The following is a 144,179-nucleotide window of genomic DNA, read 5'->3' on the forward strand; positions in this document are numbered from 1 at the left end:
TCAAAGGCCCTGTCGACTTTTCTTCCATAACTTGAGCATACGGATGTATTTTTTCGATCCAAAAAATGCATCAAAAAGTTGGTTCCAAGACAGAGATGATGGTATAGGTGTTTTTTGGTTTTGATGCAATTTGGTTGCCTGTTTTGGCAGTCAAAGTTGGATGTTCTATTTTGTACTCTGGGAGGCATATCTTGAGCATCTGATCTCTGATTTTGGACTTCTTTATATCACTGTAAAGCTCTTTCTACACTCTTTTTAGTGATTCTAGTTTTTGCATGCTAGTGGATATCCTAGTTATTTTAGGTCTAGGGATCGATTTTGTTGCTTCAGATACTTTGTTTTGGGCTCTACCTTCTGTTGTTTCAGCCTCATGTTTTTGTTGATCATTGATGATATCATTTTTAAGAATCTTTTTGCAAATGCACTAAGATAAAGTGCCACTCTTGCTTTTCGAGTTCATGTACATTGTTTTGAGACAATTGTACTCACACTATTTTATAAAGTGCCATGGGGGGGATAGTTGTTTGCTATTTTAGGTATTCTCCCTTTGTCAAGTGAGTGTCCCTTCCATGACATTAGCCCCATGCAGTGTCTGTGACACATGCCTTTATAGGTTTTTGTACCTCTTAGACTCTCTCACTATTCTTTTTTCTTTCTGTAGAGGTTTTTTGGCCCATCTTTTTAGTTGCCTGTCACCTCACCCCGTATGCATTAAGGGGGGGTTATATTGTTGTTCTATGCTTCCTTAGTTTGATGGTTCGTTAGTGCAAGCTATGTATTTAGCACCTGATCCTACATACTAGGTGATTACAGTGGCTAGCTACCTATGCATTTTAGTGAGATGGATCATCTACCATATAGACATGCTCAGTTCGTGCCTTCTATTTCTATGGAAGTTCTATAGATCAGCATTTTGACAGAGTTTTACAGCTCTTCATGCTCGAATGATTCTCTTCTGATCTCTTTGTTCCTATCTTTTGGAACATTCTTTGCTATCTCTTTTTGGAGAGGGGTTTTTCCCTCTAGGTTTTCTCCTTTGTCTCCAGTTTATAGAGATTTCCGTGTATTGGGTACCTGATCAGGCCTTGTTGTCAGGACCCAATTTTCCTGCTTTCATAGCTATGCTAGGTTAGCTTACCTCTTGAGCTTCACTTAAGGGGGGGGGGGGGGGTGTTAGAGTAATTAGTTGTTTTCACTTATTAATTAAATCATTTTGATTTAATTAATTAAGTTTCCTATTACTCTAGTTTTCTTAAGCTATCTTGTAGGTGCATATAATTAATATTTTATTAATTATAATGTGCAACCCAAGATTTTTTAGGCTTTAGGTTACCCTTTTTGGGTTTCGATCTCCTTTATAAGGATTGATCTCTTTGTATTTTAATTATGAAGATCTATTGAATAATATTTTCTTCGTCTAAGTTTTTCAGATCAAACCCTTGCCTCTTCTTGTCTTTTTCTTATCTGTGACAGGTTTTCTACATGCAAGTTTTCTTGGGATTTGTGGATTTTTTGTGTGCTTTTTCTCAAATCGTACACTAACTTTTTAGCTTAGACTGATTTTTAGTAGAGAAATCTGCTTCATATTATAGGAAAATAACAATTTGTAAATCATAATCAAGTACTTGCCAATTTGTGCAATTATCTAGGACAACAGGCCTTACAAGAAATCTAATCTATTGTTCCTTTTCATCAACAACATGTTCTAGTATGTCATAATGAGCATTAATTACTACAACCCTAGTGACATGTTTATTTTTACTCCTAGGGATACTCTCAATGTTGAATGCTTGGAAACCTTCAAGTAGATCCCAAATGTTGTGTTTGTATGACTTGAGAAGGTTGTTCTTTGTGACATTTTGATTTTTTATCTGATTACAACCAACTAACTATCTCCAAATAATTTTAAGATCTTAATGCCTCTTCTTTGTGCAAGTTGGAGACCTTGGATCAAAGCTTTATACTTGGCCATGTTATTAGTGCAGCTAAATTAAAGCCTATATGAAAAGTAATATTTTTCTGAATCAAGTGAAACAAGCATTACACAAGTGCCTGCACCATTTTTGTTCCTAGATCCATCAAAGAACATATCCCACAATCCATTTCTATCTTCCTAATTCTCTTTTATAAGATTGGGAATAGGAGCACCCTATTCAAATATATAATATGTTCCAAGAATTGTTTCTTTAGCTTCATGTATTGGATTAGGTTGGAAAGCTTTACACCACTCATCTAAAAGATAATCAGGAACCCTTGTTAATAGTTTAGCATGCTCATGAGTTATTCATTCTTCATCCTCCTTTTCTTAGGTTATGCAATTCATATTTATGGGGCTAGGAGTATAAGTCTCTATATGATTAAGGTCCAATGGTTCATACTTTATGGAAACCTTTGTTCCATATCTTGTTAGAAATAGGGATTACTGGGGCGGGGGGGTTGAATTAGTAATCTAAAAACTTTAGTCACCAAATGGATATTATTTCTTACTTTAAACCATACATAAACAATTAACAAAGAAATGTTGAATAGTAAAAGTAACCATTCAGAAAGATAACTCATAACACCATATTTTTTAACTAGGGAAACCCTAGCCAAGGAAATACCCTGGTGGGGGTAATACCCACTAGATAATATACTAATATATAAGTTCCTTGTTAGAAGATGAACCCTGTTAGGAGTCAATGAGAAAATTTAGAATAAGGAATCCTTATTAGGAGAATTTAAATCCCTATTAGCAGATTCTAACCATGTTAGGAGTTGTAGTATAGTAGATGCAAGAGAAGCCCACTACCCAAACATGCACTTCCAATTATAAGAAGAGCTCACTACTTAAACAAGTAATTAGACTTCTAGAATACAAGTACTATAACTTCTTCCTCAATCGATCTTTGATCATTAGCTCAATCTTGGGTGACAAAATAGCTTATACAAAATTTTGCATATATCACTTTCACAAAAGTTTGCATCCAACTACTTAACATAAATATTACAAGATAGCACACTTTAAATCTCAAGATGTCCTTTGCATAAATACCATGCCTTCACACAAATTTCTTCTAGGTTTTCTAAGACCCAATCCACTTTTCCAACTTGGAGTAAACATCAAGGATGTCAACCCTAATTGGACAAGTAATTATTTTGTAAACAAAATAATCATTTCCTTCAAATCCATTGTCTTGTTTCACTTACAACATAAATATCTTTATTTCATATAGTTCGTACTATCTTTTGAGGTTATTCATGTCATTTTCAACATGTATACAATCTCCAACTAACTTTTCTAGTCATAATATGGCATCAACAATAAGTTATAAACAAAACAATACACTATTGTATACCAAATTCATACTTAGATAATATTTTGATTACGAAAAGCTAAGTATCTTTATTTTTGAGGTTTCCTATAAGCATGTGAATCATGTGTTTCCATAAATTAAAAAAATTACATATCTTTATTAGCCAATTGTCATCAATCTCCTCATTTGGCATTGATGACAACAAAATAGGAAAAATTGGCTAGGTATCAAAACCTAAAATAAACACATTCACATTACATCTATTACAATTTGTCCATCTTTACATACTATCCCCCTTACAATATGATTTACAATATAATTTTGTCCTCTTTTCCTAATTTTCAATTTTTCATTATATCTCTCCCCTTTGACATCAATGACAAAGATCAAAATGTCAAAAATTGTTAAAAAATTGTCCATTTACTGTCAAAATTATTGTCCTTCTATCTTAAGCTGATAGGATCTTCATGCAATCATCAAAATTTTCCTTAAGACTATCCATAATTTTATTCCATGTCTCCTTGGTGAATTCAACAAAGGCTAGTATTGCACATAGGGCATATGATGCAATCTTAACTCCATTAAGGTCTGAATACAAAAAGTTAGAATAAGTGTCCTTGGCCTTGACACATTCCTCCAACTATTTCTCAACAAAAGATACTTTCAAAGAAATAGAATCTCTAAAATCTGATATTCTCTTCAAAATCTATTCCTTTCAAAGTTCCAGTTTCCTGATATCATTGTGAATACTAGCCACTTGTCCTTCAAAATCACCAATCGTACAAGATGGATGTTGTATCTGGATGGATAGAGCCTCTAGCTCACTCATCTTTCCTCCAATCTGGTTGTTAATTTCTTTAAAGATTTTATATGATAGATTACACTTAATATATAGTATATTCCCATCCTTTTAACACTTCCTAAGTTCCTTGATACAAGTATCAAGACTTATCAAGTCATTCTTAATATTTTGGTAAGTGGTGCTAAATAGGTTAGCATCATGTGAAATTTGTGCCTTTGCTTTTGCAATAATTAAAAAATTAGTAAATTCTTCATCAAATGACTTTAGCACTATCTATGACCTCTATTCTAGATCTACTTCTATGTTTTGTACTATCAAAGTACTATGTAGTCTGCCAGTAACCTCCATCAAGGTTTTCTGTAGGCTCTTCACTGATATATTCTTTAGAATAAGTTTTGATAAGGATGAGATCAAATCAGTTTGATCATCATCATCATTTTCTAAGCTAGAAAATGAAAGAAAAGTAGATGAACTTGAAAGTTCAATGTCATCTTCCCTTTCCTTCTTGGCTTCCTCTTTGACTCTCCTCTCTTCTTCTTCCAATCTATTCTTCATATCTTCCTTTGTTTTCTTTCTTATTTCTTCTTTTGCTATTATTTTCTTTTTTCCTCTTCCTTTCTTTTCTTCTCATCCTCAAGAAATATCTATTTGGCTTCCTCTACTTTCTTCTTTTCTTCTTCAAGTAATCTCTTCTCCTCTTCAATTTTCCTTAGTTTTTCTTCAATATCCTTAGTATTAGGTTCAATAAGTTTAGAACCTTCAAATGGATTAGTGCCATCAATGTTAATGCTAACATAGGTTTGATCTATCTACATAGTGTTACCACTCGCTAATACTTCTGAGGTTCTAGGTGTTGATGGAGATGTTGCCTTAGATTCTATCAACAACTTACTTATTGTTGTTGTAGTCTCACTTCTTAATTTATGTTTCTCACCTACCATAAATAGAAATGGTCTCACTTTATTCCTTAAGTAAGGTGCTAGATTATTCAATAATCTCTTAATCTCTTCTTCATCATTAGTCTTACAAATTGTTCTTAGAATAGACTTCTAAGGTTCTAAATCTTCTTCTCTTCTTGGTGCCTTCTTCTCAATAAGTCTATCATAGACTTTCTAGTTTACTATGCCCTCAATATCCTTCAATTTTAGATTATTTTCTATAATATATCTCATAGTAAAGATATCAATATGATCTTTTTCAAAGTTATTATAAAAATTTTAAAACTTGTTCATCTAAACAAAGTTGCCCTCAATAGAAATAGCTGAGTTTATCTTCTCTTGCTTTGGCTTCTAAGGTTTTTGAACTTTTCCTAATGATTACTTTGACGTTGTCACCTTCTTTACTTTAGTAACATCTTTTTCTTCTTCTTCATCACTAGACTTGACAATTGTCAACAATGTCTTTTGTGTTTTTCCTAGTCTAGTGGCTTGTTGCTTGACCCTTTTAGTATTTATGGTCACTGCTTCCACTAATCTCTTAGATTTTCTCTTCCATTTACTTGGTTGCACATTTGACACTGTTGCATATGGAATGTTTTATTTCAAAGATGTATCTACAATAGATATTGACAAAAGTTACACATTTAGTATTTTTTGCTTCATGGTTTTCCTAACTACCTTAGACTCACTCTTGGTCATACTAGCCTTTGATAAAGCTTTTTTCATAATAGTTTCTGTCTTCCTGTAAGAAGCTTTTTCCAAGGATTCCTAATGAGCTAACTAGGTAATCTCATCATATGTTCTAAATATATATTCTACTTTATCCTTCTCTAATTTCAACAACAAATCAATATTTCCAACTACAATATCATCACTCAATTCATAAACTAAGGGATCAAGAAATGTTTCTCAAGGTTCTACTACTTGTATATAAGTAAAATTTGTATCAACCATAGCAAAAATGACATCTTTAAATCTATCTACAACTGTAGGTGCAATTCTGAATCTTTGTCTCATTTCAATCTGAAATGTCTTCATTATCAGGTTTCCACTATCTAGTATCTTATCTGTAGATGTCTTCTACATACTTTTGTGATCTTCTCCATTGTACATCTATCACTACTCATTATCTCTATGACTGATAAATATGGAAATCTTTTAAGCACATGAAAGAATATGTGATTGATTAGTGATTGAAATATAAACACGCTACTCTTAGTCCTATAGATCATTTCAAGGTTCTCAAGTAGTTGCATTCTCAAAATTTCACTAAGGTTTACTTGTTCCTTCTCAATATATATCTTATATGCTACATAGATGAATCTAGCTTACATTTCATCAAATTTTGAGCTTACACATACAAAGGAGGCAATAATTCTACTCAAAAATCTTACATCATCTTGATTAATGGTGTTGATCATCATAGCCTTTCCATTGTACACTACTTTAGTATAACTTTCAACTTTCTTCTTAACCATTTTCTCACCTATAAGTACACTGCCTTGTTTACTATGACCAATTACCTCATAAATAAGGTTAGCTAAGATATTAATTACACTATCTTGCATCCATAATTTCCTATCATGAATTCTAATTAAAATCACTTGTGTCCACTCCTCTGTGTCCAATTCATAGTAGAAATGATATTTGAATAGGTCTAATTTCTTTAATTTTTCACATCTAGCTTTCACAAGTCATATCATGATTGAAGACTAATTCCATATCCTTGTTCATGTATTCACTCCCATTAGATTCAAACTTACTAGTAAGTTAACTTCCTACATCTTCCAAATATATTGCATTGTTTGAGGTAATGGATAATGTTGAGTTAGGTTTTCCTTCAACGAGTTTCACAGAAACAACCTTTAACTTAGGTCTATCCTCATTCTTAACTACTAACATGTCCATGTTTCTATCAAATATGAGCTTTTATTGAATAAATGTGAAAAAAAATGATAAAAATACCTTGTTCCAAAAATAAGGTTTTCTTCAAAATTTCCTTAACAAGTTGCTTCTAAGTGTTTTTTGCTTTAGATATATTCACAATGAAGTGAACATCAATTTCGTACTCCATTTATTCTAGCAACTTGAACTTATATTAATTGCATACTTTGCAAGCATGAAAAATATATTAATTACATTCTATAATCAAATAAGTACTCAAGAGCATCTATCCAATCTTCAAGTGCCACTAGAGGTTTATTATAGCCTCCTTTCACCATGATAATGCTCCACAAGACTTTGCTTCATGAAATTCTCTATAGAAATATAGTTTTCATCTTTTTCTATAGAATTAACTTTTTCTGTAATACCAGTAACTCTTAATTCCTTTATAACTTGTTTAGATAAGATCCAAATTACAAGCAAGATTAGGTACCGTCTAAACCTATCTTGATACACCTTTTCCCAACTTTTCAACATCTAATTCGATCTCTGAATGAAGTTTTCACATTCTAGTGTTGTGAACAAGCTTAATTCAACATAATTGAATCAAACTCAATAATTGACTTTGATCTTCCTATGTCACAATCATCTAACTTATCTTTCGAGATGTCCAATCCTTTTATAAATGACTCATTGAGTTCTTAAAATTTATTAACTAAATTCCTTTGTTCCTCATTATCTTTGTTAGTTTTAGAGTTCTTGTCATGGTTCCTTCTATCATTTTTGATGTTTCTTGTATCATTCCTTCTATTTCCAAAGTTTCTTCCATTGTTCATTCTGTGATACTTCTTTGTATTCCTAGAGTTGTTGCATAACTAACATACTTGTGTTCTTCTAGGATTCTATTGATCATCAGGTGCATGATAGTTCAAAGCTATGTTTTCAAAGTTGTAACACTTATAACACACAATCTATCTTCTATCTTCATAAGGTCTTCCTTCTCTCAACATCCTTTCATTTTATCTTCTTGTATCTATAGGTTTAGTATTTCTAGACTTTCTACTATTTCTTCTATCATTGCCATACTTAGGTTTCTTACCATCAATTTCTTTGTGACCAATACCATGACAATTATGACAATAAAAATCCTTAACATGATCAAACGGCTTATTTGTACAATCTCTTTTCATATGACCTATTTCATTACATGAAAAACACTTACCTCTAAATTCATACTTAGTTTCTTTAGGAGATCCCACTTGCTTTGGTTCATCCAATATTTCAACTTCCTTGTCTTGTCTAAATTCCTTAGGTTTGTTAGAAGATTGACTAGATTCAATCTTATCATCAAATTTACCTTTTTCATTCAGATCTAATCTAATATTAGGTTTCTTTTAGACATGTTAAATAGATACCCAAGATCAGTCTTATCATAAGTAGGTCTCTGTATTGACATTGAATCATCAAGATTTTCTCTACTAGAATAGTGTTTCTCAAGTTATTTCTTGCACTAATTTAATTCACCTTTTATAATATTATTTTATTTATGAAGTTCTTTATGATCTTCTTTCAATGTTTCAAATTTAGATGTCTTGTTTGCCAGACTTACTCTAAGATCTACATTCTCAAATTTCAAATCAAACTCAATTTTGCTAGGATCATTTCTCAAATTCAACTTTAGATTCACAATCTTCAATTCATGCTTCAATATATTGTACTCTATCTTTAGTTTCAAATAATCATCATCATCAGTTTTAGATTCAGTAGATTTAGGCTTGGATTTGAGATGTTCAATCTTTTCCTTCAATTTTCCAATGTATACTTTGGAGTCTTCATATCTATCTTTCAACTTATCTCTTTCTTCAATATGAAGATCAATTTTTTCAAGAGCCTCTTCAAGGTTCTTCATAAATTGTTCCATATCCATAGGGATCTTACTAAAGGTGTTAGGACTCTTCAAAGAAACTAGGCACTGATACCAATTATTCGAAATAGGGATTACTAAGGGAGGGGTGAATGAGTAATCTACAAACTTTAGTCACCAAATGGATAATATTTCTTACTTTAATCCATACATTAAAAAGTAATAAAATAATGATGTTGAATAGTAATAGTAACCATGCACAAAGATAACTAATAATACCATATTTTGTTAAATAGGAAAACCTTGGCCAAGGGAAAACCCTAGTGGGGATGATACCCACTAGATAATATATTAATATATAAGTTCCTTTTTAGAAGATGGATCTTGTTAGGAGTTAATAAGAAAATTTGGTATAAGGAGTCCCTATTAGGGACTTTGAATCCTTGTTAGGAGATTCTAACCTTGTTAGGAGTTGGGCCAACCTTGTTAGGAGTTGTGGCAACCTTGTTAGGAGTTGTATTACAATAGATACAAGATGAGCCCACTACCCAAACATGCACTTCCAATTACAAGAAGAGCTCACTACCCAAAAAAGTAATCAAACTTTTGGAATATAAGTATTTTAACTTCTACCATGATTGATCTCTAATCCTCAGCTCAATCTTAGACCACAAAATAGCTTATACAAAAATTTTCATATATTGTTGTCACAAAAGTTCACATCCAATTGCTTAACATAACAATTAAAAGATAGCACACTTTAATTCCCAAGGTGTCCTTTGCATAAATACCATGCCTTCACACAATTTTTTTCTAGGTTAGCTAAGACCCCAATCCACTTTTCTAACTTAGAGTAAAAATCTAGGATGTAAAACCTAATTAGACAAGTAATTATTTTGTAAACAAAATAATCCTTTCCTTCAATTCCATTGTCTTGTTTCACTTACAACATTAATATATTCATTCTGTACAGTTTGTATTGACTTCTAATGTTATACACATCATCATCAACATGTATAGAATCTCCAACTAACTTTGCTAGTCCTAATATGACATCAGCAACAAGTTATAAACAAAAAAATACATTGTTGTATATAAAATTCATACTTAGACAATTCTTTGATTACCAAAAGGAAAGTATCATTATTTCTGAGGTTTCCTATAAGCATTCACATCATGTGTTTCCATAAATGACAAGAATTACATATCTTTATTAGGTAGTTGTCAACATATCTTGTCCTAAAGAACATGTAGGACCAATTAGATGCAATATAACCACTAATTTGTGTAGTAATATCCCTAGATAGACAGATATCAATATGTGGAAGGAACTTAGAAACTAATATGTCTTGTGTGATAGTAGAACTAGGACATGCATGTATTGTCATCTTCAAATTTTTAAACACTCCTAATATTTTAATGGAAATACCATCCAACTAAAGAACCCCCTTAGCCATTGGTTCACACTAAATACCAAGGCTATCATCCATGCACTTTAGCATAACTAATATACCAGCTCTAAAGTCTATCTTGCAATTGTGAACTAACTTATCTTCTATAATCAAAGAGAGATAAAAAGGAGAAGGATTATTCTTCTTATTTGTTTCTTCTTCCCTTATAGGTTACACAAAGCTTTCTGATCCTTCCATGGTGGCTGGCCTATCCTATACCTTAACAATTTTTAATTCTTGCTGCAACAATTTCAACTGAGATGGCATTGCAAGAACATCCCACATAGGCACACTGTTATTAGTCTTCTTCATTTGATCTACAATGTTGAGAGGATTGTATGCTGACTTGGTTGAAACCTTTGTGACCACAAGTTCTAGTATATGAATGGAGGTAACATGTGGCTCTTTGATCTTTCTATTGTTCTATTGTACATTTGCACTTGTGGCTTGTGGGATAATCTTTGGAGTTGTAGCTTGACTTTCCAAAGAGGATGGATTTTTCTCTATGACTCTAATTTTAGTTCTAGTGTTCTTAGCTATCCCATCATCACTACCATGATTTACATGGTAGTAATAGGCTAATAATTCATGAAAGTAAAGTTAACTTACTATTGGGATTAAAAACCAACAATGGGCTGGTTAGCATCATATTGATGCCCTATTTTTTTCTCTTATGTAGTCAAGGATTGAGAAGGTTCCACTCTATGGTAGACACATTTCTCATATGCAAAGTTATAGACTAAACAATATTCTTGTTCTTAAGCCAAGTTGTTTTGAGAAACAACCATCCATATTAGATTTGCACTTGCATTTGCAAGGGTTAACTTACCCACAAGTCTATTTTTATTAAATGGAGCTTGATCATAGTTTGGCTATCTATTGAATGGAAGATTTTGATAGTTTTTCTAAAAGTATCAGCTACCTTAATCTCATTTTCTCTTTATAGTCACTAATTCATTATTCATTTTTTGCATCACTACTTTTGTATCCTGAAATCTTTTATCTATACCAAAGTTATGATCCTTGATTTTATCCATATTTTGCATCATAGCCTACATCATAGTATTAATTTTATCTATCCCATTTGAAGATGTGGAATTTTTAGGGGAAACAACAAGAGGTTGGCCTATCATTCTAGTTGGGATGGGGTCCATTACAGGTTAGTGCATAGGTATGTTAGAAAACATTGCCATTGGGGGCCTTGGATCTAGTTTTCCTCCTTGGATTAGAGTGTTCTTTTCCTTATAGAATTTTGTAAGCATCTAGAAAAGTGTCTCCTCTCATGGTTTGGAATGTGGTAGCAATATCAGAATTAAAGGTTTTGAGGTAATGGAAGAAAGCATTACGAAGAGTAGGCTTCACTACAATAGGGATTCTATCCCAAGGTTTTTGCAATCTATAATTGAAATATATCATGAACTCATGACGTGCCCTTTTGATTTTGGTTACTTATTCTAAGAGTGATAAGTGACCACTCTTATCTTTTAAATGTTTACATAATCTCTCCCCTAGCTCATCCTAGTCATTGATAAAATTATGTGGTAATCCCCTATGCTATTGTAAGACTTTTCCTTTTAGAGATGAAGATAAAAATATAACAATAATATCATCTTCTATAATACCATTTATATTACAGATATTTTAAATCTCTTGAATGTTTTCTATTGGCAAAATTGAAGTTTCACCAGTAAAATCTGGTAGACTTTTAAGAGTAGCAACTAGGATATCATGTTTTTGGGCTAGAATAAGAGGAATACCACCATTAAAGGTAGAAAAAAACTTGATTTCTAGGGAGGTACATGTGAAATAATGATCTATTCAAATGGAAAGATGATAACCTAAGTTGTGATCTATCAATAGGAGGAGTAGAAAGAGATCTAGCAGGTGTATGTGCTATTCCGGCACTCTTAATTGGTGATAGAGAGAGTCTATTTCTTTTTCTTCTAAGATTTGAAAATGAAAGTACAATATATTCAACAGTACCTCTAGAAGATGCCCTTGTGTGAGCCTTGGGCATGAATCACAACAATTTTGGTCTAGAAACCAAGATGTAGAGATGGAGTCACCAAGTGCTTGAATGAAAGCCTGTTGAAGGATGAAATACTAAGAGCAACACTATCTCCTCAATATTAATCTGAAGATCTTTTCTTGACACTAGTGAATAAGTAGACTTAAGAAGTGCTGCAATGCATGTCCCATCGGGTGTACCGAAAATTGTTGACATAATAGTTTGCACCCTTTCTTAAGGCATGACCCTTAAATGACCTCGTGTAACATAGAAATAATCTCAAAAGTGTGGGACTTTTCAATCAAAGATCGAATCTTCTGAGAAGGTCAACTTCCTTACTATCATGATGCACCTAACCAATTCTTGTGAGGAAAAGGGAGAAAGAAGTGCATGAAAATCAAACTACCTATTCTAATCTAGTGGGGATGATACACCAAATAGTATTTTGATCTACTTCTATCTAATAACTCCACTAAAACCCAATAGACACCACAAGATATACCACTATCTATATTCCTTCAATCTTAATACCATAGAAAAAGTCAAGAAGATAACGTAATCATACAAGAAATGCAATAGGTCTACTTGATAGATTAGTTGACTAGAATGAACAAGATCATATGGTATTACAATTGTCCATTATACTTCCAAAAAAATGAGGTTTAACTAGATGACACAAATTCAACTAGCTAAGAATGGATATGATAGTAGTGATTTCTATTGAGTAAGAGGAATGAACATTCATAGAGAATATCTGCAAAAGACCAAAAAAAGATAAATCCTTTGGACTACAAAAAAAACTTGCCTTTATGCGGTGCAAGCATAACCTAGATACAAAACTCACACAACCATGAGATTGGACTAAAAATGGGAGAAATAACTAAGAATTAGAAGAAATCTAATCAAGAAGTGAAACTTCCCATAGGAAATGATGAAAAGAACAAGGGAAGGAGTGCACTCAGTCGTAAGAGACAAAATCAAAAGAAGAATTGATCATGATATGCATTTAAGAAGTATGGAGTGCAATGGCATTGAGGAAATCAAAAAATGGTTGTAGATGAACAAATAATTTCTCCTTAATCCTTCCAATTGTTGTACATCATACTAGATCAACCATATCAACAAGTCATCTGAATTCAACCATTCCATTTCCCATGTGGCCTTGAGCCCTTGAAACATTTTTCCATCTCACTCAATATTCTAACTATCTTGTTGACCTACACTTATGTCTATTTGTGATTTTGCAACCTATATTTTCCACTAACTTCTTAGCTATTCAAAACCATGATATCCTCATCCTTTTCTTTATCATTTCTTTGTAGCCCTTTATTACTTTAGCCCCTTGACCATGGGTGCCCTATGATCAACATGAAATTGACCTGCTCAAACCATCGTCATGGTTTGGATCTAACAACCCTCTAAGCATGTGATTATGTGAAGCCATCCATATTACTTTTGTCACCTCTTCATAACCATCTAACATAAATCCTTCCTTAATTGTGTGATGTTGTGAACATGATGTTAGATGAGACCTTTCACACTTCACATCTTTGTAGCTTGAACTGTCACTACAACTCAGACTCCTATGACGATGTGATTACTATTTTTTCTAACTATTAAATGCTCCTTGCAGCTTGATGACCTGAAAAGCCTTAACCATATTACCATCCATGATGTTGCAATATTGTTTGACTCTAACACTTTCTTTTGTTTGTAGCCTTGCAACCCTTACTCCTAATGACAGTACTAACATTACAATGATGCAAAAAAACATTCTAAAAACTCACCACTCTAACCCTAGGTAATATTTAACTCTATGTAAAAAATAAATAAAAGGCTTTTGCTACTTCTTACTCCAAACTATGGGTTAGCCATAACCGCATGTGATACTATGACTACCCTAAACTTAACTACATGACCAACACTTACACCATCATGACCTTGACCTTGGATTTCCTTTAACTATGCATGATAGAGTAATAAATACATTGATTGGAATTGTTGATTGTTGCATCATCAAAACTTGGGACTTTGAAGTTTTTCAAAGGAGTGATATTGATTGAACTAAGATGCATTTATAAATGGTACATTTCTTTGAAACCAAATAAAATTTAAACTACACCATACCCTTGTGATGATTTAATGACACACATAAAAATATTATATTCCCTCTTTAGCTAAACTTCATGTAACTTCAAAAAGAAAGAATACACCCATCATCAATCTAATAAGATCTAACAACTGTAATATGTCTTAAGTTCCATTGGCATAGTCAACATCCTCAACCAATTAGATATTGTCAATCTATCAAATTATTGTGACACATTCCTCTTGCATCCCACAAATTGAATCCAGTCCCACTTTTTTTATGTAGCAGCTTGTCACTTCCCCACTTTTTTAAAACTTTAAACACTTTCAAATTGTGAGGATGTGATAAGAGTTGATCTTATTTTGATTTTATGATTAGGAACTTTCATGATCTTCATTACTTAAACCAAGGAGAAGGGGGGCCTATAGAAATAGGTGTCACAAGGTCATATACTTGCTTTGTTTAAACCTACACAATTTTAGAATGTGGGGAAATGCCATTCATCAATCTTCTTTTAATATGACAATGCCCATTGATCGTGGGGCCCTTAGTTATTTCATAAGCCATAACTGGTTGTAATGTTGTGACTAACTTCCTTTGTTGCTTTGGAACCTAAACACAGATGTTAGGCCAAATTGTTATGAAGCCATGTAACTATACTCTTGACTATTTCACACCTTCACAACCCATTTGACTATTAAGCCAGAACAGGAACAATCAAGAAATGTGGTTTTCATATGATCACAACTTGAAATATCATAAGACCATACCATACAGTATGAAGAAAATGGTTAAGACTTAGGGATATAAAGAGAAAGTCAAAAAATTATGTATCCCTAATATCTTGCATCGCAATAATGAATAATTTGATGTACACAAAAACATGACGATCACTCTAGTTCTTTTGAAGGTGGAAATATCTAAGAAAATAGGTGGAGAGGAAAAATGGTCAATAATACCGAAGAAGAAGATTTTTTATTGGATCCAATGGATATATTAGTGTAGTTTTCCCCATTGAGAGTATAGGAAGAATCACATTCAAGAAATGAGGATTATGTTATGCAAAAGAAATAGTCTTATAATGGTGGATGGAGAATCATACCCTTTATTATGGGTAATAAACTAGATTATAACTTTTCCTAATTTGTTTTTCTTTTTATTGTATTTAGATTGAAAAGATGTAAAATGAATTTCAAAACCCAAATTAGATCTTTTTTTTCCTCAACACACAACCTAAGAATTTATAATTAAAGAGTGGTCATTGTAGTGTTGTTATTTAGTAGGAAATGAGAGTTGTGCAAACCTTGCAATGACTTGAAAATTGACCAGCAAAAAAACATGAAATATCATAAAATATTAAAATGAAAAGTTGAACTTGGCATTTGGAAATAGTAACTAAAATATAAATTGTACCTGCTTTCTCCATTAAGCATTGCATGTCATATAGAAAACATAGTGTGAGTCCATTCTAAAGGGACTAGTGTTTCCCACTATCAAAAAAATGAAACATAGGTTCAAGTACATGATGTATTGTAGTGGACTCCTTTATTAATTTGGCCATGTTTTGAAGACAAATCTTTGACCATACTTTAGCATCCTCTGCTTCCTCCCTATAATATTATTCAACATATCACCACACTCAAAATAAATAATGAGAATAATTCATGAATCAATGTATACTTTATAATGATCTAATATCATTTGTTTCCACTATTCAAATTCTTCTTCATGTCTCCCAATTTACAACAAAAGTTATCAAATGCAATCAAACATGATTGTAGATAAATAGAAACAATAGAATTCCTTAGAGAGAAATAATTTGAGGCAATCTCATGGAAAACCATTCTTTTGAATACTTCATACACTACAACTAAATTTCATAAATAAATGATTTTGACTATGGTAATATTTTTCATTGCCTAAAACCAAGAGATGTTGAGCTTCACTTGGTTTCAAGAATATTTTAATATTCTCTACTAATCAGGGCCAACCACATGAAGTTGGAAGCTCATTTGGCCCCAACCCCCTTCTCGCTCTAACATCTACACTCCTCATTAACATCTAAAATTCATTCATTCTATTAATAAAATGTAACATTCATGAATTATCACATGATAACATTCATTAACACAATAGTTTCATTAGAACACTCACATTAACATTGAAACATAAGATTCATTAGAACATTCACATGAAAATTCAATAGAACACAAATAAAACATCTATAATAAACACCAGTCAATATTAAATAAGTTACATAAGTTCACATGAATCAGTTCTTTTTGTTTTTTTGTCCTTCCCTATATTTTTGGACATGCATATCCATGTCATCATCGATATTTCTTCTCACCCACAGTTGTGCACTCAATGACCTTTGCAAATGTTGGTCTTCTACAATGACAAATAAAAGTTTAATTTTTTTTTTAAATAATACTTTAAATATTTTAAATAACATTGTATCACTCTTTACCTTTTTCAACCACATTATCTTGCCTATGACATGCACTCTCTATCCTTTGCAAAGGTTGGTCCTTTGCAATAACAAATAAAAGGGTTAATTTTTTTTTAAAAAAAAGAGAATTTAAAGATTTTAAAAAATATTGTAGTACTCTTTACCTTGTCCAACCATATCATCTTTCCCATCATCTTGGACCTCAACATGCTCATTAGGGACAACCTCTACATCCCCTACAACTGTAATATAAGATGTTTTCTTAATACTAACACATGTTATAGTTAAATTTGTATTACTAAACCAAATTCAATTTAAAATGTTTACTTGTATTAATAATTTAGAAATTAAAAATTAAATAGAAAATATTTACTTGTATATACATTGATATTATTCTTCATCCATCTCATCATTAGGATAATCATTGTCATCAACATTGTCACCACCACTATCCTAGTCTTCATCATCATTTTCATCATCACCATCATCACCATCATCATCACCATCATCATCATCATCATCATCATCAATTTAAGCATCATCATCATGATTAGTAGAAACATCATTTGCATTAGGGCCATCATTGATTAACTCTCAATCATGATCCACTTCTTCCTCTTCCTTGGTATCTTCTTCTTCCACCACATTATACTTTATTGGCATTCCCCTTGGATTGTGTCTAGCAAAAAATGACAAACCTAATTTATGTGGAACCTCTAAGTAAAATACCTACTCACATTGGCTTGGAAGAACATAGGGCTCCTCCCCAACTGACTCAAATGACCTTGTATTAATAATTAGAAATCCATTCTCATGCTCAATAATAGTTCTATTAGGATCATTTTGATTAATTCGTAGTCTATACCATTTGATGATAAAGAGAACTAATTTGAAGGAATTAAAATCACAACCAAGTATATCAACCAAAATTCCATAGTATCAATTTTGAGACTGTCAAGGATGTATGTCATTTCTAGATGAAATATTGGTCAACTAGAACACTATACTTATCCTAGAATCACAAGTTCTCTTCATGTCATCTAAATATTTGATGAAAATTTTATGACTATTGTAGAACATAGTCTTGTGGTGTTTCACCTACAATAATGTCAAACATGTATAAATTATTCCATCATGATTTCAAAAACATGAATTTGATTATAAAACTTATAAGTACTTGGATATCTCTTAAACCATATGCTAAATCTATTTCCTTTTGTGTAGCATTGGGATCTCCCTTAAAATGAGTTTGTTTAACCAATGAAGACATGGATTCCCATTTTAATCCATGAATAGAATGTTGACATTATTCAATACATACCATCATCTAATGTTGATTGTTTGCAATAAACAAATGTATTTCATCCCTCTTTAGTAGATGTACAAAAGTAAATAGATGACTTAGAATAGGTTTATTTTGAAGATTAAGAATTAATTAACTACAATACCATCTCATAATTTATTACCTTTCACTTTTCTAAATCCACCTTTCTCCACCAAGTACTTCCCCTCAAAAATTTTAATGGATTTGAGATCTCAAATGTAATCTATATAGGTCTTTGTTACAAGACTAGGAAGATATTGAGTAACATACACCATCATCTAGTATGTCATAAAACCCTCAAGATGTGTGCTTTATCAAACCAAACCCTTCAAAAATTTCAACTATCTCTCAACCATCCACATTGCCCTAGATTATACAGGTCCAAGCAATTCAATCTCCTCAACTTGGTGTATGAGGTAGTGTTCTTGTGCAGTGAAAAAAGTTGAAGTAAACACTTTTTCATTTTACACATTAGTAGAGGAATTATTTTCCTCCAATAGTTTATATCTTCTTTATTCTTTTCTTTATATGAGAACCACCTACAAGGGATTCAAGACAAAAACACAAAAAAATACAAGATTTCTTTGTCATGCCTTTCATCCAATGTTTTCCATGATGTATCTATTACATTCTTTCCAATATGCATGGTATCAAACAAATGTGCAATTTGTAATTGCTTATAGTAGGGTAGCCTACTAAATTCTTTGGGATAACATTTTAGTCCCTTTGGAAGGTGGTTAGTACTAATGTCTTAGCAACCTTGAACTCTATTATATTCCAACTACCATAGGTGAGGTGTCATTCTTCATGGATTTGATGTAGTCTCTTCTCTCTCATTAAAAAGATATTTTTAGTCACTTCAGTAGTTATGTTTTTTTGTAGAGGAAATTCCTATTCTCATCAAACAACTACTTTCTTAAACTTTTGGAATGATGATATTTCATCTTTGGAACACACATTAGACATGTAAATTTTCCCTTTATTTAAAGACCTACAAGATAACAACATAATTGGATTTTAGAATTAGTATTATCATGTACAACTAGATTTCAGTATAACATACCATAGAAATGTGTGAACCTTGGGGCATCACAACTTGTCCACACAAGCATTCCATGAAATTGAAATTGTTTTTGTCCAATTGGTCTAGAGATATCATACATAGTTAAACCATTCCATAATACCAATAACTCGTTGATAAAAGGTGTAATATATACATTCATATCTTTTACTTGGTACTCACCTAGTTGAATGAATAACCTTAGATAATTATTATGGTCATTGCACTCCAAGACTTACAATTACATCTAGGTAACAATAAAATAGTAGAATACCTAGAATAATAATTTCCAATATAATGTGCTCCTTTATTGATATCCATGGAGGAAAGTTATTGTTGATAACAAAAACAAGCCAAACTGAGTAAATGGGTCCCATCTGTCCATATGGATTAACACTATTAGTTGCTAGAGAAAGCCTAAGATTTTAGGGTTCTTTGTTAAAGTGTGGAAATTTTTCCTCTATATCCTTAAATAATAAACCATCCATGAGCATTCAAATAATGTCATCTCAACTTCTATTGCATGCATGGTAATCCATAAATTGTGCCAAGATAATGCACCTAAACAATTGTTTAAGATGTATAATAATGGGTATATAAAAAAGAACCTTACAAGGCACCTTTTCTTGTCACTTGATCATCTCGATATCTACTTGTATGGAATTCAAGGAAAATATAGCATGTTTGTGTCCTTTATGATAAATTGCATGATCTTGAGGAAAAGCATCTATTGATTGATGCTCCATTCCAATATGTTTCAGTATGGCACGTAATTCCCAATAAAAGCAAGGGAGAACATTTGATGCTAGTAACAAATAGTCACCTATCAATCTACAAAAAAAAATATTAGTCATTAGTATAAAAAATATTAATGGTACATATATTATCTTTTATAGACTACAATGATGTATATCACAGACCTTAGCATACATGACATTTGTTGGGAATATAAGAGGAGTAACTAAGAGGGGAGGGGTGAATCAGTTACTACAAAAATAAATCCTAGATCCCTTAGATGCCAGTAAAAAATGCAAATAGATAAATAAATATTGTTGAAGCTCGATAAACACATAGAATTTTGTAACTCGGTAATAACTAGATTAGTTTAGTAATAGATTAACATATAAACTTTTAGATGTTATATGTGATTATCATTACCTTAACTTAGTTGCAAACACATAAAAAAAATATCATGAACACATTTGACACTAGGATTTAATGTGGAAACCCAATTTGGGGAAAAACCACCAATAGCAACTAGTTACTGATTTTCACTCTTCTAAAGTGAGCCCTATTAGGAGGCAACCCTATTAAAGGTTACAGAACACACTATTAGGTGTGACCATGTTAAAAGATTTAATAACCCTCTTAGGAGTGTCCTGGTTAGAGTTCTTCATAAAAATTCAATGGAATCACCAACTTGTTAGAGGATTTGCAAATAGTTGTTAAGACAACTCTATTAGGAGATTTAGGTCATTACTACAATGGTTAGAGAGTAACAATGAGATGACCTAATTTGACTACAACTAATTTTTTGATTTCAAATCTATGTTCTAGCTCATACTTGATCCTTCTTGATTGAATATGGCTTTGTTACACCACAAGGATATTTTTCTTATCCTTCAAGTTTGCTTCCTCTACTCATCGATAGATCTTCAATTACATCATCACAATTCACACACACTTGAAATCACAACTTGACCTTATACTTATACCTTTGACTTTGTCAAGTCGGATCAAATACAACTTACAATAATCATTATTCATCACCTTAGTTAGTTGGAATCAATAGATAAGTCAATTAAGCTTAGTACAACAAAAAAAAAAAATCCTTTGTTAGCCAACCGTACTTGGTAGAAACTAACTCTGAAATGATTTCCTTTATTAATCAATAGAAGATTGGTTAACAATGAAAACTTACAAAAATCCTTCAGCAATTGAGTGAGCTCTGTTAGCACTGGTTCCATCCAAATTTCCTTCATTACCCAAGTGAGCTCGACTTTTCCTTTGATGCTCAAGTGAAATTTATAGACACTACCTTCTGAACTAGAAAAACACAAGAACGCTCAGTAGACACTGAGAACTATCTTTACTGCTTAAGTGAGCTAGACATATACTAACTAATAATGATTATGAAATTTGTGTAACATCAAAGAAAATAAACAATTAGTAAATTGTATCCAACAATCTCCCTCTGTGGCATTGATGGCAACACAACATGTCATAGCATAATGAAATTTTGGATTTTTGATTTGAGAACTCCCTCTCTTAGTATGAGCTCTTCCTTTCACTAAATTTTGTCTACAATAGCTATTACCAAGTTCATTCATAACATCCTCCCTCTTTTAGCATACTTCTTCTTTGGAAGACTTCTCCCTCTCCAGTTTCTAACTTTATTCTGTTTTCAAAATTTTCTCAGAGACATGCTAGTAAACGTCTCCCTCTTTGACAACACATGCTAAAGACAATAACTCTATAGATACCAATGTACCTTAAATATTGATTCATCTAAATTATGCATTTACTAATTTTGCACCAACTGATTGATCTTCAATAGGTTCTGATTGATGCATTCACTAAACTTTATTTAGTGAATTTCAAATAGGGGAATGACCCCTAGCTTACCTCTTAGATATAGAAATGCATCCTTAGGTAAGGGTTTGATGAATGTGTCAACAATATATTCATTTTTATTCACATATTCCAATCTAACTTCTTTATCTTGCACCAACTCTCCTAAGAAGTGATATTTAATAGCAATATGCTTTGTTTTGGAATGCATTACTAGATACTTTGATTTGTTGATTGCACTAGTGTTATCACAATAAATGAAAATTGGATCTTTGATCTCTACCTTCATTCCTTCCAATAGTTTTTTGAATCAAAAAATCTTAGAGAAATTGACTATTGTTGCTACATATTTTGCCTATGTTGTGGATTGAGATGTACAATTTTTCTTCTTGCTTTTCTAAGATACTACTCTTTTGCCAAGAAAGAATGCTCCACCACTAGTGCTTTTTCTATCATGAAAAATTACTGCCCAATCAACATCAGTAAATACTTTCAAGTCCAAATTGCCTCCAATTTGTACCATAAACCATAGTCTTCAGTACATTTTAGAGACCTCATGATTGTCTTGATTTCCATCATGTGATTTTCCTTAGAATTTGCTAAGAATCTTGCCACTATTCCAACTACTAGAGTATATCAGGCCTTTTCTGTACTACATACTATAATTTGCAAATCATTTATCTATAAGTGGTGTTATCCACTTCTTTGGAGTCATCATTTTTAGAAATCTTATGTCTAGTAGACATAGGTGTTCTAATTGGTCTTGAGCCTTCCATTCCAAATTTCTTCAGTATCTCCTTGATATACTTAGATTGAGTGATGTAGATACCATTCTTGTTTTGTTATATTTTCAATGCAACAAAGAATTTTATTTCACCAAACATGGACATCTCAAATTATTTACTCATTTCTTCTAAGAATGCTTTGCATAAATCATCATTTCTTGTAAATAGAGTATTATCAACAAATATTTTTCCTAACACAATCTTCTTATCTAGTCCTTCCTTGATATATAGACTACTATTATCATTAGTTCTTTGAAAACCAATTTATACCAAGTAATTATGGAGTCTTCCATACCAAGCTCTAGGAGCTTGCTTAAGACCATATAATACTTTATGTAGTTTGCAAACCATGTCTCCTTCATTAGGATCTACAAAACCTTCTAGTTTCTCAATGTAAACTTCTTCATCAAGAATTCCATTCAAGAATGCACATTTAACATCCATTTAATATACTTTAAATCCTCTGTGTGTTGCATATTCTAGTAAAGTTCTAACACCTTCAAGTGTTACTATAGGAGCAAAAGTCTCACCATAGTCAATACATTCTTCTTTAGAATAACCTTTTCATAGCAATCTTGCTTTGTTTCTTGATACCTTTCCATCTTCATTCATCTTATTTCTAAAAACCCATTTTGTACCAATTACATTTTTATCTTTGAGTCTAGGAACAAGAGTCCAAGTTTTGTTCTTTTCTATCTGTTCTATCTCTTCATTCATTGTTTTAATAAAAATTTCATTTTTTGAAGCATCTTTAACACTTCCAAGTTCAAATTCAACAAGTAAACATGTACCTTTTAATTTTCTTCTTGTCATTGTTCTATCTGATTTATCTCTAATGATCTAATTAGGTGCATGATGTCTTTTCATATATCTTGCTTACACTAGCTCCTTGGTCTTTGAATGAGTTCCATCATCTTCTTCTTGAATTTTAGTCTCAAGCTCAGGTCCTTCTATCTATGACTCAGGTCCATCAGGCTTAGTTTGAACTAGCTCAGTAGCCTTTGATTATGACTTGGGTCCTTGCAGCTTGGGTTGCACTACTTGCAACTTGATAACTGTTGGAGTTTCTAGGAACTCAGGAGTTGAATCCTCTTTTCTCTAAGATAGATTTTTTAGAGTATTAGGTTCATAGTAAATAAATCTTCTATAGACTTTAGGATTCTTGTTGCTTTCTTCTTTACTCTTTTCTACATATTCATCAATTCTGACATGTGTACTTTCTATAATTTTGTGAGTAGATAAATTCAAACATCTATATACTTTACTTCTATAGGAGTATCCTAGAAATATGCCTTCATCACCTTTTACATCAAATTTTCTTTTTCTAGATTCTTTCAATATGTAACATCTGCTTCCAAATACTTTCAACTAACTTACATTAGGTTTGTAGCCATACCATAGCTGATAAGGCATCTTGTTTGAATCATTCTTCAACTAAACTCTATTCAAGGTATGAACTACAATGCTAATAGCTTCCTTCTAGTATTTGAGAGTAACATTCTTTTCAATCATTAAGGTTCTTGCACAATCCATCATAGATCTATTTCTTCTTTCTACTATACCATTCTACTATAGTGTACTAGGGGCAAATACTTGTCTTTTGATTCCTCTTTCAATGTATAAATTGTTGAATTCATGGGAGATGAATTCACCACCTTTGTTTGACTTTATGCATTTCAACTTCTTTTTAGTTTATTTTTCTACTCTTGCCAGATATCACTCAAATTTTTGAAAGGCTTCTAATTTTCCTTTTAGGTACATTACTGTCATCATTCTAGAGTAGTCATCCAAAAAGAGAATGAAAAATTTTCCTCCACTATAACTCTCTATTCCAATAGGTCCACATAAGTTTGTATGAACAATTTCCAAGATTTCTTTTGATTGATAGTCTTTTCTTTTGAAGCTTGTCTTTCCCATCTTACCAATTTGGAAGTTCTTACATAGACCCATGTCAAGCTTCTTCAAATAGGGAATACCTCTTACTCTTTTATGTTTGCTTATCTTAACTAGATTATTAAAATTCACATGACATAGCCTTTTTTACCATTACTAGCTTTCCTCTACTTGAGCAATAAAATATGAACAATCATTGAGATCAAGATAAAATAGATTACCTTTTGTTTTCTTGCCAGAACCAACCAAATTTCTTTTCCCATCTAGCAATTTGGCCTATCCATTTATGAATTCTACCTTGAATCCAATGTTATTCAATTATGCCACACTTAGCAGATTATGCTTTAGTCCTTTAATCCAATAAGCATTATCACAAAAAAATTCTTTAGTCAACAAGATACATCCTTTTCCTTTTATGTTACAAGGTTCATTATTTTCAAATCTTACACTACTTCCATCATAATATTCCATATGATCAAAATTTGTTTTTTCACCAGTCATATGATGTGAGAAACCACTATCAATAATCCATATATCATTTTTTCTAACATGAGAGATAAGTTCCATCTTATCTCTTTCATCATTAGATTCATTTTTCATAGTTATATATACCATTTTATCTTCACTGTTATCAAAATCTTTAGCTATGAAACAATATTTCTTACCTTTCTCCTTGAGGCTCTTGTAGTTCTTGGAGTCCTTCTTGACTTTATGCTTATTTATTTTCTTCTCATCCTTAATTTCCTTGTTTGGAACCCTAGTAGCAATGTGACCAATTTCTTCATAGGAAAAGTAGGTCAGAGGAACTTTTCCTTTGTACTTCCCTCTTCCTTTGGAATACTTCCTTGCAAACAGGGCTGCAACAACTTCAATATCATTGTCTAAAATTTATTTTGATGATCCATCTTCTTCACTTCCTAATCAATTGGATTTTGATTTTTCTCCCTTTTCTTTGAGTGAAAGCTTAGCTTTAAATAAAAATTCAATATTTTTTGAAGTAGGAACATAGTTATCATAATTTTATAGCTCAAAAGTTGTTAATCTTCCAACTGGGGCATCCAAGCCTAGTTTATTATTTGGATCACATCTCATTTCTTGAATAGAAGATACTCTAATTAAATAAATGGGAAGAAGAGTTTTGAACACTTTACTTACAACAATTTCCTCCTTGATGTCTCCTCTAGATGCTTTGATTGCACTTACACTAGACTTGATCCTTTCCACATATTTTTCAATCTTTTCATCTTCTCTCATTTTCATTTGATCAAGTTGTCCTCTAAGGCTTTCTAATTTTGTTCTTCTTACATTATCATCTCCTCCATAGATATATTTTAGTTTGTTCCACATTGTAAAAGCAATTTTGCAATCTTTTATCTCATCAAATTTAGCATAACTAAGAGCAGATGCAATATCAATCATCATGATATTATTATTCTTCTTTTCAATAATGTCTTCAACTAAAAATGTTCCAATGGGAGTCTTATATTCAGCATAAAGATACTTGTAACCTAAATCATTGATGGTAGCTAGATGTAATCTCATAATTCCTTGCCATGCTACAAAATTGTCTCTATTTAGCTTGGGAATCTCTCTTTTGTAAGACATCTTGATCTTTCGCTTAGGTCCTTTTCTACAAGCACCAAAAGCTCTGATACCAATTGTTGGAAATATAAGAGGAGTAACTAAGAGGGGAGGGGTGAATCAGATACTACAAAAATAAATCCTAGATCCCTTAGATGTTAGTAAAAAATGCAAACAAATAACTGAATATTGTTGAAGCTCGATAAACACACAGAATGTTGTAACTCGGTAATAACTAGATTAGCTCGATAATAGATTAACATATAAAATTTTAGATGTTATCTATGATTATCATTACTTTAACTTAGTTTCAAACACATAAAGAAAATAGCATGAACACATTTGACACCAAGATTTAATGTGGAAATCCAATTTGAGAAAAACCACCAATAGCAACTAGTTATGAATTTTCACTCTTTTGAAGTGAGCCTTGTTAGGAGCCAACCCTATTAAAGGTTATAGAACACACTATTAGGTGTGACCCTATTAAAGGATTTAATCAACCTATTAGGATTAGCCTATTTAGAGGTCTTGAGAACAATTCAATGGAATTTCCACCTTATTAGAGGATTTGCAAATAGCTATTAAGCCAACTCTATTAGGAGATTTAGATCACGACTACAATTGTTAGAGAGTAACAATGAGATGACCTAATTTGACTCTAACTAATTTGATGATTTCATATCTCTATTCTGGCTTCTCCTTGATCCTTTCTAATTGAATATGTATTTGTTGTACCATAAGGATATTCTACTTATCCTTCAAATTTTCTTCCTTTGCTCATCAATAGATCTTAAATTACATCATCACAATTTGCACACTCTCTTTTTTGCACTTTTCACACACACTTGAAATCACAACTTGACCTTATACTGATACCTTCCACTTTGTCAAGTTAGCTCAAATACAACTTACAATAATCAATATTTATCACCTTAGTTAGTTGGAATCAATAGATAAGTCAATTAAGCTTAGTACAAAAAAATAAGAAAATCCTTTCTTGGTTGACCCTAATTGGTAGAAACTAACTCTGAAATGATTTCATTTGTTAACCAACAGAAGCTTGGTCAACACTACAAACTTACAAAAATTCTTTGGCAACTAAGTGAGTTTGGTTAGCACTGGTTCCATCTAAATTTCCTTTGTTATCCAAGTGAGCTTGGTTAACACTTGCTTTATACAACTTTTCCTTTCACACCTAAGTGAATTTGGTCGACACTACCTTATGAACTAGGCAAACACAAGAATGCTTGGTAGACACTAAGAACTATTTTCACTGCCTGAGTGAGGTTGGTATATACTAATTGATAATGATTATGACATTTTTGTAACATCAAAGACAACACACAACTAATAAATTGTATACAAAAAATATTTTTATGTTGTATAAACCATTCATAACCTTCAAATTCACCAACAACAATACAACATAGAGAAGAGTTGATTGGGATCTTTCGTAAAGGGTCATGTTTTCCTTCTCAAGTAGACGTGTATCATGGAGGGCCTCAATTTTATCTTCCTCCTCCTCATCATCATCATCAGTGCTAGCACCAACACCAATACCAAGTGTGTCATGAATCAATGCATTCATACCATCATCTTCAAATGTGTTTTATGGTGCATGTTTTCCATCTTCCATGGGATCATGATCTTCTCCTTTAATACTCACACCTCCAAAGTCCTTCATGTTCCTTTGAGATTTTTTGGTCCATATCATGTACTACCCTAGAGAGATCCCCATTTGTGGTTTATATGTATATCCATTGTGAAAACAATATAACAAACAACTTATCAATTGATGATAATCAAAACCCCTTCAGTGTGATCATTCTCCCTACAATTTTTTTTAGTTGTTTTGATTTTAATTCTTCTTGTCTTTAAGCTATTATAAAACTTGCAAGGACAATAACATGTGTCATCACCAACTATTTGAAAGTTAGATAACAATCTAGTGATTGTCTCCCTATTTTGATCAAACTCCCTTGTATTATCTGACACGATCCTTCTTCATGGGAATAACATATTCATTTACCCTTATTGAGTTGGTTGTACTTAATGTTTATATATGCACATATAGTTTTGAAAGAAATATTTGGTGTAATTAATCTGTATATCAGCAAAAATGTTGGACATGTTATACTTAATATTTATATATGTACATATGGTTTTGAAAGAAACATTTGGTGTAATTAATGTGTATATCTGCAAAAATATTGGACATGTTGCACTTAATGTTTCTGCACATATGGTTTTAAAAGAAACATTTTGTGTAATTAATGTGTATATTTGCAAAAATATTGGACTTTTTGTCCTTAATGTTTATATCTGCACATATAATTTTGAAAGAAAAAAATAGTGTAATTAATGTGTATATCTGCAAAAATATTGGACATGTTGTAGTTAATGTCTATATCTGCACATATGGTTTTGAAATAAACATTTGGTGTAATTAATTTGTATATCTGAAAAAATATTGGACAATTTGTACTTAATTTTTATATCTACACATAAAACAAATGGTATAATTAATGTGTATATTCGCAAAAATATTGGACATGTTGTACTTAATTTTTATATCCACACGTATGGTTTTGAAAGAAAACAATTAGTGTATTTATGCCTCTTCATTTTAATTTTTTTCAAGGGAATTTGAAATTTCCCTTTACTGATTTTGTATGATATTTAAAACCTCTAATCAGATCTTTAAGATCAAACAACCGATATTTCAAAGATCTACCAATTTCTCAATAAACCCCAAATCGGGTATGCTGGAAATAGTGCCAAAAACTTCATAGCTTCACATATTATTAATAAATCTGAAAGTGAAAATTTTTATAGAAGTTTCATCAAAATAACAGCCTACAAAATAAAATTTCTAGATCTATATAACATTTACACAATAGCTCCCAAATGGAGGGCAAAAACAATGCTCATTGAGCTCTCGAAGACAACACAAAATAGCTGAAAACATCATAAAAGAACTGATAATCTATCATAGAAGTATACTCATGACCAAATAAATATATTAAGATCTATTTTAAAATCTAAATGTCTGATATACAACAGCAACCCAAACTGATATGAAATACTCAATCGAAAACACCAAACTCTTACAAAAAACACACCCGAAAACTCACAAATATGCACTGTTCAACACAATGGAAAACTCTGTATGAGCATGCACATAGAATGGCTTCAAACTCCAATCCTTAGACTTATTGTAAACCTAAAAAATCCCATTCTTGGGTCTCCTTCTCCATAGGTTTGGCAGCCTCTGAAGAACAACAAAGAAATGAGCAAAAATCAAGTTCTGGAATGAGCCCAGAATGCCTCCAAACCCCTTAAAAGAGGGTATAACCCTAACTCATGTCCAAGAGGGGTTAATAAAACATATTTTAATGATAATTTTTATTTATTAGTCCATGGGTTTCCAAATATTAGCACCTTTTGTGAAAACTTCACCTTTTTGGGCCTGCCTGCCTTAGCAAAGATTATTATTTTTAATTGTTTGAAAAGGGGACATGACAAGTCCTCCCCTTCCAAATATTGCTTGTCCTCAAGCAATGGATGAAAAATAAAACAATCAATCCACCTGGATCCCAAATGTATTCATGAACTATACTATTGTCAATTAACACAGGCTCCTGCAATATCCTCTGCAATATAACCAAGAGGAATCCATAATCAAACTGATAATTACTGCTCAACCAAACTCCAAAGTCACAACTTCCATAGTTAGAAACCCATGAGACACAAACTCTTAGAACATCAAAACCAAAGTAAAGTGGACAAATCAAACTACTAATATAGTAAATACCATCAACGCATCCCACTGGCTTATACGGAATGTACAATCCAACTCTGCAACAATGGTGAACGCTCCCGAATGAAACTATACCAAGTATGGAGAATCCACACACTGTAAACTCCTGTAGTCAACACAACTCTGTAGATCACCAACCACTGTCTCATAACCATAACTCTTATGCACCCTTGATGGTGAAAAGCCATCACAAGATAAACAGCAAGAAATGGAACCCAAACCAAATTTTCCTACCATCAACTCCTCAACATAAGGATCAAATGCTAACTGATGTACATACCTTGCAATATAATGTTGATAAAAAAAACCAACCTCAGTCAACAACTCACCATGAACAAGTGATACAACCCACAGTGACTGATCACTAGCTAAGTCAGGAGATGTCATAGCCAAAGGAGTAAAATCAATAACAACACCTATTGAAGCATCACTCCAAAACTCCTGATCTAAGTCATGTATTATCAAGCTGTCAACTGTAGAACCTATCACCATGTTGTGCCCATCACAACTCTCATCCCGAGGCATCAAACTATCCCATAACTGATGATAAGCACTAGGAACCAAAGTACATCTCTGTATCATCATCTCATCAACATGGTCATCAAAGGTAAATTGATGAGCATACCTCATAGTGTAATGCCGATAGAATCTTCCAATCTCAGTCAGTGGCTCAGACTGCAATCCAGATGCAGCTAACTGCAATCGATCACTAACCAAGTTGGAACTAACTACTAACTCTGAAGACATTACCAAGGGAGTAGTATTACTAGCAGGAACCATGCCAACTGTCGGCTCACCAACATCACACATGGTCTTTGATACAACATCTCTAATTTTCATGCCATTAGTACTAGAGGTCACCACCATGTCAGGCATACCACAACAATCTACTGTAGCACCCAACTCAACTGAACCTAACTTTAGTGGGGATGAACCTGATATGCCAATGTTAGTATCAAGGATGGATGCATCCCCATCTCCACTATCTTTGACAATCTCAACCATGGAAATCCTCAGATCACCAGACACCACAGCTTGTGACTGTACAGAATCTGGTAAAGACTGTAGTTGCTCTAACTCCATGGTCACCTTAGCCAAATGGAACTATGACTCCTTGAAAGCCAACTGTGTACTCTCAAGAATCTCAAAAGTCACCTCGAGTTGCTGAGTAAGCTCACTTACCTCATCTTCCTTTTCCAATAATGCATCGTATGATGTACTCCCCCACTTCATAAGATAATCTTCGTTGGCTACCAACTGCATATAATCTTGTCTCAGAATTCGGGTAGCCTCCCATAAAGAGTGGAACTCTATCAAGGAAAGATAACTACCTCCCTTCTCATCACTAGTAGGAGAACCCCATCCATAAACTACTAACAATTGATGAACAACATCGAAATGTTCGCAAGCAACACCAATGTCTCGCTCACTAACTCTCAACTGACTAGACACATGATGGCACTGGCTAGACTGTATCCTAGAAACGTCCTCTGATGCACTGTCTAAAGGAGTATCCTCAAAGTTACTATTCTCTAGAGTATTACCATCCATATCCTGTGAATCAACTCCAAAGCTCATATCAACATATGGAGAATCAAAAACTGTAGCACTGTTGTCCAACTCCTTTGTACCAAAAAAAATTGCCAAGGAAACTAAGTCTTCAAAACTGCCCACTACATCCTCCTGGATGTCATCAATGCCAATATGATCCTAGGACTTATGTATACACACTGCCAAATATGAAAGATCATCAACACATTCTAGAAAGTATGGTCGACTGGATATATGAAAAAAGCCCAACACCAGTGTATAAAAACTAATACCAACATCGAATAAGCTACTAGCACAAGAAAAGACAACACAGTACAATCTACTAATCAAATCCATGATAGCACCCAAACAAAAACTACTACCAAAAAGTGTTAAAGATCTCCAATCAACTGAATCCCAAATGCCAATATAACAATCTCGAGTCCATATCTGTAAAATAGAATTAGCTGGTAACTTAAGAAAATTCCTCACCTAAGTAATATGACCAATACCAACTCCACATACCTATCATGATGAGATAATGAAGTCACAATACTGTCCACTTTTAGCTGGCTAGAGAAATCATGTGAAGTACTACCAGCCTCAACCTCATGTGACGAAGCATCTAACTGTGCCTGGTATTCTTTCTTAGCAAAGTCATGAATTCTCAATGTCTTCTCATCTCTACTGGGTATCTCACCATCATGCACAACAGCATCCTCATAATCATCACCTGAACCCACTATGCTGTAGTCACTGCTTGTTGTAACTATATCATCTTGAATACCTATGAAATCACCCTTTGACAACCTGTATACAATTGTTTCAATTTGAGTATCAAGTTGACCATTATTATCAATCTGTGTAATATCCTTTCTCACTACCTCCTGTGGTGGAGTAGAATCTAAGACCTTTGTCTGGCTATAAGCTAGTTTCCCAAACTCCTTATGCAAGTTCTTGGTAATTGTGTCATCTTCCCTGTGAGAAAATTTTGCAAATAGAAATCTAGTCAACTTATCCACCTTAGCTGGGTCGAACAACATGTCATTCATCATACGGTGGTGCTCAACCAACTGCTCATACATGTCATGGATTATTTTTCTAAGTTTATCTTGAATGTCTAAATAACCATCCTTTCTACTATTCTGACTTTGGATATCAATTGTCCAAGATCATGTCCTCTGAGACTCTGTACTATACCTATCCATTCTAGATAAAGTAGTGTGTAACCCTAATAGGTTATAACTTCTTCAAACACCAAGAGTCTTTACTTTAGTTGTTTGACATTTTTTCAAACACTTTGCAAGAAAGGGGTCGTATGACTGATATAATTTTTTAGATTGCTTGGATGTCTTGGAAGAATTTATTTTCCATCTCATCTAGATCAGCCATACTTTTTCCTTCCTTGGATTTTTTAACTTTTACTTTCAACTGGAGGTTTGATCAAAATTTCTTTATTCTTTTCTCACTGCAAATATCCTTTTTCTCTTTCACTTAGTTGCATGCAACCATAAATTTTAACATGCAGCTGATTAGAAGCAACATGCAACCACAAAATTCACCAAGAACTAACATGAAAATTATTAGAAGTAGCATGCAACCATAGATTTTGACATGCAGCTGATTAGAAGCAACATGCAACCATAAATTATGACATGCAAGATTTGGGTAGTTGTCAAAACTGACATGCAAACTTCTACAAACCCTTAGGCTAGCAAGATCATAGCTCTGATACCACTAAAATGTCCCTTTACTGATTTTTTATGATATTTCAAACTTCTAATTATATTTTTAAGATCAAACAACCAATATTTCAAAGATCTACCAATTTCTCAATAAACCCCAAATCGGGTATGCTGGAAATAGTGCCAAAAACTTCACAGCTTCACATATTATTAATAAACCTAAAAGTGGACATTTTTATAGAATTTTTAGTATAATAACAGCCTAAAAAATGACATTTCTAGATCTATATAACATTTACACAACAGCTCCCAAATGGAGGGTAAAAATAATGCTCATCGAGCTCCCGAAGACAACACAAAATAGCTGAAAACACCACAAAAGCATTGATAATCTATCATAGAAGTATAATCATTACCAAATACATATATTCAGATCTATTTTAACATCTAAATATCTTATATAAAGTAGCAACCCAAACTGATATGAAATACTCAACTAAAAACACCAAACTCTTACAAAAAACACACCCGAAAACTCACAAATCTGCACTGTTCAGCACAAAGGCAAACTCTGTATGAGCATGCACATGGAATGGTTTCAAAATCCCATCCTTATCCTTCTTGGAAACCTACAAACTCCCATTCTTGGGTCTCCTTCTCCACAGGTTTGGCAGCCTCTGAAGAACAACAAAGAAATGAGCAAAAATCAAGTTCTGGAATGAGCCCATAATGCCTCCAAACCCCTTAAAAGAGGGCATAACCCTAACTCACGTCCAAGAGAGGTTAATAAAACATATTTTAATGATAATTTTTATTTATTAGTCCATGGGTTTCCAAATATTAGCCCTTTTTGCCGAAACTTCACCTTTTTGGGCCTGCCTACCTTAGCAAAGATTATTATTTTTAATTATTTGAAAAGGGGACATGATAGAATTCTGTCAATGGTAATAAAAAACAAGAATTAATTTTATAAGAGTTTATAATTTTTCAACAAAAATAATGTTTTGCAAGAAAATGCACCTAAAGAACTGCTATCTCAAAAGCAAGAGCATGGTGTTGATAGTAGATCTACCTTGCTAACTCCTAATGGTTTGGGCTATTATTATTTGTCCCCATCATATTCACTTTGATAGCCATGTTAGGGAGGTGATATCACTTAGTCAATCCCCATGACTTTGAAGTTCTTAATCATGATCTTAGGTGCTCAAATTCATGTCCAAGACATGTGTGCCTTAGGGCCGTATTTGATCATCATTTGAAAGGGCCTCAATGTCAACAAAAAAAATGTCTCTTAATATGTTTAGAGGATTAGAGATAATTTCATTGTGGTAGAGACTTATGTAAGGGAATTGACCTCATGATTATGGTAGTTACATAGAATTAGAATTTGGTTCTTTAAATTCTTTCACTCAACTATTCAATGATGTTATTCTTCAACATCCTTGGATTCCATTGTTGGGCTAGTGTATGGAGCCTCTATATCCAACCATTCATTATAAGCTTGGGAATGCACTTCATGCCTGGCAAGAGAGTGATGCATCTGCATATGCAATTTTATCACCTTGAAAAATTGTATTTCATCCTATTAGTTGGGAACAATTGATTGTTCAAATTATTTTTAATTGAAAATTTATTTCTTCATTTTCAACTAACCTAAATACTTGCTTCTACCAGCCATATTGTTTCTTTATTGTTATATATTGTAGAATAAGTTTTCAATTTCTTTCTCCACATTTTTATGATGCATAGAATAGCCCATATCATCTTAGGATAGCATTAAGGAAATTTGTTGAAAATATATGAATAAAAAACTCAAAAATGAGTTCAATTAAATAAATAATTTGTCTGTTTGATGATATTTAGTGAAATATTAAACTAGTTAATCATCATATACTTGCAATGATCAAAGTATGCACATAGTAAGATCTCGGTATATAAAATTTCAGCAAAAAATAGAGGGATCAAAATTCAAATAGGGAGTCATATAGTATCTAGCTATAATTATGATTTAAAAATAATATCAAAGACAACCTTGTTTTCAATGTAATATCATTCTGTGTATTTTTTTTCTAGACCAAGATCAATAATAGGACAATGAGAAAGATAATATCATACTATTAATTTTAAATATTACATTAGTTTTATATGTATCTCATTCAACTTGGAAGACTTACTTGGAAAACCTATGTCTTGCATAAAGTTTTGAAAAAGGAAGGGTCCCAATAAGCCATATCCAAATTTATAATGATATACAACAACTCTTAAGATATATCCATGTGTAAGAACTTAAAAAAAAGGAGTTGAACAAAGAGAGTACCCATGCTTACAAACCATTACCTTCAAACCACATTTCAATATGAAACCACCCATAACTAAAATTAGAACTAGAGACTTGGGATCCTCATAGGGAGACTCAAATGCATGCATGGTTACATCCTTGGCTTCCATTATTGGGCTAGCATATGGAGCCTTCATATCCAACCATTTGTTATAAATTGGGGAATGCATTTCATGCTTGGCATGTAAGTGATGCATCTGCATATGCAATTTTATCACCTTCAAAAACTATATTTGATCCTCCTAGCTAGGAACAACTTATTGTTCATTTTATTGTACCTAATCTAATGACAGCTCTATGAGAATTTGTATTCAACCCAGCGAATCAACAACTAGACCAATTTAATCTAAAAATATATGCTATGATGTGTTTTTGTAAAATTTCTTGCAAACTTTGCATGTTTTTCATGGTCTACATTATTTTTGTACATGATCTTTAGATAAGTCACTTAGCATGAGTTAAGTGATTCTGATTGTTTTATTATTTGGATTATGGAATATGTATGTAGTTGGATCATTTTTGGTAAAGTTGATTATTCATTTTATTGTACCTAATCTAATTATATTTCTACAAGAATTTGTAATCAACCTAGCTAATTAGCAACTAGACCAATTTAAATGGGTTATGGCTTGTTTCTTTCTTAAAATATCCGCTATGATATTCTTTTCTAAAATTCGTTGCAAACTCTATCTATTTGTCATGGTCTACATTTTTTTTGTGTAGGATCTTAAGGTAAGTCACTTAGCACAGGTTGAGTGAAATTTATTGTTTTATTATTTGGATTCTATAATATGCATGTAGCTAGAAATTTTTTGGTAAAGATGATTATTTGTTTTATTGTACCTAATTTGATGACTATTCTACAAGAATTTTTAATCAACCTAGCTAATCAGCAACTAGATCAATTTAACTGGGTTACGACTTGTTTCTTCCTTAAAATATCTACTATGATATGTTTTTGTAAAATTTATTGCAAACTCTATCCATTTGTCATGGTCTACATTATTTTTGTGCAAGATCTTGAATTAAGTCACTTAGCATGGGTTGAGTGAGTTTTTTTGTTGTATTATTTAGATTTTGGAATATGTATGCAACTGGATCATTTTTGGTAAAGCTGATTGTTCATTTTATTATACCTAATCTAATGATTGTTCTATAGGAATTTGTAATCAACCTAGCTAACTAGCAACTAGACCAATTTAACTCAGTTATGGCTTGTTTCTTTCTAAAAATATCTACTATGATATGTTTTTGTAAAAAAATTGTGAATGTTGCCCATTTTTGTGGTCTGCATTATTGTTTTGCAGGATCTTGAGGTAAGTCACTTAGCACTGGTTGAGTGAGTTATATTGCTTTATTATTTAGATTCTGGAATGTGTATGCAAGTGGATGATTTTTGGTAAATCCGATTGTTAATTTTATTGTACCTAATTTGATGATAATTCTATAGGAATTTTTAATCAACCCATCTAATCAACAACTAGACCAATTTATTTAGGTTATGGCTTGTTTCTTTTTTAAAGTATCTACTATGATATGTTTTTGTAAAATTTCTTAGGAACTCTACCCATTTTTCATGGTTTGCATTATTTTTGTGTAGGATCTTGAGGTAAGTCACTTAGCATGGGTTGAGTGAGTTTTATTGTTTTATTATTTGAGTTCTAGAATATGTATGCATCTAGATCATTTTTGGTAAAGCTAATTGTTCATTTTATTGTACCTAATATGATGAAAGTTCCACAGGAATTTGTAATCAACCTAGCTAATCAACAACTAGACCAATTTAACTAGTTTGTGGCTTGTTTCTTTCCAAAAATATCTACTATGACATTTTTATGTAAAATTTCTTGTGAACTCTACCCATTTTTTGTGGTCTGCATTATTTCTGTGTAGAATGTTGAGGTATGTCACCTACCATAGCTTGAGTGTCTTATTGTTTTATTATTTGAATTTTTAAATATGTATGCAACTAGACCATTTTTTTGTTATGAGATAATATGTAGTAAAAACCCTAAAATAGACCTCTCTGGCTATATAAATAGATACATGATATAAATGTTTACAAGGAAAAGAAAAAACATTTACATATGTATCTCTTCTCACCCTTGAAGAAAATTTTAGAGCAAGGGCGCATAGATCACAAGGGCATGACACAAAAATGAAATTTTAGAGTGAGGGCATGACATAACAATGAAAACATAGAGCAAAGGCACAAGAACAAAATGTAGAGATCACAAGGGCATGACAACCAAATGCACCAATCACATGGGTACAACAACATTCACATCTCTCTACCCTCATTCGGAGCTCTGCATCTCTTTCTCTTGCAACTCTCCACAATCAAAAAAATGGAAAATGATTTATGTCATGTTTTATTTTTAATGCTTATGAGGTGTCACAATTGTGAATCAAATATCAGTATTGCAATGGTGTTAGGGATAATTGCAAAAAAAATGAAAATCACCACAAATTACACCATTGTCACAAATTGCCATATTATTTGACCCCAAATGTTGTATTGACAAGATACTCATGCACAATAACACCAGATATGTTAACTAGGGAGAACCTTGATCAAAGAGAAAACCCTAGTGGAGATGGTACCCACAAGATGATGTACTAATATAATAGTTTTTTGTTAGAGGATAGACCCTGTTAGGAGTCTATAAATACATTCAATACATATTAGTCCATGTTAGGAGACTTTGAATCCTTGTTGGGAAATTTGAAACCTATTAGGATTTGTTCCAAACATGTTAAGAGTTGTAGAAGATAGATGAACCCACTATCTAAGAAGCTTTAGAGAAATATCAATGAACCCACTGTCCAAATGATCTTTGTATTATTCCTTGCAAAATAATAGATTTAAAATATACTTCCTTCCTCTTTCTCTATCATGTCAACTCGACTTCTCTTCCTTTAGATCTTGTAAATAGATCACAAAAATCACATCCAATAATCCCTTAGATCATTTACACACATTCAAAAAGCACTTTGCTTCTTTTCACACTTTGTACTTCATAAAATGATCACAACACCATGCATACCCTAATCTCATTCCGTACATTACAAGAAAGGAAACATCTCTCCTTTATACCATATCTTTAAAATAATTCCTTGAGTTGGCTTTGAGGATTTTCTAATTAATTATAATAAGATAATTAATTAATTCACAATAGTAATAGCATTGTTGTCTCATATTCTATATAATACTAGGGCTTGCACACTTGATGATGTCACCATCAGACTGTCTTCTATCACTAGTTGACCGCACATCTATTTATTACATTTCAGATGAAAGATATCATATAAACATCAAAAAAAAAATTCCACACACTCTATCTCTATACTACACTTAGTAACTCAATAATGTCTTCTAGACATCTTTGACTTAGACTCTACACATTTAACCTTAGCATTAGGACAACATACATAAAATTTCCTTAGCCACGCATCACCAGAAAATCAAAATTTTGTTCATATAACTAAGATCTATGTTTGTTACTCTAGCAACCTTCACATACTTATTGATATGTTGAAGTCAATGATAAACACAGTCATGAATGCAACATGTCAATACTTTGTAATGCTTAGGATACTCTCCCATTGTAGTATCATCAAAATTCATGCTAACATCAAATTCTTATAGGAGTGTTTCAAGGCTGGGAACCACGTCAACATCCTTTGCATATTTTAGAGGTAATGTCATTATGGAAGAGGCTTCTACAAGGGAATAAGCCACATGATTATGGCATTTACACAGAAGTATAACTTGCTTCTTCAACTCCTTACACTCAACTCTTAATTGAAGTTATTCTTCCAACAGTGAGAATAGCTACTACACATTCCTAGGCTCTAAGGCACCCTAAACCTATGCTACATTTTTTGGAGATATGGGATAAGTTACTACCATCTTTAGTACTTTTTATATTCTAGATCATATAGTGATGCCCAAAGTAACAATAGCAATAGATACTTAGGATCCTCACATGGAGAGTGTGTCAATATATGCATGATTAGTCCTTAGCTTCTATTGTTGAGACAGTGTATGGATCCTTTATATCCAACCATTCATTATAAATTGGGGAATGCACTTCATTCCTACCATGTAAGTGATGTATCTTCATATGCAATTTTATAACTTTGGAAAAATGTATTTGATCTTGCTAGCTGGAAATGGCTAATTTTTCATTTTATTATACCAAATCTAATGACAGTTCTATAGGAATTTATAATCAAGCCAACTAATTAGCAAGTAGACCCATTTAACTAGGTTATGACTAGTTTCTTTCTAAAAATCTCTGCTATGATATATTTTTGTAAAATTTCTTATGAACTCTACCCATTTTTCTTTGTCTACATTATTTTTTTGCACAAGATCTTGAGGTAAGTCACTTAGCATGGTTGAGTGAGTTTTATTGTTTTATTATTCAGATTCAAGAATATGTATGCAATTGGATCAATTTTCCTAGTGTGCTAAAATGTAATAAGAACCTTAAAAAATATCTCTAAGATATACATGTTTAGAAGGGAATTTAAAGAGATACCTTTTTATAAGGAAAAGAAAAGAATATGTGCATAACCCTTGAAGAAAATTATAGAGCAAGGGCATGAAGATCAAAAGGGCATGACATGGAAAGAAAATCATAGAGCAAGGACATGACAATGAAATTGTAAAGCAAGGGCATGACAACAAAATATAGAGATCATAAGGGCATGGCAGCATTCAAAGCTCTCGACCCTCTTTTGTGCATAACTCTCCACAATCAAAAAAAATGGGGAATGATTTATGTCATGCTTTATTTATATTTATTTATACTCACAGGAGTGCCACAATTATAATGAAAATGTTAGTATTGTGATAATGTCAGGGGAAATTACAAAAAAATGTGAAAATAACCACAAATTATATCTCCATCATAAATTTCTGTCACAATTTAACCCCAAATGTTGTAGTGTGATGCCAAATTTGTTGAATTTCCACTGTCAATCATCAATTTGAAGTATTTTCCTTCCATCTTACATCTAATCTTGAAAAGACTTCTTAGGATAGCTTCCTCATCAATTCCCTTGTTAAACAAACTTCTTCTCATCCTCATATTTTCTCTAGCCTCAGGTCTACTTGGTGAACCCTCAAGATCTCCTTGAATTATAGTATTTAGATTATATTGTTCATTCTCATGAGAGTATCTAAACTCAAAGGATATATTCTCTTCTTTTATACATCTAAAACAATTTCCACAAAAACCATCTCTAGAATAAGAATTACCTCTTCCTTGGTATGAACTAGAACCTCCTGTTGACATTCTAGTCATGTTTGTTATTAGTAACATAAACTTATTCAAATTGTAAGTTCATGGCAAGCATATTTTATAGTTAATAGTGTTAACCAAGCATTTTAGTTGTTACTAAGTTCTACAATTTCTATCGAGTCCTTTGGACAAATTTTAGTTTGTACCAAGCAATTACTACTATGGTGATGATTAGTAGTGTAAACCAAGCATATTAGTGTATGCTAAGTTTACTAGTGCAAATCAAGTTGTGTAATTCTTACCAAGTTTGTAGTTGATGTGATGCAAGTCTAGTCTTAACCAAGTGGCTCAACTTATACTGAGATCGAATGGCTGAGCTATGTAGTGTGAATCAAGTGATTTAGTTTATATGTCAAGTTTCATAGTATTCACTGATTCACTAGTGCATACTAAGTTCAAGGCTACTTGGAGCTGATGAGTATGGACTGATCTTATATGTCTACCAAGTGCATGAAAATTTCAAGCATTGATAGGGGATGTCGAGTATCAAAACCTCACTGAGTTATTCTTCAGACACTAGGTTTCTACACTTTGGTTGACTTCATAATATTTGTGTAAACTTGTATTGTTGCCAACTTTGTAATTATGTAATTGGATTGGTATATATGTAATGTATTATATCAAATCCAAATGATCAAAGAAAAGTAATGAAATCATTAGAGAAGAGTAGAGAGAAAATTACAAAGGCTACAACAATATAAGGAGTGGCAAAGATTTATCTATCACAGCAAGGTGATTTGTACACTTAGAGGAATCTAATTCAGCAAACTAAGTTGCAAATTAAAATTAGCTACTGCTTCATCCTAACAGGTGGATTAGTCAAATCCTTTAACAAGGTAGACCTAAAAGCCTTATGTTAATCTCTTTACTGAGTGCATACTTCATTATATGTTTGTAAATCATTTTGCAAGGTGGAGTAGTAGTCCTTAGTGCTCCTAACTAGGGAAATCATTAGAAGTGATCATTATAAGCCTTAACAAGCCAACTTTATAGTGTAGTACTAAATCTTGTGGGTATCATCCCCACCTCAATTTTACTTTCTATTTGGAAGGTTTCTAGGTCACCAAATCTTGTGTGTTAAAGTGTTGTATATGCTTTCATGTTTTTAGTTTCTCATGCATGTAGTTAGATTAGAGTTTACATAAATGATTAATTGCTAATCAAGGATAAAAATTTATAAGTTACATATTCACCCCTTCCCTCTTAGTAACTTAGTCCATCATAATAGTTCTTAGAGAAAAGTTTAATAGCTTGAGCAAAGGTCAAAGCCAATGGAGGTATTCAAAGTTGAAAAGGATATTGACAATGAGAAGCTAGATTTGGAATTGGCTATTGGAAAAATCAAGAAATAAAAAGAGAAACTCTCTCAATCCATAAAAATAAAAATAAAAATAGAAAAAAAAAACCTTGCAATTTGGATGAATGATCCAATGTACATTGAAGAAAGAACTGAAGAAATCTGTTCAAACAATTCAAATGAAGCTAGTGAAGCAATCAAAGAACTATTGGAAAAGAATAGTACTCTTTAAGAAGAAGTAAGAAAACTAAGAAGAGAGCAAGAAATTTAGTTAGTAAGATTTTTTGAAGTCATGGAAGAGAAAATAAGATAAGAGAAGAGATAGAAGGAAAGCAAAATGAAATTCAACACCTATCCCTTTAGCTAGAAGACTTTATTGATCAACTCACCAATGCAAATGAAGAAATCATGAATCTAAGATCAAAGAATGAGAAATTGCATAATGATCTAAACAATGAAAGGAAAACCAATGAAAGAATGATAAAATCTCAAGTAGACATGAATTAGTTGAATGAGAAAATTCACTACAAATAAAAAGGGAAAGCAAGAATTGGATAACAAAAGAAGGTGAATCATCCAAGCAAAAAGCTCAAAGGAATAAAAAACCTACTTGTGGTCACTATTGTAAGATAGGTCACACAACAAACAAATGTTGGAGCAATAGGAAAGAAAAATTCAATGGAAAATGCTACAATTGTAATCAGCATGGTCATAAAGCTAATGAATGCAAAGAAAAACTAAGATCTAAAGGAAAATGATTGAATCTAGTAGAAAAAATTGTAAAAGCTATATTTTTTTGGGACTATAACACTTGGTGCAACTGTCATTATTGTGGAGAATTTGGACACATTGGAATGAACTATGTAAAGCAATATCACATGAGGAAAAGAGATAGTATGAAAAGATGCTTCATTTGTACAAAACTTGGTCATCTTGCCAAGAATTGTATGAATATTGGAAGAAGTGAAGATGAAAAGAAGGAAAACACTGATAACATCAAAAAGAAAATGAGATAACAATGGGTTATAAAGTCTACCAAGAATGCAAGTTTGAGCAATGATTGTTGGTGTAAATAAGTATTTACTATTTACACTTACTTAAGTTTACTTAGATTAATGCATTATTTTAATATTTATTTATTAGTTACCTAGGAGTATGTGCACTCTTTTGATTTGTCATGTTGACAACATAGGGGTTTGCACCTCTTTTATGCACATGTTGTCTACAACATAGGAGATAGCACACTAATTAAGCACATGGTGTCTACAACATTCTTATTCTTATCCACTCATCTAGAATGTTCGATAAGGCTTGTGCTTGGTTGTCAATGGTTATCTTATCTCTTGGTTGTTTTAGAGATATTCTAGGTGCTTCTTGAGAGGGCTTTATATATAGGCACTCCTAGTGTGTATGTATATGCTTATGCTTTTGAATGGTAAGCATTCATATTGATCATACTCTTTGGTCTACTATGTGCTTGTGGTTGTGCTCCTTGATCTTGGGTGAATCTTTCCTTAAGGAAAATTATTAAATGGTATCAAAGCTATACCAAATTCTTACATGGTATCAGAGCTCTTGGAGAATTCATCTTAACAAAGCCATTCAAGACCATCATCTTGCTTCATCATGTAGCTTGACTCTAGAGTATCATAGAAATTAGGAGTGTCTAGAGCTAGATTTGACCTCACCATTGCATCTAGAATGTTGATTTGGTGAAAATCAGCTATAAACTTGGTTATCTTTGGCCAAAGTCGATTGTGAGGCCATTTTTTTTTGCAAATCGGCACCGAGAGATCCAATTTGAAATTTTGGTATGATCATTTTAGATCTATACTTTTTTCATCTGCATCTCTGTTATTTTTTGGAATTTTTTTGGCCATCGAACCATAGGAGAGATTTTTTGCAAGTGAAGATTGGTGCTTTTTGGTACAAAATAGATATTTGCATCACATTCAAAAGGTCAAAAACCCCCCAAATTGACTTTTGTTTCACCAAAATCAGGCATCTGAGGTGAAATTGAGAGCCCTTTGATTTTTGGAGATGTGATCGTGATTCAGGAAAAATAATAGTAGCAGTGATTTTCAAACAATGATATCTCTCTCATACGGACTCCTTTTTGTGAGCAATGTTTTTTTGTTTTGGGGTAGAATTTTGTGATCTACACATTGTTGTAGGTGGTTTGAGATCTTTATTCCTAAATTTTTCTACAACTCCAAAATCCCATTTTTTGCCACTTCAAATACTTAGTATAGGCTCATTTGGACACATAATCAAGTTCTATTTTTTTTTGAAAGTGCAATTTTTTTTGTCTACTTTCTAGATCTGCAATTAGATTATAGGTTCTGTGGTCAGAAATACTACTTTCAAAAATTGGCCCTAAATTGACAAGTGGCTATCAACTACCCAAGTCATACATTAAGGGGGGTTATTTGATTTTTTGGAGGTTACATTGATTAGTCCATCATGGAAGAGGTAGATTTGATTTATTTGACCCTAGACAACTATCAGGAATGGAGTCAAATTGTTATCCCATATCTTAATTAGCATAATGCACTGCCATATGCGAGAGGAATTTTATACACTGATGACACATGTCAAATCCTTTGTTGAGCTCCCTTTCTCCATATGGATGATGACATTATGGATTTACTTGATGACTTGAAGTCAAATGATTTATATGATATTTGGATCCATTTTTGGGAGACCTATGGAGATCCTAACATTCCTCCATTCCTAGAAGATCTTTTACCTCTAGTTGTAGCTAACTCCTCTTTAGATGAAATCAAACCTCTAGCTCCTATTGCTCCTACTAATCCTATTCTATCCATAGATGCTTCAAATTTAGTGTACTAGGACCTTTCATGTCTTCCTACTTTACCTTCATGCGATAACTTCCTTCTAGACATTGCAGAGCTATTCATGGAGTCTCACATTGAAGATGTGGGAGACATCATCAATGATATTCATCTCCTCTTTGAGGCAAATTTTGCATCTATTGCTATAGTGAATGATTCATTTACTTTAGCATAGCAGGGTACACTATGTCTTCTGGTTCTAGCCTTAAGTGCTGACTTCTTGATAGATATTGTAGGTTTGTTCATAGAGTCACACACAGTGGATTTGGAGGACTTCTTTGATGATCTACTACTTCACTTTATTGAGGATAATCCTTCTCCAATTGTTGTGAGGGCCTACTTTGACCCTTATGTCCATTCTCTACATGATCAATCTTCGTAGGTTGATGTGATTGTGGATACTTATGTACAACATCTATAGGAGGTCTCTTTTTCATTTGAGAAAATTGCTGGTTTCCTAAAATAGGTTCTCAATCACTCCTTGCTTGATCTTCACTTCTTCTCAATAGTTTTGGAGGAAGTAATCATCGACATCAACACAGGGATAGTTGAACAAGTTTCAAACACACCCTTCATCATAGAGATACCTTATCCATACAAGGGATGTATCTCATAGGTACCATTGCATTTGTTTCTTCCAAAGGGGAGAAACATCATCTAATGGTTATGGATCAACTTCTTCATCAGAGCATTTCTAACTAATCGGCATGCTATTTTAGGCGGGGACTACCTCATCTCCTCCTTTTTGGGGGGGGACTTTTTCCTCTTAGGGGGTTTTGTCCTTCTCCTTCTTCTCATTTGTATATACTTGATGTATGCCATAATGGAGAGGTCTTGATTACTCCATCTATCCATGCATCCTCTTTTCATCTCTCCTTTTGGGAGAGGGTTTTCGCCATGAGGTTTTTCCTCTTTCCCCACTTTATGAGAGATTTGCATCTTTATTTTGTACATGGTTACCTAAAATGCCTCATAGTCAGGACCCATCATGCATTTCATCCTAGAATTTGTAAGCTTAAGGGCATTCCCCAAAGCTACACTTAAGGGGGGCATTCGTGTAATTAAGTATTTACTATTTAAACTTACTTAAGTTTATGTAGGTTAATGCATTATTTTAATATTTATTTATTAGTCACCTAGGAGTATGTGCACTCTTGTGAGTTGTTGTGTTGAAAACATAGGGGTTTGCATCTCTTTTATGCAAATGTTTTCTACAACATAGGAGATAGTAAGCACATGGTGTCTACAACCTTCTTATTCTTATCCACTCATCTAGAACATTGGATAAGGCTTGTGCTTAGTTGCCAATGCTTATCTTATCTCTTGGTTGTTTCTAGATATATTCTAGGTGCTTCCTGAGAGGACTTTATATATAGGCACTCCTAGTGTGTATGTATATGCTTCTACATGCTTTTGAATAGTAAGCATTCATATCAATCATGCTCTTTGGTCTATTGTGTGTTTTGTGGTTGTGCTCCTTAATATTGGGTCAATCTTTCCCTAATGAAAATTCTTACAATGATGATCAAGTCACTTAAGAATTGGGCAACTCCACCATTTCCACTTGATTTATCAAAGAAGAACTAGAACTTGGCTACTAAAGAAGACATCTATATCAGTTCTATTTGATAGGACAATAGATCCATATCAACATTCAAGATGAAAAGGATCACCGAGTGAGAGGTACTAGTTACTATCAAGTTGCCTCCCTTACCAAGCGAGGACAAGTTGTAGACTCTATTGAGCAAGGTCAGGAGTAACTAAAGTTTTGTATGGCTATCGAGTCACAAAAGACTTCACTAAGAATTCATTTCTAGTGAATTGGATGAGAGTATATCAATTTTATCTAACATTCATACCAAGAATTCATGGTAAAATTTCATAAAAATGGTGAAATAAAAGTCATTTCTCACTGTGAATTTTTGAGAGCTATTTAAGTAGAGTGATTTTTGAGCATTCAAGGGATTTGATAAAATTGTTGAAAGACTTTCATACCCTACTGAGAAAAGATGGCAACTACCAGTAGCAAGGCAAAAATACGTTCAGACATGTTGGTTTGAGGTGTGGAATGGAAAGCACCATATTTCAAGCTTACTCATACTATTGCAGAAACCCTAGATCCAAGTGGAGTGCAATCTCAAATCCCTCCAAAGGTACTCTTAATCAATGAAATCCATTCTTATTTCAAATGTGCAACTCAAGATATTGGTACTTTGGAAATCGATGAAACTCTAGAGAAACTATGTGTTAATGGCGTATGAAATGTGAACACCAACATCTGGAAGCTAAAGATTTAACACATATCCCACATATGCCATGAGATTTTTTAAGTTAAGTGGATAAGATGCATCCTTAGTCATGTTCATAATGGTTAGTTATTGTTGGAGCAACCAATTTTGATTACAAAGAAGGTAATCCATAGAATCATTGGTCTCCCCATGTTAACAAATGACCAAAACCCTAAGTTAGGTTGAATTGGAACATAAAATCCTAGCTGAGTGCAATGGAAGGGGAATGAGAATAAGTAGTGTGAGTGACATGGAAATAAAGTTTGGAATTCATATCAGCATACAAAAGATATATAGCTCTAGCAGGTTGAACAGTGTGTCATGTGAAGCTGTGGACTTGGCTTACAAGTTAGTCAAGAATAACCTTTCTCTTGACCTTGCTAAGTTACTATTGAAAAATTTCAACAAAAACATGGAGAGAATTAGGAATTCAAAGAAAAATCCATATAATCTTGGTTCACTCTTGACATGTTTATTTTTCTATGTTCAAAAATTCTTCCCATCAAAAGGTATTGTTGTTTGGAGAACAGATGTGCCATTCCTTTATTGGATTAATGAATATATTGTTGAAATGGGAGAGAAATATACAAGTATTATGGACAACTATTTTGATTCATTTAAGGAGAAAATGAATTTTAAAAAATTGGATTCCAAAGAAATTAGTTGAGGATTATAAAGATGATGTTTGTTTTATGGTAGATAGTGAAAAGATATATATTCAGGTAATTAGGCCAAGAATTGCATGCGTAAAACCTCTTGGATAGGAGGTAAATATTGATGAAATAAAAGAAATAATTAAGGCATTAATAAATGAACTAATCGATCCCAAGGTTTCTTACTTTGCTACCTGTGATGAGGCAAAAGCCAAGATAGAATCGAAGATCAATCTTCCTCCGATAGTTAACAAGGGTAAAACGTGTTAGTTAAAAGAATAGTCTTGACAATTGAGTGTCAACACACTTAACCATTTTTCACTATACATGTCAAGTACACAATGTATGTCAAGCCATAATTTCAATAGGTGTTGAGCCACAGTTGGTGTTGAGCAAGTCTAAATGTAGTATGTGCCAAGTAATTTAGGAAATGATTCATGTGTCAAGTAATTTAAAAATGTTTAGATGCCGAGCAATACAGAACATACATGTGCAAAGCAATATAATTTTTAATAGGTGCTAAGAAAACTAGGAAAGTAATAGGTGCTGATCAAGTTAGAAAATAATAGATGTTGAGCAATCTAGAAATTAATTCATGCCGAGCATCAATAATGTAATGAGTGCTGAGTAACTCAGGATCAGCATAAGAGTTTGTGTTTTCACAAACTAAGATGTAAACCATTTTTGGAGAAAACTTAGAGAGATTTCAAAGAAGAAAAAGGATAAGGATGAATCATTTACATTCCCTATGAATTCTTCATGCAAACAATCAAAGAAATGGAGAAGGCATGCAACCAATGAGAAAAATCCAAGGTATGAGAAAGAATTTGAGATTTAATATGGATCATAGATCCATACCTAACCCTAAGTCTTCACATTCTTCAAAAGGATGTCAAATGCACCATTGCATGTGTGACTGATAATAGTGTATAGGAAGATTATAGTGAAATTTCAGTGTGAAGAAGGAAAGACTTAGAGGAACATAGCAACAATTTAATATCCAGTTGGTCAAAATAGCACAAGAGATAAGGAACACATATAGAGATTAGATCAAGCAAGGATAAGAATGAGAAGAGTAGATCTAGTACCTAAATCCAAAAATTTGAGATTGTATTCAATTAGGTCAAATGTTCTAATAATCTCTCACAATTGTATTAGAGGTTGAAATCCTATATTGATAGGTTAGCTTAATAGCTAGGTAGAAGAACCTTCGGAGAAGGTGATTGAAAATCCTATGTATTACGTGGATTTAGCAACCTATTGTAAATCCTTTAATAGGGTGGCACTTCATGTAAGTGTTTGTAAATACTTTAACTAGGTCACTATTGACATAGTGTAAAGCCTTTCATAGGGTAGACCATCAGAAGTAGTTGAACATTGATTGTTGTAGTAATTTTTGTGGGTGTCATCCCCACCCCAGTTTTACCTTCTTATTCCTAGAGGGTTTTTGGGTTACCAAATCTTTGTGTTATGTGTCGATGCATGCTTTCATTTCATGTTTGTTTATATGATTACATGCATATACATTACTTTTAGTTATGTGTTAAAAAGGGTTCAAAAGGATAAAAATTGGTTACTTCTAATTCACCCACCCCCCCCTGCCTTCTCAGAAGTACTCTTCCCATTTGAATATTCCAACAAGAAGAGGATTGAAAAACTAAAAACTAGTTCTACTCTTCTATTAATTGAAGGAAAATGTGAGGATAAAGAAGTAGACAATGAAGAAAAGTTAGAGGAAGAGGATCCATTGAAGAAGAAAGGTAAGGTAATCATTACCAAACCTTCCAAGATAGCCACTGTTGTGTTCACCAGGAGATCCTCCAGAAAGAAAGAATATAAAGAAGTAGGAGACATATTTTTCAAGAGGCCTCCACCCACAATTGAGGAGAGAATAAAAGAGTAGGAATCAATTTTTTTCATCAAAAACTTCAAAACATTGAAATATGAGACCAAGACTACTGAGGAGTAGAAACAGATTGAAGATATATTGATTTCCAAAATGGGTAAGTGGAAATACTCACCTAACTAGATTACTAAATAGATTTCCAATGCTTTAATGGAAAAAATTAAGCCAATATGGGAGCATACCATGCAAACTATGAAAGATATAGATGAGAAAAAACTGAGGCAGCTTATGCCAAATTTGAATGATAAGGAGGTGAAAGAATCTTTGAAGAAAAATGAAGAAAAGTTAACTTTAAGATTCAATAGTTGTCTAATTTTGTTGAAAGAAATTGAGCATGTTGTGAATAATGATGCAAATACATGGAAGAATATCCTCTTCAAAAAGTGAGTGATTTTGTTGTAACTGTAAGTGATAAAGATGATGAAGTGACTCATTTTGATAATGTAGATGATGAAGAGGAATAGGAGTAGAAGGCTACCAAGGAAGATGCACAAGATGTTGAGGAGACTAACCCATTTAAGATTGTTGTAGTGGTCATAACCTCACTTCCTCATTCTCCAAGAAAAAAATTGATAACATCAAGCCTAGAGACAACCTCAGAAAGATTGATTATGACAAGCACTACAAGTATAATCACTCAATCAATCTCTACAGTAATCCAGCTTAGTACTTTACAAATAGTAGTTCCTAGCACTTCATCTACTAAGAAGAAAGTTCTACCTTCTACATCAATTTTGTCTACATTAGGTGCTCCTACTACTAGTATTTCAACAATGAGTGTGGTATCCATTTTTGTAGTGAGTCCTATCATTTCATCAATTATTTCCATTCCTAGTACACAAGCAATAAGTGCAAGGATAGTTGAGACCAAGCCTTAACAAAGAACAAAATTTTTGGTAAAGGAAAAGAAAAGGAAGAGGATATCAATCTTGATGAGGAGATTATCATTCCAAAATGAGACATCTCAAATCTAAATCCTATTTAGATGAAAATTTTTGGTGAACTACTTCAAAAGAAAGCTAAGCAACAAAGGCTAAGAGAGGAAAGAAACAAAGAATTTAAAATCATTAACGATGCTAAGAAAATTCTACTAGAGGCTCTAAGTATAGAGGTTGATACTTCTCAACCAATTTTTTATTAGTTGGTAAAGGCAGTCTAGAAATATAATGAAGATTTGGATGGACAAGACAAATTATTGTAGAAAGCTGAGAAAAAGTTTAAGAATAAAGTTTTAGAACTTATTGCTTAACAAATTTTCATTCATCAAGTGGAATTCTCTACTATTTTAGGCTCTCTAGAGACCTCTTGCATTAATATATCTTTACTTTTTGGTAAGTTAGATAAGAGACAAATTTTCAAAAAGTGATGAAAATCTAAAGGAAAGTGCACAATAATCATAGCTTGACTTGAGTTCTAACTTTCCTCACTTCAATAAGATTAGATTTCTAATAGATATGTCGATAGAAATACTCAGAGAAGAGGCAAGAATCAGATCAACTTTGATAAATATTCAGAATATGACTTTCCCTAACATGGATGCATTGTAGAAACACATACCACGCTCAAAATGCTCATCCATGACAATAATTTCTCTATTACAGATCACATGATTGAATTGTCAGTAGAAGTTTAGGTTGCATTGCACACATGTAGGGTCTTGCAAGAGAATTGGGACAAGACTTTGACACTTAGTTTGAAGGTACACTCAAATTTCTTGTCAAATTTTGGCATTACAATGTAAATACATATAGCATAAATCTTTCACATTAATGTCGAAGAGGGAGAGAAGATATAAGAAGATATATAAGGGGGAGAAGATTAGACAAGATGTAAAAAGAGAAAGGAGGAGTAAATTGATAGAAAATTGTAGATTGTAAAAAAAATGTATATTGAATGTATAGTATATTATATATTATGTATCGGGGAGCATTACCATGTACAAAAATGTATCCTTTACAAAACCAATATTATAAAAATCTCAAAAAAATTATACTCTATTGAGTTGGACACATAAGGTGATGGATAAAGATGTTTTTGAACATTCTTGAATTTAGTTTTGACAGGTAAGCGTTTTTGTCGCTAATGCCAAAGGGGGATATTGTTGACATTCTAGTCATGTTTATTATTAGTGACATACATTTATTTAGATTACAAGTTCATACCAAGCATATTGTATAGTTAATAGTGTTAACCAAGCATTTTAGCTATTACCAAGTTCTATAGTTACTACCAAGTCCTTTGGATAGATTTTAGTTTGCAGTGTATAGTTACCACTATGATGATGATCAGTAGTGTAAATTGAGCATCTCAGTGTATGTTGAATTTACTAGTGCAAATTGAGTCATGTGGTGCTTACCAAGTTTGTAGTTGATGTGATGTGAGTCTAGTGTTAACCAAGCTACTCAGTGTTAACCAAGTGACTTAGTTTATACCAAGCTTGAAGTGATAGCATCGACTGAGCTATGTAGTGTGAATCAAGTGGTTTAGTTTATATGTCAAGTTTCACAGTACTCACCAAGTCACCAATGTAGATCAAGTTCAAAACTACTTGGAAGTGATCAATATGGTCCAAGCTTATACATCTATCAAGTGCATGATGATGATAAGCATTGATAGTGGATTCTGAGTATCAAAACCTCACCTAGTCATCCTTCAAAACTCGAGTTTCTACACTTTGGCCAACTTTTTAATATTTATGTAAACTTTTATTATAGCTAACTTTGTAATTCTATAATTGGATTGGCATATATGTACTCTATTGTATCACATCCAAACAAATAAATAAAAGTAATGTAATCATTAGAGAAGAGCAGAAGAGCAAATTAAAAAGGCTAAAATAGTATAAGGAGCAACAAAGATTTATCTATCACAACAAGGTGATTCGTACACTTAGAGGAATCTCATTTAGCAAACCAAGTTGTAGATCAGATATCAGCTACTACTTCATCCTAAAAGGTGGATCAGTCAAATCCTTTAACAAGGTAGACCTAACACTCTTATGTAAATCTCTTTACCAAGTGCATACTTCATAGTATTTGTGTAAATCCTTTTGCAAGGTGGACCTAGCAATCCTTATTTCTCCTAATAGGGTAGATCATCAAAAGTGATCATTGTAAGCCTTAATAGACCAACTTTATATTTTAGTACTAAATCTTGTGGGTATCATCCCCACCCCAGTTTTACTTTCTATTTGGAAGGTTTTTAGGTCACCAAATCTTGTGTGTTAAAGTCTTGTATATGCTTTCATGTTTTTAGTTTTTCATGCATGTAGTTAGATCAAAATTCACATAAAGGATTAATTTCTAATCAAGGATAAATTTTTATAAGTTACTAATTCACCCCTCTTGTCATAATATTTCCAACACCTCCTCAGTAAGAATTACCACTGTTCCATTTTGTATTTCTTTTGTCATCACTTTTCCACTAATATTTACCCTTATCTTTCACGAAATTATTAGATTTTCTAACTTCTCCATAAGATCTACATCTACCTCTCTGGAATCTTTGACCTCTACCTCTTTATCTTTGTTCATGCTTCTTTTTCAAGATCTCCTTAGCTTTCAAGGCATATTGATATACTTCTTCTACGCATTCCAATTTCACAAAATGTATCTCATCTTAAATTCTAGATCTTAATCCATTTAGATTCCTTGCAACTTTCTCAACCTCATCATCCACATGTCCAAATCTAATGTCAAATCTATATAATTCCTTAGTATACTCCTTCATAGTCATGTCCTTTTGTCTCTAATTTTGCATCTTTCTCAACAAGCTAACTTGGCAATCAACAGGAAGGAACTTCTTCTTCACGTTTCTCACCATTTTTAGCAAAGTCCTAATCTTCTCCTTTCCTCTCCTTTGTCTATCAATTTGCAAATGCTCCCACCATAGTAATGCAATTTTCATCTTCTTATTATTAGGAGTGTTTTCAAACTCAAAGATATTCTTCATATCAGAGATCCAATCCAACACAACATTGGTTTCCAATTTTCCATCATATGGAACAACTTTTATAGTAGGCTTTGAATGTGTGCTAGATAACACTCTCAACAATCTTTTCTCATTTTGATCTTCCTTGGGTTTTGGATTAGGATTTGGTGGCATTACTTCATCACCACTCACATTATCAAGATGTGCTCCTCTACTCTAGGTTGTCTCCACAACATCTAATTTGGCTACAATTTGTCTCAACATCTTCATAATAGTAGTGTCAACATTTCCTCTACCTCAAACCATCGTTACTAATAGGTTCCTACAAGATTGTAACCCTTTGCAAGTTATAGTTTAAATCTATAGATATGCCACCCTACAACCAAATTCAACTTTGAGTTCTACATGATCCAATCTCCACAAGGAATCACTTAGCTTTGATACCACCTGATGCAAGGAGGGATATGAATAGTGAGGGCCAAGGGAACACCTAACTATCCAAAAACCTTGTTGAGTAAACAAAATGGAAGCAAACATATAGAGAAAAACACCAAGGGGAGAGAGAACAAAGAAATTTTATTGATTCATCAAGTTATGATTAGACATGCCCACCTATGAGGCCTTCTAAGTTATGGTTAGATAAAAATACAACTTGAAGATCTATGATGCAACTTAAAATTCACTTTTCTAGAAACATCTCTAAACCCTCTACATTATTTTCTAAACTAAACCAAATACCTCTACTTATACATAAAACATCTCATAGAAGATTCTAGATTATTACATAATAAGGAGGTCCATCTTAAAATTGTCAGCACTCATCCCAAGACAATATCCTATCATTGAATTTGTGATCCAAATTAGAGATAAAATTTAGCTCAAACTAAGAACCAATCACAAACAAACTTGGTCAAAGAAGGAATCAAGTATTAGAAAATATCAGGTTCACTTAGCACATGAAGAAACACTTAGTTAACACTACTGGTTAATAATGAACTTAGTTAACAGTATTGGTTAACACTAACTCAATTAATACAACTCGATCCAAACTATTGGGTAGTGCACCTAGTTAACACTGTTGGTTAACAAAATTTGGTTAATATTGTTATAACGTGGTTAAAACTACCAAAATGAACAAAAGAATAGGATAACAAGGCAACCCAAGATGCTCCTGCATCAATTATACCAAATTCTTTGTTTTGTCACCCTTGTTGCTTGATACTTTGCTAGATATCTTTAATTATCTTTTTTGAAGTGTAGGTTAACATCTAGGATATCATCCTATCATTTTCAATTAATTACTCTAGTAAGCCAAAATAACTCCTTAACCAAAATGCCTTTTTTCTTCCTTTAACATTGTTCTTTCTAGTTGACCTATACCTAGAAAATTTATAATAACTCCTTCCATAGATAGCCAAACTAAATCTCTTTTACTCATGTTTCACATACATCATGTCCTTCCTTCCTATAAGTGTGTATGAGCCAAAGTTTCTCTAGTGAACTAGGCTAAATAAAATTGATTGATTGTACATTGTTTTGTTGATATGTACTTAGACAATTTTTTGAATAGATATGCTTAAAAATTATCCTTTCTTTGTACATTCTCAAAATATCATATATATTTCCATAAATTATAACCCTAACATATCTCCTTATCCAAATTTCCGACAATCTCGCCCTTTAGCATTAATGGTAACATAGGGGAAAAAATTAGCTAAGTGTCCAAAATTACAAAATTTCAAAATTTATGATATACTTCACATGGCCATTAAATTTTTGAAATTTAAATCATTTTTGTATCCATTTACCATTTTTTACATATATTATCCCCCTTAGTTCACCTCCCTTTACATTGCTATATATTATGCATGTTATCTTTTATATTTTTTCATACTAACATTGTCTCCCCCTTTGACATCAATGGCAAAGGTGAGTCTAAAATATATAATCTCAAAATTTGTTGTTCTTCCTTGATTTCTTCATTATGCTAAATGGGTGGAAAGAAGTGCAATATAATTTGCAAAATTCTTCTTTGGACTAGTGAACTCTTTGTCCCAATTATCCTTGACTACATTAGTTATGCTTGGAAGAGTACAAAGTCCATAGGATGTCATCTATGTTGCATCTAGGTTTAGATAAGAGAATTTTTCATATGGTTCCTTTTCTTCTAAACAAATATCTAATTGTCTTTCGGAAATATAAATCTTTAATGTCAAGTTCTCTCTTAGCGGTGAGAATATTTTTAGGATTGTCTCTTTATTTAGCTCAAAAACATCAACTCACCATTAATCTGACTAATTTCCTATTCAATTTCAAGGATATTTGCATTGGGGTCCTTCATCTCATCCAGAACATTCTCCAACTCATGTTTTTTATCTCTAATTTTTTTTGGAGATATCTTGGGAGTATTTGTGTGCAAGTGCACATTTTGCATATAGATCCTTTCCTTCTTTGGAATAGTTCATCATTTCATTAATGGATATATCTAGTACTGAGAGAACATTTCTAATGTTTCTACACACTATATTGAACAAATTTTCATCATGAATTACCTTTTCTCTTATGCTTGTTAACTCCTAAGTGTAGAGAAATGAGTCTCAAAGGATTCCATAATCTTTTCTATTCTCTCCTCAATATTATGTTCACTTTACTGTACTAGAGAAGGTAGTGTACTTTGTATCTTTTTAATAGACTTTGAGCATTCTAGCTCATGTTACTAGATTTTTCAGAAATATTTCCAATAGAGAAAGTTGACAACTAAATTTACTTTTGTATAGCTATAATTTCACCAAATATATATGTTACATCTTACAGAAATCCTAAGAAAACATCTTCAAGCAGTGACTTTAAGGTACTTACATATGTAGTCTATGCTACCTTAGGAGGCATTTTCCAAATAGTGATCTATCTTTCTCGATTCATTTCATCCTCCTTCTAATTTTATTTTTTTGTTCTTGATTGAATTGAAGCTTGATATGGATGCATATCCATCTAATTGTGTTTGTTTATCCTTTTCTCTATTTTATTCTTCATTATCTATCTAAGTTAAAGAAATCTTAAATATTGTGGCCTCATACACAATATTCTACCAATGTTCCTAGTACTCAAAATCTACACTCATAGAAGTGAGTGCTAGTGATATCACTTTCAATGATTCCTAGCTATGTACAATGGTTTGGTTCTGCACACTCTATAGTTTATCATTAACACCATCTTCTAAAGTAGAGTATTCTATTTTTGGAAATCTAATAGGGAAGGAAAGATACTGAGAGGGGCGTGAATCAAGATCTATAAAACTTCTCATGCTTCAAACATGAAACATATTTGATATCACCACTTAAAATCACATTTTAACATTTATATATATAACCATTCACATCAATATTATATCAGATTTACCTTCTAACTATATGAATGAAAACTCATAAACACATAACACATTAACACATAGATTAGGTAATGTAGAAACACTCCAAGATAAAGGTAAAATTTTGATGGGGATGACACCTATAAAATCTTCACTAAAATAGAAATAAAGTTGTTCCTATTAAGGCTACAATTATTTGATCACTTCTCATGATCTACCATGTAAGGAATCTGCACTATTGAAGGCTAAAAGAAATTCTAGATTCTATCTTAGTTAAAGGATTTTACATCATAATTTAGTTTATATTTTGTAAGGAGATTTATAAAATACTATTAAAGCTATGTTGTTAAGATATATAAACCCTAAAAAACCTATTAGAATCTTTAGCACTTGATTCTTTGGTTATCACTTCAATGTTTGATAACAAATCTCCTCTATGAAATATAATATCATATTATTGTGATTGATCATCTCTTCTTCTTCAAACTCTTCATTGAAGTGTTTGATCTCTATTGAATTAACACTCAGATTCACCTCCAAAACCTTGCATGCAAGTAAGCTCTTCATTCATACATACTCACACACACAAACTAGGTCATAGACCCTCATTAAATAGAAGTTTGGGTGAACCTTCTAGATCCCAATCAATGATCTAGATTCATTTCTTTTTCTACTTAGTCTTTGCATTTTTTTGATTGGTGGATTTCCTCACATAGTGAATAATGGTCTCTATTTAGATCTATAATCACCTACTTGATCACCTCCTCAATATTCAAAACATGCTTCCATCTCAATAAAAATGGTTTACATAAGATTTAGTGTATTTCTAAATAAATATGTGAAATTGTGTTACTTAGAACTAACACTGATGCAAGAGCATCCTAGGTGTAAAATAAATCTTACATTAACCAAAAATATTTCAATTTAATTCATTGAATAAGGGTTGTCTAAATGTAGAGAAATATTGCTACTTAGTAAGTTAGTCATATGAGCTCAGAATGTCCTAATTTTAGAGGTGGGTTCTTATCTTGTATACATCAGCCTATCAATTGAGGCTCAATATCATATCATGTATATTCAAGGATTTATTTTGGTATACAAACTATAGGCTCACCATTCAATGCCCAAATGTGCCCAGGTGAGGCCCAAAAACTCAACAGATGGGTTCTTGCATGGATCCAAGCTTGTAGATCAGAAGCTAAGGATTCCAAAAAGTGGTTATAATGTTAGAAATAGATAATACTAAGAGCGGGGGTGAATTAGTATTCTACAATCACTTTCCCACAGCTTGATATTATTAGTCACTTTATAACATGCATTGAAAGTAAACCAATAATGTTGAATAATAAATAAATCCTTACACAAAGAGAACTTATAACACCATATTGTGTTAACTAGGGAAACTTTGGTTAGGGGAAAACCCTAGTAGGGATGGTACCCACAAAATGATCCACTAAGCAAAAGAATTTTGTTAAGGATATTGACCCTATTAGGAGTCTACGAAGTATAGGTAGTGTATCGGTCCTTGTTAGAGGACTAGGTCTTGTTAAAAGCCTCTACCTTGTTAAGAGTTGCTTCGACCCTATTAAGAGTTGGTAATAAAATTTTGAATGTATGAGAGATGACCCCACTACCCAAACACATAATTATACAATGTAGTTCCTGATGAGACTTGAAATTGCATTCCTATTTTGAGTACCATTCCAAATTTTTGAGTCATTCTGAGCCCTATAAGCACATTTTCATGCTTATATACTTGGATATTATTTTAAGGCCTAGGAGGTGTTTAATGTTTCTAAAACCTTGCATTCAGTATTTCTATGCATCCTATAATGATAAACTGACATTCCAAGTCATTTTGTGAAGTTTTGTTTTGAGCAGTGTTCAGTTTTACATTTTTGCCTAATTGGCAAACAATGGCGGAAGACCTAGTTTGCATTTGAATATCTTATGCCTGGTAATTTTTTATGGCATTTTGGTTTGTAATTTTTTATTATGCATATTAGAGAACTTGTGTTTCAATTTTCAAGTCATTTTGATATGTTTTGACTAGGTTTTGAATCCCTCAAATTCGATTACTTATCTTTGTCATGCTAATGCAAATTGCCCTAAATTCTAGGAGGCCCTATTTGACCAATTATAACTTTGACCTAGTTGACCATACTAAGAAATTTCCCTTTTTATTGTATCATAAAGGTCACACACTTGCTATGTTCCATATTTGGGCATATGATGGATCCATCTGATTAGTTTTTAAATGAGATTCCAAATGTAATTTATAACTTTTGACTAGTGTCAAGAAGTACAGATTGATCGGTGCCCCTATTTTAGGTTTCATAACTCTAAATATGTGAATGATGAGTTTAAATGGTTTCTACCATTGCACTTTAATTCAAAAAAATTTCATGTATGCCAATTTTCATTTCTTTATGAATCCATTTGCATACTTTCCCAGGTCCATTTCATTTGTGAAAACCACTTTTCTATTGATGTCCCTTGTTCTACAATTTTGAATACCCCACTTCATGTGCTTACCAAATACATCTTGTTATTTATCATGAGCCCAAATCATAGATCTATATTCTCCTCATGGAAATGAACTAATTCCCCAATTTTCATTTGCCCAATTTTCAAAGCTAAAATGAAACAGACTTTCCAATTTTCTAACATGTTTATTTGCAGACAATTTTAACTAAGCAACTTTGACAGTCAATTTTTTTGACCCCAAGTTTATCATGAGACAAAATCTGACAGGTGTAAGAATGCAAAATAAGGTATCAACATGTCAATTTTTAGAGCCTAATTATTTGTTTCATTCAATTTTTTAAGCCAACCTATAGGCCTTCCTATCAGCATATCATAGTTTGCAGATAAGTGATAAACTCAGTTTTAAATGGTGATTCAAGGTTCAAATTTGAAGTTAGTATCATCAGATCATTTTGGGATGTCTATTGTTTGAAAATAATTTTTTTTTAGCTAAACCCACTTTGGGGCCTGACTAAATTTAGTAGACCATTGAAGGGGATGAAATATTCTTGGTCAAAGGGATAGCATTTTAATATGCACTTATCATCATTTGATATCAATTAAGTATATGGTGTTACACACAAGGAAAACAATATGGGATGAGTTTTCATCATCTTTAGAATATTATGGTAATTTGGATCATATGGTAATACCAACAATGGAAATTAGGAGTGTGATTTCATTCTTCTATCACCTTCTATGTTGTTTTCGAGGTCTTTGTTTTCAATAGGTGAGTGGTATCAACATCTTCACATCATACATGGACCTTTTTATTTTTATAGTCTCATTATATAAACCTTAGGGATTTCCATGAAGATAATTTTTAGAATGAATGAGATACCAAGTATTAGCACAACTAGAATGGAGGCTAGTGGCACTAGCAATAATATTTACATTGAATGGGTATCTAATCATTGGTACACTTGATGGTGCAAATATGAAATCAAAGAAGAGATAGGAGAATATAAATTTTCCTATTTGGTGCTAAATCCTACAATGTGCCAAAGCCATGATGAAAAGAGAGAGGCCTATTTTTTTCTTGACACTTATTTTGAGGAGGCAAAAAACTTTGTGAAAATCCACACTTTTAATGATTATTGCCTTGAGGGTTTTGACTTTCTAAGCTACATGGAAGCTCAACCTTGAGTTAGCAATACATATGAGGATAAAAAAAAATGAAAAAAGAATACATATGTTTAGTAGGATGGGGAAAATTTTTAACTTATCTCTAAGTTTGTATGCTTCACCAAGTTGGGTATAGAATCCTCTCGAACCCCAAGATCTTGTGTCACAGAATGATCTAACATGTACAAGTCATCAGAGGCAGACTAGATTTTGGGTGAGAGTTGCGAACTACTTGTGAGTAAGCACAAGTATGCAATACATACTATAGTGTAGTAAATCATGGTAACCAAACTAACAATAATTGTTGATGCTTATGGGTCCTCGCAAGGAGATTGAGCCTTGTGAACATGGCAGAGAAGTGGAGGTGCCATTTCAACCAAGTTACACCATATTTAGAATGGGGAGTCAATTTGGTAAATGAATTAAGGGTCAATGCCACTTAATGATGGATGATTTGACTATGACAATAGTTGAAATAGTGGTAGGAGCAAGAATGTGAAACAATCTAGCTTGGGGATGCCCACCATTCATCCATCATTTGGAAGAGTGAAGTGCTAGCATTTTCAATTAATGAAAACTAATGTGTTGATCCTCATGAAGAACCTTGCTTCACCTGTACTAGTAAACACCAATGCCACCATTTCCAATGTTGATAGAACCCCATTTTGAGCTTACTCTCCTCCATCCAATAAGTGTGCTAACATTGAAAGTTGACTATTGAGTGTGGGGTGTAGGAAGTCATTAATCATTAGGGAATAAGAGCACAACAATAGTATTCCATTAATGATGCAATTTGGTTTGTTCCCTGTCCATGTGATAGTTTTTGAAATAAGCCTGATGCCTACATCTTTGCATCTCCTCTATTCTTCTAAAAATGGTTTGTCTTAGGGGAGCGTATATCCCACATTGCTCATATGGGGGTGTATGTTATTTTTAAAAAAATGGAATCACACAATATGTAAGTTTCTAAAAGGATACATCACTTTAGAAGTGAAAACATGTATGGAGGGGCCCGTTGTGGCCAAATTGGTAGCAAAGTCAGCAAATTTTTTACCAAGGAAGCACAAAGGGAGAATGTGGTGATATGACAACTCTAGGAGATCATCATAAGTTTGGGATTTAAAATTGGGAGAGTTGCGATATTATGATTTGTGTAAGATCATAAGGTAGATTGAGGCAATCTTTAATGTTATGAGGATCATATGGTTGGAAGAGGATGAAAATGTAGATATCTGGCCCAATCATAGGATTGCAAGTTTATAAGTTTTTGGAGGTAAAAAAAAAATGGATAATATGTTACATCAAAGGCCATTTTCATAGGATCATAAAGTTGGGAGATTGTAAAGCTAAAATAAGAGGCATACGATGTTAAGATAATATGCTTTCATCATGAGATTGTGAGGGAGAAATGGAAGACTTAAGATCTTACGATTGAAGTATGTGGGGCCTACCCTAGTGAAGTGAAGAATGAAAATTCAACAAGTGGCATAAGATATAAAATTAAAATCAATTGAAATATTTGACCCATATCTCAAATCTCCAATCCAAGCACTCAAGTTTTAAAGTTGAAATTTTGATTCAAATATGATATATTATATAGTTAATACTATATAGTTTAATTTTTCAATTTTAAGTTTCATGTTCATGGCACAGGCCTAGGTTTTTCAAATGCAACTCAAGGGCCTCTTTTCTACCCAAAATATGTAGTGTGATATACCGACAAAACCAAGAGAAGATGTACTCTTCATTTCCAAGGTCAAACTTTATACATGTATTCACTAGAAGAAGTTACATAAAGTTTTATATTTTGGGGCATCCTTAGTGTAAATATAGATTGGATGTTTTATGACTAAATAATATCAGATTTGGATGATCTTTGGATTATATTTGATTCGTTGACCACTTTAAAGGAATAATTGAATGTTAAATGGGCACTTGCAAGAGATAAGGTTTTGTCAGAAGGTAGTTGGATTTTCATCCCATTAGATTGGCATTCCTTCAAGTGAGAGCTCTTGTGATTACTTTGAGGGCATATATTAGATATCTTTGCAACTGCATTAATGAGATTTGACTTGCTAAAAGAGTAAGAAGATCAGTTTCTTCTTTTCTATTTATTCTTCTTCTTTTTTTATTGAATGAGTTCTAGTTTTGGACATTCTTTCATTTTTTGTGTGAACACTTTGTTGGTTCTAACCTAATTGAAATTTCCTCCACAACTATGATTCCATATTTTCTTAGTATTTCATCTATTATCAACAACAACATTGTAGTTTCTTGAAGCATTTTAATATGTTGTCATCCTTTGTGTATTTCTTGAGTTTTGGCATATAGATGATGTATTGATTTCAAGGATTTTAATACAAAGTTTTTATTGGAAATTTCAATCTAAATTTTATCTCCTTTTTTGTGGGTTTATAGTTTTCTATTGACTATGCCTAAAGTGCATATTGTTCATTTGTAGCTTGTGTTGAAGTTGTATTCCACTGCGTGTCTTTCTATTGGCTCAAGGACCTGAGTAATTTACTTGATATTGCATCGATAGAACTATAAGGGTCATAGGAGGATTTGATAAGTATCAACTTCATTTGAAGATTGATGTTTATTTGCAAGGTAGATAGATAGATTAGATCTCTAGATATATGAGTATATTTCAGGTATTCATGTTTGTGTTTCTAACTTATTGAATACCCAAAGGATAAGGGATTGGTTAGTTTAGAGGTTACATTTTTTTGTTGCTACATACCTAGGTTATGATATTCAATCATCAATCAAATATAAATTTACCATTTTATGTATTGAAGAACTAAAAGTATTGGTCATTACTTATTGTTTTTACCTCTATGTAGTTATAGTTTGCTATTGTGATCAGGAAGTTTATCAGAAAATCATAGAAGAAAATTGACCATTTTATCTATAGGGGATAGTCTTGAAGATAAGAATATCAAGTTAATAAGATTAATCCATAAGGTTTTCCTATCTTGGCCCTACATAGCCTAAAGTTAAGTGAGTCCTAATGACTCTGTTAATGTTGGCCCAAAACTAAGTTTTAGCCCTACTGAATATAGGATTTAGTTGATCCTTAGGATTTTCCTTATCTTATACTTCCTGGTATTAGGTTTAAACCCACTTAATATGTTCCTTACCCAAAAAGAACTCCAATAGTTCCTTTATACAAAATAGAGATAGATATAAAAACATCTTACTATTTTACTTCACATTCCTTCCGATCATACATCAGACTTCCCATCATATAAGGTTTTCATATCATACATACATTCCTTGTATAATTTTGCATATCACTTTCATTTCATTGTCCCATCCATACAACTTCATAAATTATGATTCCTTACTTTTACATTTACTTTTACAAAAATATTGTTGAATCAGCTTTGATGCTTCAAAACATTTAGTTATATATAAAATTAGCCCATGTTATCTTAGGGTTAAAATCTAGGATGTTGTCACTAAATAGTTAAGTAATTATTTTGTAAACAAAATAATTCTTTAACCATTTATTTCTCTATTTTTGTTGTGCTATGTTCTTCTCTGATCAATATCCTTACTAGTGTTTGACCTATTACTTGTTTCATATTACCTGTACTAATCTGTTCACTTAGATACATCATTAGGACTATCTATTCTACCTATCCTTAACTATGCACATGCCAATTTTCATTGTAGGCTTTGCAATATCAAAAACTAACTTTTTATTAATATTAAAATTGTCTAACACTTAGACAATTACTATCTCTAATTGAAGGGTCTTCAACTATAGATTCTTCCATCTCATCTTGAGATATATGTTGTTATAAATGAAAACCATTTACTTCTCATACTTAGCCATATTTCCAACAATCTCCCCCTTTGGCATTGATGACAACATATGGAAACATTGTCTAAGTCCTAAAATATTACACAAAAACTTTCTCAATATTGGCCTTCACAAAATCTCAATACTACAAAATTTGTGGATCATTACATATATAACAATATTTTCCTTATATCCCTAATAATAATACTCCCCCTTAGTATATAGTTGTTACTTTCTTATACATTTATTCTAAATAATTTTCCTATAAAATTCTCCCCCTTTGACATCAATGAAAAGGGAGTCAAAACTTATCTTACATGTCAAAATTCAATTCTTTACCTCCTTTCTAGGCTAATAGGCAAGAAATAACATCTCCAAAACTAATTTGTCAAAATATTCATGCTCTTTGCCAATGAATTTTTTACACCTTCATAGATGGTGAGGAGAACACATAATCCATAAGATGCAATCTCGACTGCATCTAAGTCTGAGTAAATGAAGTTTTTAAAAGATATCTTGGTTGATAGACATTTTTTCAATTGACACTCAATGGTACTCAACTTTGCAAATAGGTGTTCTCTCAAAAGTGAGAACCTCTATGTGACCCTTGTATTTTTGTTTTCTTATCAACTTATCTCATCAAAAGTCTTACTAAATCGGGCCTCAATTCTATCAAACTTTACACTAGGTTGAATTATCCAATCTGTTAGTGCCTTAACTTCTTTACACTTTTTATTAGGCTCCTCATCAATGTCTTCTGAAAAAATGAAAGACATTTCACATTTGTATACAAGGAAATATCTTCAAGTTTGGACTTTCTCAATGCCTTGATATAAGCCTCAAGATTTGTCAAATCATTCTTGATGTTCTGATAGATAGTGTCAAACATCTATGTTTATGCTTAGCTTGAGCTTGTGTTGCTGCTACTTTTGAAAAACTTTTGAATTTAGCATCAAATGATTGAATCACATCTTTGACCCTATCTTTAGGATTTGGATCAAGGAACTTTATAGTCAAGGTTCCTTGTAACTTTTTAGTTACCTCAATGAGAGTTTTATGCAAAGTCTTTGCTTTCCTATTTTTACTGATGATCTTTCTAGGTGATGATATCAATTTTGATTCATCATCATCATCAGAGCTTGAAGAGATGCTAAGGTGAAAGAAGTTCTTGGCATACTTACTTCTACCTTCTTTCTTTGTTCCTCTTCTCTTAACTTCTTCTCATCTTCTATCTTCTTTTATTCTTCCTTCTTTCTCTTTTCTTCCTCTTTTTTACTCTTCTTCTCTTACTATTCTCTTCTTATTTTCTTCTTCTTCCTTCCTCTTCTTCTCTTCATCTTTTCTCCTCTTGTTTCCCTCCTCTTGTTTTCTTTCTCTTCTTCTCTTCATCTTTTCTCTTTTTATTTTCTTCCTCTTCTTTATGCTTCTTTTCTACCTTTTCCTTCCTCCTCTTTTCTTCCTCTTCTTTTCTCTTCTTTCCTTCCTCTTATTTTCTCTTTTTCTCTCCCTCTTCCTTACACTTATTCTCTTCTTCTTTTCTCTAATTTTATTCTTCATCCTTCTTTTTCTTTTCTTCTTCTTCACTCTTTCTTCTTTCCTCTTCATCATCAGAGCTAGAGATATTGCCAACAATTTTTGGCCCAAGATATTTGAAATGATATTTTGTGAGGTTTTTTGTTACTGGTGTTACACCAACTTGCATGATGTCAGCTTCAATTTTGATCTGTAGCATTGTTTCTACTGATTCAAATATGTTATCATCTTCATAGTTGCTTTTTTTGTCTCTTCATTCACTTTCTAGTAATGTCCTCCCATTATTAGTATGGATCACTTCTTATTTCTAAGATAAGGTTCCAAACCTTTCAATAGAATTGCCATGTGTACGTCATTATCAATGTGACACATTTTGCTAGGAAGATTATGTTTTATGTTTCTATCTTCTTCAGTAACTCTCTTCCTTTTGTTTATCAATCTATTATTGATATCCTTAGGAATATCATCCTTTACATCTTAAAACTACTTATTAGAAAAAATAAATTCTAATCACAATATTGTCTAACTACAAGCTATCTATACCAATGTACAAATGATAACACTTGTTTAATTGGATAAAACTATCATATTTAATTATTGTGTTGTTTACCTTGTCAAATTTAGGCCTCCAAGCCTTCCTTATTGACTGTGCACTTTTAGGTTCCTTCTCATAGATCTCCTGAGCCTTTGTTTGACTTCACATCTTCTTTCTTGGTAGGTACAAGTGATTTCTTTCCGTCTCTTTTCTAGACCTGAGGCCATAGTCTTCATTATTTTCTTTCTTGGAGAGTTAGGGGATTCTTGTTTCACCTCAACAAACCTCACTAACTTCCTCTTAATCTCAATAATTTCTACCTCTTTCTCCTTAGAATCCTTGGAGAGTGGAATAGTAGGAGTAATGGGTACTTGTTGTAAAAGTGTTGTGTACATGGCAATAGGGGTTGAGGTAAGAGATGTGGACACTATCATAGTTTTATTAGTTCAGTTGATGCCAAGGGTGGAACATACAACATCCCTTACTGATCTATTTTTTGTATACCATTGAGAGTATGTCTCACTATGATTTCATCCTCAATTGTCATCCCAACTTGTTTAAGTTTCTTTTTCATTACTGTCTCTAGCTTCTTCTTTGCAGATTTCTCTAGCCAAGTTTGACTTGTTGATTGTATCAGCTCCTAGATGGCCCTCCAAAAGTTCATCTTTCTTTTTCCTTTTTATCTCCTCTTAAATATTTATTTTGCAAGCAAACATGAATTTATCATTTTCAATCATGTGAACTTATGATTTTTATGTATATACTTCATGTTTTCATATGCATACATGCATACATACATACATACATACATATATACATACATACATACATACATACATACATACATACATATATATATACATATATAATGACACGAAGTATAAATATGGATACTTTAAAGACATGATATTTTCTTGAATTCATGAACAAGAATGGTATAATGTAATAGCCATTCATGCTGATAAATATTTCTCTTCCTATGCTATGTTTTGGGTAGCTTGCCTCCTGTAGCCATAAAACTATTGGAAATATAAGAGGAGAAACTAAGAGGGGAGGGGTGAATCAGTTACAACAAAAATAAATTATAGATCCCTTAGATTTTAGTACAAAACCAAACTCTATTAAAACTAAAAATATTGTTGTAACTCAGTTAGCATTGAATCAATCAATAAACAATAAGAATTATTGTAACTCAAAAAGTACTAAAATATCAACTATAACTTGGTAAATATAGACCATACAAAAATTAGGATATTAAGTGTGATTAACATTAATTAACTTAGTTGCATTCACATAAAATTAATAGCATGGACACAAGTTACATTAAGATTTAACGTGGAAATCCAATTTGGGAGAAATTACCAATTACAACTAGTTACTATTTTTCACTCTTCTGAAGTAAGCCCTATTGTTAGGTGTGACCCTATTAGAGGATTTAATCACCTAGTAGGAGTGGCCTTGTTAGAGGTCTTTAGACACTTCAATCTAGAAATGCCACATTGTTAGAGAATTTACAAGTAGTTGTTAGGATAACTCTATTAAGAGATTTAATTCACTGCTACAATGATTAGAAAGAAATAATGATATGACCTGATTATTGATGCAACTATATTTCTAATTTTAGATCACAATTCTAGCTCAAATACTTGATCTTTCCTAATCAGATTAATCTTTGCAACCCAACAAGGATATTTTTCTTACCCTTTCAATTAGCTTCCTCTAAGCATCATCTTATCTTCCATGCATTCTCACACTTCTTCAATCCTCAACTTGACCTTATACTTATATCATATACATTAGAAAGTCAGCTTGAATACGACTTACACTAATAATTCTTCATCTCTTTAGTCAGTTAGAACCAATAAACAAATCCATTAAACTCGATATTCCAAAATAAGAAAATCCTTTATTAGCCAACCTAGCTTGGTAAAGATGAACTTTAAAATGATTTTCCTATGTTAACCAAGTGAACTCAGTTAACACTGAAACTTTGTAAACTTCCTATCATAACCAAGTGAGCTTACTTAACACTAGTTCCATGCCAACTTAAGTGATCTTGGTTAACATTGGACTTCTGTGAACTTCTCTTTGGTGCCTTAGTGAACTTTATAGACACTATTTCTGGACTTGGTAAACACTAGAATGCTTAGTAGACACAAGAAATTGTCTTCATTACTCGAGTGAGCTTGGCATACACTAACTGGTAAAGATATGACATTTTGTGTAACATCAAAGATAGTATAGAATTGATGAATTTTTTTCAACAATCTCCCTCTTTAGCATTGATGGAAGTACAACATGTCATAATGCAATGAGATTTTAGAGAAAAATAAATTAAGGATAACATCCTTATTTTCCTTTTGATTCTCATCCATGAGAACTCTCTCTATTAGTGTGAACTCCCTCTAACATCAGTCTCTTCCTCTAATTTCAATTTATCCCTCTATCATCAAACTTTCTAAGTTTATTCTTCATCAAACTCTTCCATTTTAATATCTTCAAACATTTAGAAAAGATTCTCTGATATAGAAAACTCTCCCTTTACAAAATTTTTGTGATACAACAGCAAACTCTCCATATTTGAAATCTTATGGCAAAGACAATATTTAGTAAATTTTAATGTACCTAATGTAATAATTCATATGCAATCTTCCTTTTCATTATTTCATCAAGTTAACTAATCTTCAAGATTGATGCACCAATAAATGTTATTTAGTGAGCTTCAGATAGGGGAATAACCCCTAGCTTACCTCTTAGATACAAAAATGCATCCTTAGGTAATGGCTTAATGAATTTGTCTAAAATTTATTCTTTAGTATTCACATATTTCAATCTCACCTCTTTTTCTTGCACCAGTTCTCTCTAAAAATGATATTTTATTGCAATGTGTTTGGTCTTGGTATACATCACAGGCTTCTTGGATATATTAATTGTATTGGTGTTATCATAGAAGATAACCACTGGATCCTTGATCTTTACCTTCATACTTACCAATAATTGTTTGAACCAAACAATATTTGAACAATTGATAGCTACTGAACATATTTTGCCTTCATTGTAGATTTAGAGATACCAAGAAAGAATGCTTCACCATTGGCAATTTTCCTATCGTCAATATTTCCTACCCAATTTGCATTAGTGAAGGCTTTCAAATATAAGTTTTTTCCTTTCTTATACCATAATCTATAATCTTTAGTATCTTTATATACCTCATGATTCTCTTTATTGCCACCATATTATATTCTTTAGGATTAGTTGAAAATATTGCCACCATACCAACTATAAGAGAAATATCAAGCCTAGTATGTACTACATACCAGAGTTTTCCAATCATAGATCTATATGTGGCCTAATGTACCTCCTTGGAATCATCATTTTTGGAAAGCTTACGTCTAGTACACATAGGTGTTCCAACTAGTCTTGAATCCTCCATTCCAAACTTCTTCAGTATCTCTTTGATATACTTAGATTGAGTAATGTAGATACCATCTTTCTTTTTTTGAATTTGCAAGCCAACAAAAAAAATGATTTCTCTAAACATTGACATTGTGATGCCCTACCAAGGGATCCAAAAGAACTAACCTAAAGTTTTACTAAGTCTGGTAGCATTTTTTTTTGTGCAATGACACTTTTCGCTTACATAGTAGGTTTCCTATGTGTCTGTGTGTGCCTTTGGGTCTAGATGTCTATCTATGTTGGAACCTTTGAGTTAGTATACTTTTAGGATTCCTAAAATTATAGAGTATATGTGTTATGTGATTTTATATTCTATTTGGGACTTGAGACTATCTCCTTAGCACGGTGGGAGTGGGCCATTTAGGTTCCACTCGGTCAGGTGGTAGTGCTTTTCCACTCTTACCATTGAGATCCATCTGTAGTCAACATGACTAGAGCAGTTATTATCTACATTTACTTTCATTCCTTCTATGTATCATTTGATGGATGGATATACTTTACGATGGATGGTTATATTTCATGATGGATCTTATATATTTTATGATGGATGGATGTATCAAGTATGGTGGATGGTTTCTTTTATTTGCATTGTACTTATATCATGGATCCAAGGAGGATGATTTATTTTCATTTCTATATATGTATATTCTTTTAAGTCTTTCATACCTTGTGACATGTACAGTGGATGAATGAGAATTCCAAATTAATTTTCCAAGAGGCATTTGGAACAAATGTATATTAATTAGACGTTGGAATTTTTATTATTCTGTTATATGGATGTGGTATTTGATGGACTTAGTATTAGATTACATTTAAATGTGATTCAACGTCATGGGATCCTTAAGGAATGTAACCCGTTATGTATTTTTTTTTTTTTACTTCTATGTATGTTATTGCTTCCACTACCGTGTGTTTGATGTGAATGGTTTATCTTTCATGTTTAAAAAAAAAATGCTACCAAACTTAGTAAAACTTTAGGTTATTTCTTTTGGATCCCTTGGTGGGGTATTATAGACATCTTAAATTCCTTACTCATTTCCTCCTAAAAATATTTACACAAATCATTATTTCTAGTCAAAAATTTATCATCCATAAAGATTTTTGCAAACACAATCTTATTGTCTGGTCTATCTTTGATTTATAGAATGTTGTTATCATTTTTCCTTTGAAAATTAATCTTCAACAAAACATTATGAATTCTTTCATACCAAGCTTTGGGAGCTTGTTTGAGACAATATAATTCTTTGTTCAATTTACAAACCATATCCTTTTTGCTAGGATCTACAAAACCTTTAGCTTGCTCTATGTAGACTTCTTCTAGAATTCCATTTGAGAATGTTGATTCCACATCCATTTGATACACTTTGAATCCTTTATGTATAGTACAAACAAGTGAAGTCCTAACATCTTCTAATTACCTTCTTCTTGAGAATAACCTTTGTTAGGATTAAACTCAAATAGAAATAATAGTTACATGCAAATATAACCAATACTATAAAATAGTAGATCACATAAAAGAGAACACAAGACAAAAAGATTTAATGTTGTTCACCCAATCCTTAGGCTATGTCCACCAACAACAAGTCTAATGTTGTTATTATCTAGTGATTACAACTTGATTACAATCCATAATCCGTTACAGCTTAATACCATCATAAGAAGCTTCAATATCACCATTCATCATGAAAAACCTAACCCTAAGCCTTTTTGTGCAATCTTTTTCCACTTAAAAAATTAGGGCTAGAATAATAGAAAAATAGTAGCCAATGCCTTTTACAATATAAGGAAATTTTTGGCTTCTAGGGTGTTGCCCTTGAAAACCCCTATGGGGGTGTTGCCCCTTGACCCCACCCTGTACTACAATAGGGAGTGTACCTCCCTATAGGGGTATTACCCCTTGAATCCATCTTGGGGGTGCTACCACCAAACCCCCATAGAAATAATCTGGAGGGAAATCACATTGAATAAACCTCTAAGTCTAATTAGGCTCGACATCACAACAACGTTTGCATACTAACCTTGCTTTGTTTCTTGAAACTTCTGCATCTTCATTCAGCTTATTTCTGAATATCCACTTTGTGTCAATTATATTCTTATCTTTGGATCTAGGAACAAGAGTCCAAGTATTATTCCTTTCTATTTGTTCTATTTCTTCATTCATTGCTTCAATCCAACTTTCATTATCCAAAGCATCTTTAATAGTTCTAGGTTCAAATTCTTGTCATTGTACCCTCTAAATTGTCTCCAATGATTTTCTTAGGTGGATGGTGTCTTCTAATATATCTTGTAAGTATAGGTACTTTGGATTTAAAGCTTGTTTCACTTGCCTCACCATGATCTTCTACATCATGCTTAGGTCCCATTGTCTTAGACTTGAGTCCTTTAAACTCAAACTCAGGTTGCATTGGCTACAACTCATATGCTTTTGGAGATTTTGGGGACTTGGGAGGTGAAGTCTATTGACTTCCTATTGGATTAGGCAATCTATTAGGTTCAAAGTAAACAAACTTTATGTAGTCTTTAGGTTCTTTTTCTACTCTCTTCTTCACTCTTTTATGTAAACTCATCAATTGTTACATGTGCACTTTTTATGATCTTATGAGTAGCTGGATTCAAACATTTGTATGCTTTACTTCTACTGGAGTATCCTAGGAATATGCCTTCATCACTTTTAACATCAAAATTTCCTTTCCTAGTCTCCTTCAAGATATAACATTTGCTACCAAATACTTTTAAGTAACTTACATTAGGTTTATAGCCATACCATTGTTAATAAGGAATCTGATTTGAATCTTTCTTCAGTTGTATTGTGTTTAAGGTATGAACTATTGTATTGATTTCTTCCTTCTAGTATTTGACTACAAATTTATTTTCTATCATTAGGGTTCTTGCAAAATCCATGATAGATCTATTTTTTCTTTCTATTATACCATTTTTTTGAGGTGTACTAGGTGTAGATACTTTCCTTTTGATTCCTTTTTTAGTGAAAAATTCATTGAATTCATTAGAGATGAATTCTCCTCCTCTATCTAACCTTAAATTCTTTAGTTTATTTCCAATGTCTTTCTCAACTCTTATTTGATACCACTTGAACTATTGAAAATCTTTAGACTTATCTTTTAGATACATTACTGTCACCATCCTAGAATAATCATCAACAAATAAATTGAAATAGTTACTCCACTGTAGCTCTTTATGCCAATAGGTCTACAAAGGTCAATATGAACTAGCTCCAAGACTTCTGTAGAATGATAGTTCTTTCTTTTAAAACTTAGCTTTCCCATCTTACCAATTTGACAATTCTTCTAAATGCCCATGTTAGGTTTCTTCATACTAGAAATACCTCTCATTCTCTTGTTTTTGTTTATCTTGATTAGGTTATCAAATTTCACATGAAACAATCTTTTTTTCCATAACCAAATTTATTCTACTTGACCAATGAAATGTGAACTTTCATTTAGATCTAGGTAGAATAAGTTACCTTTTGTTTGATTACTAGACCCAACTAGATTTCTTTTTCCATCTAGCATCTTGGTCTTCCTATTCATGAATTCTACCTTAAATCTAATGTTATTCAATTGTGCCACACTTAGTAGATTATGCTTTAGTCATTCAAATTGGTAATAATTATCACATTTGAGTTCATTGGTTAGTGATATATAACCTTTTCCTTCTATATAGCAAGTTTCATTATTTCTAAATCTAACACTCCCACCATCATAGTGTTCCATATATTCAAACTTTGTTATCACCAGTCATATGACGAGAATAATCACTATCAATAATACATGTATCATTTTTACTAACATGAGAAATGAGTGCCATATTATTATCTTCATCATCTAATTCATATTTTATAGCAATAAAAACCATTTCATCATCATCACTAGTATCAAAATCTTTAGCCATGAAACAAGACTTCTTACCTTTAACCTTGTAGTTCTTGTAGTTTTTGAAATGCTTCTTTCCCTTGTACTTTTTTCTTTTCTTTTCTTTTTTTCTTTCTTTGTTTGGACACCTTGTATCAATGTGACCAACTTCTTTGTAAGAAAAATATATTAAAGAAATTTTACCTTTGTACTTTCCTTTTCCTTTGGGATATTTCTTTGCAAGTAGGGATTCAATGACTTCAAGATCACTGTCAAAACTATCTTATTCTTCGCTTTCAAATTTTTTACCTTTAGATTTTTCACCTTTCTTTTTTAGTGATATCTTAGCTTCAAATTTAGACTCAATGCTTCTAGAGTTAGGAACATAGTTCTCATAGTTATCCAATTCAAAATTTGTCAGCCTTCCCACTAGTGCATCCAAAGATATATCATTCTTGGGATCACATCTCATTTATTGAATAGCTTATACTCTAATTGCATGGATAGGAATAAGAGTTATGAGTACCTTTCTGACCCTATGACATCATAAATTTTTCCTCCATAGGTCTAATTGGACTGACACTAGCTTTAATTCTTTCACTATCTTTTGCAATATGTTCATCCACTCTCATCTTCATATGATCAAATTAACCTCTTAAGCTTTATGCCTTGGATCTCCTCACATTACCATAACCTCCATAGATATCTTTCAACTTGATCCACATCTCATAAGTAGTAGCACAACCTTTGACCTCATCAAATTTAGCATAATTAAGACTACATGCAATGTCAATCATCATAATGTTATGATTCTTCTTTTTAGCAATCTCCTCCATAGTTAAAGTTCTAGTAGGAGCTTTAAAATTAGTATTCAAATATTTCAAACCTAAGTCACTAATGGTTTCTAGATGTAGCTATATAAGTTCCTACCATGCTATGAAGTTATCTTTGTTCAACTTCATAATCTCTCTCCTATAAGACATCTTGATCTTTAGCTTAGGTCCTTGAAACCTTCTCTGCAAGCACCAAAATCTCTAATACCAATTGTTGGAAATATTAGAGAAGTAACTAAGAGGGGAGGGGTGAATCAATTACCAAAAAAATAAATCCTAGATCCCTTTGATGTCATTACAAAACCAAACTCTTCTGAAACTAAAAATACTAATGTAACTCAGTTAGCACTGAATCACTTGGTAAATATAAATCATGTAGAACATAAGATATTAAGTGTGATTAAACTTAAATAACTTAGTTACATAAACATAAAATAAATAGCATGAGCATAAGTGACACCAAGATTTAACGTAGAAACCCAATTTGGAAAAAATAACCAATTGCAACTAGTTACTATTTTTCACTCTTTTGAAGTGAGTCCTATTAGGAGGCAACCCTGTTAAAAGTTACAAAAAAAAATATTAGGTGTGACCCTACTAGAGGATTTAATCACCTTGTTAGGAGTGGCCTTGTTAGAGGTATTTAGACACTTCAATCTAAAAATGCCACCTTGTTAGAGGGTTTACAAATAGTTGTTAGGCTAACTCTATTAAGAGATTTGATTCATTTCTACAATGGTTAGAAAGTAACAATGATATGACCTGATTGCTTATGCAACTATATTGCTAATTTCATATCACAATTTTTTCTCAAATACTTGATCCTTCCTAATCAGATTAATCATTGCAACCCAACAAGGATATTCTTCTTATCCTTACAATTTAATTCCTTTAAGCATCTTCTTGTCTTCCACACATTCTCACACTTCAATCCTAAATTTCACCTTATACTAATATCATATACATTGTCAAGTCAACTTGAATAAAACTTACAACAATAATTCTCCATCTCTTCAATCATCTAGAACCAACAAATCAATCCATTAGCTGACCTAGCTTGGTAGACACTAACTCTAAAATAATTTTCTTGTGTTAACCAAGTGAACTCAGTTAATACTACAACTTTGTAAACTTCCCTTAGTAACTAAATGACCTCGGTTAACACTAGTTCCATGCTGACTTTCCTTTGCTAACGAAGTGAGCTTGGTTAACACTAGAGTTCTATGAACTTCTCTTTGGTGCTAGGTGAACTTGATAGACACTATCTTTTAAACTTGGTAAACACTAGAATGCTTGGTAGACATAGGAAATTATCTTCATCGCCTGAGTGAGCTCAACATACACTAATGGGTAAAGATATAACATTTTTTTAACATCAAAGACAGTATACAATTTATTAATTATTTTCAACAAGAAACTCCAAGAGTGTAAATTGAAACTTTACACCTTTTTCTTAATATTGATGATAAGAATATATGTATATGGAAGGTTGTGTGCACATTGATTACTTTTTAGGTTTTTACTATGGGCATTCAAGAACCAACATTACAACACTAGAATAGTCAAAGCCAAATGTGGATTGCAAAACCTTTGCAATCGGGGAAAATCAATATCTATTACATGAAGTGTGTGGATGTAGTTCCCTCAACATGCTATATTCCTAGAGGATTTATTCATGTTTAATGTTATTTCTATTCTACATAATGGGTCTATAATTGATCTTGATTTTTGGAGTGATCTTAGATTTAGGAGGTAGTTGTCATTTTTCCTTCAAATAAATGATTATTGTAACTTTTTTTTAAAGGAAGTCATAAAAATGGAATGAGTTTATTTTCATAGTAGAACTATTTTGATATTATTTTTCAATCAAGTGTAATCTTTCTCCATGAATGAATAGAATGCATAGTTCAATTTTATATCTTTTATCTTGATTGTATTTTCTTTTCACTCATCTAAGGGGTGTCACTTGGTGAGTGAATTGTTCTGTTAGAGTAGAGTTCATTTTCTTATTCATTTCTAAGTAATATAGAACTATTTTGCTCCTATAGTGACTGCTAATAGAATTGGTAGATCATTCTTGCAGCATAGAGTAATTCCTACTTATGATTACATGCTTTATTAAAATAATTTCATTTACTAGTTTTAGTTTATTTTTCTTAAAAGCTCAAGCACTTGAATTCCATAGGGTTAGTATTAAGATTGGGAGAGTTTAAATCATATACTTTTTGAATACCATTTCAATTTTACATCCCTGGTTGATAATTAAATGAGACTAAATAATTTTCTTAGAAACCAATCAAGGTGTGCAATCTTGAATAGGTAGTCCATTTCTATATCTTGCTTATACCATTATTTGGCCAGGAATTTTTTGCACCTTTGTCAAGGATGGTGTAAATTTAAACTTATCATAGTAGTTGCATTTCTAGTTCTAATAATCTAGAGCTTAGTCTTAAGTAGGCATTTTATGCATAGAAGGAGAGACCTTCTTGGGAGTTTTCTTCATCGTAATATTTAGGAAGAACTATTAGATATTTTTAATCCTAAGCCTAAAGAACCTCACAATGAGAATGAAGAAGAATCCTTTAAAAATCTATTTTTCGATGCTAAAAAATGAATACCCTCATCCCCTAAAGAATCATTGCATTTGAATGACTTTTGTGTTGAACCTGAATGCCAAGACAACCCAATTTCCTTTGTTATTTATCAACCACCACCACTAGGCCCTCCTCCAAGAATGGCTTAGCCTCAGCCTTACCCTACATTTCCTTTTCCTATTCCCACTTAGTAAGGTAACCAAAATTTGAGAAACATACCTTCTGTTGAGCTTCCCAAATTCTATGACCTAATTACAGAAGATAAAACCTTCCTCTTTGAGTTTGACATCCCTTGTAGGAGTTAAGACTATATAATTGATGGCCACAAGCTAAAATTGTTTCCTTACACTCTAAAGGAAGCTACAGGTAGATGATTCATGGATTGGGTGCCAACATTGTAGTAGATTGGCTTGCAATGAGAAATCTATTTCTTTCAAATTATAAAGAATAATTTAGGGGTCAAGATTTGAAAGGGGATGGCATTTTCAAAATGTCCCAAAAGGAGGATGAAACCTTGGAGGATTATTGTTATCTATTTTTCCCTCCTACCAAAATCCATATTTTATATTTGGAAAAATATCTAATGGTCATTCAAATATTTGAAAATTCAAACATTAGGGCATGCAAAAGTAATATCTTTAAAATGTTGGGTTATACCTTTTTTCCTAAGTAGTTGCATGATTTAATATTTTATGGGCCAACATCTTCTTATCCATTACATTAAAAAGAATCCATGGTTATTGCTTTGTCATTGACAAAAAATATATATCTTTTAATTCATGTGCCAAAGTAACAACATGCCATGTAGCATCATGGGCCTCTTTCTCTTTTTGGTTAGAAAAATCATCCTCAAGTTTCCTTTCATTGTTAGCTTGAAGATGATCTATAGTCATCATTATGTTACTATGTAGAGATGTGAGGGAGTTATTTTATGTGACATAATGAGAGCTTGACACATGGAATTCTTGAGGTCACTTCTCATGTGGGCTACAAAGTGGAGTGCTGTCAAAACTTGTCAAACTAGCATGGGTATGTTAGAGTGTTGTGGCAAGATGGAAAGTTTTTATTAGTCAATGGTGGTGAGTTGTCAAGTAGGCCAAGTTCTTCCTTGACTTCATCACTTAATTTCATGAGTTATTTAGCTAACCTGAGTTAAGGTTCTAAAGATGCAACTTCCTTTTCTTTGCATGATTGCTCCAAGTTGGGGTAACCATGTGTTTGGCATTATGATCATGTGATGGTCAATTTTAGGTCACAATGGTGCAATAAATAGTAGATCCCTAGTGTTTCAATGATTTAGTTTGCACTATCATATTTTTAGGATCTATGTCCAGTGTATGATCATGAGGAGTTAAGGAGAAACCATAGTTAGAGTTGTGATCAAGTGATTTCCTTTACTTTTCTTAGTTGCAAGGTTAAGAGGCTGACTTCAAGTTAAGACAAAGATTTCAAGAATACAATTAGGAATCACAATTTTGACAAGGTTGCTACAATTAGAAGATGTTAGAGATAAATTGCAAAGAAATGATTGGAAATTAAGTGTTGATATTCATAGTTTCAAATGGATAAAGAATTTACAAAGTAATAAGGTGATGAATCTATGATATAATAAGGTGGTCAAACCCATGAAGACTTTGCAAAGTGATAGAAGGAAATAAAACTATTGGACCACGTGGTAGATTATTTGAGTTTCTTCATCAACTTGCTAATTTTTTAGGGTTTTGATACATTGAAAGGGTTTGAAAAGGGGAAATAATGGAAAAATCCAATCTTGGATTGATAACAACCACTTTGTGGTTCTCCCCATGTGTTGTTATGGCTAAGGCTTTCTATCTCACCGTCTGCAGTTCATATTTCTCCATTCTATATTAATGGCTATCACTTTTGTCCCTTCCAAGATTGAATATGCATATGAGGGTAAGATTCTACATATGGAAACACACTTGAGAAAATCCTTCTATATCAGAATTGATGTCTCTTTGCAACTTTTTAATAGTGGTTTAATTCTCGGCTTGCAATAGAAGTTATCTTAGTTATGCCTAGGCTATAAAGGAAAATTTCGTAATATTTGTAAGGGTTGATCTCTCTCTGGTTCTCTAGTATTTATTTCTCATACATACTACTATAATTTCTTGTGCCTCTAAACCATTGTAAGTCTCTATTGTATCTCTTTTAACCATTAACACACTGTGCAAGACTTCTTTGTCTCTAGTTAATATTCTTGTCTATATTCGGCAACTATATGATTGCATCTATTTTTGAATTTGAATGATATTGAGTGAAGTTTATTCCTATAGAACTCTTATGCTATCTGATCTATGTGTGGTTGTTAGATATCTATATTATTTGAGATTATAATTAGTTAACTATGCATTTATGGGTAGAGATAAGATCAAAAGCTCTATTTTGGTGCATCATCTCCTTTGGTTAGAATAGGTAGATTTTCTTTCTTATATCTTCTCCATTTTCCTCTCTAATTTTAATTAGGTGTATCTTGATAGCAAAGGAAGTTAGCCTTCTCTAGAGACTCAACCTCATAGTTCAAGTCCCATAGCTTGGAGGTTGTTTCCATGTTTAAAAAGGTTGTCCTTAAGTAAAAACTTTGGACAAGGGTGCAAAATTTTGTGACAATAGTTTTTGGCATGCCTGGTGGCGCAATCATATTAGAAGTCCCATAGCTTGGAGGTTGTTTCCATGTTTCAAAAGGTTGTCCTTAAGTAAAAACTTTGGACAAGGGTGCAAACTTTTGGGACAATAGTTTTTGGCATGCCTAGTGTCAAAGAAATATTTCATGATCATGCTAAAGAGATAGTACTTCCTTTGGTGTTCAAGCCTTGAAGAGGCTTATTCTTAGAGTACTTGGAAACTCAAAATTCAAATAAATATACTTCTAGACCTAGTTGTTTTGATTCATGCCCAAAGCTCATACAAGGGCATCTTCTAGAGGTAATTTTTTGTATTTAGAGCTTTCATTTTCAAATCCTAGAAAAAAGAAGTCTAGATTGTCTCTATCACTAGTTAGGAGTACTGAGGATATACATACATATGTTAGATCCATCTCTATCCCTCTTGCTAATAGATCCCAACCTAGAAATCCATATTCTCATATCAATAGGCCACTTATTTATATGGCTAGAACTCACACTTTTGTCACCTTTAATGGTGTAAGTCCTCTCTTATTGGCTCAAAGACATGACATACTAATATCAACATTAAAGAATATCCCTAATTTTACAGGTGAGACCTTGAACTTTTCTATTGAGCATATTCAAGAAGTATCTAATGTTAGTAATATTCATGGCATCATTGAAGATGATGTATTAGTTAGGCTTCTAGCCTCATCCTTGAAAGGAAAAGTGTTGCAATGGTATAGAGGTTTGCCTCATAACTTATAACAGATTGAGATGGGTTAGGAGATTCCCTATGCAAGTATTTTAAGGATAAAAGTGATCATTTATCACTCCTAGAATAGTTGACTACCATAAAGAGATCCCCTCATTAATGTATGATCGATTACAATTATATATTCAAAAAAATATGGGATAGAATACCTACCATAGTAAAGCCTACCCCTAGTAATTCTTTCTTACATTACCTTAGAGCCATTAATAATTATATTGCCACTACAATCCAAACCATAGGAAGGGATACTCTAGTAGATGCCTATGAAATTGCCATCAGGAAAGAGAATATATTGATACAAGGAAGAAAGTTAGCTCCAAGGTCTCCTATGCCCTTCTTCCCTGATATCCCAAATCACCAACCAATAGTAGCCCCTATTCTCACACCTTCTACATCACAACCACTTTCTATGACCTGAGTAGCCTTCACATATTCAAGTGAGTTTGGAGAGTTGAAGGACATGATGCAAGCCCTCATGTTGAGTGATCAAAAATTACAAGATCAAGGTTCTAATATTGGCAAGAAGTTGCAAGACCAAGAAAAAAAGCTGGAGGAAAATTTCCCAGTGGTCCAGAAGATGGGTAACAAGGTGGTGACTATAGAAAGGCATCAAGATCAAAATTTTAAGTCCCCCTAGCCTTATTTTAAAAACCCTACTTATAATAGGCCCATCAACAATATACCTACAACAAATCCAAACCCAAATCCAGTGAGGGCATTAGTTCCTCAAAATAATCTTGCTTAGGATTAGGACTTTTGTCCCTCCTACAATTATTCATATAATCATTGTATGTGCCAAAAGGCATAAGCATACCTAGCATTGACCACACAAGATTCATATGCTAGACAACAATATGATGACCCTCAATCTACTAATGTTTTCCATTTGCAGGGACAAAGTGAATTTTCTTTCATGAATCATCGAGTTTAGGAACATTGTAATGTAAACCAAGATTCTATTTCTCACAACACTAGGAGAAAGAGAAAATCTTTTGAATATTCTACTCCTCCTCCTCCTAGTTAGGCTTCAACATCAAATGCAATACCTCATGTACAAGAAAAAGATGATCAATCTAATGTCCCTCAGCAACAAAGGTAGAATGTGAATAATAGAAGAGATGTGAATGATTCTCAGGGTATTCCATCTCAACCTCTTATACATGTAGCTTCCAAGGTTTCTACAAAGGCACCTAATGCACCATTCAGTGTGGTATATTAGATGAAGAAGACAAATGTGAATATTTCCATGTGGGATATTTTTCCTACTATACCTATGAAAAAGAGGTTGTTGTAGCAAGAATTGGAGAGCATTGAATCCATAGATCAACCACCTAACATGGAGGGTGCCAAAAGTCTTATACAACCATCAAAGGAAGGAGAAATGAGTAAAAATATTAGATATCCTCCATTTTATGTTTCTCTAATTATAGGGGATAAACTTGTCTACAAATACATGATAGATTTTGGGGCTAGTATTTTAGTGATGCCTAAAAGTTTTGTTGATGTCCTAGGAATGAAATATGAGCCCACTATTAGGGATGTATTGAAGTTGGATGGTAGAATTGTCAAGCTAGTAGGGATCCTTAGGAATGTTGAAATGGCCCTATATGCATGCCTTTGTTGTACTATTACATAAGATATATTAGTTGCTGAGATCAAGCCACATTTTTTCATTTATTTCTCAAGAGATTTCACTACCCAAAATGGTGGCTACATATCTTTTGATTGGTCATACATGTTTTTTTAGAACAAGATATGGAACCAAGGCTTCAATCAGAGTAGACCCTCTAGCCTCCACCATATTGAGCCGTACACACCAAATCTCATCAATATGAATTGCACTATCTTAGAGATAGATGAAAATAATATAGTAAATGAGCCTACTACTTCCTTAGTAGAGACACCTAATTTTCTCTTAGATGAATGGGCTAATACATATTAGTTTTATCTTATATCAAAATCCATAGAGATAGGCCTCAATACATATTTTATATTAGAAAATGATACTCTTGTCCCCAACCTTAAGAAGACCAAAGAAGATACAAGTAGAATATGGAATATGTTTTTTGATGGATCAAGGAATAAAAATGGATCATATGCTAGTGTAATGTTGATTTCTCTTGCACTAGAAAGGTACTACTTCTCCTTTAGGCTCCAATTTAGTTGTACTAATAATTTTGCTAAGCATTAATCCTTAATTCAAGGTCTCCTACTTTCTCAAAGAAGAGGAATTCAAACCTTAAATGTCTATGGAAATAGTAACTTGGTTGTTGATCGGGTGAGAAATCAACATATTACTAAGAATGGTCTACTCAAGTCATATAAACATGAAGTGTAGGATTTTCTTGAAGGTTTCAATGCATTTAATATTCAAAGCATCCATAGAAAGGAGAATAGACATACTGATAGACTCGCAATAGTGGGTGTGTCTTATGATGTGTCAAGGAGCCTTGAAGATGAGAAGAAATAATAGATTAGAGTGGTGGTTAGTCTTGATATCCTTGATAATGATGTCAATCGGAAAGTGTTTGAATCTAATGCCCAAATTGTAAGCTTCTTGTAAAATGAAGTAGAGTTCTCAAAGAGAAATCAGTCAAAAATACATGACTAGTATGGGGATCAAATCATCAATCTTAGTTCCAATAAGTTGTTTAAGGGTCTAACTACCTTAGAAAGTGTCTTCAATCCTTATGACTAAGTATGATATGGAGGCATGAACCTTTCTACAAGGAAATATTGTCATATACCAGTTGTAGGTGTTGATGGAAAGACCCTTAACATGAGAAAGGTATGTACCAAAGTAGAACAAGAGAATTTTATTCATCTATGTCAAGAATTTAATGATATATTAGCTTGTACATATGATGATCTAAATATTTTTGACCCAAGCCTAATTTTTAAAAGAAAATTCCAAACCAATAATAAAAAACCAAAGGCTAGTGAATCTTTGGATCAAACCATTAATGAGGAAGGATCTATCCAAATTCATTGAAGCCAATATTATTTTCCCAATCAAACATTCTTCATGGGTAGCCAACCTTGTCCCTGTTAGAAAGAAAAGTGGAGAAATTAGATTGTATGTAAACTTAAGGGATCTTAACCAAGCCTCCCATAAGGATCATCATCCCCTTCCTTCCATGGAGAAAATCTTGTCTAGGGTCAATGGTTCAAAAACATTCTCCTTCCTAGATGAGTTCTTAGGCTACAATCAAGTGTTGGTCAAAGAAGATAATAGATATAAGATTGCAGCTACCAAAAAATGGGGCACCTATGCTTATAGAAAAATGCCTTTTTGGCTAACAAATAAAAGTGTCACTTTCCAAAAGGAAATGGAGATGTCCTTTAAGAATATGATTAAAAAATTTGTATTGGTCTATCTTGATGATATTACTATATATTCTAAGAATGTGATAGATCACTTTGGCCATCTCAGACAAGTATTCCTAAAATGTAGAGAGTATGGGGTGTCAAAAAATCTAAGAAAATATGTCTTTTCCACTAACTAAGGGAAGTTGTTAGGACATATTATATCTAGGGATGGTTTGAATATTGATCCTGAAAGAACTAAGGTTGTTCTTGCTCTCTCCCTTAGTAGCCACAAGAAAGGGCTACAAAGTTTTCTTGGTGGAATAAATTTTGTGAAGATATTTAGTCCTAATTTAGCTACCATGTCAAAGCTTCTTACAGCTATGTTGAAGAAGAACATGATCTTTTCATAGACCAAGGAAGGGAAATAAATTTTTGAAGAGATAAAAGTAGCCATAGCCTCAAACCCTATTCTCATAAATCCAAATTTTGAGAAAGATTTCATCCTTTATATCTTAGGAGGGGAGTCAAGTATTTTTTCTATTTTGACTCAAATGAATAATAAGTATGAATAGCATCCCATTGACTTCTTTAGTGAAGGGCTTAAAGGATATGAAGATAACTATAGTTATGTGGAGAAGTAGGCCCTTGTAGTCATAAGATCTTTGAAGAAGTTAAAACATCTTCTATCCCACAATAGGATTAATTTGTTTCTACCTCATTCAAGTGTCAAAGACTTTCTTTTGAGCAAAGACATCAATGAGAATCCAAAGAGCTGGATGAATGACACAATGACCTTGTCATTCAATGCATATCTTCAAGGATTAGATAGAGCTAAAAGAAGATAGTATAGATTGTGATCAATTCATTATGCCATAGTTGATGGTATCCTTTTCAAGAGCAATTTTAATGGAGCCTTATTGATATGTATTGACATAGATCAAGTTGAAAGAGTGATCAAAGAGCTTCATGATGGTCCTAATGGTGGCCACTTTTTAGCAAGGACAACTATAATGAAGATCATGAGAGCTAGTTACTACTAGCCATCCTTGTTTCATGATTATCATAGGTATGTGAGAAAGTGTGAAAAATGTGCTTTTTTTTCCAATAAGTAGAGACTTTTAGCTCTTCCTCTCCATCCTATTCAATTTTATAACCATTTTCTCAATGGGGATTGTATTTTATAGGTTCCATCAATCCTCCTTCCAACTCTAGTCATATATGGATCTTAGCTACTACATATCACTTCAGTAGATGGATAGAGACAATAGCATTGAAGAATTCTATAGAATCTTTAGTTGTTGAATTCCTTGATGGAATTATGACTAGGCTTGGTGCCCCTTCAACCATTATTTTAGATAATAAAAAATCTTTTATAGGATCTCAAATTTGTGCATGTACAATTGATCAAAATATATACTTGAGCACATCCTCAAATTACTATCCTTGGGATAATGGATTGGTTGAGTCATCTAATAAGAACTTGATCAAGATCATGAAAAGGACTATAGAGGATAACCAAAGGTGTTGGCATAAAAAGTTGAAGACAACACTATGGGATGATAGAATAAAACCTAAGAAGGAAAATGGAAATTCACCTTTTATGTTGGTATATAGTAGGGGAGCGAGGCTCCCAATTTCATTAGAATTACCATCTCTAGAGTTATCCCATAAATTGGAACTAATTGATAATGATGCTATGTTTGTAAGGATACTAGAGTTGATGGAGCTAGAAGAGAAATGAAATCAAGCCATATAGACCTTGGAAACACATCAACAGTAAGTCAAAAAAAGTTTTGATAGGAAGGCTAATGTCAAAATTTTTAGATAGGGTGACCTTCTACTCAAGTGGGATATAAATAGGGAAAAACTAGGGAGGCACTCAAAATTTGATGCATTATGGAGTGGTCCCTATTTTATTATCAATTGCAAGTAGGCCAATGCTTTTTAGTTAAGTAGGCCTAATGGTGAGATTTTTCCTATTCTAGTCAATGGAGTAAATCTTAAACCATGATTTTGATGAGGGTTAAAGTTTTCATATACATAATAGGTTATTATTCTTTCCAATTGTTCCTTTTTTTTAAAGAAGTGCATGAGCACATGTGTTTTGCAGAGGTTACAAAAGTTTTTTCTTCCTATTTCACAGTTCAAGAGAGTAGTTCTGACATTCAATGAGCATGTTTTTTTCTGTGATTTTAGGGTTTTTTTGGGAAGATCTTCATGATTTATATGACTCTACTTTCCAATGGACACATATGCTACTGGTCTATGCATAGCTAGCTTACATCCCCCCTGAGTTGCCAAAATTGTTAGCTATTTTTTCCTCCCACTAAAATTCATATTTCATATCTGGAAAAATGTCTAACAATCATTCAAATATTTCAAAATTCAAACATTAGGGCATGTAAAAGTAACATCTTTAAAAACTTTGGTTATACATTTTTCCCTAAGTAGTTGTACAATTTAATATTTTACAAACCTGCATTTTCTTATCCTTCAAATCAAAAAGAATCCATAGTTATCACTTTTTCGTTATCAAAAAATACACATTTTTTATTTCATGCGGCAAGAAACAACATGCCATGTAGTAATATGGGCCCCTTTCTCTTTTTGGCTAGTGCAATAATTAGCAAGTTTCCATTCACCATCAGATCAAAGATGATCTATGGTTGTCATTGTGTTACTATGTATATATGCAAGGGAGTTATTTTATGTGACATAGTGAGAGCTTGACACATGGAATTACTAAGGTCACTTCTCTTGTAGTTCATAAAGTGGAATGGTATTAGAACTTATTAGACTAGCATGGGTATGTCAGAGCACCATGGCAAGATGATGCATTTTGAGTGGTCAATAGTGCTGAGTTGTCAGGTGGGCCAAGTTTTTCTTGCCTTCATCCTTGATCGCATGAGTTATTTAGCTAACTTGAGTTGGGGTTCCAAATATGTGACTTCATTTTCTTCATATGGTCACTTTGAGTTGGTGTAATGATCTGTTTGGCACTATAATCATGTGATGGTCAATTTTAAGTTGTGATGGTGTGAGAAAGTGCAAATCCCTAGTGTTTCAATGACTCATTTTGCACCATCAAATTTTAAGGCACAATTGTGAGGAGTTAAGGAGAAACTATAGTTAGAGTTGTGATCAAGTGATTTCCTTTGCTTTTATTGGTCACAAGGTTAAGAGGCTAACTTCAAGTTAAGGAAGCAATGGCATGAATACAATTAAGGATCACGGTCTTCACAAGGTCTCCATGGTTAGAAGATGTCAAAGTTAAGCTATGAAGCAACAACTTATGGTTAAGTGTTGATGTTCACAGTTTGGTATGGATAAATAGTTTGTGATGACAAAGATGTGATATAATAAGGTGGTCAAACCCATAAAGACTTTGTAGAATGGTAGAAGGAAATAAAACTACTGGGCAATGTGGTGGAATATTTGAGTTTCTTCCTCAACTTGCTGATTTTTTTGGGTATTGATGGGTTAAAAGGGTTTTAAAAGGGGAAATAATGGAAAAATCAAATCTTGGATCAATAAAAATCACTTTGTGGTTCTCCCCATGCGCATTTGTGGCTAAGGCTTTCTATCTAACCATCTAGTGGTTCATATTTCTCCATTCTATATTGATGGCTACCACATATATCCCTTTCAAGATTGAATATGTGTATGAGGATCACATTTCTACATATAGGTGCACACCTGAGAAAATCCTTCTATATTAGTGTTGATGTCTCTCTACAACTTGTTAATAGTGGTTGATTTCATGGCTTCCAATAGAATTTTTCTTAGTTAGGCATAAGCTCTAAAGGTAGATTTTTAAATCTTTGTAAGGGTTGATCTTTATCTAATTCTTTTGTATTGCATCCCCATACATACTACTATAATTTCTTATGCCTCTAAACCATTGTAATTCTTTAGTGTGTCTCTATTGGCCATTAAATCACTATGCATGGCTTATTTTCTTCTAGTTAGTGTTCTTGTCTATATTTTGTAGCTATATGATTGTATCTATTTTGGCATTTGAATGATATTGAGTGAAGTTTCATCCTATAGCATTCTTGTGTTGTCTGATCTACATGTGGTTGTTAGATTAAGGAAGGTTTGAATTTGTATTCTTTGACATTATAACTAGCTAATTGTGTATTTATATGAGTAGAGATAAGATCAAACAATCTATCTTGGTGAATTTCCTCCTTAGGTTAGAATAGGTAGATTTTTCTTCTGGTGTCTTCTTCTTCCTTTTTCTCTCTAAGTATAGTTAGGTGCATCCTTATAGAAAAGGAAGTCAACATTCTCTTGACACTCAACCTAATAGTTAAAGTCCCATAAATTGGAGGTTATTTCCATGTTTCACAAGGTTGTCCTTAGGTAAAAACTTTGGACAAGGGTGAAAACTTTTGTGATGACAATTACGTCTCAAGATTCATATTCAGCTTGCAATGTAATACATAGCACAAGTTGAATTAGGAATCACAAATGCATCTTTTTCTAAAAGTTGTGATAGATGGAAGTATTAAATCTCTAGACCTTATGGAAGGAGGAGATATTACTTAGATAAACTAGGACAACATAAAGAAAATATGTTTGAATTATTCAAAAGCTACTATGAAGAAAGGTAGGGGACTTAGAGACCTACCACATAAGTCTAGTGGTGGTTAAAGAGTATCTAAGATGGAGCTATCTAATCTTATCCAATCTTTCATCTAACTTCAAGAAAGATATCATCGATGATGTTGCTACTTAGTTGGATAGTTTGCAAGCTAGAAGAAAGAAGAAGGAGGTAGATGCTATGTTGGCCAAATTCTCCTCTCATTGTAGAGGAAAGAAGATAAATTGTAGGTGCAAGATAGTTGCATCTGTGGACACTAATCCAATGCCCACAAAGTTGAAAGCCATAGATGATGAGAATGGAGAAGTTTTTTATATTTCTCAAAGGCATCCATGGGCTCAAAGACAAGGTATACCTGAAGACCCCTTGAATACTTTTCATTATAATAATAATAGTAGTCAATGGTCAAATCATAATCCTCAAAATTATGCCCCCCAAGGATAGAATTGGAACTATAACTAGTTTAATCAATAGTCACATTATAACCAAGCCTACCATAAATAGCCTCCATTTAACCCCTTCCAATAGAAATTTAACTCCTATTAGTAGCCACAGTAGAATAACCAATGGAAACCATAGGTTAGTTGGCAGAAACAACCTCAGTAAGGACCTAACCAACCTAGTTAATAGTAAATTCTCATGCCTCCACCTCAATAGAAAGCTCTCATGCCTCCACCTCCTATAGCCAATAACAACCCTCAAAATCCTAATAACAAGAAGAAATTTTATTCTCTATAAGTAAATGATATCCATCTTAGATTAGGAACTACATTGCTTGCACCTAAAGAGCCTATAAATTGAAGTTTTTGATATTGAGGACATACCTATGAACCAAACTATTATTGTTCCACCTATTCCTCAATCTACACTACTATTTACAACTCCCCCTTATCCACAAATATTGGCTCAATCAACTCCACCCAAAGAAAATCCTATAGCAGGGGATCTAATAGATCAACTCAAGCAAATGAAAGTGCAAATTCCCTTGTTGGATGTAATTAAAGATGTTCCAATTTATTACAAATCTATAAAAGAAGCTTGTATTAATCAGTTTGGGAAGAAGAAAAAATATCCTGACACTATCCATGTTTTGGGATAGCTTTCTAATCTCATGTTAAGAAAAGTCTTAATGCCTAAGTACTCTGATCTAATGAGTTCAATAGTCACTATTCATATGAATGGAATCCAAATATAAAATATTCTAATTGACCTAGGGGCATTAATCAATTTCATGACTAAGGAATTTTTGTTGAGGTTTGGCATTATTGGTTTGCGAGATACACCTACAATACTACAATTAGCATATAGTTCCATTGTTAAGCCAATTAACATGCTTGAAGATGTTGTTGTAATACTGGATTCATTAGATTACCCCTCATACTTCATAATCATGTCAACCAAAGCCACTCTAGGAGGATATCCATTAATCCTAGGATGACTTTGGTTATCCATATTTGATGCTTGAATTGCATGTATCATAGGAAAAATGACCATATCATATGGGATAAATATCAAGGAGAAAACTTTATATTCTCTAGTAAAATCTCAAGTAGAACTTGACCAAGTTGTTTGGCTAGATTTAGGTGATGTTTCCCTTGAACCAAACTTAGTGTTACTTGTGGTCATTGAAAGAAATTTTTTTTTGATGTCACAAGAAGAAGATGATACACTAATAGCAATCCTCACCAACAAATATGGTTCTGGGGAATCTTCTTGTAATATCCCTAATTGTTTCCTTCAAAAAATTTTACCCAAGTGGGCCTCACTTCAGTCTCCTACGACATTTGATTATCTCCACACCTTGTTGCATCATGAAATAAAGTCACCATCATTTGAAAAAAAAATTGATGTTGGATAAGGTCAAAAGAGTTAAAATTTCCTTAGAAAAATAATTGAATGTTAATAAAAATCTCACCACATCTCAGATGTCCATTCTTCTCAAATGTTTGCAAGAAAGTTAGCAAGCCTTTGCATGGGACTAGACTGATATGAAGGGGTTGGACCCTAAACTTTTCACCCATATAATCTATATAAGCCTTGATTGCAAGCTAGTAAGACAAGCCCAAAGGAGAACTAATCCTACCTTGAGAGATATAGTGAAGACAGAGTTGTAGAAGCTCCTTAGTGCAGGTTTCATTTTCCCTATTTCAGATAGCCAATAGGTTTCACCTCTAAAAATTGTCCCAAAGAAAGGAGGGAATAGTGAATTTGTGTGGACTATAGGGAGCTTAATAAATCCACTAAAAAGGATAACTTTCCACTTGTTGTGATGTGGAGCCTAAACAGACTCAGAAGTTTATTTAGTGCAATTTTCCTCTAGATTATTTCTACGAGGATTTGGGAGCTTTGTAAGTGGAAAAATTCTTGTATGAAAAGGCTTAGGATTATGGATTTTCATAATGTGTGATGCAAAAAATGGGTCCTTTTGGTGATATTGAGCTATAAGGGATTATGGATTGTAATCAAGTTCTAATCATTGGATAATAATAATATTGGACTTGCTATTGGTGGACATAGCCCAAGAATTGGGTGAACCATGTTAAATATTGGTGTCTTGTGTTCTCTTTTTTGTGATCTAATATTTTTAGGTATTGGTTACATTTGAATGTAATTATTATTTCTATCTAAGGTCAGTCCTAACAAGTGGTATCAGAGCCAGATTGTCATCAATTTTTTTTGGTGATCCTCTACAGGAAAGTCTCATGGTTGAGAGGGAGCAATGGTAAATTAAGGTAAGGTAAGGTTGACAAGTTTAATGGGAAAAAAATTTAGTTATGGAAGACAAAAATGGAAGCGTATCTTTATCAGAGGGATTTATGGAAGTTTTTGGAAGGAAAAATCAAGAATCAGGGATCTATGACAAATGATGACTAGGATATTTTGGACAGAAAGGTACTTGGCAGCATTCAATTATTCTTGGCACCATCGATGGCATTTAATATTACAAAAGAAAAGACAACAAAAGATATGATGCAAACCCTAGTGAAACTATATGAAAAGCCCTCCACTTCAAACAAGGTATTTCTCATGAGGAATTTATTTAATATGAAAATGATAGAAGGTGGATATATTGCAGATCACTAGTCAATTATCTTTTGTGGGTATCAATTTTGATGAAGAAATTAGGGCTCTCTTGATTTTGTGTTTTTTTCCTGAAATTTAGAATGGCTTGGTAATGGCTATGAGTAATTATGTTTCTAGATCTAGTACCCTAAAATATGATGATATGATCGGTGTTATTTTGAGTGAAAAAACTCATAGCCAAACCTCAAGTGGATCTGCATTAGGAAGTTCTTTGAATGCAAAAAGTAGAGGCGGAATGACTGAGAGAGGAAATTATTCTAGAAATTCTAAGAAATCAAGAGGAAAGTCAAAGGCAAAGATATTTGAATCCATAGGATTGAGAGATTGCTAATACTATGGGAAATGAGGGCATAAGAAGAAAGATTGTTGGACTTGAAAAAATAATGAAGGAGATAAACCAAAATAGAACAAGGAGGAAAATGTGGTAAGTAACAAATCCATAGTAGATGCTTTGCTTCTATCTTTAGAAAATGTTAATGATTCATGGGTTTTAGATTCTGATGCTTCATTTCATGCTACACCTCATAGAGATTATTTCATTGATTAAGTCCAAGGGAATTTTGGGCTTGTTTATTTGGGGGATAATGAACCCTATTAGATTGTTGGAAAGGGAAAAGTTAAGGTTAAGTTGCTAAATGGGAATCATTGGCTATTACATGAGATAAGTCATGTTCCAAGGTTGAGTAGGAATTTAATTGTAGCAAGACAACTTGGTGATGAGGGCTGTGTAGTTACTTTTAATGACAAAAATTGGAAGGTTTCAAAAGGTTCCCTTGTAGTAAAAAAAGGTGTGAAAGTAGAAACCTTATATCTTTGTATATGTCATATTGTTCCTTCTACTTTGATTGTTTCAGAGAAAAATGAATCTTCAGGAATAGTTGTTGTAGATTCTGATATAGTGTTGTGGCACAATAGACTTGGGCACATGAGTGAGAAAGGTATGAAATTACTTCATTCAACAAAAGTTTTAACAGGTCTAAAATGTGTTAATATGAATTTCTATGAAATTTTTGTGTATGAAAAATAAAAGAGAGTGAGTTTTGTGAAGAATATGAAGGAAAATAAAAGTGAGAAATTAGAGCTTGTGCATATAGATGTATGGGGACCAGCTCAAGTATCTTCCCTTGGTGGCTCTCATTATTATGTTACATTTATTGATGATGCAACTAGAAAAGTATGAGTTTATTTTCTTAGACAAAAATATGATGTATTTAAAACTTTTAAGAAATGGAAATGCTTGGTTGAAAATGAGACTAGAAAGAAATTAAAATATCTCAGATCTTATAATGGTGGTGAGTATTGCAATTATGAATTTGAACATTATTTCTCTGCTAATGGTATTCATAGATAGAAAACTATTCCAATAACTCCACAAGAAAATGGAGTGATGAATGCATGAATGGGACTATAATGGAGTTTGCAAGAAGCATGAGGTTGCATGCAAGGTTTCCCTTAAACATGTGGGAGGAGGTTGTTAATATTGTTGTATATTTGATTAATAGAGGTCCCTCTACTCCTTTGGGTTGTGTTATTCTAGAGGAACCATGGACTGGTAAGAAAGTGAGTTATTCTTTTCTCAAAACCTTTGATTGTGAAGCATTTTCTCATAAAAATTCTTAAAATAGAACCAAGCTCAAAGCTAAGTCAAAGAAATGTGTATGTGTTGGGTATGGCATTACTGAATTTGGTTATAGGCTTTGAGATTTTGAAAATCATAAAATTAAAAGAAGCAGGGATGTCATATTCAATCAGAAAGTGTTGGTACATAGATCAACCATAGCAACATGAGAAGAAAGAAAATGATTATGTAGTGTTGGATGATACTCCAAAAGTTGATATTCCAAAAATTCCTCATGATCTACAACAACTACAACAACAAATGCCACACATCCTAGTGAATGTTAGATAGTCAACAAGGATGAGGAGACCTCCAGAAATATTTTCTCCTTCCTTGTATTTTATTTTACTTACTAATGTTGGTGAACTTGAATGTTATGATGAAGTTGTGCAAGTAAATACAAAGATTCACTAGGAGTCTACAATGAAAGAAGAGATCGACTCTTTGTTGAAAAATAAGACATGGAATTTATGCAAGTTGCTTGTAAGTAAAAAGGTTTTACAAAATAAGTGGGTTTACAAGCTGAAAGAAGAGGTTGGAGATAAGAGAAGATTTAAATCTAGGTTAGTTGTAAAAGGATTTTCATAGAAAAAGGCATCAATTTTGAGGAGATATTTTCTCTTGTTGTTAAAATGACTTATATTCGCATTGTTTTAAGTATTATGGCTAATAAATATTTGCATCTAGAGTAGATTGATGTTAAAATGACCATATTTCATGGTGATTTGGATGAAGAGATATATATGACATAGCCACAGGGATTTGAGGTCAAAGGTAAGAAGAACTTAGTGTACAAATTGAATAAAAGTTTATATGGATTGAAGCAAGCACCTCAAAAATGGTATCTAAAATTTGATAGGTTTATGCATAAGCATGGATACAATAGGTATCATTGAGATCATTGTGTTTATTTTAAGAGGTTGGATGACAACAACTACATTATTTTATGTTTATATGTTGATGATATACTTGTACTTGGGTCTAACATGGAATTAAGGGGTTGAAATGCTAGTTAACACATGCATTTGCTATGAAGGATTTGGGGGAAGCAAAAAAAATCCTTGGTATGAATATTTGTAGAGATAAGAAGAATAGGAAATTGAATTTATCTTAGGCTAATTATATTGAGAAGGTGTTGCAACATTTCTCTATGGAGAATGTTAAAGTTGTCAGCACACCTTTACCTGATCATTTGAAGTTGACTAAGGAGATGTGTCCCAAGACACAAGAAGATGAGGAAAAGATTTCTAAGGTACCTTGTGCTTTAGCTACAAGAAGCTTGATGTATGTTATTTTATGTACTAGGCTAGATATTGCACATGCAGTTGGAGTTGTTAGTAGGTATATGAGTCATCTAGGGCTTGAGCATTGGAATACAATAAAATGTTTTTTCATATATTTGAGAGGAACATCCAGTAAGTGTTTACACTTTGGAGGCTCTACTACTAATTTACAAGGCTATGTTGACTCAAATTTGATAGGGGATATTGATACTAGGTGGAGTATTACAGGTTATGTATTTACTATTGGTGGAGTAGCTATGAGCTAGGTTTCTAGGTTGCAGAAGGTTAATGCTTTATCCACTATAGAGGTAGAGTATGTTGTTGCTATAGAGGTAGCTAAGGAGATGATATGGCTTCAATTCTTCTTGGAAGAATTGGGACACCCTTAGAATGATAATTATTTGTTTATAGATAGTCAAAGTTTCATTCATCTTACAAATAATTTTTCTCTACATTCAAAGACAAAACACATATAGTTGTCGTACTATTTCATTCAGTTAGTTTTGGATGATGGATAGATAAAGCAAAAGAAGATACATACAAATGATAATCTAGTAGATATGTTTAGAAAGGTAGTGATAAGGGAGAAGTTGAATTTCTTTTCAGCTTTAGTTGGTCTTCTTGACTAAACAAAATAAAAGAATAGCAGAGTCTTGTGTGGTTTGATATATTCTAGTGGGAGCTATAGGTTTAGAAATGGTATGATTAGTCTTCAATTGCAAGGTTGTTATTGTGGAGTCTAATTAGTCTCTAAGTGAGATATTGTTTTGATGTGGAGCTAATCAAACTTAGAGGTTTATTCAACATAGTTTCCCTCTAGATTATTTCTATGGTGGTTTGGGGGAAGTGTCCCCCAAGATGGGGTCAAGGGGTAGTGCCCTATGTGTGCTCCCTATTGCAGTACAAGGTGGGATCGAGGGGCAACACCCTCATAGGGGTTTTGGGGGGTAGTGCCCCTAAAGCCAAAAATGACCTTATATTGTAAAAGGAATCAATGACTATTTTTATCTAATTTGGTCCCTAATTTTGTATGCAAAAAAAATATTTTATAAAAAGGCTTAGGGTTAGGGATTCTCATAATGTGTTATGTGAAAATTGGTTCTTGTAGTGGTATTGAGCTATAAGGGATTATAGATTGTAATTAGCTTGCAGTTACTAGATAATAATAATATTGGACTTGTTGTTGGTGGATGTAGCCCAAGGATTTGGTGAACCACATTAAATCCTTGTGTCATATGTTCTCTTTTTTGTAATCTACTATTTTTTGATATTAGTTATATTTGCATGTAACTATTATTTCTATCTGAGGTTAATCCTAACACCACTACCGTTCATTGACCAAGTTCTTGATAATCTTGCCGCTAAAAATTATTTTTAATTTCTAGATGGATTTAGTGAATATAACCATATCCAAATATTACCAAAAGATCAAGATAAGACAATGTTCACCAATCCATGAGGAGCATTTTCTTACTTAGTCTTACCATTTGGATTGTGCAATGCACCTACTACTTTCTAGCAAGAAGTGCTTAGTATTTTGTCTAAAATTATTGTTGACTATGTTGAAATATACATGGATGACTTCACTACTCATGGAACCACATTTGAGGAGGAACAAGCTAACTTGGAGAAGGTTCTTAAGAGATATCATGAATATAACCTCTCCCTTAATAGTGAGAAGTGTTACATGATGATAGAAGAAGGAGTTTTCTTGGGACACTACCTGTCATCATTTGGAATCCAAGTAGACACTACAAAAAATTGTAGTCATCAACACACTCCCCACATCGGTCAAGAAAAAAGATGTCAAGAGTTTCCTTGGTCATGCTAGTTATTACAGAAGATTCTTAAGGATTCTAGTCAACTAGTCACACCTTCGTATAACTTGCTAAAGAAGGAGGTTGAATTTGCATAGATAGTAGATTGTAAAGCAACATTTTAGTAGCTAAAAGATGTTTTAACAAAAATGCCTATTCTCGGAGGACCTTATTCAAAGTTGTCATTCCACATCCACACTAATACATCTATGTTATTGGAGTAGTCTTAGGATAGAAGGAAAGTATTGTTGAACATGTTATTTATTATATAAGTAAAACCATGCAAGGTTTTGATCTAAATTATACTATTACTGAAAAGAGTTGTTAGCAGTCATGTATGCATTAAACTAATTTAGGCACAACATCACAAGTTATGAAGTATTTTTTTACACTGCTCATTCTACCATTAAATACTTCATAAAAAACTTGTCATTAGTGGTAGATTAGCATGTTGGTTACTCTGTATGCATGAATTTTATGCGAATATAATTGAAAAACTAGGCAAAGCTAATAAGGTGGAAAAAAATTTATCTAGATTATAAGTGTTAGATGATCTTGCAGCAGTTGATGCTAACTTCCCAGTGATTTTTTTCATGGTGAATCTTTGCCAATTGGCTATTCCATCTCTTTGGGAAATCATAATTTGGAAAATAAAACCTAAATATGGGGTAAACCACATCATTGAGATATTAAATAATTTGGGTCCAAATCCTAGGCTAATCACTCATTATTTTACACATAATTGGTCCCAAATCCCAATCCAATCACCAATGTAATCTACAATTAGAACACAATTATTTTAAAATTTTTGCTAGCTTTTCCATAATGTTTTCTTATTGGACAATGTTATTTTTCCCTTAAAATAAAATATTACTTTCCCTTAGGTTCAACATTGCCTACCATTTTACTAATCTATATCTCCAACTACCCCCATTTAGCTAATGATATTATGTTTTGGTCTTTGGGACACGTGTCCTAATTTCAAGAAGATTTAGACTTTACAGTATGTGATCTAAAATTAGACCCAAAATAGAGATAAAGTCATTGATCTATATGACATCGACAGTCCAAATTAATTCCTTTCACCATGAAAATGATAACCTTAAAAGTGATGATGACCAAGTTAGTAATAAAAAGGACACATTATTAATTTAATCTTAATGGATTGGCATACTACAAGTACACTATATAGTGTACACTTGGCATGTGGGCCATGGACCACTTATTAATCTATAAATTCACCAAAAAATCAAATAAGCTCTCTTTGGAAACCAACATATTAGTCAACTATATTAATATTTTTGTGTTAAAGGAAATAATTAATTCACCTCTTACATTATGAAGATGTTTATGACCAACAAAAAAATTGTCTACATTTATTTGCATGCCAAAAAAAATTTGCCATAGTTATTATTAAATTTTGATATGGAAAGAAAACTTTTGCCCATAGAAAATAATTTATTCCCTTGCCTCGAATGAAAAAATTGCCCTCAATTAGAAATTTGTGCTACATATTTAATGTTGAATTCACCAACATTTTACATTTTTTTCTTGGGAGGGGTTTCTTAAAGTTATCCCTACCACTTCCCTAATGAGCACTTTTTTCTATTGATTATTTCAATCCATGACATGTAGACATATCTAACTACCTTGATGTGGGAAGAACACTACCTCACTTCTTATCTAAGAAATGTTGACTTCTGGTTGAGAATATTTTTAACTTCTCATGGATATTAGGATTAATGTTCTATACTAGTCCAAACTAGGTCACTTGAAGATGTGTTTGAGAGGATGAGACTTATGACATTTTATGGGCATGTCATGATGGGCTATGTGGAGGCCATTTTGAAGCAAAGAGGATAGCCTATAAAATTTTGACATCTAGATACTAATGGCCTACTTTTCATATAGATGCATTGAAACATGCCAAGCACTATGATAGATGCCAATGCATGGGAAACTAAACAAAGTCTAATGAAATGCCCTTGTAGCCTCAGATAGTGGTCATACCATTTGACAAGTGGGGTATCAACTTTTTTGGACCCATTGAACCATCTTCTCATGGGAAGTCATATATCCTAATATGTACTGATTATGCCACAAAGTGGATTGAAGATAAAGAAATTAGGCATGTCAGGGATCATAAAGTTGTTGAATTTCTCTATTAATGTATAATCAATAGATTTGGAGTACTATAGGAAATAGTCATGGATTAAGGAGCATAGTTTATGTCAAATCTTATCTCAGAGTTACCAAACAAATACATGGTGCATCATGGTAAATCTTTACCATTTCACCCTTAAGCCAATGATCAGGTTGAGATAACTAACTAGGAGATAGAAAACATTTTAACCAAGATAGATGTTGTTCACAAGAAAGACTGGGCTACCTATCTTCTTGAAGCTATTTGGGTTTACCCCTTTTGAGCTAGTGTATAGAAAATCAGCATCCATGTCTATTGATTTTTAGCATAAGACACTTAGAATAGCCCATGACCTGGACATTGATCTTACCAAAGCCCAAGAAGACTATTTATTACAATTGAATGCATTAGATGAATATGGGAAATTTGCACTCCACAACATTGAAATTATCCAGTAGTAGAGAAAAAAATGGCATGAAAAATTCATCTAAGAAAAGAAAATTTTTGTGGGAGGTTGGGCACTATTGTACAATTCCTGATACCAACACATGCTAGGGAAATTTCAAACCAAATGACTCAGGCCCTATGAAATAATCTCAGTATTTGATAAATGTGTAGTTCAACTTTCAACCATTGATCATGTATGGTTTAAACTACTTGTCAATGGGAATATACTTAAAATATACAATGAACTAGTTAGTCATGAGGAGCCTCTATAGTAGCTCTAGCATAGCAAAGACACATTCATTCTTGAAACCAAAGCATCTGGGTCTCCTACCCAAACCTCTGCCAAATCTTGATTCCATTCAAGATCTCCATAATAAAAATTTCATATTTCATGAAATTATTTCTTCACACTCCACCTCATCTTCTCTCTCAATCATCTTTCCATACCATCCAATCACTCTATTAATATAGATTATATTTTTAGATCACTCTTCTTGTAGAACTTGCCAAGTTCATGCCACATACCCTTGTACACATTTTATTTTATTCATTATTTATTATGAATTCATGTCATTTTAATTTTCTACTCTTCGAATTTCCTATCCTAGTGGGACCCATGCTCTTACTTAGTTGGGGAGAGGGATATTCTATTTTCAAATTTTTCAAATTTGCATGTAAACATTGATTTTCTTTCTTTTTTTATGACATGATTGTCATCATGTGCTTGTTGATCTATACTTCTATAATTGCATCATAATCTCTATAAGGAAATTAGAGATATTAAAAGTTGAAGTTTAACTTTTAATGATATGTTAGCAACATGTTTGGCATGGCAAGCCTTGACATGAGAGAACTATTATGAGGTTTGATGCAATTAAAGATATCATTAAAATTCATGCACTAAAATATTTTAATTCCAAGAAGAAAATAACATTTGGTATGCCATGTTTTCTCTCTACAAGATCTTGTGCCATAACACTATGCATTTTATTGATTTACCATTGTTGTACTCTATGAAAAATACCAAGTTTGTGTAAAAATGTAAACTTTATATTCAAAAATGGGAGGATACCTTCATAGACATGAGCTGGTGGCTCATGAGGTTTTGTTGGGTGACACGTCCAATTGTGAAATGTTCAACAGAAAAGGACAGTTGGACTACTACTTGAGTCTTAAGGGGTTTGACAAAGAGGTTGCTCTACAATTTATAAGCACTTTGAACAATATATTTACAATGGTCAAAGGCTTAAAATTGAATTTATAGAGGATAGTGTGTCTAAAGTAACTAGTTTTCCACAAGAAGGTGCAAAGTGGGTGAAGGATCTCAACTCACATTTGGCTAGGGCTTAGTTTACTTTGTACAATGACCCTCCACTAGACATAGATAAGAAGCAAGGCACTTCCAGAGTATCCTTGCCCTTGGAATTCATTTAGCAAACTACATTCATCATCCAATATTTCACCTATGAAGGGTGCAACAAGTATTTGCATGGCCTAAATTTCAAAATTTTGGATCATCTTTGGCACAAAAATAGACCGCTAAATGTTGCCCAACTTGTTGTTCAATATTGTAAAAAAATAAAACTTCCTTAGTTTCGTCAGGAAAAGACCAGTTTGTTTCACATCATTATTTGATAAAGTGAATTTTAGAGAGAGAATTAAATTTAAAAATGATTGGAACATGGGAAGAATTTTTTTAAATGAATGAGGAAGAACCTAGATTGTTTGACCCTAGAGGCTAGGGTGTTGGGTATAGAGAACTATTAATCTTAGATTGGTTTTGAAAAGGAAATGACAAAACACTTAGTCATTTTTCAATCAAATTATAGTGCAATCTGATTGATCAAAGTAAGCTAAACAATCAGTGTGACTTGAGTGATCAAAGCATGTCAAGCATAAGTTTCCAGATAATACATGGTGAGTAATATACATAGTTAGTGTTGAAAAGATAGTGAGTGTTGAGTCACTCATGATCTAGGTAAGTAGAGTATGTTGACTCATTCAAGAATTGAATTATAGAATTGAAGATACAATGAATGTCAAGCATCAAAGACTTCAATTTCCAAGTGAATAGTTTTGGATATATTTATTTGTAATGGCATAAACTTCTATGTAGAACATTTTTGGACTAACTAAATGGTTTTTTTATGATTCTAAATTATGTATATAGGTGTATACTATGAATCCCTATGTATTATATGCAACCAATCAAATTGAGGGATGTTTTAAGTAGAAAAATGGATCAACCTAAGCCATTGATTCTAACCTAATCTTGGCTAGCTTGTGTCAAATTAAGGAGACAAACCTTAAATAGTTTGTATTGTGTAAAGGAAGAGAAGGAGATGCAAGAGAGATGAATGTTAAATGAAGAGATCATTCATTATGGCTATGGAGGTTGTGACAATGTTATGACTTACATAATTAGTTAGAGAAATATAGAGGAAAGTAGAGAGAGGCAAAAGGAGACATATCTAATCAAAAAGATCAAGGATAGACTAGGAAAAAGAAGATCGAACATCTAGAACCAAAGTGCTAACCAAAGGATCATGGTGCTAAATCATTCTAACAAGTGATGTAGAGAAAATATCCTAACAGAGTAGTCCTAATAGGCTTGTGTAAATATCTTAATTGAGTGCTTATTTTATTGCAAGTTAAATTCCTCTAACAAGGCACACTTTTAGTAGTGTGTTGAAATCCTTTAACTAGGTGAGACCTAATAGTCCTTGTAAGCCTTTAACAGGGAACACCTTTCATAGGGTATATCATAGTTTATGGTCAAACTTATTTTAACTTTCATTGGCTACACTTTATAGTTGCAATAGTAAAGATTTTTGGGTGTCATCCCCACCCTAGTTTTAGCTTCTCATTGGAGGGTTTCTAGGTAACAAACTTATTGTGTTATGTGTTAATTGTTGCATGCTATGGATAAACATGTGTAGTTAGCTATTTCAATTTACATGCTAAATAAAGAGATGGATGTGTGGTGAATTTTTTATGGTAAATTTTTTAAGTATTGATTCATCCCTTGCCTTCTTAGAGTTTATTTTCCTATTGGTATTTCCAAAAATTGGTATTAGAGCCTTGTTCTCTAGAAAGGAAAGCTTTATAGCTTTGAGGAAAGATCTTGAATATGAAAGTCTACAAGTTGGGAAAGACTATTGAGAACTAGAAGATTGAAATCCAACTCGCCCTACACCAACTCATAGAAGAAAGAGATGAACTACAACATTCATTAGGGAGAATGAAAGAGATAGATATTGAGTAAAATGACACTCATTACCAAGAGGAAGACACTATTGAATTATTTGCAAATGAAAAATCAAGTGGGTTCGATGCAGTAGTTGTAGATTTGATGGAAAAGAATGGTGCCCTAACTAAAGAGGTTAGAAATCTTAAAGTAAAATAAAAATTCCAATCAATATTTCTATGTGAGGTGACCAAGCAAAAAAAAAAGTTGAGGAAGACAAGGTCATGATTGAAGATGAAAAAAGAACATCTACCAATAGATTGGAAGAAAATACATTAGAGGTACAAAGGATTGGTAATATGCAACTGGATACAATGAATCAATTAATGATTTCCAATCATGAATTGAATTGTAAGGATATTGACATCACAACCCTGAAGTTACAAAATGAGCAATTGAGAAATGAACTAAGAAAGGAAAATGAATTTTCTGAAAGTTTCAAAAAACCTAGTGAAGTCATCAGATACTTTGAGAGACTAATGAGATCTCCTAAATCTAACAATGATACTATTGGATTGGGATACACCAATCCTAAGGAAGGAGAATCATCTAAAAGTGGTGAACAAAGAAATAAAAAAAGGTAAGAACTATAAACAAACTTGTTATAATTGTGGAAAGTAGGTTCATACAAGAAATTTTTGTAGAAGCAACAATGTAAATTAGAAACCTAATTAGAAAATCAAGGGTTATTTTCATAAGTGCAACAAGTAAGGACATTAGGCACATGAATTTAGGACCAAGACCTTAAGCACATAGAGATTTGAAGGATATTGCGACAATTATCAGAAGTATAGACACAAAGAATATGAGTTTAGATCTATTGCCAAGGGGACATTAAACAAATAGACAAAAGTACAACAAAATAGAAAATCCTACAATTGGCATTAAAATACAAGGTATAGTTGTCACTGTGATCAAGAATATGGACATGCTCCTAATAATTGCATTAGAATGCATTTCAGAGGCAACTCCAATAGATGGTTGAGTGAGACTACATGCTTTAGTTATTTAAAGATTAGTCATATCAGTAGAAGTTGTCTAACTAGATCACTAACACAAAGTAATGGAAACAAAAAGGGCAAAGAAAAGGTCAATGTTGAAAATGTCAAATTGTAGATGAAAAAGACATGGAAGAAGAAGGAAGATTACAACACACCAAGTTCTAATGAGGTCACACCATCCAATGGATCAAGTGATCACATCACCTATAGCTAGGAAATCAAAAAGGTATGTGTGGGACTAATATTTCAATGATATATTTTACAATAGTTACAAGAATCTAAATTCTAAAAATATTATATCTATATGAATTTTGATTAAATTTATTGGTTAGAACCTAGAAGAAATCTATAGTTTTTTTAGTTTTCATGTTGTTTCTAATTGTAAAAGGTTTCACAATTAGTATCGAGCATGAATGGAATTTTAGTTATTGCCAAGTTATAAAGGTATGGTAGTATATATAAAGTTTTTTATCTGAACCAAGCATAGTAGAAATTATGTATAAGCCAAGTGAGTTAGAAAATCTATAATGGCGGAGCTTATAGCTGTGTAAACATTAAGCATAGAATTTTATAGGTTATGTAGTCATTTCTCAACTTATTTGGAATCAAAGAGAGCATGAAGAGCATGAAGGAGAATTTCAATAGGAGATTCTTGCATTTGCAAACCAAATTCAACTGCAACTCAACATATTCATCAAATTGGAAAGGTATTTTACTAGTACAAAGTTTTATTATTTGAATTTTCATGAACCCTGAGTATCAAATATGGAAGCTAGTTCTTTTGTAAGTATTGGAAAGGAAGGGAAGGAAGTATTTAATGTGAAATTAATTAGCAATGATGTAAGATAGCTATTGTCACAAAAGCTTGCACCCTTGCCTAATTTTTTACCTAACGACAACCTTGTAAAATATGGAAATAATATCCAAGTTGTGGGACTTGAACTATGAGATAGTTTCCATGTTTCAAAAGGTTTCCTTTAGGTTAAAAAAATTTAGCCAAGGGCGCAAGCTTTTGTGAAAATTGTATTTGGAATGCTTGATGGGAAAAATATTGAAGTATTCTTAAGTTTACTAGTTCACTAGTGTCAAGAAAAGAACTTCGAATACATGCTAAGAAGATAGTGTTGATCTTAGTTTTTTAGGCCTTCAAAGGCTCATTTTCAAGTACTTGGTGACTCCAACTCTATATTTTGGTTTCTAGACTAAATTTTTTATGATTCATGCCCAAATCTCTTACAAGGGCTTCCTATAGAGATATTTTCAATACATTGAGCTCTCATTATCAAAACCTAGAAGAAAGAGAAGTAGATTATCTCTATTACTAGTTAGGAGTGCAATAGTAACCCATATACCTGCAATATATCTTTCCACTCCTCTTGTTGATGGGTCATAGCCTAGGGTTCCATCCTTTCATCTAAATAGATCAATATTCCATATGACACAACCTAGAGCACATGCATTTTCCACCTTTATGATGTAATTATAATAGGAAAGGTACACTCTGAGAGTTGGGGTGAATCAATGCTTCAAAATTTTACCCATAAAAGCACTTACCATACATCCATCTCATAATTCAAAAATTAAACTAAAATACCATATAAAGCATATACATCTAAAGTATGTTAAACAAGTAAGAATTAACACATGTATGACACAAGACATGATTCCCCAGAAACCCTCTAATGAGAAGATAAAACTAGGGTGGGGATGATAGCCATAAATCTTCACTACTAAAGAAATAAAGTGTATCCAATGAAGGTTACAATGTTTGATCATGAAACATTATCTACCCTATTAAAGATTTTCCCTATTAAAACCTTACAAATAATGTTAGGTCTTACCCTACTAAAGGATTTCAACACCCAGTTAGAAGTATGTATGATTAAAGGAATTTAACTCATAATTAAGTAAGTTCCTTGTTAGAGGATTTCAATATAGCTTCTTAGGACTACTATGTTAAGAGATTTAACTGATTCACTACTTAGAATGTCTAAGCAATGATCCTATGATTAGCACTATATTACTTGATGTAAGATCACCTCTACATTGATGTATAATTGATCCTTTCTAATCAAATTTCTATTTGTTGTCCATTTTCCTTTCCTTTGTTCTCCTTCAACTAATTACGCAATAGAACTCAAATCATAATACCTTCATCACCATGAATGTCTTGTTTACACATGTAAACTCTCCTTCTCTACTCTTCTCTCTCCATGAAATATTTAGGGTTTATCCTCCTTAAGAAGACCTAAGTGACTTAGGATTATGTATGAATCAAGGGTTGTGATTCACCTATGTTGTTGCTTAAGCCTTCCCTTTTTTTGATTGGATGCATGTAACACATAGCGATTCACACTTAAGATTCATCCTTATCAACAAAATATTATAAATAAATCCTTAAGTCAGCTTTAAAATGGTTTACATAGCAGTTTGTGCCAATATTAACAACTATGTCAAAACTATGTTACTTAGCATTTGAAATCCCTAGTGCTTGGCACTAATTGTGACTTCAATGTTGTCACTCAGCATCTAAATGACTCAACATGCACTACTTTCTTAGCACCTAAATCACTCGACACATACTATCTTTTTGGCACTTGAATGACTCAACACATGAGTGACTAAGAACTAACTATTTACTTGGCATGCTCTATATTATATGTTGTGCTCGGTATATGTTACTTGTTTGGAATGAACAAAGTAAATAACTTAAGTGTATAAATACTCACTTGTCAAAACCAATCTAAGATTAACAATCTACCCCTTTGACTTTAGCACGAAAAACACTTGGTCATGCATTAATGATCTTATCCTTACAGATATAACATAGAAATCTATTCAACTTCTATAGAAAATTTCAAAATATCAAAATTTTGTAACACATGACTTATCAGTCATAACCCAAAATGTCGTAACTCCCTGAAGTTCATTGTTAAGTTCAATTCCATACTTTGTATCAAAATCTTTCTCCTATTGAGTATATTTGCATAAACTAATACTCTTTCTATATTTCTATCTAAGCTGATATTGTTCATTTTTTTAGTTTGTTCACTTACTCCCCCTTGGGTTTTACTCCTTCTTTTCTCTACTTGCTCCATCATTACTCTTACTCCCCCTTTTTTAACACTTATGTCAATGGGTTATACACTAATAGTGTATTTGTCCAAAAAATATTTATGGACATCAATTATAATCTTTAGAGTTTCATCCCAATTGTCACAAGATGCCTCTAAAAACTTGATTTGGATGGCCAACTTGACGACAAGGTGGACTAAGCCTTCCATTTTATAAAGATGAGGATCTTTTTGCATAAGAGTTTTAACACAGCCTAATTCTTTATGCAATATCTTCATGTATGGAGTCAATGTTGGCTGGATGTTAATCAATTTAGCCCTAATTATGGATTGACCTTCTTGTAATGATGCTAACTGACTTTGGGATTGCAAGTACCTAAAGTGTTTCTCAATTTGAGCTAGAGACTTGGGAAAACCAGTGCCAGATGACTACATATAGCTCTCCAAACTCAAGATGTGATTCTTTACTTCTTGTGTGAAGAGAGTAGGATTACACAATTTGGTGTACAAAGAGAAAATGTTCTCTAGTACCTTCTTTAAACTATATCTTGGTTGCTAGCTCAACCTATGTTAGTGCAATAGCACTTGATAGCTTCTCATTCACCTTATTTTGAAACTTCATTTTAGACCATTCAAGTAGTTTTACATTTATATCTAGGTCTATGTTAGTAATCCTTTCCACTATATTGGTTAATTGTTCAATGATGGGCTTGTTTTCATGTGGAGTTAGCAGATTGAATGCATCTCATAAAATCTCTTTGATATCAATCAAATCTTTCTTCTACCTATGATCCCTTCTGAGAAGTTCTTTATTTTTATTCTTTTCTAGGGCCTCTTGTAATATACCCATATGCTCGATTGTGATTGTTGCCAAATTAAATTTAAGTAATACAATCTCTTTATCTAGGCTAACAACACCATATGTAGTTACCTCTTTTGTCTTAGATGAGCTAGGATTTGGCCTTGAAATTCGCAATGGTGTAGCATCCATGCTCATCTCTGAAGAGCTTAACTAGGAGGATTAGTAGATTCTAGTAATGTCACTAGTGCTTAAATTACTAGTCTCTTCTTTGTCTTGGATGTCAATCTTAACTCTTTAGTCTTATTCTTTTCTAAATTTGTAGTTCTAGTTGCACCTTGATTTTGTGTTGGAGGTGCACGTGTATCTACCTAACGTATTTTTCCTTGAGTGCCTTCATTCTCTAGCATCTCTACCTTGTCTTCTCCAACTATTTCATCCTTATCTTTTTCAAGTTTTTGCACATCCATTGACACTGGAATGTCTTGCATAAGTGTACTAACAATGAAATGTGTTGTCTCCTTCCTTTGATGTACAACTATAGGTTGTGAAGGTTGTACACTTGTGACTTGAGGAGTGACTAAAGTTGTGTCTAGTATTTTCACTTCCTCCCCTACAATTATTGTATCTATTTTCTAAATTTCATCTACACTCACCAATGAATGGTTGTCACATAGTTTGATTTGGAAAGTGGTCTTAACAAGTATCCTTGTAAAATCATCCTCTATGAGAAGATTGATGTTCCAAGAAATAATATTAGAGACATCCCCAACTTTTAAAATTTCAATATTTTACACTTTTCTCCTATGGAGGACTGGTATTCAACACTTGTGTATCTTGTACACTTTGTTCTATTCATTGCTCTTCTTTAGCTGGTGCCTAGGTGTTAATGTTCATATATGTAACTCACTTAATTGTACCTTGTTCAATGTCATCTTCTTAATCCTCACCTACCTCAATAGGTATTTTTTCAGCTTCCCTAGATGTTGATAGTCCATATGTTGTTTTTTACATTTTCTTAGACTTTTGTACAACATCTTCTATGTTATTTTGTAGTACGTTAAATGCCTTGTATTTTGGCACAAATCTTAAAACATACTTCTTAATGGATTTAGACATGTCAACCTTACTAAGTTCTTGCATAACTTGAGCAAGAGTTGTCTCCCTAATTTGTTTTTGAATTTCTAAACAATAATGCCACTTTTTCTCAACTCTATCACACAAACTTTTGGGTACAAATTTGGCAAGTTCTAAAGGAGTCTTTTTGAATATTGCCATCATGGAAAATACTACCTCTTCAACTTGTTTCTTTTCAATTTTCCCAAGATTTTCAAACTCAATATGGGAGAATCCTGATAAATTGGCATTCTTCGTAATATTCTCACATAGATTGGCTAAATCTGAAGAGGGACTATGACTTACCACTTGAAATTGGTTGTTGTCACCCAATTCAGTCTTCTCTTCATCAGATTCAACTTGAGCAACATACTATTAGGATTAACCTTAGATATAAATAATAGTTACATGAAAAAATAACAAACACCAAGATTTAACATGGTTCACCCAATCCATGGACTATGGCCACCAATAGCAAGTTCAATATTATTGTGATCTAGTGATTACAACCTGATTATGGTCCATAATCCCTTACAGCTCAATATCACTGCAATAATCTACAATATCACCATTCTTCATGAAATCCTTAACCTTAAGCCATTTTCTACAAGCTTTTATTGCTTACAAAATTAAGGCTAGAATAATAGAAAAATAATAGTTGATGCCTTTTACAATATAAGGGATTTTTTGGCTTTGGGGATGCTACTCCCAAAAACCCACATGAGGGCATTGCCCCTCAATCCCACCTTGTACTATTATAGAAAGTGCACATGGTTTGTTTTCCTAGGACCCCATAGGGGTACTACCCCTTTTCCCCATCTTGGGGGCACTTCCCCAAAACCCCCATAGAAACAATATGGATGAAAATCACACACAATAAACCTTTGAGTCTAATTAGGCTCCACATCACAAAAATATCCCACTTGGACACTAATTAGACTCCACAATAATAACCTCCCACTTGGAGACTAATCATAGAACTACTATATCTTTAGCTCCCACTAGAATATATCAAACCACCTTGGACTATGTTGTTCTTTTATTCTATTCATTTGAGAAGACCAACTAAAATCGAAGAGGAATTCAGCTTCTCCCTTGCCACAACCTTTGTAAATATATCTATTGGTTTATCATTTGTATGTATCTTCTCTAGCTTTAACTATCCATCATCCAAAAATGATTGAATGAAATGGTACAGAAACTATATGTGTTTTGTCTTTGAATGCAAAGCTGAATTCTTTGCAAGATGAATGGAACTTTTGCTATATGTAAAAAAATAATTATGCTTTTAAAGATGTCCCAATTCTTCCAAGAAGAACTAAATCTATATCATCTCCTTAGCTCCCTCTATATCAACAACATACTCTACCTCTATAGTGGACCAATCATTAACCTTATGTAACATAGATACCTAGCTCACGGCTGCCCCACAAATAATAAATACATAACCCATAGTACTCCACTTGATATCAATATCCCCTACCAAATCTAAGTCAACATAGCCCTATAAATTAGTAGTAGAACCCCCAAAGTTTAAACACTTGCTAGATGTTCCTCTCAAATATCTAAGAATTGATTTAACTGAATTCCAATTCTCAAGCCCTAGATGACTCATATACCTGCTAACAACTCTCAATGCATGTGCAATATGTGGCCTAGTACATACCATAGCATATATCAAGCTTCATATAGCTTAAGGATAAGGTACCTTAGGCATCTTCTCCTCCTCTTCTTTTTTCTTGGGACACATCTTCTTAGTCAACTTCAAATGACCATGTAAAGGTGTCCTGATAGCTTTAGCATTCTTCATAGAGAAATGTTGCAAAACCTTCTCAACATAATCATCCTAAAATAAATTCAACTTCCTATTCTTCATATCTCTACAAATCTTCATACCAAGGATTTGTTTTTTTTCCACAAATCCTTCATAGCAAATACATGTTCTAACTGGTGTTTTAGCCCCTTAATATGATCCATGTTACACCTAGCTACAAGCATATCATCAACATATAAACATATAATAATGTAGCTATCATCAGCCAACCTCTTAAAATAAACACAATGATCTAAATGACACTTATTATATCCATGCTCATGCATAAAATTATCAAATTTTAGATACCATTGCTGAGGTGCTTTCTTCAAGCCATATAAACTTTTCTTCAATTTGCACACTATGTTCTCCTTACCTTTGACCTTGAATCCCTGTGGTTGAGCCATATATATTTGTTTATCCAAATTACCATGAAGGAAGGTTGTTTTAACATCAAGCTACTCCAAATGCAAATCTTTAGTAGCCACAATTCTTAAAATAGTACAAATAGAAGTCATTTTAACAAAAAGAGAGAATATCTCATCAAAATTGGTGCCTTTTTTCTATACAAGTCCTTTTACAACTAACTTGGCTTTAAATTTTTCCTTACCTCCATCTTCTTCTTTCAACCTATAAATCCACTTATTTTGTAAAGCCTTTTTGCCTACAGGTAACTTACATAAAACCCATGTCTTATTTTTTAGTAAAGACTTCATTTCTTCTTGCATTGCAAACTCCCACTAAATCTTTGTATCCACCTACATAGCTTCATCATAACATTCAGGTTCACCAATGTTAGTAAGTAAAATAGAATACAAGAAAGGAGAAAATATTTCTAGAGGTCTACTCATCCTTGTTGACCATCTAACATTCACTATGGTGTATGGTATTTGTTGTTGTGGTTGTTGCACATCATTAGGAATTGTTGGAACATCAGCTTTTGGAGTATAATCCAGCACTATGTAATCATTTTCTTTCTTCTCATGTTGTTATAATAGATCTTTGTACAACACTTTCTCATTGAATATGACATCATCACTTCTTATACTTTTATTATTTTCAAAATCCTAAAGCCTATAACCAAATTAATTAATTTCATATCCAACAAATATACATTTCTTTGACTTAGCTTCTAGCTTGGTTCTATTTTAAGAATCTATATGAGCAAATGCTTCACAATTAAGGTTCTCAAAAAAAATAACTCACCTTCTTACTAGTCCATGCTTCCTCTAGAATACCACAACCCAAAGGAGTAGAGATACCTCTATTAATCAAATATATAGCAATATTAACATCCTTCACCCACATATTTAAGGGAAACCCTGCATGTAACCTCATGCTTCTTGCACACTCTATGATAGTCCTATTTATGCATTCAACCACTCCATTTTCATGTAAATTCCTTGGAACAGTCTTCTATCTATCAATACCATTAGTGGAGAAATAATCTTCAAACTCATGATTACAATACTCACCACCATTATCAAATCTGAGACATTTTAGTTTTTAACCAGTCTTATTTTCAATGAAGCATTTCCATTTTTTAAAAGTTTGAAATACATCATATTTTTGTCTTAGGAAATAAACCCATACTTTTCTAGTTGCATCATCAATAAATGTAACATAACAATGAGAGCCACCAAGGGAAGATATCTGAGTAGGTCCCCATACATCTATATGCACAAGCTCTAATTTCTCACTTTTCTTTCCCTTCCCATTCATCACAAAACTCACTCTCTTTTATTTTCCATACACACAACTTTCACAGAAATCCATATTAACACATCTCAAACCTGGTAAATCTTTCTTTGAATGAATTAATTTTATACTTTCTCATTCATGTGCCCAAGTCTATTCCATAGCAGTATATCAAAATCTATAGTAGCCATTTGTTCTTCCTACTCAACTACAACAATTGTTCGTAAACATTTATTTTTCTCTAAAACAATCAAAGTAGAAGGAACAATATGACCTATACAAAGATATAAGGTTCCTACTCTCACACCTTTTGCTACTACAAGGGAACCTTTTGAAACCTTTCAATTTTTATCGTTAAAAGTAACTACACAACCTTCATCACCAAGTTGCTTTGCTAAAATAAAATTCCTACTCAACCTTGGAACATGTCTTAAACCTCATGTAGTAGCCAATGATTCCCATTCTGCAACTTAATCTTAACTTTTCCCATTCCAATAATCTGACAAGGTTTATTATCCCCCAAATAAACAAGTCCAAAATCCCCTTGGACATAATCAATAAAATATTCTCTATGAGGTGTAGCATGAAATAGAGCACTAGAATCTACAACCTATGAATCATCAACACTTTCTAAAGACAGAAGCAAAGCATCTTTGTTAGATTTTTTACTTACCATATTTGCCTCCTTGTTCCCTTCTAGTTTATCTCCTTCACAATTCTTTTGAGTCCAACAATCTTTCTTCTTATGCCATGTTTTACCATAGTACCAAAAATCTCTTGGTCCTCTGGATTGAGACCTCTTCCCCTTTGACTTTCCTCTTGATTTCCCATGATTTCTAAAATTATTTCTTCTTTCAGTCATTCTACATCTACTTTATGCATTAAAAGCACTTCCTAATGTAGATCCACCTAAGGTTTTCCTATGAATTTACTCATTCAAAATAACATCAATCACATCATTATATTTTAGGGTATTAGATTCAAAAATAGAATTACTTAGCCATTCTAGCTTTCAAGTGAAGAACACAAAATCAAGAGAGCCCTAATTTCTTCATCAAAATTGATACTCATAGAAGATAATTGACTACTAATAATATTAAACTCATTTAAATGATCTGCAACAAATGCACCTTCTATCATTTTCATATTAAATAAATGCCTCATGAGAAATAATTTATGTGAAGCAGAGGGGTTTTCATACAATTTTGCTAGGGTTTCTATCAACTCTTCTATTGTCTTTGATTTTGTAATATTTAATACCATCGATGGTACTAGGCATAATAAAATTCTTTCAAGTGTCCTTCTGTCCAAAAGATCTTGGTCGTAATTTGTCATAGATCCCTCATTCTTGGTATTTCCTTCCAACAACTTCCATAAATCCTTTTGATAAAGATAGTCCTCCATTTTCATTTTCCATAACTAAAATTTTTACCCATTAAGCTTGTCAACCCTTAGTTTACCCTTGTTTTCCATCACTTCTAGTCAACCATGAAACTCTCACTCATTTGTGAGACCTTCTTATAGAGGATTGCTAAAAAAAATGACAATAGTCTGGCTAAAAAAAATGACAACTATCTGGCTCTGATACCACTTGTTAAGATTAACCATAGATGAAAATAATAGTTACATGCAAATATAAACAATATCAAAAAATAATAGATCATAGAAAAGAGAACACAAGACACCAAGTTTAATGTGGTTCACCCAATCTCTAGGCTACCTCCACCAATAGCAAGTCTAATAGTATTATGATCCAATGATTACAACTTGATTATAATTTGTATTCCTTTATAGCTTAATATCATTGCAAGAAGCTACAATATCACTATTCATTATGAAATCCCTAATCCTATGCCTTTTTATAGAAGATTTTTCCACTTACAAAATTAGGGCTAGAATAATAGAAAAATATTAGCCAACAACTTTTACAATATAAGGGCATTTTTGGCTTCGAGGGCACTATGATAGAGAGTGCACCTAGGGCACTACCCCAATAACCCCATAGAAATAACTAATGTCTCTATGTTGTCCACTTTCCTTTCCTATGTTCTCTTTTAATTGATTCTATAATGAAACTCAAATAATAATACCTTTGTCACCATGAATTTCCTATTTGTGTATGCAAACTCTACTTCTCTACTTTTCTGTCTCCATGAAATATTTAGTGTTTTTCCTCCTTAAGAAGACCTAGGTGACTTACAACTAGGTATGAATAAATGGCTATGATTCACCCATATTGTTGCTTAAACCTTCTCTTTTTCTGATTGGATGCATCTAATACATAGGGATCCACACTTACAATTCATCCTTATCAACAAAATATTGCAAATCAATCCTTAAGTTGACTTTAAAATTGTTTACACAGCAATTTGTGCCAATACAAATGACTATATCAAAACTGTGTTACTCAGCATCTAAAGTCCCTAGTGCTCAATGCTAACTATGACTTCAATATTGTCACTTAGCATCTGAATGGCTTGGTATGTAGTTCTTTCTTGGTACCTAAATCACTTGGCGGCACATGAGTGACTTGAAACTCACTATTTACTTAGCATTCTCTATCTTATATGTTGTGCATAGAATGTGTTACTTGTTTGGAATGAACTAAGTAAATAAATTAAGTGTATAGACATTCACTTGTCAAAACCAATCTGAGATTAACACTTTAATGTGGGATTCATCTCCTATTAGCTCAAGGACATGATATCCTAGTATAATCTCTCAAAAGTATACCTAATTTCACTGGTGAAACTTTCATCTCCCTATAGAACATATTCAGGAGATTTCAAATATTTGTAACATACATGGTATTATTAAAGATGATGTTGTTGTTAGGCTTCTAGATTCATCCTTAAAGGGAAAATCATTACAATGGTATAGGGTTTACCTCATAACTCTATCACTGATTGGGATGGATTAAGAGCAGGACTTTGTAAACAATTTGAAGACAAAAGTGACCACCTATCACTTTTAGAGTATCTAAAAACTATTAAAAAGATGTCCTATGAATGTATGACTGATTTCAAAAGACATGGGATAGAATACCTATTGCAATAAATCCTTCCCCTATTAATGTTTTATTACATTACCTCGAAGCCTTTAATAGTGACATAGCTATCACAATGCAAACTATGGGAGGGGATACTTTTCTAGCTACTTATGAAATTGTCATAAAGATAGAAAATATATTGATATAAGGAGTAAAGTTAGCTCCAAGGCCTCCAATTCTTTTCTTTCCTAATATGTCTAATCACTAACCTACAATAGCCCCTATCCCTACTACTTCTACATGTCAAATTCTTGCTATAGCTCCTTAAGCCTCTACATCTTCTAATGAGTTGGGTGAGTTAATGGCCCTAATGTAGTATATAGATAAGAAGTTTTAGATTCAAAATGAGAGCTAGAGGATAGTTTCTCAATGGTACAAAAGATGGGCAATAAGGTGGTGACCCTAGAAAGGAAGCAAGCTCAAAACAACAAACCACCCCAACTTTGGTACGAAGCCCTTATGTAGAGTAGTCCCCCAAATAAAATCCAAAGTTATGCTCTCTATAATTTGAATAGACCTATTGGTAATACCCATGCTACAAATACAAACCAAAATAGGTCTTTAGTCCCTCAAAATAATCTTGTTCAAGATCTCAACTTTTTCCCTTCCTACATCTATTCATATGGCTACTGTATGTGCTAAAATGCTGAGTCTTACTTAGAATTGACTACACAAGAGAAAGCAATAGTAAAATAATTTAAAGTCATCCAACCTACTAATTCATCTCCTCTATAATAGTAGGGTGTTTGTTCCTTCATGAACCATCATCTAGAGCAACATTGTCATACTAATCATGATGCCATAGTTCACATTACTAGATGTAAAAGAAGAGTTGTTGAAGATGTTACATCTCCTTCATATAATCAGGCTTCCACTTTAGATTTTTGTCCTTATATGCTAGTGATGAATGCACAATCCAAAGTTTCCCTCAACAAAGGAAAAATATGAGCACCAAGAAGTCTACTAAACCTTGGACTTCTCATATTTAGCCACCTATCCATGCAGCTCCCAAGGCTTTAGTCAAAGAATCTAATACTCCTTTCAATGTGGTAGATCAAATGAAAAATACTAATGTTAATACCTCTATATGGGATGTTGTTGTTACTATACCATCATAGAAGAAGTTACTGCAACAAGACCTAGAGACCATACAAGTGAAAGATCAACCATCTAGAGAGGAACATTCAACAAGTCTAGTGCAACTAGTAAAAGAGGTATAAATAAGTAAGAAAATTAGGCCTCCTCCATTTTATGTTTCCTTGATCATTGGAGATAAACTATTCCATAATTGTATGATTGATTCAGGGGCTCATAGTTTGTAATGCCTAAAAGTGTAGCTAATCTTCTTAGCATGAAATATGAACCCATTGTTAGGGATGTGATCTAATTAGATGGAAGCTCTATCAAGAATGTAGAAGTCTTATATAATCTAGATATGACATTGCCTGCATGCCCTAGTTATACTGTAACACAAGATATATCAATAGCTAAGGTCAAACACCATTTTTGAATTTGTCTTTCTAGAGACTTTACTACACAAATAGGTTGATATATTTCATCTAATTGGTGTTACATATTTTTTAGAACAAGCTATGGAAAAAAATCTTCTATAAGAGTAGAGCCTCTAGCCATCAATTAGATAGAGACCTATACTCTGATTCCTATAAACATGAATTGCACTATTTTTGAAGAAGAAGATGGAGACATAGAAAAGGATCCTGCTACTTCCTTAGCAGAAGTGCATGATTATCTCTTGGATGAGTGGGCTACTGCTTATCAATTTTATCCAGTACAAGAAGCCCAAGAGACAAGCCTTGGCAAATATTCTATATCAAAAAGGGGTGCTCATATTCCTAGTCTCATGAAGACACAAGAAGATACTGATAGATTGTGAAGCATGTTCTTTGATGGCTCAAGGAATAAGAATGGTTTAGGGGTTGGTGTCATGCTCATTTCCCCTAACATAAAGAAGTACTATTTACTTATAGGCTCCAATTTAGCTACAAAAATAATGTAGCAGAGCATGAACCTATGATCTAAGGTCTCCAACTTGTACAAAAGAGAGGAATTGGGGCTCCAAAGGTATCTAGGGATAGTGACTTGGTTGTTAATTAAGAAAGGAGCCAAAATATCACAAAGGAAAACCTCCTCAAAGCATAAAAGTACAAAGTATGGGATCTTTTTGAAGGTTTTCAAGAATTCAACAATGAAAGTGTTCCTAGGAACAAGAACAAACATTCTGACAGACTTGCAACAATTGGTGATTCTTATGATGTACCAAATCGTGTTGTAAATTAAAAGGAACAACACATTAGAGTAGTTTTAAGACCTATAATCCCAAACAATAATACCAATTGGCAAGTCTTTGACTCTGATGTGCAGATTGGCAATTTTCTACAAAATGAGGTAGAATCATTAGAGAGGAACCAATCCAAATGCAAGGCTGGTATGGTGATAAAATCATGAACCTCAATTCAAAAAAGTTACCTAAAGGCCTAATCACTTTGGAGAGTATCTTCACTCCTGATAATCAAGCAAGGAGCTTAGGCTCAAACTTGATTACAAAAAAAGATGATCACATACCAATTATTGTTGTTGATGGAAGAACTCTCAACTTGGGAAAGGTATGATTTGAAGTTGAGCAAGAAAATACTTTTCAATTATGTCAAGAGTTTAATGATGTATTTCTATTGTAAGAATTTGGTATAGTTGTGATACCATGTAAGAATTTTCAATAAGGCAAGATTCACCAAAGATCAAGGAGGACAACCACAAACACTTAGTAGACCAAAGAGTATGATCAATATGAGAATATATTATCTCAAGCATGTACATACACACTAGGAGTGACTGTATATAAAGGCCTCTTAGGAAGCACCTACAATATCTCTAGAAACAACCAGGAGATAAGATAAGCATTGACAACTAAGCACAAGCCTTATCCAACATTCTAGATGAGTGGATAAGAATAAGAAGGTTGTAGACACCATGTGCTTAATTAGTGTGCTATCTCCTATTTTGTAGAAAACATGTGCATAAAAGAGGTGTGGACCCCTATGTTTTCATCATGACAACTCACAAAGAGCGTACATACTTCTACATAACTAATAAATAAATAGTAAAATAATGCATTTACCTAAGTAAACTTAAGTAAGTGTAAATAGTAAATACTTATTTACAGCAACATGCATGGACATATGATAATTCAAAGGGTTCTAACTCAAGTTTTTCCAACATACCATAGATTTGAGTGATAATGTCAAACCTATTAGACAAAAATAGAGATCAGTCAATCCTAAGATTGAGTCTATGATGAGAAAAGAGTTATCCAAGTTGATAGAGGCCAATATAATTTTTCCTATTAAGCATTCCTCTTAGGTAGTTAACCTTGTTCCTATTAGGAAGAAGAATAGGGAAATTATATTATGTGTAGATTTTAGCAACCTTAATAGGGATTCTCTTAAGAATACCATCCTCTCCCTTCCATAGAACAAATCTTGTCTAAGGTCAATGGTTTAGAGAGATTTTCTTTCTTAGATGGGTTTTCTAGATATAATCAAGTGTTAGTCAAGGAATCTAATCGATACAAGACTAATTTCACCACTAAATGGGGAACTTATGCCTATAGAAAGATGCCATTTGTACTAACTAATGCATTTGTTACTTTTTAAAAGGCAATGGAGATGGCCTTCAAGAATATTATTGAGAAATTTTTTCTAGTTTACCTTGATGACATAACAATCTACTCCAAGAATGTGGCAAATCATTTTGACCATCTAAGGCAAGTATTAATCAAATGCAGAGAATATGGTATGTCATTGAATCCAAGAAAGTGTGTTTGCCACTAGTCAAGGAAAATTTCTTGGATACTTTGTGTCTAAGGAGGGTTTAACTATTGATCTAGAGAGAACAAAGGCAATTCTTGCTAACCCACTTCCTACTTATAAGAAAGGGTTGTGAAGATTGCTTGCTAGAATAAAATTTGTAAGGAGACTTATCCCCAATCTTGTTACCATGGTAAGCCTCTTATAGCCATGCTTAAGAAGAATATGGTCTTCACCTAGACAAAGGAAGGAAGAGCTAATTTTGAAGAGATTAAGATAGTAATAGCATCAGCTCCTACCCTTATCAACCCCAATTTTAATAAGGATTTTATTCTCTATATCCTAGGGGGTGAATCAAGTATATTAGTTATCTTGACACAACTAAATGATACAAATGAAGAACAACCTATAAGCTTTTTCAGTGAAGATAAGTATAGTTCTGTGGAAAAGAAGGCGCTCCCTATAATAAAAGCTTTAAAGAAATTCAAACATTTTTTTTCCCACAACAAGAAACAACTCATGGCTCCTGATGCAAGTGTGAAGGACTTTATTTTAAATAAGGATGTAAATGAGAAGAGGGTTGGATGGATCACCAAGGTCATGGACTATGATGTTGATATCAAGATTACCATGCTTTTGAGAGGTAAAGAACTGTGTGAATAGATGATTTCATTGTGACAAACAACTGAGGAAGTTGCTCTAATTATATAAAATTTTGAATCAACAGGGGATACTAATATAAGTGATTGGATGCATGACATGAAAACTTTCTTTTTAGGAGGAGGATATTTGCAAGGACTAGATAGAGCTAAAAGAAGGCAATTTAGATTATAGTCTATCTCCTTTGTCCTAATGGATGGGATTCTTTTCAAAAAACACTTCAATGGAGCCTTACTAACATGCATTAGCACTGATCAAGCTAATATGATGATTAAATAATATCATAATGGTTTAAATGGTGGAATTTTCTCAGCTAGAAAAATAGCTATAAAGATCATGAGAGCTAGTTATTATTGTCTAACTCTATTCCATGAGTGTTATAAACATACAAGGAAATGTGAGAAGTGTGCCTTCTTTTTAGGAAAATGGAGATTAAAAAATCTTCCTCTCCATCCTATTCAAGTCAATCAACCATTTTCTCAATGGGGGCTATATTTTATTAGTCTCAATGAGAGCTAGTTATTATTGTCTAACTCTATTCCATGAGTGTTATAAACATACAAGGAAATGTGAGAAGTGTGCCTTCTTTTTAGGAAAATGGAGATTAAAAAATCTTCCTCTCCATCCTATTCAAGTCAATCAACCATTTTCTCAATGGGGGCTATATTTTATTAGTCCAATAAATCCACTTTCCAACTCTAGTCACAAATGGATCTTAACCGCAACAAATTATTTTACAAGGTGGATGGAGGCAATAGCCATGAAGGATGCCATAAAGACTTTAGTGGTAGAATTCCTTAATGGAATTGTAACTAGGTTTGGTGTCCCTTCAATAATAATATTAGACAATGCTAAGTCTTTTGTTGGAACCCATATTTTTTCTTGGCTAGTTGACCATGGTATCTATTTGAGCACCTCCTCAAATTACTACCCCCAAGGAAATGACTTGGTTGAGTCCTGTATTAAGAACCTGATCAAAATCATGAAGAGGACTATTAAGGACAATCAAAGATGTTGGCATTAAAAATTAAATATTTCCCTTTGGGATTATAGAATTATACCTAAGAGAGTAGTAGGAAATTCACCTTTCATGTTGGTATATGGAAGGGAGGCCAAGATTCCTATTTCAATGGAATTCCCCTATCTTGAATTAGCTCATTAGTTGGAGATAATTGAAGATAATTCCATGACATTCAGAATGGTAAAGTTAATGGACCTAGAAGAAAAGAGGCAATAAGCTATGCAAACACTTGAAATTCATTAGCAACATGTCAAAAAGAGCTTTGACAAGAAGGCCTAAGCTAGGGTTTTTAGAGAGGGAGACCTTGTCCTCAAGTGGGATGCAGATAGAGCCAAACTAAGAAGGAACTCCAAATTTGATGCTAGCTAAGTGGACCTTATGTTATCAAAAGTTACAAGTAGTCCAATGCTTTCTAGTTATCTAGGCCTAATGGTGATGTCCTACCAATTTTAGTTAATGGAATTTACCTCAAACCCTATTTCTAGTGAGGGTTAGAGTTTCCTATATATATTAGGCTAGTTTCTAGTTTTTGAATAATTTTCAAGCATAGGTTATCTCCTTGTAAGATAACTAGGTTTTGAAGGTTTGAGGTTGCAGAGGAGGCAGAGTTTTAGAGTTTTTGTGGTTGAAGTTCTCTAGTGTCTTTTTTTTTTCCATAGAACAAATCTCAATTTTATGACTGTATAGTCCAATGGATGCTTTAGGTCACTATTCATATACTTAGTAGGCTAGTATCCCATCTGAGTGACTAGAATTGTTAGTCATATTTTCTCTCCCACTAAAATTTAAGTTTTTCCTATCAAACATGGCCAATGGTCATATATTTTCAAATATTCAAATTTCCTAATGTTATAAAAGATACATTTAAAACTATGGGTTATGTTTCATATCCTAAGTCCTCAAGTGATCATGTGTTATAAAGATCCTAGAGGGCCAACATCTTCTTATCCATATGATCTTCTAGGATCTATAGTCATTGCATTGTCACTATTAAAAGTTGCATGATTATTTTCCATAATGACAATGTGACATGCATCTGGGTGGGGCCTTTTCCCTTTGGGTCATGTATAGTAATTTAAAAAAAAAGGTAGACCATCAATTAGATCTAGATCTATGGCTATCATTTTTTTTCTATGAAAAAATGTACTATCCAAAGTCATAGCGATATAGTGACAACATGCCACATATCCTAGGTGGGCTTTCCTTGTCTATGGCTAGTGGAGTTGTCAGGAGAGGTATAGTTGGCAAGGTTTTATTTGTGCTTGCAAAAGTGGACAAATTTTCTTGAAATACCTTGTTCACCATCAATTTAGAGATGATTGATGGTTTTCTCTTTGTCATTATCAAAAGTTTTATGATGAATATGGATAGAGAGATAGTGATGGTGCAACACATGGATGTGTGGGACCTATTTCAGCTATGGCCCATAAGCAAGGAGGTGTCAAAATGAGTTGGTATAAGGCATTATTTTAATTGGCCAAGGTATTGATAGGGATTGATCCATCTTTAAGATTGTTAGATTAAAACTAAATCAAGTGTTGTCATTATGTTGCTAATGAAATATGCAAGGTCATTATTCATTATGACATAGCAACATGTTGACATGTGTGCTTGCAAGCCTAGGATGAAAAGTTAGCAAAGAATAATAGGTAGGCTTGAAGAGAAAGGTGGTGAACTCATGCCATGTAAATAGTCAATAGGTCAACACAAAGTTAGAAAGCTAGATAGGGTGGCAAAATATTCAAGTAACATTGGGCCACATGGCAGGATTAGGTAGTCAAATCTAGTTAACTTGCTAATTTATCTAATTTGGCACAACAATAACATAAAGAAATAGCTTTTAAATGGAAAATTAAATCTCCTTGATCATTCACAACCACTCTTTGGCATTCCCCATGTCACTTTAATGTAAGGGGCACTTCATCACTACCTGGTTATCTATCTATCCAATCAAAATGATATAGCCATCATTTATATATTCTCAAGGTTTTTTTTGGTGAATAATATGACTTTCTTACATCTAGATGTGTACCATTATTAGATCTTTCCTAGATTCATAGTTATTGTCTCTACAATCTTAAATGCAGTGATTGGGTTTTCCCTTAGGGTAGAAGCTATCTAAGTTTTTGATAAGGTAAACAGGTTTTAAGGGGTCCTAAAACCCATAAGTTTAACAACAAGAAAGGCTGAAAATAAGCCAAAAAATGCCCAGCCAAAATATAAGCCTTACGACTGAAAATAAGCCCAAAGGCCCAGCCCGAAACAACTGCCCACTAAAAAGGCCAGAGAACCAACCAGAAAAATAGAGACCAGACAAAAAGCCAAAGCCAGGAGAAACAAAAACCAAAGGACAGAGACCCAACCTAGCAGACTACTTCTCCATCTCGAGCATGGTCTGGGCAGCTTCGGCGCACTCTTGTTGCTCTTCTGCCTTATGATCCTGGGCGTTCATCAAATCCTGCTCCATAGTGTTGTCCTTGGCTTTATCCACATCCAGCCTATCTTTGTCTCTGTTCTGTTTATCATCTTCCTACATCTGGTTCCTGTCTTTGAGATTTTCCAAGAGAGAGAGGATGTTGTCATTGATCGAAGTGAGGAGGGAGATCATTTGACTTGCCAGGTTGTGATTGTAGTTCTCAATATTTTTTACTCTCCTCTCCATCAGAGTCTCCCAACTATTCCGGTCGCCTTGGCTTTCTGCACCTGTCTTGCTCTTAATTTTTTCCATTTGGGAAACCCTATCTCTAACATCCTCAAGCTCATGGAAAAGCCATTTAATTGATCTAAAGTTGTCGATCATGCTATTGCGGGCATTGTTCAATAGATTCATGCACGTTTCTCTTGCATTATCAGAAATAGCCACCATAGCCGGGTTAATTAGCTCATTGAGTCTAGGCTTCTTGAGGTTGTCCACCAGGAGTTGGGGGTTCATCGCCTCTCTGTAGATTCCCATAGTGGTCGTTCTCACATTGAAGTTCTTCCAAGCCTTCCTTCTGTTATTAACTTGCACTTCCCCCTCAATTTGTCCAGAGTTGTCATTTTCCTCCAAAGGAGGCTGAGGATGTATAGGGGAGAGGGGAATGGGCAGAGAATCCTTTCCCTGAATACTGGAGCGCTCCATGCTCTCTCCCTCCCTCTTCTGTCTTTTTCTCAGTTTCTCCTCATCCAGCTCCTCCTTCGAAACCTTGTCAGAATCATCAGTATCCATTTCCTCCTCCACCTCAGCAGAGCCAGTTTTAGCTGGGGTATGACCTCTAGGGCTCTTTCTGCTGGGTAATTTGATAGAGGGGTAATCCTTCTTATGGCTTTTAGTCTTCTTACCTGAATGCTCAAAAACCTCATCAGAGCTGATGCTCTCGACATCGTCAGAATCTGAGGAAAAACTGGAGCTGCTCTTGTCAACATCCACCCCCTGGATAGGGTTTTTGCTAATGGTTTGAGCATGGAAATGCTCATGAATCAGAAGCAGAAGACCCTCATGCAGGGCCGAGTTGACGGTAGCTTTCTTTTTAAAACTAGAAATGGCCTTGTTCATCAAGTTAAAAAGATAATACGGGAAGGAGATCTTACTACCATGGCGAAAATGATTCAGAATCACAAAATGGTGAGTCCTAACCCTATCAAACCTGGGGTCTAGGGTTATATATTCAATGACAGCGTAGAGAACATACCTCCAGAGCTTCTTTATAGTATCTGTTACAAAAAATGTCTCTTTCTTGCCCAGCTTGTTCAGCTCTTCAGTGTTTTTCACAAAATCCTTGATTGCATTAGAAGACATCTTCTTGTCTCTGAAGAATTTATGCCCCTCCATTGGAATCCCTGTGACTTCAGCAAACACATCCTCAGTAATTTGAAAGTAGACCCCGTTCACCTTAACCTTACCATTATTCCATGAATTCACCATGCTGTTAGTGATCTTAGGATCTGAGCCATGAAGTTTCTCAAAGAAATTAGTAACCCCACCCTTTTCCAGCTCTCTCCAAACTTTGGCCTTGTTCTTCCACTTCTGAACTTCCCCCACCGGCTCCTTTCTGCTCCTCTCACCCATCATGTTTACCTGATCAACTTCCACAATTCTCATGAACTCTGAACTGTGCAAGTTATTTGCATTTGAAAAAATGGTGATGTTTCTTTTATGATACCTGTGAATATACCCCTTTCTAAAAATAATGGTATCATCCTTTCGAACGTGTCAAAATGTTAGAGGAAACCCCTTTTGCTGGTGAAAATCACGATGCCAATAATGGCACTTACCATTTATTAAGCAATCTTTATTATCCATAATTGCATTGGATTTGAGCCGTCCTTCCCAAGATTTTATCTTGGTCGATAAGCAACTTTGCCTCCGCCGGAAAATCTTTTCCGGCATGCCAGGTCAGATTATTGGTGGCGTTAACCCCTTTATTAGCAAACCAATCAGCGATTGGGTTTGCCTCTCTGTAAACATGAGTGACATGGACCTTATCGAACTTTGTGAGAGTGGTGCAAGTCTCAGCAATTATGTTCGCAATCATCCACGAGGGAGGGGAAATACCATTAATGGTATTAATAATGTTTTTGGAGTCCCCCTCAAGCCAGAGTTTAGTAATCCTGGCTTCAAAATCCAACTTGACCACCTTACTCGCAGCTCTTGCTTCAGCCAGATGAATAGTCTGGATTCCCAGCGGGGAAGCAAAGGCAGCTATTCCCTCCCCATAGCTATTTCTTATGATTCCACCGCAACCTGAAGGGCCTGGGTTACCCTTAGAAGCCCCATCAAAGTTGGCTTTTGACCAACCATCTGGGGGGAGAAGCCAGCTAGCATCCTGCCTTTTGAGGTTCCTATTTTTTTCTTTAGCTATCTTTCTGTCCCCTTCTTCTTCTTCTTCCTCCTTCAGCACTTGGAGATTTTCCTTTATATTCTTCGAGACCTTCCTGCCAAGGATTATAGCCGGCTCCTCTCTGTCTCTAAATATTCTATTATTCCTTTCGTTCCAAATTCCCCAGCAAAAATGGGGTAAAATCTAGTCCGAGTGATCCTGCTGACCAGCAATCTTACAAAGACCTTTCCACTGATGGAAAAAATCCATGAGATTATCCGGTTTGCACCAGAGGGTTTCATTATCATGTGTGATGACATTCCACACCTCCCTGGCATAGTCACATAAGATGAAAATGTGATTTCCGGTCTCAGCCTGATTCTTACACAAGGGACATCTACTGGGCATAACATGTCCTCGCTTCATGAGATTGTCATGAGTAAGGATTTTGTTCTGAAGAGCCAGCCAGTAAAAAATGTTGATCTTTGGAGTGAGACCTGGAATCCAAGCCTCCGCCCAAGGGGCCTTCTCTTTTAAGCTCCAAAGGGAATTATAGCCTGAGGCAACAGAGTATCTTCCATTGGGATTATCCCTCCAGACTAACTCATCCCCCAAATTGATAGGAATCATGGAATTGAGCATAAGCATTATAGGAGTCAAGTCCTCAGAGATGAGGGATAGGTCACTCCATTCCTGGCCATTCCAATAATCACAAACTTTGGACCCAATTTGATCAGTAAAAGCTTGCATCCATCTCTCAAAAATAGGGTTATTGATAAGTGGATCTTGGGAAAGCCATCTATCCGACCAGAACTGGATGTCCTTCCCATTTCCCAATTTCCATGATATCCTGGCCTTAGCCAGGTCCCTGGCTTTCATGATCCAATTCCAAATGTTTGATCCTTTTGGGATATCTTCATTAAAAAAGGTGAAAAGAAGAGTGGGTCTTCTAAGGTACTTGTTTACCAGGGTGTCCCTCCATTCACCGGTGCTACTGAAGATCCGCCATATTTGTTTAGCTAGGAGAGCCTTATTGAGGTGGGTGATCTTTCTAATGCCCAGACCTCTGTACCTCTTAGGGAGGAAAACCTTCTCCCAAGCAACAAGAGGGTATCTTTTCTTCCCTTCATTACCATTCCAAAGGAAGTCTCTCTGGATTTTCTCCATTCTTTCAGCTATTTTCCCCAGAATTCCAAAGAGGCTCAGGGTGTAGATTGGCAGATTTTGAAGAGAAGATTTGACTAAGAGGCATTTCCTCGCTTGACTAAGAGAGACCCCTTTCCAACCAGCCATCTTCCTATTGAATCTGTCCAAAATACCATTCCAAAAAGACTCCGGGGGTGAGGATCCCAAAGGGAGACCAAGATAGGTAGAGGGGAAAGAGCCTACCCCACAACCCAGAATCCTGGCAATTTTTCTTTGTCTAACCTCAGAGGTGTTGATGAAAAAGAGCGATCTTTTGTTCCAATTAATCAGCTGACCCGTCCCACTGGAGTAAGTATCAAGAATCTTCTTCAGGGCTCTGGCCTCTTTGATAGAAGCTTCCCCCCCCAAGATAGTATCGTCAACAAATTGCTGATGAGTGAAGGGAACGCAATTAGAGGAGGGAAGGATCCCTTTGATACAAGCCTCATGCTTTCTACAGTCTATAATCCTTCCTAAGCATTCAGCTAAAATGATGAACAAAATGGGTGAAAGGGGGTCTCCTTGTCTGAGGCCTCTGGAAGGTTTGAAAAAATTAGAAGGGACTCCATTAACCAGAACAGCCAAGGAGGAGGTGGACACCAATTGAGAGATAATTTTGCAAACTTTACTATCAAAGCCAAAAGTCGAGAGGACCTTCCCAAGGAGAGACCATTCCACCCTGTCATAAGCTTTAGAAAGATCCAGTTTGAGAAACATACCTTCCCGTTTGGATGCCTCAAGAGAGTGGATGACTTCGTGCACCATCTGGACAGAATCCAAAATTTGTCTCCCTGGAACAAAACCCGATTGATGCTGCGAGATTATCATGGGCAAGATCTTGAGCATTCTTAAAGTGAGAACTTTAGAGATGATCTGGTAGAGTGATTTGCATAGACTAATAGGTCTAAAGTTGTCCAACAAGTCCGCCCCAGGGGATTTAGGAATGAGAACCACAAAAGTCAAGTTTAGCTCCTTGAGAATAGATTTAGCTCCAAAGAATTTCTGGACAGCCTGAACAACCTCTCCCATGATCATCGGCCAGAACCTTTGGAAGAAAAAAGTGGGAAAACCATCCGGGCCTAGAGCCTTGTCAGCAGGCAGAGAAAAGAGAGCCTCTCTAACTTTCGAAGCATTAGGAATAGCACAGAACTGTTTATTATGGATAGGTTGAATGAGATGAGGGATACAGTGTAACAAATCCTCCTGGTCCAAATTGGAAAGCATTGGGTCCTCAGAGAGAAGGCTAGAGAAAAAGGAAACAGCTTCTTCCGAGATGACAGATTCTTCAGTTAACAGCTCCTGCCCCTTTCTGATACCATAGATCCTGTTACTAGCACGGTGCTTGAGGGTGGTTAGGTGAAAAAACTTAGTGTTCCGATCTCCTTCCTTTAGCCAGGTGATCCTCGATCTTTGCCTCCAAAATTTTTCTTCCTTATTAATAATGTTATGAATTTCAGACAGGGTCTTGAGCTCCGAAACCTTGTTGGTCTCAGTGTAACCTTCCTCCTAAATGCAATCTTGGATAATAGTTAGATTATCAAATAACTCTTTCTTTTCATGGAAGATATGACCAAAATCAGACTTGTTCCAAATTTTAATCATCCTCTTCACATTGCTAAGTTTTCTGGTGACTCTGAACATGGCTGAGCCCTCCACCTCTATCCCCCACCATTTCTTGATATTATCTAGGAGGTCAGGGTGAGAGGTCCACATTTTCTCAAACCTGAAAGGATGGTATCTCCTATGTACCAGAGGGGAAACTAAAAGAGAAATGGAAGAGTGGTCCGAACCAATTCTGGGAAGCAGAGATAGTCTGCAGCTGAAGGATTGAAGCCAGTCCGAAGATATAAGAGCTCTATCTAGCCTAACCTGAATGCAATCATGGCCTTTTCTCTTGTTTGACCAGGTAAAGGATCTGCCCTTAAGCTCTACGTCCATAAGGGCCAGATTATTTATGAAGTTAGAAAGATCCTGTTTACTTTCCCAATCTAGGGGCATACCTCCCTTTTTCTCTTTATCTTCTAGTGGTGTGTTAAAGTCTCCCATGATTATACCTTTCTTAATGTCAAAATCTTGCACCATATTACCAACTTTGGTCCAAAAGTTTTTTCTATCTCTCTTATTATTGGGGGCGTAAATATTCACTAAAAACCAGGAATCATTGGTGTGCAAATGTTGAACTCTACAGAAAAGAATGTTATCTTCATCATACTTAGCTACTATATTGAAATACTTATCATTGAAAAGTAACAGCAGTCCTCCAGACACTCCTTCAGAGTTAGAGGCTATGCCCTTCATGATATTGTTGAACTTAATATTTTCCATCCTTTCCTTCTTCATTTTAGTTTCCTGGATTAGAAACACATCAGGCCTTTGGTCCCTTATCATATTTCTAATAACTTCTTGCTTGTGGATTCCATTGAGTCCACGAATATTCCAAGATAAGATCTTCATGATTTAACTACTGAACATGCTTCCTGGATGGTGCGCTGCGTACCATCCTTAATGTTTCTTCTGGCTTCCTCTTTCCTGATTTCATTCTTGTTTTTCCTTCCCACTAGGTTATATTTGTGGCCGAGATCAGCCTTGGCCATGCTTCTAGTAGAAGGGGGAGATACCGGAGAAGGGTCCCTGCTATTCTTCTTCTTTCTACTCCTGACTTCTGTCCAGGGATTCTCTTCTCCCTCTAGTCCTTTGTCCAGCCAAGCATCAATTCTCGCCAAATCTTCCATTGTCGATGCAGACAGCCTCTCTATGATTCTGTTTACTGTTGAAGGGGGGGGGACAACACACCGGGTTAGGGTCCTGGGACATGGGTTCCCCCTCCTTTAGTTCTTCCATGGAGTTCGGGACAAAGGATAGTTTCAAGTCATCCTCCTGAGAATCCAGAGGGGGAAGAGTCATATTTTCACCTGTCTCCTCAAGTTTCTTCTCAGATTCCTTCGCATTGGGGAGAGGTGTTGAATCTTCTTTCACTCCTTTCTCTTCTCCCCCTCCTATGTTTCTAGTCACCCGAGGAGGCCCTGATTCCTCTTGGTGCACATTAGGAGTAGTATTTGTTTTTCCTTCTGCCTCTCCATTTGCCTTGACTTGCGATGCTTTTTTCCTCCATTCTTTTTTGGGATCTAGAGAATATTTTATCCCCCCTTGTGGACGATCCTTTCCCACCGTACTCTTCCCTTTGAAAAGTGGGCATGATCTAGCCTTGTGGCTAGCCTTCTTACAATGGAAACAAGCAAAAGGCACACTTTCATAGTCAATCTTTTGAGATCTGTTTCCCAGACGAGATTGTAGTTCTAAAACTTGAGGCATGTCCTGGCCTTCGATGACTCCTACATAGATTCTTGCATAGTTCAATCTTTTCTTAGCTGCTGTGACAGGGTCAATGGAGAGGAGCTCTCCAAAGGTCCTAGCTATGCCATCAAAGACATCCTCATGCCAATATTCCAAAGGAAGTTTCAGAAGTCTTAACCAAACTGGAACCTGAGATTGGAAATCATTATTCAAATCCAAGTTGGATGTCCATTTTTGCAATATTAGGTTGGATCTGCCCAAAGACTAGTTCCCAGCACATAGTATATGGGAAAAATCTTTCGAGCAAGAGAACTCGAAAGACATGAAGCCTTTGGCCATAGCAGTCACTTCTACATGCCCTTTAAGGTCCCATTTTCTCCTGGTAAATGTCCTCACTACATCAATATTAGGTCTTGGCCCTACAAATTTTCCTACCAGAGTGTTCGCCATGCTTAGGATATTGTGGTCAATAATTTCCCTAGGGATTTCCAGAGCAAAAATACCTTTCTCCTTATCAGATTTGTCAATGACTTTTGGGAAAGACGATTTACCTGATGGTTTTATCTCAAATAGATTCGACCAGCGTCCCCATGCCCCAGATGGCCCACTGCCCACATGGGGGGGAGGGGGAATCTTCTCACCTGGATGGGGCATCATAACCCGTGGGTCCCCATCCTTTGAGGCATCCTCATCTTTCCCCTCCGTTTCCTGCCCTGCGCTTGCTGCATGCCCTCCTGCAGACGTGATCTCCTATCTCCCGCCTTTCTCTAGATTTGAAACAACGTGATTTGAATTGCAATTCCCGCCCGCTCCATCCCTCTCTCTCACCGTGCCCATCCCTCAACCCAATTGTGCTTGCACTATAAATGCAATTTTTGCAACCCTTCTTAGGGTCAAATAGATTTCCTCTAATTCTATAGCAATAGTATTATATAATCTATTACTATAATTTCCTTTTCTTTATGAGTGAATGTAATCCTCTACTTTACCTTATTTTCCCATCAATATTAGTGCAAAATCTTCTTGCCTCTGTTGATGTTTTGTTTTCATTCTAAAATCTACATAGTAGTATCTACTCTTGCCTTTGAATGTTATAGAGTGAAGTTCCTTCCTTGTGGCATTTAATTTGGTTTCTGATCTGTATGCAGCTACTGGATTAAAAAAAAGGTTGAATCAATGTATTTTAAGGTTATATTGATGAATAATGCATTGTTAGGTAGAGATATGATTGAATAAACTACTTTGATGTATCACCTCCTTTAGATTAGATTAGGTAGTTTTCTTTCATGCATTCCTTCTCCCTTTTCCTCTCAAAGAGCAATTAGACGCACCCTGATAGTAAGGAAGTTAGCATTCTCCAAAGACTCAATCTCATAGTTCAAGTCCCATAGGTTGGAGATTGTTTACATATTTCACAAGGTTTCCTTTAGTAAAACTTTAAGCAAGGGTGCAATATTTTGTGAGAACAATAACCACCTTTCTGAGCAATACCTAAAATTACATATAAAGGATATTCATCTGGTGTGTCATGGATGATACCACATGCAAAGTTTAAAGTATAGGAGACATGGAGATAAGGTATTTTTTCAATCAACTTTGCATAAATGGAGTCTTAAGGAAAGAAAATAAAATTGTAGAAAAGAAAGGGTTAACCCCTTCCCTAGATTTCCTTAATGTATTCAAGACTAAATGGATAAAGATTTTGCTCAATAGAGTACATGATGACTTCATATTGTTAGAAAATGGACCAACTACAATCACTCAAAGGATCATCAATCGAGTGATAGGGTATCCTACCCTAGTAAAACCTAAGAGAATCTGAAGTGATTCAAAGGAGGTTATTGAGAAGAACATAGATATAGTATGGAACAAGAGGGGAATGTCTATAGATTCTATCTTAAACCCCCTAATTTTCTTTCCTGTGAGAGTGATAAATCGCAAGTTATTTCAATCTAGTAGGCTAAATAGTGCATCTTGCATGGTAGTAGATTTGGGATACAAAATAGTGAAGAGAGACCACACCTATGACCTTGTTAAGTTGCAATTTTAACTACAATCTGAAAACTTGGAGGCCATAAGGAAAATAAAGAGTGAATCTTACAAATTTGGTTCTTTTCTATTTTGTATATTCCTTTATGTACAAAATACATTTCCTACATTTGGAAAAGTTGCTTCGAAGACTAATAGGTCTATCATAGTGCAGATAGTATAATTCATAGACCAACATGGAGATAACTTTGAGTCAGTGATGACTAGTTATTTTGAGGATTTTAAGGAATCCATGGAACATAGACTAAGGATTCCTATGTCACTAGTGGAGAAACATTACAATGAAGTTTTCTTCTTAGTGGATGTGGATTACACATGTGTAGGTAGCTATTCCTAGGGTCATATGGCTTAAGACCATGCCATATGAGATCAATTTTGATGAGGCATATGCAAATATTAAAACTCTACTAGCACAAGAAATAGATAAAAATTCTACCTCATTTAGAAACTATGAGGAATCCAACTCTAGAATTATAATTGACTTGAAGATAGCTTTTGTTGTAAGAAAGAAGAATAAACTTGTGAAGAAGCCAATGAAGAGATTCGGTGTAGGGGGAGAAGAAGAAGAAAAAGATTGTGAAGATGAAGAGGAAGAACAAGTCCAAGCCTCTTAAGCAATCACTCAAGGACAAGGAGAAGATTAAAAACTAAATGAAGAAGGCGCCAAGAGAGAAGAAGTCAAGGAAGCACCCAAGCCTGCTAAGGAGAAGAAGATAAAGGCTAAGGAGCCTAAAGTGGAGAAACCAAAGAAGAAGCTTGTCAAAATTTCACAATAGAAGCTAGAAATACCTAATACTAGGTCTATCACAAGGGAAACCACTAAGAAAGTCAAGGTTGTTGAGAAACCTAAAGGAAAGAGGATTATTGTCTCGACAGAGCTTAGCCAGCTAGCCAAAAAGACATATGTAAGGAGGAAATACACTCCAGTGGCTAAGTCAAATGAGGAGAAGACAAAATTTGATGACATGAGTCAATTCAAGGTGGTAAGCCATAGTCCTTTCTCTAACTTAGATATTTGTGTGACAATATAAAATCAAATGTAGATTTATCTACCTTTTTACACAGATTTTGATAAGTTAGGAAAGGTTGAACAAAATACTATTGAGGAAGCCATGTGTGTGATGATGGCTACATTAAAATCAATTCCTATTGACATTTCCAACTCCCTACCTGAAATTCTATATGACCAAGTTTAGTAGAAATGGCAATACAGTTTACACATAGAGAGACGGATCAAGGAATCCACTCTAGCCCAAGTAATGCTAAAATTGGATAAGAGAAAGAATACCAAAGATATGGAAAAGCACAAGTCAAAATTTACCCTAAAATATAGAGCTTTCTATATACTAAATAAGTAGATTGAGGATGTGGCAACCAAGAGTACACAAATATGGAAAACAATCTATGGGTCATCCACTCCTACAATAAAAGAAAAAGGTGAGCAAGAATTGCAAAAACCTAAGAAATTTGAGAAAGTGATAATAGAACTAGCATAAGAGGTATTAGTAAAGAATGGTAGTGTGGGAGGTACTAAAAAATTAATTGTAATAAAAGAGGCCATAGCTAAAGAAGAGCAATAAAATGAACAGAATGTACAAGATTTAGAAGTGCCAAATGATAGTCCTCCACATGTAGATCAAGTAAGTCAATGGGACTAAATACAAATTAAGGATGTTCCTAAAAATTCTTCTAAAAAAATCAATCCTTTGACTAGTGATGACTTGAAGAAAATATTGAAGAGCTCCACCATGACAATATAGTTATGCACAAATCTTGTATTGGTAAGAACTGATGAAATTGATAATGTAGACATGGTAGTAGGAGGGGAGAAACAAATTGAAACATCCAATGTGTCCCTTACATCTACAAAGATAGAAGATCAAAGTGCAAGAACTAAACATCTAAGTGTTATTACTAAAACACCAGTTGCATTGTCTCTAGTGCCACCCATTTCAACTAAGAAAGCTTAGTTACAATTGAGAAAGATGGAACATAAACCAAATCAGGTCAAGAATCTAGTCCTACACCTACTCCACAAATTCAAGGTGAAAACAAATAGGAAGTGAGTCAAGTTGATAGAGCTGAAGTATTGAAGGTGACTACTACTCTAAAGGAACAAATTTCTATCTAGACTCTAGTTACCTTACCATTTTCTATGATTCCTACTAGTAGACAAGATCTTCAAAGGCTAAGTACTCATGCCACACCATTGCAAATATCAAGGTCTAGTGGAGAAGCATCAAGGAGCTTAGAAGAAATATATTATGGAGATGTGAGCCTAGATGAGGTGATTAAACTGCCCAAGTTTGATCTTAGCACAATCACCATTCAGAAGATGAGCATTCTATAGGAAGCTCTATATAGGAAGAACAACAAGAGTTGCTAAGAAGGTAGCATAAGCAGAAGTAAGTGCTTCATGACATAAAAGACATACTTCTTGATGCTTTTAGTCTCCTAGCTACAAATAAAGATAAACCAATTATTGAGCAACTCATACATATTGTTGATAAGATTAGTGATGAAGACCTAGATGCAAATACTAAACTATTAGAATGGTTTGAAATAAAATTTCACACTAAGGTACTTGAAAAGATATCTAGTGCCCTTGCACTATGATGGGTTGATTTAGCAACCAAAATGGAGAATGTGAAAAAGGCGTTAGAGAATATCTTTTCTCTATACACTAAGCTTTGTGATGTGAATTTATTCACAGAAGAAGTATAGAGGGCTATTGACTAACTACAAGAAGATCTATAGTCCAAAGGTACAACATTATAGCTATCTCCTGGTCAAAGCTAGACTCATTTTTAGAGACTACTATCTACTCAAGGTAAGTTATCCATGCTACAAGAACAAGATACTAACATTCATGCTACCTTGATCAGCATCCAAGCCATGTTCACCCCCCACATGGAAGATTTACGCAAGGAACTAGCCTATACTAAAACATTGATAAAGAAAGATTACCATCTTTCCACTCATCATGGCCTATTTAACCTTGTTGTCAAGCTACACATCCAATATCAATCTTTAGAGGTAGTGTACAATAATTTGGATGCAACATTAAAAATCATAATAGAAATCCATAAATCATTTTTGGATAAACACACTAACAATGTACCACCAATGACATAAGTGTCAAAAAAGAGGGATAGTGAATATAAGGGGATATAGTGCAACAACATGGTACAACAAATATACTTAGAAGGAGTATTAGATTCAAATATAGAAAGGGAAAATTTACTTGGGGGGTAAGTAATGGAAGAATGAGGTATGAAAATTAGTCATCTATTTTGTAAAATTTTGAAATTTTGGAATTTTGTATGAGAATTGAATCACAAATATATATTTTCTTGGTTATGTTCATAATATGGATTGTATATGCATGACAATGTTTTTTTTCTACTTATGTCAAAGGGGGGATTGTGAATTTAGAATGGTTTTGATAAGGGAGTGATAAAACACTTAGTCATTATTCAGCCAAATTATAGTGCAAGCCAAGTGATTAGAACAAGCCAAGTGATCAAAGCATGTTGAGCATACATTTCTAGAAAATACATTTCAAGAAATATACATAGTCAGTCTCAAGTAGATAGTGAGTGCTAAGTCACTCATCAATTGAGTAAATAGAGTATGTTAGTCATTTAGGAACTAAGTTATAGCATTGAAGATGTAGTGTATGTCAAGAATTAGAGACTTTTATTGCCAAGTGAATGGTTTTGGACATTATTGTTTTTAATGGCACAAACTTCTATGTAAACCATTTTTGGGCTGACTGAATGATTTTTTTTATGATTCTAGAATATGTATACAGATGTATATTATGGATCCCTATGCACTACATGAAACTAATAAAGTTGATGGATGTTCTTAGCAAAAAAATAGATCAACCTAAGTCATTGATTCTAACTTAACCCTAGCCAACTTGTGTTTAATTAAGAAGAAAAACCCTAAAATTTTGTATTCTATGAAGGAAGAGAGGGAGATGAAAGAGAGATGAATACTAAGTGAAAATTACATTCATGATGTCTATGGAAGTTGTGAAAATGTTATGAGTTTTAGGATAAGTTAGAGAAGAACAGAGGAAAGAAGAGAGAGGACAGAGGAGACATATTTGATCAGAGGGATCAAGTACATACTAAGAAGGAGAATATCTAACATATAACAATAGAGTGCTAATTGAAAGATCATGTTTTTGAATCATTCTAACAAGGGATGTAGAGAAAATCTCCTAATAGAATATTCCTAACAAGCTTGTGTAAATCTCTTAACTGAGTGCTTGTTTTATTGCAAGTTAAAGTCCTCTAACAAGGAACACTTTTAGAAGGGTGTTGAAACCCTTTAATAGGGTGAGATCTAATAGTCTTTGTAAGCCTTTAATAGGGTAGACCTTTTATAGGTTAGATCATAGTTTATGGTCAAACTTCTTATAACCTTCATTAGCTACACTTTACAGTTGCAAGAGTAAAGATTTGTGGGTGCCAGCCTTGCCCTAGTTTTAATGTCTCATTGGAGGGTTTCTACATAAAAAAATTATCATGTCATGTGTTATTTCTTTCATGATATGGATGAACATGTGTAGTTAGCTATTTTAGTTTACATACTAAATAAGGAGATGGATGTGTGGTGAATTGTTACCCCCCCACCGCTCCCCAGCCCCCCATCAAAGTTTACTTTCCTATTATTATTTACAACAAGAGAAAACATACACAATAATTTACAAGGTCATCCCAAGGATAAAAAAATGTTCTAAAAGCTTGTCCTTCAAATTCTAGACCACCTAGGAAAATAGTTTCCAAAAATGGTGTCTCCACTTCTAAAAGGAAGAGAAGTAAAAATAATAAAATTTCTAATGTCCCTAAAACCCCACTCTCTGTAAAGACTAGGTCTACCATTAGGGGAGACAAGGGTAAAACTATAGAACTAGAAGAGGGAAGATTAGAGTAGCAACCTGGTAGTAATAATGATAATGTTGATAAAACCTTACATTCACATGGGAAAGAAACTTGAAAGAAACCTCCTAAAGAAGCTATAGAGGAAATGACCACTAGCAAGAGGAAAAAAAGAATCCTCCATGCTCATTCATACCCCTATAAGTAGAAGTGCAAGGGTTTATGAAAGTAATAGGAATGATAAGGCTTTTGTTCAAATTGTTAACCTAGAATCCTCTAAATTTATGGAGAAGTCCTCTTTAGAGGGTGAGTTTCAAAAAAATGTAGCCAGTAACTTTGAATTCAACAATAAAAATACACAAACAAAATTTAACAGTAGTGTTAACTATATACTTATTAAAAGTGATGAGGACTTTGAGGAGTTTGAAGAGTTTGAAGAAAAAATTGTTTTAAAGGACATTTTTTGAGATTTAGAAGACCTCACTTTTGAAGATTGTTGAACTAACCTCCAACATTCCCCTTTGGGATTTGTGGCATGTCTTAACTACCTCTTGTGTTCTATAAATCTAGTGGTTGTATTAAGCATTAAAAATTGAATCTTTTGGTGCAATAGAAACTCTAGCTTGTAACAAGTGCTATCAAAGCTTGGTCACATGTTCAAATCTCCTTGGGTAATGCTAAGTGGGGGATAGTTGGGCTAACATCCAACATTCCCCTTTGGGATTTGTGAGATGCCATAACTACCTCTTATGTTCTATAAATCTAGTGGTTGTATTGAGCATTAATAGGTTGATCTTTTGGTGCAATCACAACTCTAGCTTGTAACAAAGATTACCAAAAATTTAGACAAGAGATTTTTGAGGAAGTTCTAGAAAATATTAATTAGGATAGATTTGTTAGAAACAATAGTCCAACAAAATAACTAAGAGGGGAGTGAGTCAGTTACCCAACAATTAAAACATTTATTTTCTTTAAACAAACTTAACCATTCAACCAAAGTAAAAAACAACTATACAAAGATGCACATAAATAATTACACTAGATATGTTGACTAGGGAAACCCTTTATCAGAGAGAAAACACCTATGGGAATGATGGCACAAGATGATGTACTAATATAAATATTTCTTTTTAGAGGATGGACCCTGATAGGAGTCTGTTACAACATTTAATACTTATGAGTCCCTATTAGGAGATTCTAAATCCCTATTAGAATATTCCAACCTTGTTAGAAATTGTGCTAGCCTTGTTAGTAGATGTAGTACAATGTATGCAAGAAGAGCCCACTACCCAAACATTAAATTTCAACTACAAGAAGAGCTCACTTCCAAAACAAGTAATTTACTATTATGTTCTTCTTTCCTCTATTCTATCAACCAAACCAATCATGGTTAGACCTTGTAAACCAAGTCATGAACCTCAAATCTAAATATCAGACCTCAGATCACTCAACAAAACCTCAACAATGAAATTTCCTTCACTTCTACTCTGTTCTGCTCAACTTCACATTCCAATCTTTTGTTGCTTACAAAATACTTCTTTATGTCATACATGATAAATGAAAATATCCTTCCTTTATACCTATTCCATAAAATAATTCCTTGAGTTTGTTATTAGAATTTCTCAATTAATCATTATAGGACCACATTAACAACACATTACACTTAGTGATAACATTAATATTTTATATTTAAACTTAATATCTTTCTATACACATAATATTATGATGCAAAAATTTATCCACACCATCATCAACATGTCTTCTTCACATCCTGAACCTCAATTCTCAAAATAATAATTTTGCTAAGAGATATAACAAGTTTACTAGAACATGCCTCTATAAACTCTATCTCAAAATACTTCTAGACTTATCATTTCTTCTTCCAACATTAACTGCATATACTAGATGCTTAGAAATATCTCCCATAACCTTGGATAGTTAGAATACTAGTCATTTGTGGTTCACCTCACAATAGGTATATGTTAATCATTCTCTAGGCCATGCTTAGGAATAATGTATTCAATCTAAGGATTATTTTTCCCACTATGAGGTGCATATAATTTTGTCAACCCAGGGACGTATACTTGAAATGGTCAGCAGTATGTGCACTAGGTCTCTTAATGAGTAATTATGCTTATGCTACGAGAAAGTAAAATGCAAGGAAAAGAACCTACGTCGTCACTACAAGAAATTAACACACTTAACTAGAAAAAATATTGGAAATGCAATGAAATATTAACATATATTCCAACTCATTTCATCTACTATAACTTTTCTTATAGATGTTGTAGGAACATTCACAAAGTATGATGCTACAGGAAGGAACTTACGACTTCTACTTGCAATACTAGAAATGCTTGAAAAAAAATCTATACTACTCTAATCTAATCCACCTCCTAAGTGGGCCCCCTTGAATTTCTTCTACTAATCTACTAGCATAGGATAGAAGCCAAAAACTATTTCATTATGTTTCAAAAATTCATTACATGGAATCAATACACAAAATTGTAAAACTAACTCACTACAAAAGTTAATAGTTCCTTGTCATAAAATTTCTCCTTCTAACTAAAAAATTAATACACAATTGGTTTGATCCCTATACATAGGAGATCGACACTTATTCCAAAAATAGAAAAGCAAACAAACTAGCTACAAATCCACAGGTGAGAAAGAAGGAAAAGTGATAGCTCAAGGTAGGAAGAATAAATTCTAAATAGCCGCTTGACATAAATGTAGAGAATGTAGTAAGTCTTCATAGCTCCTCCATTTTTGCAGCCGTATCCTTTGGTATCATTATAATTCTTCTCCACCATGACTAAACCTCAACATTCTTTCTCCTTGAATGCTATTGGTTGTATTCAATGTTCATCTTTGAATTCTTCCAATCATCTTCAACTTCATTGCTAACAAGTTAGTTATTATGCAAAGACATATTTGCAAATAACAATTATCAAATTAAATTCAAATATAAGAAGACACATTTTGCTAATTATATGAAATACTACATTATATATATGATATTAGAAAAAGATGACATACTATCTACCCATAGATTAATCATTGGTTTAGGTAAACATAAGTTCACAAATGTTTTGGTGAAAATGAAATAGAGTATTAAAAAAGTGTTTAAAACTATCATGGAATAGAGGCAATAATTAGCCTCATCATCTACCCCCTGCTAAACTAATGCTTGTCTCAAGCATTGCATTTCCTAGTCAGTTACCTAAATTCCCCAATCTTAGTCCTTGCTTTCTTGCTACTCCTGAAGGTATAGTAGAATCTCTTATTCCTTTCCACACTTCCTTTCTATGATCCTCCTTTAGCTTGTCAAGTATGTCAGCATTAATGTCATATAAAGGCCACCTGAGCATTGGAGATTCCATAATGAGTGGACACAATAATTCTAGTCTAGCTTGCTTCCTTGACTCTAGATACTTTAGAACTCAGTGAAGGGATGCCTCCAAATTGATGGGACTATGTGGCTCTGACCTTTTAAGTGACTTGAACAATCTAGCTCATCTACTTCTAACACAAGTTATAGCTCTCTGGAAGGAAAAATAGGGTAAGTTCTCATAATCAACATAGGCTTTGGTTCTGGTAGAAAATATTCTATCCCTTATTGTTATCCCCATAAGTTAATCTAAACCAATCCCTAAGAACTTTTCTAGTTTACTACTCTCAACTCTTAATGGCAGAGGCTCTATCCTTTCCTCATCCCTATAATTATTTAGTTGCATGTCATAGTTTGCTTCATTAGACATCTAAGACATTAAGGCTCTTAAATATATATCCCCTATATAGAGTAAAGGATTCCATTGGGTTTCTAAAGGGATAATAAAATTATGCACATATAATTCATAGAGCAAATTCTACTGTCAGGATGGCAGAGTTAGGTATAAACCATAGAATTCTTGGGCCAATTTGAATTTTGCATTAATATCCTTAAGAGTTAGCATAAGTTGGAATAAAAGAAATTGTTCTTTTAAAGAGAGAGCATAAACCCATGGTAGTGGTCTACAAGCAAGTGCTTCATCATCCAACTTGAGGGCATGATCCATCCATTTCTTTTTGACTTGCTAATTTCTCCTTTAGATCTATGATTTCTTCACCCTAGGATGTTATGAGTTTCTTCATCTTTTTCCTCTCTTCCTCCCACAAGGCCTTAGCAAACATATGTTGTCCAAACAACTAGAAAAGGAGTCTATGTGGGGTAATGGAACCACTGTCTTCTTCATGGTTTCTTTTTCTCTTCCTATGTTCCTTCCATAAATGTTCTACAAAATTAGTAAACCATGTTGATTTATGGGTAACTAGGGTAGTGTTCGGATGAACTTTCTCAAGAATGGTTTCATCTTTACTACCTGAAGTACCTAATTGACCTACTAAGGTATCATTTAGATTTTCATTGACTTCATCCCTACATTCCTCATTAGGATTTTCAAGAATGTTTGTAGTTTCCAAATGGGGAGGAGAGTGATTAGGAACAATTTTTACAAGGGATTCTTTAGTAGACATCTTGGACAAAGTGGAATCTCTAAAAATTTTCCCTCTTATCCCTCTTATCCTAGGGCTTCTTCTTACGGGGGTTTCTTATTGTATCACAACCTTTTCCTTTTGGTGTCTCTATTGTAGGAGTAGTTGTTGCAATACTTTTCTTAGTTCTCTTTTGCCTCACAACTGTAGGGTTTGGCTCTTCCTTTACTAGAACAAAGATTTCTTCTTGCAATTTTCATTTCCTCTTTGCTCTGCTAGAAGTAGGTTTCTAGGTTTCTTGAATAGATAAAGGTATAGTCTCTTGCACATTTTCTTGGACATTTCCTTGCACATTTTTGGAATTAGCATCTTGGGTATTTTTCTTAGTAGGCTCATTGGTGGGGACTCCATTCTCCTCACTGGGTTATTCATTAAGGGTAGCCTAGCATTACAAAGTTTTGGCTTGGACAAATTTTTCCCATTGCATGGGAGAAACCTCCCTAAGTGACCTTTGTATGAGTAATTTAATTAGGCCATGATGGGTGATGAAATTTTCTTTTCCTTTTTGGGTTTCTTTAGCACTAATACACAACATATTGTATAAGAAATTTGGAACATTTACTGGAAGATTATGCCTTATACAACTAAGCAATTTGAAATGATGTGCATGTAAATATGAGAATCTCCCTTCACATGTAATGTACTTGATAATGTGCATGACCAACTCGTTGTATGGTGGCAGAAGAGACATTCTTTTGCAACATTTCTTAATAATGTCCATCTAAGGATCAGTTGGTATGACAAACTGAGCTCTAGTTGACCTTGCATCATACATACTGGGATAATGTTCTCCAATTGCCAACAACCCAATTACTTCTACAATATGTTCCTCTATAGAAATCACCATTAAAACCCTATATGGAAGCTTCTCCTTCATCAAATGTCCTTGTGAATTCTATGGCTACTTCATCATCAAATGCATTTAAACTCAGGAAATACCCTAACTAGCCACATGCATTAAATCTCTTTGTGGCCTCTACATCTGAGACAAAAATGGTATGTTCCACTAGTTCTAACCTCTAGAACTGTCCACCCATTTCTTCTTAACACTTTCATTGTCTGCACTATTTCCCCCTTATGAATTTAGGCTCCTTTGTTATATTACAAACCCATTTCATATTTCTTTTGATATGTAATTAATGTCATAATGAATCGTTATGAGAAATAATATGGCTTTAATGAAAGTAAATCATGGATGTGTGTGAGAATCATCCAAAAAATCCAAAAATGGGATTTAGATCACTTAAAATTTAAATACAAGTCACATCATAGTGTAACAATAAAATCATTCAAAAATAAGGGGTATGACACCTACACTTGTGTACTTATGGCAATTGAATTCCATCAATGAAGGAAATATAAATATTTGGAAAAATATTTACAAATAAATAGGAATTCCATTGGATATTAGAAACCTTCCCTGCCCCCTACAAAATATGGAAAAGTGTCCACACTTGTTAGACCTAGTATGGGGTATGGAACTAGTATAATGCTATCATCATATAAAGAATGTAGTATTAGATATAATTAATGCAATATTCATACTATAAATGAATAATAATTTGAAAATCTTATACCTATTAACTAATCATCACACATACCCCAAAAGGTGGCAAAAGTTACATCATTAGTGATAGCATCCATCAACAAATTACGATGTTTATTAAAAGCATTATAAAATGATGACGTGGAAGGTGGATGGGTGGAAGGTAAAGAAATGAGACAAGATGGATGGATGGAAGGAAAGAAATGAGATGAGGTGGATAAAGTGAATGGAGAAATTTGGGACTTTATGTGGGCATAAATTTTTTATTATGAGCATGCACAAAGAAATTAGTGTTGAAGAGCGGCAGTCAAAAGGTTAACACCTTTGACTACAGGAAGAGCTACCTGATGTGTATTTGAATTTGGTCGCTAAAACTACTGTAGGAAATCTTCTTTTGTTTGGGGCCATTTATATAATTTAAGGCTATGACCATTGACTACGCTTTTAAAAGGTATTGGATCAATGGTAGTTAATTGGATAGCTCCATTGTTAAAGACATGATTAACTTCATATGGACCCAGCCATCTTGTTTGTAGCTTACCTGGCATATCTTTAAATCTAGAATCATATAGTAGTGCCCAATCACCAATTTGAAATTGTTTATTGATAATGCGAGAGTCATTCCATTGTTTTCTTTATTTCTGTATAATTTTAGTGTGCTCTAAAGCAATTTTTTGCATTTCATCCAAAGAATTAAGATGTAGAAGATGTTCTCTCTATGCTACAAGAAGTTCAATGTCCAACTCCAATGTTGTTCTTAAATTTTTATGTTCAAATTCAATGGGAGCATTGCTACTTTACCATATAGGAGTTCAAATGGTGTGAATCCTATAGTATTCTTCCATGTTGTTCTATAGCCCCAAATAGCTTCCTGTAATCTATTGGTCCAATCTGTACAGTGCAAATAGACTATTTTTGTTAGGATGTTCTCAAGCTTGTGATTTGTGACTTTTGCTTGCCCATTAGCTTGAGGGTGTTAAGGACTGGGTTTTCAGTGCCTGATGTTATATTGTTTCATTAGTGTTGGGATTAGATTAGAGGTGAATTGCACACCTTGGTCAATGGCTAGCTCTTTGGGTACACCATAGTGAGTAAAAATTTCTTCATACAACAATTTTGCAACTTCTTCATCATGAGCATGCTTCATGGCATTGACTTTGACCCATTTCATTAGGTAATTAGTACACACAAGGATATAGGATTTCTCATTGGAAAGAGGATTGATTGGACTAATAAAGTCCATGCCCCATATGTCAAATGGTGTTAATGTCATTTGTGGGTTAAGGAGAATTTCATCTGTTCTTGTTGGTCGGCCCATCCTTTGACACTTATCACACTTTCTTGTATGGTTCAATGCATCTTTGTGAACTATAGGCAAATAGTAACTAGTTGTCAAGATTTTCAAGGCTATTCTTTTTTCTACAAAATGTCATCCACATGGTTCATTATGACATGCATGTAGAATGTCATATATTTCATCTTCTCTTACACATCTTATCATAACTAGATCAAGTCTAGTATAAATCAAGAGATTATTTGTCCAAGAGAAATGAAAACTTTTCTCTACAAGAAACTTCTTTTCCTTGTAAGAAAAATGTGCTAGTAT

Source organism: Cupressus sempervirens, chromosome 3, assembly GCF_028749045.1.
Source record: "Cupressus sempervirens isolate cs-2001-9-10 chromosome 3, ASM2874904v1, whole genome shotgun sequence".
Taxonomy (NCBI): domain Eukaryota; kingdom Viridiplantae; phylum Streptophyta; class Pinopsida; order Cupressales; family Cupressaceae; genus Cupressus; species Cupressus sempervirens.